Below are 132404 nucleotides of genomic sequence, written 5' to 3'. Positions count from 1 at the left end.
CCACTCCCTTCTGGCTTATAGAGTTTCTGCTGAGAAATCAGCTGTTAACCTTATGGGAGTTCCCTTGTATGTTATTTGTCATTTTTCCCTTGCTGCTTTCAGTAGTTTTTCTTTGTCTTTAGTTTTTGCCAATTTGATTACTATGTGTCTCTGCATGTTTCTCCATGGGTTTATCCTGTATGGGACTCTCTGCGCTTCCTTGACTTGGGTGGCTATTTCCTTTCCCATGTTAGGGAAGTTTTCAACTATAATCTCTTCAAATATTTTCTCTGGTCCTTTCTTTCTCTCTTCTCCTTCTGAGACCCCTATAATGCGAATGTTGTTTCATTTCGTTTAATGTTGTGCCAGAGGTCTCTTAGGCTGTCTTCGTTTCTTTTCATTCTTTTTTCTTTATTCTGTTCTGCAGCAGTGAATTCCACCATTCTGTCTTCCAGGTCACTTATCCGTTCTTCTGCCTTTGTTATTCTGCTATTGATTCCTTCTAGTGTACTTTTCATTTCAGTTATTGTATTGTTTATCTCTGTTTGTTTGTTCTTTAATCCTTCTAGGTCTTTGTTAAACATTTCTTTCATCTTCTCAATTTTTGCCTCCATTCTTTTTCTGAGGTCCTGGATCATCTTCACTATCATTACTCTGAATTCAATTTCTGGAAGGATGCCTATCTCCACTTCATTTAGTTGTTTTTCTGGGGTTTTATCTTGTTCCTTCATCTGGTACATAGCTCTCTGCCTTTTCATCTTTTCTATCTTTCTGTGAATGTGGTTTTTGTTCCACAGACTGCAGGTTTGTACTTCTTCTTGCTTCTGCTGTCTGCCCTCTGGTGTCTGCCCCTCTTTAGTGGATTTGTTTCTACAAAATCCCTTCCTGGGGAAGGAGTTTTATTTGTCAGGCTTGGCCACATAACTTATTTCAGCCAGTGAGCTGTGAGCTGGAGTAACATATGCCTCATTCGGGAAGATGGTGTGAGAGCCATCGTGTGGTTTTTTCCGTTGCTGTTTCTCTCTGCTATAAGAACAACATGCCCCAGTGAGAGGCATCTCCTTTAATGTGGATCCTGGAATGAGAAAATCATGTGAAACAGATCTACAGTGCACCATTATGAGTGAGAAACAAATCTCTTTTGTTAGCCACTGAGATTCTGAGGTTATTTATTACAGCACAATAATCTAGCAATAGCTGTGTGATGTGCCAGTGAAATCTTGTTTCTTTTTAATTTAATTTATTTTTTTATACAGCACATTCTTATTAGTCATCCATTTTATACATATTAGTGTATATATGTCAATCCCAATCTCCCAATTCATCACACACACCCCCGCCACTTTCCCCCCTTGGTGTCCATACGTTTGTTCTCTACATCTGTGTCTCTATTTCTACCCTGCAAACTGGTTCATCTGTACCATTTTTCTAGGTTCCACATATATGCATTAATATACGGTATTTGTTTTTCTCTTTCTGACTTACTTCACTCTGTATGACAGTCTCTAGATCCATCCACGTCTCTACAAATGACCCAATTTCGTTCCGTTTTATGCATGCCAGTGAAATCTTATCAGGCAATTTTACCTATCCATGAGCAATGGTAGATGGTCCTTGATATAGTGTATCTATTATATCTTTAATATATTAGTCATGCAAGAACAAGTGTAGCTGGAGTCTACAGCCCTTGATTATTTTCAGCAAAATCCTTTCTTAAATTTTATTTTTTAATAAATAAGGACATGTACATTCTATTATTTTGGTATTCTTCCTTTTCCACTAAGAATTTTAGAGAAAACCCACATATGAGCTTAGTGTAGAGATACATAGTACATTGTCAAATGAACTGGTTTTCCAGGTACAATTATAAGGGATTATGCAGTAGTCAAGATTCCTGGGTTTCAAGGGATGGTAGGTTGGGTTCCCTTGGAAGAAGAATCTGAGATGGAGATTAGTGTGCACAAAGTTTAAGGAGAACCCCTGGGGTCTATACTTGTGGAAGGGAAGGGAAGGGAAGGGAAGAAAGTGTGACTGGGCAGAGAGGAAAGTTGGACTGCAATGCATTCTGAAGAGAGGACTCAGCCAGCCTCACAGGGAGCTCTGAAGCTGGGCTGGCCCTTCAGAGTTGTCCCAAGTTGAGATGGGAGGCAGGGGTGGAACCTTTATACTACATTAACCAGTCTTGGATGTGGGATTTCTAAGGGGGCGTTATCTTGGGCAAGGCAACTCTTTTCAGCTGAGGCAGTTCCACCAGAGAGTTGACAGTGGAGTCCCCTCTGCTGACTGCACTCTCAACTGCTGGGGGAATAAGCCCTTTTGTCCCAAAGGTATCTGGGTGGCACATGATGACCTCCACTAAAGTCTTCCCCTTGTGCCACTCAGAGTCATTTCATTATGAAAGTTCTGGGAGCATATCATCCAGGATTTTGATGGACTTCTTTTCCTGGGGAAACTTATGAGAAGAAGATTGATGGATGTGAACAACAGCACCTACTGCTGCCATTGGTCTCAGGGCTGCAACCAAAATCCACTGTCTTGCTCCCGTATGATCCATTCTAGATTGCTATCACTCTCCACATCTCCACTGGTCTCTGTGGCCTCCCTAGCATCATGATTTTGCCGCTGGTAACCATGCCCTTCTCAGGCCATGGCTCATATACTTGTACATTTACTAGCAAAATTCGGTGAGGGAGTATGTGGAGGTGCCTAAATGAATCACCAAATGTTGACATTTTCCTCCCTCGGCCCATTGTGTAACAGTAGCTGTTACCTCCTCCTGATGATTGGGGTCAGTTATCCCAGCCAGGTTGGTTCCCTATCTCTCGTCTGCTGGTCTCGGCAAGAGGAGCCTGAAACACCCAAGAGGCAGCTGTAGCTTATGGGGCTCTTGCTGTGTCCCCTGGAGGAACAGTTTCTCCTTTGTGAACCATGATCTCTAAACCCACAGAACCCAGAGTTAACAGGACAGGAAGCACAAATTCTCCAAGTATCGATAGCTCACTGGGAGTGATAGTAAACGGGCTGTTTCTGCTTCCATCCCTTGATTCCTAGGCTTGTGGATTCTGCCTACTGGGGAACACAGCACCACAGAAGTCATCTAATGCCCAATGTTTATTGCAGGATTCTGGAGGATGATGCCCTATCCCCGCAAAACTTTAGATAGTGATATGTGCTGATAAAATAATAATAATAATAATAATAATAATAATAATAATAATAATAATAATAAGGCAGGGAGGCAAAAGGAGTATAGGGTAGGATAGTTACAATTTTAGATAGCATGGTCAGGGCAGGCCTCACCAAGCAGTGACATCTGAGTACAGATCTAAAGGAAGAGAGCAATTTAGGGTGAGATCATTCCAGGCAGGCGGAGAAGAAAGTGCCCTGGCCTATGGCAGGAGTTTTCTTGGCATTCTCATGGCACAGTGAGGTGATCAGCATGCCAAGGGCAGAGAGAAAGAAGCAGAGAATTGGTAGATGAGTCAGATTGGTGGTAGGTGACCATACTATGTAAGGTCTTAGAGGTCATTGTAAAACGTTTGCTTTTACTCAGAATAAACTGAGAAACCACAGGAGGTTTTGAGGTGAGAAGTGATATGATATATGTTTTACCAGAATCTCTGTGGCATCACTGAGGACAGACCAAAGGGGGAAAGGTGGAAGCAGAGGTGCCAGTGATGAGGCTGCTATACAACTAGCAAGAGATGGTGATGGTGGGACCAGGATGGTGACAGTGGGGGTGATCTTACAGAGCAGGCTTCCAGAGGCACCTGTCACAATACATTCAATGTCAGAGGGGCCTCTTAGAATTGTGTAATGTGGTAATACCGGATGAGTCAAATTTTGCTGCAGTTTAAGGCAGGGGCAACCAGATTTGATGATACAGAATGTGAGAGGAAGCGTGGCATGATGGACGGCTCCAAGGTTCTTGACCTGAGCACCTGGGAAGTTGGGGTAGCCATCCATCGAGATGGAGGAGACAGTGCAAGGAGCAGCCTGAGAGATGGGAGCAATAATGGGAACTCAGTAGTGGACACATTAAGCTTGAGATACCTGGGACTTCCCTGGTGGTCCAGTGGTTTAGACTTCATGCTTCCACTGCAGGGGACGTGGGTTTGATCCCTGGCTGGGGAACTAAGATCCAGCATGCCTCGCAGCGCGGCCAAAAACGTTAAGCTTGAGAACCCTGTTGGACATCCAGTCAGCAACCAGATACTGAGCCTGGAGACCGTGGAAGGCTTCAGAATTATGCATTTGGGAATCATTAGCATTTAGATGGCATTTGAAGCCATGAGAATGAATGAGATGGCTTAGTAAGTGTGGTGAGAATGTGTGAGATCACTTAGAAGTGAGAGTAGGTAAGAAAAAAAAAAAAAACCCGAACCAAACCAAAGACTGGACCTAATGCACTCCATGGTCAGAGTGTGGGGAAATGAGGAGGATGCAGTAAAGAGATAGAGCAGGATCAGTCAGAGAGGTGGGAGAAATCCAGGCCAAAGAGCTATCCTGGATGCCAAATGAAGAAAGAGCTTCAAGAGGAGCCACAGAAGGAATGAAGTAGCCAGGCATACGGTTTCAAGGATGTTCCCTGGGCTATTTGAATCTGATCTACATTAGCCAGCATCTAGGCTTATGCCAGTGAAGTAATCATAGAATGTGCATCCTGGCATCCCTTCAGAATGTTGACAATAAAGGTCCAGCTCATCATTTCCAAAGCAAGCCTGGTATTCTAGAGGAGGGACCCAAGGGTATAGAAGATGTTTCAAAGCATTTGGTCAGGACTGTAGTTCTTTCATTTCTATCTTTCTGAAAACGCCTATTTTAACAAGTTGTTTTTGGACTCTTGCCTGGAAAGCTAAAAAGAGTCGGAAGCTGCCTGTTGTCTGGAGCCCACAGCTGAGCACAGTACATGAGAGGATGTGTGAATATCCATCACTGTGCTTGTGTTGAGGCACCGCTAGAGCCATGCCCAGAAGCGGCAGCAGCAGCTAAAACCACCCTGGAAGTTCCATTTGTTACCAACCAACTTTGAGAATGCTTTTCTGTTTTCTTAAATAAGACTTTTGAGGAGAGGGAAGCGGCAATGGGAATTTTAAAACAAATATTTTCAAGAGACAAAGGATTGACATATTTTGTTATTAGTAACTTCAAGCAGAAATGTGAAATCACTTTTTTAAAATGTGGTGAAAACGACTCTTTTCTTGATAAGAATACAATATTTGGGGAGAACATGGATCAGATATTTCCTCCTGAATTACTGCATCATAACAAATTCTGTATGATTTCACTCATTTCAAATGTATTTTAAGACAGGGAAATGGGGGAGAAGGAGTTAAATAAATGAATATCCAAAGCAGTTTGAAGTAATGAAAAGTTTCCTTTTCCATAGGAGATAATATTTTTTTAAATGTTTACTTTTTTTTTAATGCTGTTCACTTCAAATTTAAATGTTATTCACAGGATAGCTATTGGAAAGTTTGTACCTCTGAGCAAATTTTTTTTTTAAAGTTGAAGGAAACAAAATTGGGGGTCTTTGTTATTTTGCTTTTGAGTAGCTTATTAAGAATAAGCAACTTTGTTAAGCAACTATCCTTTATTTCTAGCATATTTTGGTTAGTTATGAAAATTAATGGTAACTAATTTCTTCAAACCCTGGGCTTAAGCATTATCTGAAATAACTCAGTGTTACTGGATTATTGTCCCAACCTGCACATTATCGGCCCCAAGTCTCCTCCCTAGCTTTCTTTAGTTTCTCAATGAGTCTCTGGGTGAAAGCAATGATTCTTCTCTTGCCCCATAAGAAACCACTTGGGGACGACATCTCACCGCAGTCCTGGCTGCCTGAGCCCTGAGAAAGGGGTGGGTCTCGGGCACCCCAGACCTTGGGTTAGAAATTGGGAGAAGGCAGCCCCCTGCTAAGCTGTTTCTTTTTTGCCATCTCTGCCCTGAGGCAGCTCTTTCTCTTTGGGAAAACAGTTCCTTCACGTTGCTTGAGGCTTCTTTCTCTATAGCAGGATTTTTCGAAACGTGAGCTGATGAGTTGTGAAACCAATTTAGTGAGTAAGGAGGGAATTATCAATAATTACATGGGGACAAGAGGCATCAACTGGGACTGCCCTGGACAAAGCAGGACATGTGCTCACCCGCTAGCTCAAGATCAGAATTAAAGAAAGTGAAGTGGAATCGGAACAGAAAATATCAGCGTGTCACATATAGAAAGTGTAAATAGTGTTTTATGACACTTTAGCTGGGGGCAGGTAAAACACATTTCTCACTGGAGTCAAGGACAAAAACACTTGAAAATCACGGCTCTATAGGGCTGAGACTAGTCTGCAGAGGGGACTTTGGGTAAGGCCATTATGCTTTCCTTCTAGGTTGTTCTCCTCTACTCTAGCCTCCTTTTGCCCTAAATAAGGCTCTCAAACAATGCAAGTCTTACAACTAAACTCCTCCCACTTGAACCCCAGCACTGGGCCTGGAGTAAGCCAAGTTCCCTGAAACATCATGTCTTTGCTTATAGGATAACACCTTGCTTGTCTGAAATAATTGAGGAATGTAAGTGGTTCATCTATTATAAGGGCATCTAAATGTGAACTTTCATGGAATAGAAGCTGATATCAATATATTTTTTCTCTGCAAGCTCCTTAAGGATAAGAGCCTTCTAAGAAAATAGCAGCAACCTCACAGTAGAGGTCCTCGGTAACCGCTCATTGAACTTTGCTGGTCTGATGACTGGGTTTTCTCTCCTGCCTCGTCCTGTGAAAACTGATACCCACATGTAGTTTTGTGGGTGGTATAACTGCCCTCTTTGTGGAATGTCTTCAATATTTGCTCTCATAACAAGGATAAATCTCTAGCAGGGGAAAATGTACACTATGGAAATAATAGTGCACTGGGGCAAAGTTCAGTTAGAGAGTTCACATAAAGCAGTTGGCACAGTGCTGGGTACCCGATAAGTGCTCAGTAACGTGGACTGTTGCCATTATTAAGTAAACAGAGTAAAGACAGAACAACACAGAAAAAAAAATTGTTGGCTCTTGTGTCACTTCACAGGAAGAGCCAGGGCCTTTAGCACTTAGCTTGGTGGTTCTGTTTATTAAGTAACCATTACTGAATTGATTTTTAAGTGATACCATGGATTCTCAGGACCCCTGACCCACCCTCTTTTGTATGTCTTCTCTGTGCACTCTCTTTACCCAGATAATGCAGGGCAGGCTTTCCACCAGGTTGTGAAGCAAGAGCAGGCTCATGAGCTCTGGTGCTGATTCCTCTGAAATTGCAACATCTGTGGTTTGGTTCAGGGGGGCTCTTGCCCTGGACTTGGCTGGTAGTCTGAGACAGAATCATGGCTTCCCAAGCAGTTAAGCAGGGATTCTCAACCTCAGCACAACTGACATTTGGGGCAGGATAATTCTTTGCTGTAGGGGTTAGCCTGTGCATTGCAGGCTGTTCAGTAGCATCTTTGGCCTCTGTTCACTAGATTCCAGTCGCATCTCCCTCCTCCACCAAGCTGTAACATCCAAAACTGTTTTCAGACATTACCAAATGGCCCCTGGGTTCAAAATGGCCCCAACCAAGAATCACTGAGCTAAATTAAGGACAAAAAGGCAAGATAATAGTCCTAAAATACACCAGTCTTAAGTGACTTTAATTAGTTACATATATTTTAAGACTTACCAAGTAGACATGTTTTTTTTGTTTTTTTGGTTTTTTTGGAACAGATTTTTGTCATTTGAAATCAACTTGTCCTGTTATGCCTCATGAATGACATTGCCTCTTCTACATGTCTGCCTTTCCGAGTAGACATGTTTAAAGGACACTTTTGCAAGGTTTATTAGTATTGTGTCATGAATAACATAATTTAAAATGTCTCACCTTTTAAAATGCAGCATGAATCAAGAAATCACTCCACCTGATTCCCTCACACTCCACGCACAAGCCTTGCCTTCTGCTTACAACGTACTTCCCTTTCTGGGCAAACTCCTACTCACCCTCCAACACCCAGCTCAAATGTCACATCCTTTTAAAGAACTCCATGTGTTCCAGTGGTATTTTATGTATATCTTCTACCACCAGATTTACATATTATTATAATTATTCATAGGTCTGTCTCCCAACAAGGGTAGGAACTATTTCTTACTCACTTTTCCACCTCTAGCCCTTGGCACAGTGCCTGTCACAAAGCTTTTCCACAGTAACTGGCTAAGAGCTGGTTGTCAGACTGTCAGTGTGGAAGCTGCAAATCTGAGTTTCAATCCTACTCCGCTCCTTATTAACTATAGGACTTTAGACAAGGCATTTAACTCTCAAAAATGCCGTTTCTTCACCCCTAAGATGAAGATAATAGTATTTACAACTTGATGGTTGTAGTGATTTAAAAACAATGTTGTGATTTAAAAACACCCAGTTACATCAATGCCTCTTTGGGAAATGACCATGGGTTAGAATATATGAAGTCCATCCTTCGAGTTCTGTAGCTGGGTAGAGTGTAGTTCAGACACCTTGGGGAAATGTTGTGCATTATTACTTGATTATGACTGTGTAATAATTTAATAATGATTTTCATTAAAATATTTTTTCAAATAATTGTGTACTTCAACTGCCAGAAATATATCCAAGGGGCTTCATTCAGGGCTGGAAGGAGGCCTAAGAACCACCATTATTTGTATGTTACTGTTCATGGGACCTCATTAGCACCACAGGCTGAAGAGGCCTGGTGACACTGGCTTACATCCTCATTAATTGGGTGCTGCTCTAGGGAACATTAATCATACTCCTGTGATTCATCTGCTCTCTGCTTGTTCCATTGGGAAGCCACCAGGAACAGAAAGCTCATGGGCTCTTGTTAATGTATAATCTTTAGTAAATTGTTTAACCTCTCCAAGCCTCATTTTTCTCATCTTTTAAAAATGGGAAGAAGAATAATTGTTCTCATAGTTTTTTTGAAAATGAAAAGAGGCCACATACAATGGATTTTTGGCACAGTGAAACTACTCTGTATGATACTATAATGATGGAGATGTGTCATTATACATTTATCCAAACCCACAGAGTGTACAACACCAAGAGTGAACCCAAGTATAAGCTATAGTCTTGAGGTGATTGTGATGTGTCAGTGCAGGTTCATCAGTTGTAACAAATGTACCACTCTAGTTGGGGATGTTGATAACTGTGGAGGCTACACGTGTGTGGGAGCAGGGGGTAAATTGGAAATCTCTGTACCTTCCCCTCAGTTTTGTTGTGAACCTAAAACTTCTAAAAATTAAACTCTATTGAAAAAAAAAAAGAGGTCACATATATAAAACATCTAATACATGCCTGGCTCATAGCTGCCCAATATCAGCTACATTTTGTTCACAGATGATAGTGCATTTCAAACGTCACTCAGCTGTCTGTCCAGCATGGGGAATATATCTGGCTTGCCTCCTTACTGTCAAAGGCTCTGGTGTAAGGAACCATGCACCCATGTCAGGAATTATTCTGGTATTAGTAGCGGTATTATTATTGCCTAGTAATAATAATCGTATTAATGACGATATCAACCACAGTGAACAGGTATTAAACATTAGTGTGCCTGCATTTTTCTACATGCTTCATACACACTACTCAACAAACCTATGCAGGAAGTTCTATTATTAACCCCACTTAACAGATTAACTGAGGCACAGTTGGGTTAATTGTGCCATGTCTCACAGTTGAAAAGTGGGGCAGCCAGAACTGAAAACCACAGACATCTGCCACCAGAGTGCATCTTTTTAACCACTGGGCCTAATTGATGGCCATTCATTGTTTTGTTCACTGGCTCAACAAACACACATTGAACAGTTATTTTGCTCTAGGCACTGAAACTCTGGAGATAAAGAAGACATAAGTCCTCAAAGAGTTCACAATCTAGTGTGCAGGACAGATATGTGAACAGATGATTTCCATGAAATGGGATAAGAACAACAACAGAGGTCGATATTACATACAGGGGAAGCACCCTAGTGGTAGTGGTGGGTTCTCTGGGTTATACACTCCTGAGAAAGGGCCCCTGGAGTGGATTAAATAGAGGAACAGCCTGCCACAGCAATGAGTACTTGACAGCTGGGGTGGCTGGTCAGACACAGGTAACCCCTGATAAACTTAGTCTGAAACCTACTTAGAGATGATGTAGCTTGTCATTCGTCACTGGGCCCATAATTTTACTACTTGGTATCTTTGTCTGGGAAAAGAACAATAATCAAATATCATGTGACTCAGAAGCTAGGCAGTTGCTTATATTGTTCTCATTATCAATGGAACTGATAAACTGTGAAGCAGGTACTCAACTTGTTCTATAGAAATAAAAAAGTGCTGTACTTTGCTGTGTACGTTCTCTGATGAGACTGTGTTTTCCGTGGTAGGCTGCAAAATGGTGATCTCAAGGTTTGTTCTGAGCAGATGGGAATTAGAAAGAAATGTTTCAGATTACGTCCTTTCTCTGCGAGTGCTTGTTTTCTGAGTTGTTAGGGAAAACGTGAAACGGCAGGACTCCTCAGGAAGGCTGCCCCACCGAGCATATGTTTGTGCTCTTCTCATTTTCAGTGATGTCCTGGAAGAGAACTGTGGTCTTGGAGAAAAAGCCATTGTTCCAGGAACGCCCGTCTCTAATGCATTGTGGCTTTCAACCAATACATCACTTAAGGGATGGAAAATCCGTATGTGTACTCAGTGCCTCGGGGTTTCCAAATGAGCGGAGAAATGAGCTTCTCTGGATTCCAGTGTTGCAGTTTGGCAATACAGGCCTTTCCCTGCAAAAAAAAAAAAAAAAAAAGAAAGTTGTGAATTTAAGGGAGACTTCTTACATAGATCTCCTAGGTAGCTGGGTTAAAATGTGTAGGAATTTTAAGCATTTAAAAACATCAATAAGAGCTAATTACAAGCATGGTGAAATTGCCTTCATTATGAAACAATGTCTTGTGTTGTGAAGGGAGATATTACACAGGGCTGTGATGGTGACTTGGAAAGAAGAGGGGCTGCTGAGGGAACAGGAGGACTGCTGAGGGGGGAAGCCATGCAGAGCTGATGCTTTCTGTTGTAGCTACAGACTCAGCATGGCAAGGGGCTTTTAAATGATCTGGACCAGTGCCGCTCCTCTTTTTTCTCTGCACCAAACACTTGACAGACACAAAATATTTGTAGTAGAAACCATTGCAGGGCTGGGTATCAGAACCTGGGTGGAGGTGGGCGCATTGGGAGGAAAGGGATGAGGTGGGGAAGGGAAGCAAGGCGGTTCTAAAAACAACCCAGCCAGGTGAGCGGGAACTTGCCTCCTGAGCCTCCCAGGAGTCATTGCTGCTCCAGGGAGCCGCTCTCCTTTGGGACTGCCGTGACTGAGACCACCACCCCTCAAGGGTTACACTGGGTCATATGTAGGCCACTCCTCCACGTCTGCTGGCCCTAAGTTCTCTGGAATTCTGCCAAACACACCTGCTATCCCTTCCTACGTGACCGTTCTTCAAATACCAGGAGTCAGATCCCTTCTAAGACTCCTTTTCTACATGAAACTTCTGTTATTTTTTTCTTCTCACCCATCCTACACTCTCATCCCTCAGGACCCCACTATGTGCCAGGTGAGGCCAGGTAATCTGAAAAACAAATCCATGATACTGTGTCAGTCGGTGGTAATAAGTTACTCTTATGTCTACAATCGCAAAACAGGAAGAGGCCTTAGAGGTCAGCTCAACCCAACTCCACATTTATACGTGGAAAAAAATGGAGGTTCAGTTGTTGGTGGGTAAATTAGGACCAAAATGCAAATTTCTGAACCCTCAGCATAGCAGGGCCTGTGCCAGACCACATTCCCGGGAAACATTTTAACAGGCAGCAAATCAAAGTATAAGGCATGATTAACTAACAGCGCTATAAAGAATCCAGCCTGCTGTAGTTTTTGCCTCTTTTGGCACATTCCATATAATTTACTTTTACAAAACAAGATCATCCCGAAACCAGTGGGGCTCCTAAGGATGTTTTTTTCTTACTATTAACCTGATAGTTTGTGGTTGTTATTGTTTTGTGGGTAAAATACTCACACAAAGTGAGTTGTTCTTCCCCTTGTTTTCGGTTGGTGGTATTTTACCTTCAAAGATGTAGCTCTATGGATGCAACTTATTTCCAAAATTGAAAGATCCTCAAAGGACCAAATAATAGTAAAGTGTGGGACTGTATTATGTAGCAGGTGTATCATTCCCTATGAAGGAAGGAGAGAGGAAAAAATTCAAAGCAATATTATTGGTGTGAACATTTTGCTGAAAATACACAAAAAGTTCATATAATTGTTTTAAATAAATTTTTAATTTAGGATAGTTTAAGATTTACCAAAAATTGCAAGGATAGTACAGAGAGTTCCATATACCCCATACCCAACTTCTCCTATTGTTAACATTTTACATTAGTATGATACATGTAACACAATTATGAACTAATATTGATGCATTATTATTATTAAGCAAAGTCCTTTCTTTATTCAGATTTCCTTTGTTTGTATCTAATGTTCTTTTTCTGTTCCAGGGTTCCACCCAGGATAAAACATTACATTTAGTCATCGTGTCTTGGCTATGACAGTTTCTTAGACTTTCCTTGTTTTTGGTGACAATTGTGAGAACTATTGGCCAGGTGTTTTTCTCCCAACTTTTGTGTTTTTTTTTTGGCCACGTGGCGTGGCTTGCAGGATCTCAGTTCCCTGACCAGGGATTGAACCTGAGCCATGGCAGTGAAAGCCAGGAAAAGCCAGGAATCCTAACCATGAGGCCACCAGGGAACTCCCATTGGCCAAGTATTTTCTGGGTCTCTCAATTGGGACTTGTCTGATTTTTCCTTATGATTAGAGTGGGATTATGGGTTTTATGGAAGATGATCAAAGAGGCAAACACAGTTCTCAGCAACTGTATCAGGAGTATATGCTATCCATGTGACATAGCTGTTGTTAATCTGGATCACTTAGCTGAGGTAGTATTTGTCAAGGTTTTCCACCATAAAGTTATTCTTTTTTCCCCCTTTCCATACTGTACTCTTTGGAAAGAAGTTGCTATTTGTAGCCCACACATAAGGAATAAGGAGTTATGCTCCGCCTCCTATGATCCATTTGGAGTTAATTTTTGTGAAATGTATAAGGTCTTTGTCTAGTTTTATTTATTTTTGCATATGGATGTCCAATCGTTACAGCACTGTTTAAAAACTATCCTTTGAATTGCCTTTGTGCCTTTGTAAAAATCAGTTGACTGTATTTGTGTGGGCAATTCATTTGACGTTGAAGGTACACTTGAGAGTGATTCTTGAGAAAATTAGTTGACTTTGATTTTATTTCCACTAGTCTGTGTAATTTAATTTTATTAAAATCTTTTATTTCCACACAGGTAGCTGTCATCTCAGCCTTTGCAAGTGGCTTCTCTTAATAAGAAACAAAAAATCTTCAATTTCAATTTTCTCTTCCGTAGGTAAGATTAATAGAAAGGGATTTTAGAAAACCTCCACTCTCCCGGTATTGTTTATCTTTTGAGAAAAGGGAAGATGCCTGTGAATGACTTAAGATCAAACAGCTGGCAAGTGGTAAGGCCACTAACCAATGATCAATGATTCATTGAGGACTCCAGCCAGGACTGTCACCCCGCATGGTCTCCTAATTTGAACAGAGGCTTCTGTCTCTTCAGATCATTTTCTCCAGTCATACTAATTCATAAATATACATACTTCTCAGGTGACTGAGTAAACGAATCCTCCACAAGGCTAACCAGAAAACTAGCCCAGGGGAAATCATCACCCTGGTTAGAGCAAAGCACTAAGGAGGCAACTCCTGAGTTCCTGCATCCCGGGAGACAGCTTATTTTTGATCTGCATCCAAATGGCACCTATAAAATCTTTTAACAAGTTTCTGGTCACAAAAGGAACTCAGTGAGAAAATGCTGGATTTTGTATGTGCAATCCACGACTATTATAGGGAAATATAGCTCAATAGCTCAATGGGCACATCCTTTAGATATGGTTAGGAAGATAATTTTCACATGAGAAAAACAATAGTGCACCTAACCTTGTGTGGGTGGGCATTATGTTAGGTGAGTATTTTGTTCACAAGCTAATAGACATATGGAGAGATGATGAACAACTCAATAAATGGAAGGAGAAACTTGACATTTTGATTCCACAGAATTTCTTAAATATATTAAATAGATTTGTGAAGCTATGAATAGTTAGGTCTGTATGCTAAACAGTTAGATCACAAGATGCTTCCTAGTCTTTCATACATCATCCAAAGCAGCAAAAAATGATCTTGGACGGTGAATGGAGGGGTTAATTTTTATTCTTTCATTAAACTTTATTCAGATCTACTGCCCTAACCATCTTGCCAATTCTCTTAAAATATATTTGACTTTAAAACATTTCTCCATTATCTCCAAAATCATTATAATTAATTATAAAATTCATCATTTGTTAACCCCCTACTGTGTGCGTAATATTATCTTAAGCATATTTATGCTCCTTAGTCTCATGCAGTCTTCACTTCAGTTCTATGAGGTGCATTACATTATTGTTTTCATTTTGAGTGATTAAGAAAATGACAACAACCCTGTAGTTTATGTTCAAAATTGTCATGACTTGTGCTTACTGCATCCCAGTCAAAACTCTAACTTCTTTATGTCCCTGATCACAGCTAGCTGCCCATGAGATTGAGTCATTTCATTAATTCATACTACTATGAAAATGATGACAAATGTTTATCTGTATAGAAGATTTGGAGAAATCAAATCTAATGGTAGATTTTTCTGTCAGTGAAAAGACATGGTTGGGAAAGGGAGTACAGGAGACAGGGAAGGATTTCCTGCGTGCAGTCCACCTTCCTTTCAAATACACTTCTTAAATGTTTACCTGGTAAGATGGAAAACCAGGTATGTGTGTCTATCAATAAGAACAGCGTGTATTAGAGAATGAAAACTTGGCTTCTTCAGGGAGTACTGCTGGAAAGAGTAGAGACCTATGTATGTGGTGCGATTTTCTGTCAAGGTTATCTACCCACAGGTGGGATAAGTGAATTAACTGTAGTTCTGCAGCTAAGAATTCACAGGTTGCAATTATAATAATTAGAGCACGTCCAGGCAAAAGTTTACAAAAATAACTTAGGTGGTGGTTAGTATTGGGTAGTATTTGTGGTCAAATTTCACATACTTGTTTTTATTTTCTATTTTTCTTCCACTTAAAATTAGACACATTTCTTCTTGGTCTTTTGTACTTTAGACAGACGTTATTGGGCAGCGTGGATTCAAAAATACATCTCTATTCAGTTTAGGTTAAATTGGAACTCTCACATTCTTATGGTTTGGGGCTATGAGAAGACAGAAGAACATTTAGGTGACCTAAATAATTTGACCTGTCAGGATTCTACATCATTTTAACCAAAACATATACTATCTATGGCTACTGTAGTTGTACAAGACGCATACTCTATATAGTGTTGTGATTAAAAGTGAGGGTTCTGGAGTCGGACTATCTGAGTTGAAATTCTAGCTCTGCCATTTACTAGTCATGTGACCATAAACATTTGTTTAACTACCTTGTACCTCAGTTTTTTAATTTGTAAAGTGAGAGCAATAATAGTACTTTTTTCACAGGATTTCTGTGAGAAATCAAAGAATCACTTAGAACAATGCTTTGTACAAAATAATCATTCACGTTTGTAGACACGTAATTTTGGAAAAGATGAGACAAATTATTAACAGGAAAAAGTGATTGTGATGAAAGTGACAATAGGGCTCATAGTTATGAAGGCAAGTTGTGGAGTTATAAAAATCTTTCCCTTATAGAATGTTCTTGGTTTGGTCACATACACACACACATAAAAAGAGTTTGGTAAATTCCAGCTACAGTTTTTTCTTTAATTCAACAACTATTTATTAAGCATCTACTATGTTCAGGCATTTTATTAGGCACTGGGAAGTCAGCAATGATGAAAGCAAACTCCTGTCGTCATGGAGATTATACATATTAAGGAGAGATATAGAAAATACAGACATGAATAATGGGAATTCCCTGGCTGTCCAGTGGTTAGGACTCTGCACTTTCACTGCAGTAGCCTGGGGTTCAGTCCCTGGTCAGGGAACTAAAATCCTGCAAGCTGTACAGTGTTGCACTCCACAGTTCATATGTATAGTTTTAACTAATAATATACATTCTTTTCATCTATTTTTCTTGAGCATGTTTTTTTTTTTTTTTTTTTGCAGTGCGTGGGCCTCTCACTGTTGTGGCCTCTCCCGTTGCGGAGCACAGGCTCCGGACACGCAGACTCAGCGGCCATGGCTCACGGTCCCAGCCGCTCCGGGGCATGTGGGATCTTCCCGGACCGGGGCACGAACTCGTGTCCCCTGCATCGGCAGGCGGACTCTCAACCACTGCGCCACCAGGGAAGCCCCTGAGCATGTTAATCATACTTAATTTAACTGTTTTTTTGATAAGCAAAATATCTGGATCAATATCTCTTTCTATCTTTTGTTTATTTTTTGATTTACAATGTTGTGTTAATTTCTGCTGTAAAGCAAAGTGATTCAGTTATACATATGTATACATTATTTTTCATATTCTTTTCCATTGTGGTTTATCACAGGATATTGAATACTGTGCTATACAGTAAGACCTTGTTGTTTATCCATTTTATGTATAATAGTTAGCATCTACTAATCCCAAACTTCCAACCTATTCCCCTCCACCCCCCTTGGCAACCACAAGTTTGTTCTCTATGTCTGTTTCTGTTTCATAGATAAATTCATTTGTGTCATATTTTGGATTCCACATGTAAGTAATATATGGTATTTATCTTTTTCAGACTTACTTCACTTAGTATGATAATCTCTAGGTCCATCCATGTTGCTGCAAATGGCATTATTTCATTCTTTGTTATGGCTGAGTAGTAAACCATTGTATATATGTCCCACATCTTCTTTATCCATTCATCTGTCAATGGACATTTAGGTAGTTTCCATGTCTTGGCTACTGTAAATAGTGCTGCTATGAACATAGGAGTGTCTGGATCCTTTCAAATTATAGTTTTGTCTGGATATATGCCCAGAATGAGATTTCTGGATCATATGGCAACTCCATTTTCAGTTTTTTGAGGAACCTCCATACTGTTTTCCACAGTGGCTGCGGCAATTTTTAAAATTAATATTTATTGGAGTATAGTTGCTTTACAATGTTGTGTTAGTTTCTACTGTACAGCAGAGTGAATCAGCTATATGTATAAATATATCCCCTCTTTTTTTGGATTTCCTTCCCAGTTAGGTCACCACAGAGCATTAAGTAGAGTTCTATTACTATCTTTCTCTTTATGGTTTTTAGTACTTGCTTCTGTGTCCTGGAATGCCTGGGAAATTTTCATCCAATTTGATCCAGACATAGTATTTTAAAAATTATAGGGCTTTGGGGTAAAATCTTCCTCCAGAGAGGCTTTATCTCTTCTACTAGGGAGCTGATCACTTTAATCCAATCAGAGGTAGAACCAACTGCAGGCTGCATTACAGATTTTTATTTTTAGACTTTATTTTTTAGAGCAGTTTTAAGTTCACAGAAAAACTGAGCAGAAAGTACTGAGTTCCCATTTGCCTCTTGCCCGCACCCTTGCATAGCCTCCTTCATTATCAACGTCCCTCACCAGAGTGATACATTTTTTAAAAAATTTATTTTATCGAAGTACAGTTGACTTACAATGTTGCATTACTTTCTACTGTGCAGCGAAGTGATTAAGTTATATATATACACACACACACACACATATATATACGTGTATATATATATACTTTTTCATATTCTTTTCCACTGTGGTTTATCACAGGGTATTGTATATAGTTCCCTATACTACACAGTAGGAGCTTGTTGTTACCCATTCTACATATAATAGTTTGCATCTGCTCATCCCAAACTTCCTGTCCACTCCTCCCCCACTCCCACCCCCTTGGCAACCACAAGTCTGTTCTCTGTCTGTGAGTCTGTTTTGTAGATAAGTTCATTTGTGCCATATTTTAGATTCCACAGATAAGCGATATATGGTATTTGTCTTTCTCCTTCTGACTTACTTCATTTAGTATGATAAACTCTAGGTCCATCCATGTTGCTGTCAATGGCATTATTTCATTCTCTTTTATGGCTGAGTAGTATTCCATTGTATATATGTAGCACATCCTTTTTGTCGTAGAATGGTACTTTTTTTTTTTTTTTTTTTTACCAGGGATGATTCTACATTGACACATCATTATCACCCAAAGTCCAGAGTTTATGTTACGGTTAACTCTTGGTGTTGTACATTCTACAGGCCTTGACAAATGTATAATGACATGTATCCATCATTATAGTGTCATACAGAGTAGTTTCACTGCCCTAAAAAATCCCTTGTGTTCCATTTATTCATCCCTCCCTACCCCTAACTCCTGGCAACTACTGATCTTTCTATTGTCTTCATAGTTTTGCCTTTTCCAGAATGACATGTAGTGCATTACAGTTTTTGTAAGACTCCTTTACATCTCTGATCTGTCCCTGTTCCTAGAGAGTAGCCCTCTGCTATAGACTGAATGTTTATGTCCCCCCCAAATTCATATGTTGAAACCCTAACCCTCTAATGTGATGGCAATAGGAGGTGCAGCCTTGAGAGGTGATTTGGTCATGATGGTGGAGCCCTCATGAATGTGATTAGTGCCCTTATAAAAGAGACCCTGCAGAGCTCCCTCATCCCTTCTGACAAGGGGGGGACACAGCAAAAAGATGGCCATGTATGAACAAGGAAGTTGGCTCTGGCCAGACACTGAATCTGCCAGAGTCTTTTATTTATTTATTTATATTTTTGGCTGTGTTGGGTCTTTGTTGCTGCGCACGGGTTTTCTCTAGTTGCGGCGAGTGGGGGCTACTCCTTACTGTGGTGCGAGGGCTTCTCACTGAGGTGTCTGCCAGAGTCTTGATCTTGGACTTTAGAGCCTTCAGAACTGTGAGAAATAAATGTTTGTTGTTTAAGTCACACAACCCGACCCAACTAAGACACCCTTCTGGAGTTCTACCTGAGGATTTGGGGTGCTCACTGTAGCTCTGTCCTCCTGTGAGTCTTTTGAGTTTGCAAAATCTCTGTTCTACTTTATAGAGACTTTCTATTTAGTTTCTTAACGTCTTGATCCATGTAGTGTCAGAACCTGGGAAAACAGGTCAAGTGTCAGACTCGGTTTTCCAGACACCCTTCTCACTGGCATCCCAGCCTCACAAGATTCTGACTTTTCTCTCCAGCCCCCCAAACTTCTGACAGTTCTGCTGCCTTCTCTACCCCATGGTGATCTCCTGCCCAAATCTCTGGCTTAGATTCTTGGCCCTTTGCCAGGTACTCAGAACTGGCAAGTGTCCCCAAAGAAAAATCAACTGCAGAATGCCAGCACTCCTGTCCAAGTTTCGTCCTTCTCCAGAATCTTATTGCTCAAGTCTGAGTTTCCCCAGCCGTTCTTCAATGCCTTCAAACAGGTACTGTTCTGTGTATTTTATCCAGCTTTTCTAGTCATTCTCAGTGAAAGCACTGGCTTTCATCTCAGCTGAAAGCAAAAGTCTTGACATACATTCCTGACAGATGCTTCTGTATTTTCTCATTTATTCTGTTAAGATTGACAAATAATAGAAACAGTTTAGCCAAGCAATCTACCTACATGCTTGATTTTATGGATGATTTGTCATTCACAAGTATAAATCTGTACTTTATTTTAGGATGTTGCTATATTAACTTATTTGATCATCTGTTGTGTAAATACTTATGAATTTTTTCATGAATTTATAAATGAATATCTGGTGGTCAATAATCACCATATTTGTGTACTATACATGAATTTCAACTGACCAATAGAAATATTGGGGAAATATAATTTTTTTAAACTGAAGTATAGTAGATTTACAATTTTGTGTTAGTTTCTGATGTACAGATAATTTTATTTTATTTTATTGTAACTCAAATTACTTTCAATCTTGAGCTTCCATTTTACTTGGGTGGCAGAAACTAATCTCAGTCAATTTGGGGATTTCCCTAGGACTGTGATTAAATAATGAGGGACTTTCATAGTGTCAAAGCATCAGGGATGGGAGGGATCTCAGTGTCATCTGTCCATGATGTATCTACCACACGGGCATCATCTGTTCATGATGTATTCACTGACATGGCACCATCCTGTCTCCCCACTCAGTGGTCTAGTCTGGCATTTCTTGACCTTCATTCTTATCTATGAGGCTCCTTTAGATCAACTGGCTCTCTCTGTTTACCTTGTTTTCATCCATGAATGCAAAGGAAATTTTCTGGGGCTCCTGAACCATTCCAGTGGGATGAAACGGTCCCAACTGTCTAGACACACTATTTATTTTTTCTGTAGGACTCTGATGCCGCCCTGGAGCTGAGCTCTGACTGTCTTTTGGATCAATCTTCCAGATTTATGGGAGAGATAGAGGTATGCTTCACAATGCTTTGCCCCAATATTTTGTTTATGCCGTAAGCCCTTTGAATTTTCCTAACAGCCGAAACATTTGAAACTCAAAATCCTGGCAGAGTTTGCTTTCTGTTGTCCCATGCATTGCCTGAAGCCATAATAACAGATTAGTCTAGCTGAAAAAGGGAAAATGAAATACTGGAGAGAAAAACAAAGCAAAACATTGGTTACTATTTCAAAAAAATTACCGTGCTACATGTGTATTCATTCCATAAACCCTTACTTTCTTACTGAGTGCCTCATCTACGCCAGGCAATATGCAAGACACCAGACTATCATGATAAATGAGACACAGTCCTCAGCTCAGCTACCACCAGACTGAACAGGGAACACAGACAAGAAAGAGGCAGTTTCAAGACTTCTGGTTAAAATATGGCAGAGTAAACATGTTTACTCACCCTCCCTCCCAAAATTACATAAAAATAACAGTAAAGAGTTTTTTAAAAAACCATGAACGTATAAAGACAAAAAATGAAATACTTGTAAGTAGAGTATAGGGCAGCAATGGAATGCTGGAAACTAGAAGGAGGTGGATGAGTGGCAAAACTGACTTAATAATTGAAACCAAAGCTGGCAGTAAGGAAAGCTAAGAAGAAGGCTGATTTGAACTACAGGATCTCAGAAATATTTAGAGATATTAGAGTAGGGGGTGCAGGTGTTGCTGGCAATGGGAGGATTCATTGCTGGTCTTTAAAAGAAATGAACTGGCAGCCAAACTTCTTTTATACTTTCCTGGTGAGAGCGTGGTTGAGTCATCTGTGGGAAGCTAGCTAAAAACAAAAGCAAAGAAACAAACAAGAAACAATGTAAAACCTAGTCAGACCTGCTGTATAAAAAAAAATTAAATTAAATTAAAAAAAACAAAAAACAAACAAACAAAAACCTAGTCAGATCACCTACAGGGATGTATACCAGTCTATTCCAGGCAGTTTTTAAAAACTGCTTTATTTTTAAATATGAGCAGACAACAGAGTTTTAAATTTTAATGTAGTCAAATGCATTAGTTTTCCTCTTATGATCTGTTATTCGTGGTCTTAATTTCTTTGTTAATGTAATGTCAAAACAGAGTAGAGTGAAACAATTGCTAAAAAGCACGTGTAGTATGTTACTAATTACATTGAAATGGAAACATATCAAGAAATACTACACATTGTTTTTCACTAGATACATAAATATGTAAGGGAGAATAACGATAGTAATACTATTCTGTGTCTACAACATTTTATTTCTTTATTTTAAAATCTGTTTAATTAAGGTATGAATTGTAACAAGGTTTAATTGGGAACAAAGTACCCCTTTTTACTTTTCTATAATTTGAGATATTTCATAGTTAAAAAGAAGATAAATAGGCAGCCACAATACCCTGAGGCAAGGCTTACCATAGAGGAAGGTACTTGGTGTTGGGGAACCCATAGAAAGGCAGATTGCTGGGTGGTTAGGGAAGAGTTGGGAGGGAGTGATGGCATGCAGTCTACAACCCAAGGGAAACATTGGCAGTGCTGGAGGGGGGGAAGGGGGGCAGGAGGGGGTGTGCACCAGGAGTGGTGGAGCTGTGTTTCCTTAAGAAAGTTAGGGGCATTTGTGGTATGTGTGTTGGGGGAAATAGTGAAGACCCTATAAAACCAAGTTCTGTGAGTCTGGATCTCATCCCCAGGAAAAGGTGAAGCATAAAGAGGGCTGAGCATCAGGGCCAGGGAAGGACCCTGGAGACCTTGTGAGGAACCTGGTGTCAGTATGTAATTGGCAGGAGCTCAAATTCTTTACAAAGGGGTTTTCCCCTAACATGATGCCTTTCTGTCTCAGCGAGCTATGCTGTTTTTGCCTTTTCCCCGTCCCCACGGCAGAGGGGAGGGAAGAGCCCTTGTTCCTAATTGCTTTCCCCTCGTGTCGCAGCCCGTGGCCTTCTAAAGTCTCTGCTAAGCGTGTCCAGTGCTCCCTTCCTGTTCCATCAGTCGATCCCACCTGTCTCTCAGGCAGCCCCAGTTTGCAGCTGTGAAGGCCTCATCAATATGTTTTTTCCTTCTTAGTCTCCTTTCTAAGCCCAAACCCCTCCTCCTCTGTCCTTGTGGGATTCCTGCACGCTGAGTCACCCGCGGAGCCCTCTAATTCCTGCCCACTGCCTTGACTCCTTTGCTCTGCCTGCCGGCCTTTCTGCTGCATGGCGGGTCTCCTTACTGCAACGTGTGCTTGATGAGCAGAGCAGTGTCCCAAGTGAGCAGAGGTGGACGTTGATTTTCCTATCCAAGCCAGCTTGAGAGACAAGGCAGGGCTTGTGCTGTGAATCAGTGAGTATTTATCATGGCTCAGGGGCTGGGGTTTACTTTTCTCAAAGGTAATTTTTGGAAACTATTTGGAAATATTTACTCTCTTTCACTTGTGTGATGTGAAAGCTTTCTGTTTGGTGTTCTGAATTCCCTGTTTACACCTTCTAAAAGAGAGCTGATCCATCCAAAGGGGAAACATGATTTGGTTTTGGTGTTATGCACTACTTTTTTCTTTTAATGTTGTCTTTTTTAGATTGAGGTAAAATTTACATATAGTAAAATGAATATAAGTAAATTGTGAGTTTTGATAAATATCTACACCCATGTAGTTATAATCCAAATCAAGATAGAGAAGCTTTCCATCCTTTCCAGGAAATTCTTTTGCTCCTTTTTTTTTTTTTTAGTCCACCTGCCGATGCAGGGGACAGGGGTTCGTGCCCCAGTCCGGGAAAATCCCACATGCCGCGGAGCGGCTGGGCCCATGAGCCATGGCCACTGAGCCTGCGCGTCCGGAGCCTGTGCTCCGCAATGGGAGAGGCCGCAACAGTGAGAGGCCCACGTACGGCAAAAAAAAAAAAAAAAAAAAAAAAAAAAAATTACCTACAAGGATATATTGTACAACACGTGGAATATAGCCAATATTTTATAATAACTATAAATGGAGTATAACCTTTAAAAATTGTGAATCACTATATTGTACACCTGTAACTTATATAATACTGTATAGCACCTATACTTCAATTTAAAAAAATTACATCCCTAGCTGATTATTTAACATACTGGAATTAGAGTCTCTGTATCTTATAGACTTCTATTATTGGAAAAATAGAAGCTTGAATGTCAAGATCCTTGTGGCCCTACTCCCCAGGTTCCTGAGTCAGCTGGCTTCTGGGAGTTCCCTGGCAGTCCAGTGGTTAGGACTCCATGCTCTCACTGCCAAGGGCCCGGGGTTCAATCCCTGGTTGGGGAACGAAGATCCTGCAAGCCGTGTGGCACGGCCAAAGAAAAAAAGAAAAAGAAATGTCTTGATGTTTCCTCAACTCCCATCCTGAGTCTTTAAGGCCATATTAAATAATAATAATAGAATTTTGAACTGTTACTCTGCATATTACTGTATGAACATTGAGTAGTTAATCCACTAAAAATAAAATTAGTTTTACCATGTTTCAAAAAGAAACTGGAGAAATAAAAGACAGTTCCTGGGTATTGTTTAAACACCCCTGGAGGCTTGAGTTAGGAGGACTGAGCACCCCACACTTGAAACTTGGGTCTGGAATTTCGTTCATGCTGACCTCTGCAGGTAAACTGTTTGAACTGGTTTTCTATTGCTCTGTCACAAAGTACCCCCAAACTAACTTGGTGACTTAAAACAGTAAACGCTTTTTATTTCATCATTTGTGTGGGTCTGAAGTTCAGGAGGAGCTTAGCCAGGTGGCTGAGCTCAGGGTCTGTCGTGAGATAGCCGTCAAGGTGTCGGCACACGTGGCCAGAGAGGAGCCTTAAGAGAAAATTGAGAAGATGCTTAGAGATGGGCCTTGAAGGAGGAACAGCAGCTCACCAGGGAAACTGAAAGAATGTAGGGGAGGGTGTCTGAGGCAGGCAGAGGAGGTAAATGCAAAATAGGAACTTTTATGTGGTTCATTAGCGAGAAAGTAGAGAGTGCAGTAAAGTTGGAGGAAAAACTCAGGAAGGCCACAGTAACATCTTGCTAAAGAATTCTGAATATTTCCCACAAGCAATTTGGATCTGCAAAAAATCTGTTGATTTTAAGCATGGAGTAACACAATCAGATTTGCATTTAGAAGACAAATTAGAGAGATGGGAAATTAAGAGGCCAGTAGAAAATGATTGCAAAGCAAATGGGTAGAAGGGAGCTGGAACAAGACAAGGAGGGATGTTATTAGAATCTACCACCTTAGATGTGGTGGTGCGAGGGGCTGGCGAGGGAAAGTGAGGGATCCAGAAGTATTGCCGGGATTCTGCATCAGTGACTGCTTAACAGTGATGTCTTTAACCAGGACAGGGAATGTGGAAGAAGCTGGTCTTGAAGGAAAAATGGTAAGTTCGGTTTGGGCATGTTGCTTGTGAGTTACCTGTGGCCCATCCTGGCTGAGACATGAGAAGCAGGCAGGGAGCTATGTGAGCCTAGAGCGCAGGAGAGAGGTCTGAGCTGAAGATGAGGATTTGGAAGTGTCCTTTGTTGTGGCCGGGCCTGCTGCAGGCTGGGTGACACAGTAACGAATGAACATGGAGCTGTGGCTCAGCAAGGAACCCCTTATATAGGTTAGTGGTTCTCAACTGGGGACAATTTTGCCCTGCAGGGGACTTTTGCCAATGTTGGGAGACATTTTTATTTCTCAGAACAGGGGCAGTGGGGGGGGGTTACTACTGACAGTGGGTAGAGGGTGGAGAGGCTGTTACCAGAAAACTGGATTTGCCTCTTGGTGGGTATTGAGCCAAAAGACACAATCAAGCCAAAGAGCAGGAGAAAGAAAGATTTATTATTACTTGCAGCAAGTAAGGAGAACACTGGGGATCTTTCCCAAAGATCCTGGGATATCCTGGGATATCTCCCAGGATAGCAAAATTGGGGAAGTTTTAAGCTAAGGGTACATGCAAGTTAATGAAGGGGCTTGAGCAGAGGAGAATTCAGTGTAGAATTGGGGCAAAGGTTGACGGAGTCCAAGCTTTACTTGATTGAAGTCAGAAAATGTCAACATCATCATTCCATCCTCCACCTGGGTGGGTGCTTTATTTCCTGCAGAACTCAAAGATATATATCAGATTGTTATGCGTATCCCTGGAGGAGGACCTAGGACTCTATTTCATGCTGAACTATTATTTCTTGTAGCCATGTTTTTGCCACAAGAAGAAAGCTGGTCTCTGAGAGAGGAAAATGAGACAGAGAGAGCTAAGAGTGTGTGATCAGTCACACTTTCCCTTTATTGGCATTTCTGTTTTTGTTTTTCTTTTTTAACTTCTATGAAATTAATGTGGGAAGGAAGGATCCTGCTTCCATAAAGTTGAAGTTAGCACTCACTTCCCAAGACCTTGAAGTATGACTGATGACATGCTCTTAGCTCTCTCTCTTTTTACCAAAACTAGCTTGAGTTGGGTTTCTGTCACTTGAAACTAAGAAAGTCCTGACTTAAACAGCTTTGTTAATTTAGCCTGAGAAGAAGCTAGTGAAAGGAAAAGATTTAAATACAGATGAGAATACGATCATTATCCTGGAGGATGAACCTTAAACCTTGGGTAGGAAGAGGGTCCTCTCACCCTCTGAGTGAGAAAGAAGGAGGTAAGAATGGGCATGGGTGAAGATGAGTTTGTAGGTGTAGGGTGAGAATTCAGGGCAAGGAGACTGGCTGAGCAGGAATTAATGTCATCTGCTGGGAGAAAGGATGAGGGCTAGAATCTTAAGGAGAGCAGTGAAGATTAAAATAAATATGATGAGGGATGGAAAAAGAGCTGAGCAGGGACATATTAAAGGGTCACTAAGAAAAGCCAAGGGCCCAGTTGAGATGGATGACTCCAAATCTGTTTCATGGCCACTCTATGGTATGATTTTGTTGGGTCCCACTGTGCTCAGCAGCCTGCATGTAGGGGCAGATGATGGTGGGGTAGTGGTCAGCTGGATGTGTGAAGACAGTAGACTGGAGGAAAGTGACAAGACAGTGGGGAAATGACTTACTCTATAGGCCATAGGTAGGATAGAGAAGAAACGAAGCAGGAGAAAGGATGGATGGTAGTCTGGGTGGGAAGAGAGCCCAGGGGTGGGTGAAGTCTGAGAGTACTAGCAGATGTGGCTGGAATGCCAGGAGAATATGGAGAAAAGGAGGGAGCTGCCGGGGGTGGGAATTAGTAAAGTTTTAGAGGAGGAACCGTGTAGAGAATGGCAGTGTTCAGGGTGTAAGAGAGCGAACCCTCATTCCCTCTTATCCAAATAATAAGGTTGCATAAAGGGGAAAAAATAACACTACTTCCATCCATCACGTGCCTTGATATCCCCATTAGGCTGACTTCTGGGAAGGACACCACCCTCCCGCCCTCCTTCTCCCAGCCCTCCACGCTGCACATACACACCCACCCGGCAAAGGCTTTCCTTGTTTAAGCCTGCTTCCTACTCTTACCTCCTACCCTAAGGTTAACAGAATTCTTCTGTGTCATCTCATTTAATCTGCTAGACCGAGCACTGTAATTAGACAGATTCTATCTTTTTTTTTTTTAAATCACTGTATCCTTAGTGCCTATGACAGGGTATGACACACAATAAAGTTGTTGAATGAATGAAGATAAACTTCCGATAAAGAAACCAATGCTGAGAGGACCATAAACTGGCCCCAGAAATGGGAGTGGGCTGGGGGTAGGGGACCAGTGCTGAGAAGCTGGCTGTTGATGGGTAAAGCCTGCTGCAGCGGAGCAGTGGATGCAGAGGGACTTAATTTGGGTTTTTAAGTGGGATGGGTGGGGACTGAATCATCAGCATGGAAGAGATGAGGGTGGGGTTTCATGGTGAGAGTTTTTGGAAGGAGAAAGAGGGATGAGAAATTGAAACCATTCTTCCTGTTATTTTTAGGCATTAAACAAGTGAGCTCATCTAATCCTAGCCACCACCCCAAATTAGGAAAAATCAAATCATTGTCCAAGGTCACACACTACTAAGATCATAAGGCAAAACTTTACCCACCCAGGGATGAGTCCTCCCCAGAATTCAGAATCCCTGTCTGGGACTACATCTATTCCACTGGCAAAATTCTCTCTTACAAGGTTTCCTTTTAACTTTTTTAATATCTTCCTAGTCATTTTGAATATCAGCGGTTTGCAGTTAATAACCCACACCACAGTGGATTCATTCAGCCATTCACGCATCCATTCAAAACATTCACTGCGCTGCTATGAGCAGGTACTAAGTGTTACTAAGGGCACTGTGCTAGGTGTTGGGGACTCAGCAATGAACAAGAGAGACAGGATGCTTGTCCTTTTATAAACAGGCTGAGTAGTTTTGGGTTTCTTTTTACTAATTGCTCTGAAGATCTTAATCAAGCTTAAAAATCCTTCCTGAAAGATTCCTATCAGAAACTTTTTTTTACCTAACTATTTACCCAAGACCTATATTCCAGTCTCCTGCTAGGGAAGCTGACTTATGTTTTACTGGATAAACATAAATATTGTTTTGAATAAAAACAGTGGAAGGCCTTCTAAAGATAAAAATCTCCTGAGGAGTCTCTGCCTTTAATTTCCGGTGAGCATGTGGATCTCAATAAGGGGAGATTATTAAAGTCTCCTCATAATTTCACACTGTTGACTCAGGATGAGTTTCTGAAAGTAAATCTGGACCTATTTCTCCAAAGGACATTACAACCACTTTAAGTCTAAAGGGCAAGGTTGGGGGGGCCACTAGAATGCTGGCTATGTTCCAGTATTACTTCTGGGAGGTAGAAGTGATGGTGAAAATGGACAGGGCAGAATCTGCAGAAGAATGAGGCCTCACCTTCTCACCCTGGGAGGTTCAGGGATGGATGAGATGAGGCCACGTAGGCGGCTTGAATTAAATTCCAAATGGTGCTTCTGGAGTCTTTGGCCACATCAGATGGGGACTGTGGGAGCCTGCATATGGAGAGGAGTATAGAGGGTGGGAGTCTCATTTAGCTGTACTTGATAGGGGCCACTGATGGGAGACTCTAGTAGAGGAAGGATAGGAGGGAACCAGGAAGCATCAGCTTGGCCCTGGAGAGCTGGGGCCTGCCAGGCCTGAGGGATTGGCTGGTGATAGGACAGGTCCTGTTGCATGGGGCAGTGGGACCATCAGAGATTAATTTGTTTTAAATGTGAGAGTAGGGGCTGAATCATCAGGTTAGGAGCCGAGAATGGTAGTGAGGGTTTTTCAAAGGAGGAAGAACTGTGGAGGAATGAAACCAATCCTCTTATAATTGCTAGGCATTTTTACAAATTAGCTCATTTAATCCTTAATTTCTTGCAATTCACTATCTTGTCTTCTTTTCTTCTTCTTTAAGTAATCATAATTTGTAACAACTATATTTATTAAATGAAATTAATTTAAAAAGAAGACTAATTGAGAATTTTATATTCTAAAAAACAACACTAACTCTTCTAGAATTAGGGAAAATTGTCTTACTTATACAAAGCCTAATACTCATTTTTTTCTCTTTATGCATCAGTATAATTAAGGAAAGCAGTAGGTCAATGAATATATGATGAAAATATTAGATTTGAGACATGTAGAAATTACAACACAAGGAAGCTAGACCTGTTTAGAATAAATTGGCTAGTTCCTGAATGATCCAAATAATTGAGGTAAAGAGGGAAATCAGGAAAGTCTCCAGTTTACAAAGAAATTGAGGTTCAAAAATGTGTTTGGAGACTTCCCTGGTGGTTCAGGGGTTAGGACTCTGCGCTTGCACTGCAGGGTACGTGGGTTCTATCCCTGGTTGGGGAACTAAGATCCCACAAGCTGCGCAGCTTGGCCAAAAAAAAAACAAAAAAAAAATGGGTTTGTAAATTAGTTATCTGAGATTTGGTACATTTCCCCAATGAAAAGAAAATTTTAGGTATGGCTGTAACCTGATACCTGATTATCTCATGAGAAAATAGCTGAAATCCATTATTTGCACCCAAGAACTGTACAGCAAACAAACCAAAATTATCACAAAATACTTAAAATTAAAGCAACATAAAGACAATGCACTAAGAAGACTTTAATTTTAAATTCAAGAAAGGGAAAGTTTAATTAGGAGGATGAAAGAGTTAACTGAAGAATCTGGTGGAGAGTCTGAGGATGCCCTTTGGACACTGAGCAGGGACTTCTGGGATAGATGACAGATACTGTTTTTAAGACATAATAAAGGAGATTTTCTGAGTGCCCATCATTTATAACACCCAGTAGTTATAAAATACCACTCATTAAAAATCCATCAATTAAATATACCATTCAAAGCAGAGTCTTTAGGTGGTAGTTTTTATGCACTTTGCACTCCAGCCATTTTAGAAATTCAATTCACACACACACAAAAGCACTTTCCTTCTTTTGGTTTTGCTGTTCACTTAACCAGATCACCCTTTCTCCTCTTCATTTCCTGACAAAATATCCTCCCTCGAAGCCTAATTCAAATGACACATCCATCAATTTTTTAAATCCCTTGACAAAATATTAGCTGTCTCTCTTCTGAAACCAGTTGCATTTTGATTACATTTTATGCATCTTGTTTATGATTTACAGTTTGTCTCCCATTGTAGTATTTGTATTCATGCTCTATCTATAATATTAATGGAAGTAGACTCTTCTGTAGGCCTTCTCCACAGCTTCAGACCACCTTTGCAAAACAGTGCTCCCCTTAGCCTGATTCCCCAGCTCCATTTTATTTTTTTTATCGAAAACTTCATACTGGACATAATAGGTATTTTTTATTGTCTGTCCCCTCCACCAGAATGTATGACTTATGAGGGCAGGGACTTTGTCTCATTTACTGCATTACCCTATCCCCAGTGCCTAGAACTGTGCCCGGTCCACAGTAGGAACTGAATAAATCCATGTAACTAGAAGTGAAAGAAATACCAACTGGGGTATGTATATCAAAACACTGAGTCTAATAATTCATTAATTCTATCACTATTTAGCTGCAGGACACAGCAAGTCATTAACCTGTGATGGGCATCATTTTCCTATAAAATCAACAACATCGTTAAACATAGGATTGCTGAGTTCTGGTGTCATTCCATTACTCTGAGAGTAGAAACTGAGAGAGATGATGAAGAAAAGGACTTCAAGTAAGTGGATGTGTGAGGGGAAAAGAATGCTCCAGGCCACACTGAAGGAGCTACTCTTGGTGAAGGTCAGAGAGAAAATGAGAAGCATAAGTGAGGAGAAAAAGATGCAGAGGAAAGGGCTGCCTTCAGACTCCTTTGCCTGTCAACAGTGCTCTGGGAGAGGTGCTCAAACTAGGGAGCCTGAGGCCACATAGAGATGCCGGCTGCTTGGGAAGAGGCTTCCAGGGAAGAGGAAAGGCAAGCTGAAAGGGGAGTGTGTGTGTGTGTGTGTGTGTGTGTGTGGCGAGCTCCACATGCTTTGCAATTTTGCCTCTCTCTCCAGCAAACAATCACTCTGCTGTGATTTTGTCAAGGCCTGATTAAGCGTGTGGCTCATATGTGAAAGCAAATGAGAAGTTCTATCTATACAAAGAACACATTCGTATTTAATTTATGACAAAAGCTCTTCTTTATTCCCCCAAGCAGACTAGATTCTTACCTCTTACCTTGAATCTCCACAGCACTTTGCGCTGCTCATCCTGGAATATCTTACTGCGTCTAGGGTTGCCGGCTTCTGTCCTCTTGCCTCCCGGCGCCCGCCCGGTGCCTCCCCTCTCGCCACGCTAGTAAGTCTGAGAAGGGCACTGTCTTTCTGTCTTTGCGTTCTCTGCACCAGTCTAGTACAATCTCCTGTAGTGTCTGTGTCTCCGTCTGTCTTTCTCTCTCTCATACTCATGTATTTTACGTTTAACTAATAATAGGGAATGGCTCAAATTTAAGTTATTTGAAAGTTCTAGGCTGGTTCTGAAAATAGGAGCCGACCCCAGGCGGAGGTTTTTAAATTTCCCAAGTAAGTCACCAACGATCTATATATACATTTAAGAGAAGGCCATCTAGGAAGCAACGATTGACACTTCTTTTTTTTAAACAAACTTAAAAATAAACTTGGGAATTCTAAACCGTGGTCAAAGACGCACTGTCCTTGCCCACAGAGACTGTCTGGTCTTCATGCCTCTGCACCGTTAAGTCCGAGCATCGGGTGAGGCCCGCGTTCCTGAGGCCACGGACGGGAGGGAGGCCCCAGCGATCCCAAACACGGAGTCCTGGACAACTCCCCACGCCCTCCCAATGCGCGAAGGCCAGGCTGTCCCCGGGGCCCTCAGGGAGCAGCGCCCCACCCAGGATGCAAGGACTCGGACCGGCCGGGCTCCACGCAGGCGCACTGAAGCCCGGGCAGGGGCGTGTCGGAGGCGCGCAGGGATGGGCCGGCGGGGGCGGGGCGGGGCCGATGCCGTTTCCGTTGCGTGGAACCCGCAGAAAGCAGCTGTCTGGAGCGTTCTCCGCCCGCGTCTCTTCCCGCTCTCTGCGCCGCCGCTCTCCCGGAGGTTCGGGTCTGGGTGAGTGAGCGCTCGCCTAGCCCGCCGAGGGCAGCGGGGGCGCCGGGGTGGCGCGGACGCTCGGCGGAGGGCTGTTCCGGGAGCTGTGGAGAGGGCGGGTTGCGGCGGCGCCCGGGGGGCTGTCTGGGCGCCGCGGCGGCGAAGTCCGGCTCGCTGAACCCGCCGTCTCTCTCTTCTCTTGCAGTCCTGCATCAGTCACCTTCTCCTGACCTGGGCAGTCGCCATGGCACAGGTAAGGCCGTGCGCCCCCGCGCAGCACTCGGATTTACCAACTTTGTAAACTGTTCAGGAGTTCTAGAATTTGTTGGAAAGCCAGAGGAGTTTAGGAGTAAACTGAATCTGTCTTCGGGAATTTCTTACACCTTTCTGTTTCCCCTTTGCTCCCCTTCCTAGGGAGCGCCCACCCGAACCTGCTCCCACCTGGCGCTGCAGCACAGCGGGCTCAGCCGCCGGTGACGTGGCCGGATTTGGGGGGCGCTCCCTCTTCGTGAGTGAATGTGTAAAAGGGAGCCTTCCTAAAAATCCAGAGAGTAGCTGAAATTAGAACCAGAGCAAGTACAGCTCCCTGTGGTCATGTGAAGCGAACGCATTTCTTTTTTTCTTTTCTTGGCTTTATTTATTTATTTCGCCAAGTTTCCTGTATTTGAATACTATGAGTGGGCGTTGGCTTTTTCCAGTAGAGTTGTAATGGAGCTTTTTCCAGTCGCTCAACCCAACTTAACTAAAAGGAACTGTTCGTCGTTGGTACTGATTTTTTTTCCCCCCAAGCAAAAAGATTAAACCGAAGAGCTGCTTTTCCTAAGTAACGAACTCGCGGAACGAGTTCTGAATTGAATCTGCCTTGGGACTGTTTCAGAATTTGATTACCTAATAACGGCTTTCTTTGCTGTTCTTAACATTTATCAGAAATGTAGGGAAGGGAAAATCGTTTAATTTATATAGCACTCTTTAAAAACTGACCGTGTTGTACAGCCTTTTGTGAATAAAATATCGGTGCTTACGACAGCTCCACCCCGAAACTAATTTTACAAGATCTCATCGATCTAACTGGCTTGTCATAGTCCAGAAACTTTTTTTAAACAAGTGGTCCAACTCAAACAATGCCCTCTTTCATGTATAGTTCACTTAAAAAAAAACAGGTTGACTTATCAAAATTGAATAAGGTTTCATGATCCTTTCCAAGAGAAGATGGGAGGATTAAGGGGAGTTGGTAATTTTATTAAATTTATACAGTACTTCCATTCTTACTTCCTCTTTTGCACTTAAGGAGTGTTACAATAAACCAAGTCTCATATTACTTCAAGTGGAAACTTCGGTTTAGATTCTTCAACAGATAAAGGATACTTTTATATGGAATTAACTGTGCTGAGCATTATTTTTCCTATCTTGATATGCTGGTGTGGTGATGTAAATGATGATTTCGCAAGCATTAAAGAATAATTCTCTTTATCCTAGCTCTTTTGGCTGTTTCTCTTGTCTCTTTTGTAAATTTACCCAGTGATTTCTGAAGTTTTTCAGTCAGTTCCTTTAATTATGTAGACTCTACCCAAGATAGCATAAATGAACACACTTCCCCAAATGTGGACATTGATAATTTCAAAGAATGAAAATAGTGTAAAAGCCCTTATATATACAAAACCTGGGAGAATCGTGGCTTGTATTATAGAATTTTGTACATGACCTCTATTACAATATAACCAGGACTGTTTTCTATCCAAGCCACAGTTTTTAGTTATCATAAAAGTTACAAGTAATATTAAGAAAGATACAGTGTTGAATTTTACACTAGTTTTGTTATTAGTTATCCTTGGAAACCATGGAAGTAAAACATTTTGTTAAAGTATTTAATATTAAGGTGAAGTTTTGTTGGCTTTATACCTACATTTGATGGTGTGCAGAATGCCCACATTATGGAATTGCACTTTTACTGTCTAAAATTTCCTTTGGACCCCAGTGTAATTGTAGGAAAGCTGAAGTACTTCAGTGTTGGGTTTCAAACAGTTTCCATGGTAGTACCTTTTGTTGACGTGCGGTATGGGCTTCCACTCTCTGGCCATCTGTAGAGTAATGGCATCATGGCTGAGTCTTAGAGGTGCACATTCTGGCAATTTAAAATATGTTGTTAAATATTAATGTCTTTTATTTAATGAAAAGTGAAAATGTAGCCTCCCACAACAGTGATTCTTCATGTTTATGAGCTACATCTTCCATACCAGTGGTTTTCTCTTCTTACTTAATATTGGGACCACCCTGCAGATAACAGTTTGCAGATATCCAGGAATCATTTATCGCATATGTAGATCACGGGCACAACTGTCTTATTACGAATTTGATTGATCTTTGACAGGTACATTGGAGTTTCTTTTGTTATATAAACAAATATTATTAGGTATATTTTACACTCATGAATATTTATATTAATATATTTGTAAGTAAATTATAAATTATATTGTAATGAATGTACTTCATGTCAATGCTGCTTTTTTATTTTTTTAATTTATTTTTTGGCTGCATTGGGTCTTCGTTGCTGCGCACTGTGCTTTCTCTAGTTGCGACGAGTGGGGGCTACTCTTCATTGCGGTGCGTGGGCTCTAGGCACGCGGGCTTCAGTAGTTGTGGCACGTGGGCTCAGTAGTTGTGGCTCGCGGGCTCTAGAGCACAGGCTTAGTAGTTGTGGCGCACGGACTTAGTTGCTCTGCGGCATGTGGGATCTTCACGGACCAGGGATCGAACCGTGTCCCCTACATTGGCAGGCAGATTCTTAACCTGCCTGGCAATACTGGGCAAATATTGGGAACAACATAAAAAGTGACTTACCATGTTAGGTAAATACATTCAGAGTTGGAGGCATTTGTGGGGTACCACTACTTGAGCTCTGCCCTTCTTCTGGTCCTAATCCTCATCCATTAGTATTGAAATATGTGGGATTCAACCAGTTAACTGTTATTTGGAGAGAAATAGTCTAACCTGAGGCTTCCCAGTTTTTCTCAAAGAGAGTACACTGGTTAACTCTATCTTCTCCATGACATACAAGAATATAAATTACAAATGTACCTGCATGTAAACAATTTCTGGACAGTACTTTTTTATAGGTTTGAAACTATTCATTTGAATGGTTTTATATTTATCTGGTTTGAAACCACAGCATCCGTGTTATTTTAGCATAAAAGGCTAAATGAGTAATAAATTATTATGATTATTGGATCAGTAACAAAATCCACTATGTTAAATTTGGGTACAAGCTAGTTGAATATATTTACTAAGGAATAGCCAAAGAGCTGTTCAGATTGCCTGAGTTATCTATATATAGTAAATATTTTTGAATCCCTTCATCTTTTTTCTCTCAACAATCAACTTCTGATTATATAAGTGTGAGTTTTTCATTAGGTTTTAGGGTCATTTCTTTAATCTGACTTACAGTATTTTGGGTTGGATTTCTTAAATAGGCTCCTGACCTATTTCTCTCCTATGGCTTTACTTGCTTACACAGGTTTTTTTTTTTCTTTTTTAATCTCAGTATTTAGCTACAGCCAAATTATTTCATAGATATTCTAATTTATTTAAGTATTTGAAAGTACATTGTGTAGTTCTGTGTTCTTTGGTTTGGAAAAATCAAGAGTTGGCTATATTTCGTAGACAAATGATCCATTTAATACATTTTAATTCAATTTAAGGCTTTTATGTCTTTAATTTTCTTTAGGATAATGAAACTTTAAAAAATTACATTTTGAGCGGTCTGAACTTAGTTTAATTTATAGTGTTGTTTACAAAGAGTTAATATATTCAGGGCATCAGGAATGTCATGAAGCAAAACCAGGGTACGTAATTCGTAATTTTTGACTAGAAACTTCATGAACGTCATAGTTATCAGCCTGATACATATTTAAACTGTACAAAATTTGAATAGAAATTTTTTTGGTTGGCTTGAAATCATTGCACTATGATAATTTACAAGGGCCCTGGGCTGAGCAAGCAGGATCAATATAAATAAGGAAATTTGAGATGAGGTTCGTTCCAGAGGAGTTGACTGGATATTGAGTGCATCTTTTCATGCCATTCACTTTAAGGCCAAATCTCTCTGTAGTGATTCCCTTGGGGGTTCTTAGATCAGGTTACCTGTTTACCCATGGCCTATGCAGCTTTGGGTTAGTCTTTCTCAGTTCCTGATTCCTTGACTGTGGTCTTCATTTTGGATGCTGAGAAAGAACTACATCACAAGCTGCTTGGCTGCGTTGCAAGCCTCTGAGCAATTCATTGGTGTTTAGTAAACCTTAATTCTCTTATCTTGAGCTAGTGCCCCTTGGACACAGTTGGCAAGTTAGTCTGAGGTCCAGTTCTGAAATAAATTTTACTCGTATAACCTGTATACTATTCTAAAACTTCTCAAATATATCAGTTGATTTTTGTTTGTTTGTTTACCAAATTAGTGCTCCTAAGACCTTTTCTTTGTGTTTTATGGACCCATCTTTCAGTTTATTGGTTTGTATAATATGTACATCTGTAAGCAATTGATTAATTGAAAGGAATACATATTCCAGTTGGTATCATTTTCTTTGGACTCCAGTTCCTAACTGTTCTCTTTACTTTGCCATTCATGCATACATTCATGAATGTTTGAAGCTTTTGAGTTCCTTCTGTGTGTCAGGTATTATTAGACATGGGAAATAAAAAAGGCAGTGGAGCTAAGACTTATTGATACAACAGGTGCATTGCCAAGTCCTTTTTATGCATTATTTAGTGCTCATAATACAGTTTTGGAAATGAATATTACTATTTCAGTTTCACAGAAGAGGAAATTGAGTTAACTTACCCAACGTTAGTCATATGGGACAAAGGAGGGGAAAGGCATGATATGTAGAGGCCACAGGAGCAAAACTACACGCTCAGGGGTGTAAAGGAGTTTGGCAGGGCCAGGAGCTGCAGGCAGTCTGGTCTTGCTGGCGTGAAGCTGCAGGCAGTTGGGGAGATGGAGCCCTGCCTCAGAAAGGGGAGCCGGAGCTAAAGAATATGAGCCATTTTGTAGGTAATGGAGAGCTACCAGAGAGTCATTAGTTGGGGTATGCCATGGTCAGATTTGTATTTAACAAAGATAGCCCCGGGGCCAATGTGCTATTGTGCTTCTGGGGGCTGCAGAGGCGGGATGGTGGTGTGGGAGTTGAGGAGGGGAGAGGGAAGCAGAACATTGGAAGACTACTTGGTCATCTGTTGCTGTAATCCCGGTGAATCTTAAGGGCTTAAACTAGGCAGTAGCTGGGACTTTAGATAGGAGGGGACTGTAGGAGGGAGTGGGCAAATTGTATGCATGAGTGAGTGGGATGTGGTGAAGGGCCAGGTTAAGGTAAAGATGAGCAGCTTCCTTGATGGAGTGGTTAATTTTTTTTCTTTGAGAAAGGAGTGCAGGTTGGAGGTGGGAGAAAAGCAGAGTTAGTAGATTTGTTGAATTTGAGTTCTTTATAAAACATTTAGGTGGTGCTATCTAGTACACAGCAGGGTGTATGTGATCTTTAAATCTATTTTCATCTCTATAGGTCATCCATTTGATTATGTATTATTTATCTCTTCCTACAACTAAAGATTTGAAGCTAACTTATTTCCTCCCTTTGTCTAGGACCAGCCAAGTTCATTAGATTTCTGTCTCTTGTTTAGATGCAAAAGGAAGTAAAGTTGTGAATCCATGCACACTCTTCTCTAGTATGAGAAATCTGTAAACTTGATTGTTTTCTGAAGCATCGATGTGAATGAATTGGTTAGTGAAATAGCTTTTCACATGCTCTGTGCAAAATGGCCAATTCAACAACTAGGTAAAATAGCCCCTTCTTCGGAGGTTAATACATTTGCCCAATTTACTGACTCAAAGGTATCACCATTATTCACGGACAGTTAAACTTTCCACTTTATTAGTATTTTTGCCAAGGGAAGGCATTCTTATACTAGCAAGGAGGTAGCCATAGGAGCATTAAAGAAACACAACAAAAATCTAAATAATGTTGACAAAACCTTTATTAAGTTTCTAAAAACTTTTCTACCACTGTGCACATAATGTAAACTATTTTATAGTGATGCTTTTTTTCCTTACATCTGACTTTGAGAGGTCAAAGGTAGTTGGATGATAAGACAAAATGGAAAGAAGCAAAAATAAGGAGCATGAAAGGGAAAGGAAGTTATGTGAAACTTAGCAAAAGTTATAGACCAGTTTGAATTTGAGGCTTTGAACTATAATTTTCACCTCTTTTGATGGGATTGAGCAACAGTGAAGATTAGGACTTGAGATCTTATTTCTGACGCCTCATAGTGTGTGTTTGTGCCCCTCAGTCCTCTTGGAGGTTCTAGTTTTTTCTGATATTTAATTTACTTTGCATCTCAAATCATAATCATGTTTCCTTGGCTTTTTCCTCCTTTCTTGTTCATCTCATTTCTTTCCTAGTACAGTGATTTTCAATTTTTTTTCTTTGCTGATCAGTGGGACCCATTATCAAAGGAAATATTAATGGGCCTGTTCTGTACTGTGTCTGTCAGATAAGACCTGAACTGCTCTGACTGGAGAAGGAAGGCAGAACTCTGCCCTTGGCCTCCCCACCCCACCCTTTCTTGGGGGAGGGGGAGAAAGGCTTTTTGCGAAACCTGAGCCACAGAAGAACTGTAGGTAAAAACCATTGTACAATGGCCATCATCAAAAAATCTAGAAACAATAAATGCTGGAGAGGGTGTGGAGAAAAGGGAACACTCTTGCACTGCTGGTGGGAATGTGAATTGGTACAGCCACTATGGAGAACAGTATGGAGGTTCCTTAAAAAACTACAAATAGAACTACCATATGACCCAGCAATCCCACTACTGGGCATATACCCTGAGAAAACCATAATTCAAAAAGAGTCATCTACCAAAATGTTCATTGCAGCTCTATTTACAATAGCCAGGAGATGGAAACAACTTAAGTGTCCATCATCGGATGAATGGATAAAGAAGATGTGGCACATATATACAATGGAATATTACTCAGCCATAAAAAGAAATGAAATTGAGTTATTTGTAGTGAGGTGGATGGACCTAGAGTCTGTCATACAGAGTGAAGTAAGTCAGAAAGAGAAAGACAAATACCGTATGCTAACACATATATATGGAATCTAAAGGGAAAAAAAATGTCATGAAGAACCTAGGGGTAAAACAGGAATAAAGACACAGACCTACTAGAGAATGGACTTGAGGATATGGGGAGGGGGAAGGGTAAGCTGGGACAAAGTGAGAGAGTGGCATGGACATATATACACTACCAAACGTAAAATAGACAGCTAGTGGGAAGCAGCCGCATAGCACAGGGAGATCAACTTGGTGCTTTGTGACCACCTAGAGGGGTGGGATAGGGAGGGTGGGAGGGAGGGAGATGCAAGAAGGAGGAGATATGGGAACATATGTATATGTATAGCTGATTCACTTTGTTATAAAGCAGAAACTAACACACCATTGTGAAGTAATTATACTCCAATAAAGATGTAAAAAAAATAACAATAATAAACGCTTTACATGTTAATATAAAAAAAAATTGTACAGCTGCTCAGCTGTAGTGTTTTGCTTAATGATTTCTGGCTCTTAGTAGTATGTGGAATGGTGGGTAGCTGTTTAGGTGTTGATTTCATTGAACTGGATGACAAATTTAAAGAGGGTTTAGTTCTCCTCTTAAAATGTTCCAGATCAGGTGATGTTTTCTCATCTTTAAATTTGAAGTGTTATTTCTGTATTATTGTCCTGTGCATTTAAATTCTGTGTCTAGAAAAGCAACTCTTCACTTGTGTTTTGGTTTAATTTTATTCATTTTATTTTGGCCTAACTAGTCTTTGCAGGCAAAGAACTTTTTCATTTAGAGCAAACAAGTGAAAAAAGGCAACAAAATTATAGAGCTAAAAGAATGGATAATTTTGAAGTTGAGAGTTAACAGACCGAATTATATGTTTTGGCCACGTACTGTCTGAGCGTATATAATAATTCCCTTGGTACGGCACTGGTGGCAGAGGATTGAGGTAAATGAGGATGAACTGAGGATGGGTGAAGGGAACAGTAGCTACTTACGGTTGGAATTCATGTGGGGAAGGTGTACATGTTGAACTTGAGGCCAGTGGCAAAGATGGGAAGCAGGGGAAGCCCTCTCTGTGAGTCATGTAGAGTCCCATTTGCCCAGTGTAGATGGTTTTGTGTGGGTGGGAATGGAGCTTGGACAGGATGTCCAAACAAGGGTTCTCTCTGTGTGAGTCATGTCCTGTGATTCACATCTGGTCCCTTACTACCGCTATGTGGCTTTACTAGCTTTCACGATGACTGATCAAATGGAAGTGTAGCAAGAGTGTTTCCCAATCTTTAGAAAGCTCTCAAAAATACAACCAGTTATGTCTTCTTCACAGTTACGGAGACTCAAGGATACTTCACTTCTTTCCATTGTTCACCTCATTTCCTTCAGGCTCAGGGGTCAGATGTCTCTTCTTTTTAAGGCAAATTCCTCCTGTCTCCTCTGTTCTTAACCTCTTCGCTGTTTCTCTATCTACTACAAACTTCTTCAGAGCCTATAAGCTGGAAAAAGTATTTTTAAAGTGTGTGGTTTTTATTAAGTATTTTTTTTTAAAAAGCCTGTTTGTAAAATGGGAGTTCACAGAGATGCTCTGCCTCTCAATTCACTCTGTAGTGTCCTCCAATCAGGCTTTTACCGCCACCAAAGACTCCTAGTTGCCAAATCCAGTGGACCCTTTTCCATCTTCCCGCTTACTTGATTGCCCTATGGTTCGGGCGCTGTCTTTTCTTCCTTTCCTTGGAACATTTTTCTCCTTTGTCTTCCATTCCATCACCTTCTTTGGATTTTCTTTTTGCCTTTGGGAGGCTATGTGGAGCCCACAGTTAAGAACCCACAGTCCCATGGCATGTGTTCAAGTGCCAGCTCTGCTACTTGCTTGCTTGCTGGTCACCTGGGTGATTCACCAAACCTTTCTAAGCCAGCGTGTTTCTTTATCTGTAAAATGGGGTTTCACTGAGATGGCCCATGTGAAGCTCTGAGCTCATTGCCGCCCTTAGCTGATATTAGCTGCCATTCCGATTGTAGGTGACCTTCCCTTCTCCAGCTCTTCTTTCCATTCCATTAATATTGCCTTTCGTGAAGCCCCCTCCCACAGCTCTAGTTACCACTTATGTGCACCAGTAACTGACAAGCCTGCTTCTCTTTCAGTATGTGGAGAAATGCAAAACCAGCCATCCTGTTTCTTATCCAAAAAATGAATCATCCTCCTCAATGGTTTCCTTCTGCCTTGGCCCTGTTCCTGTCTGCCTTTTCCTTTCCATTTCCACTGCTCCTGACTTAGATCAGGCCTTTTTTAACCTTCTTATGTTTAGTAGTTTTTAAAACAGTCTTTCTGTCTCCACACATGCACAATTCTGTCCTTTTGTCTGCTGCCCTAGTAATATTACTGTGCAGAGTCGACCTTGTTCCTTGCCTGCTTGCTTAAATGCCCTCCAGGGGCTTCCTTTGCCAACGGGGTGAAGGCTGCTCTTCTCAGTCTGGCTTCCAGCCGTCCTCGCTCCCCACTGTGACCTTTTCCCTTGTTTGTTTTTCTATCCAATCTTACTGCTGTTCCAGTCTGTTGAAATACTTAACCCTTTGTCCAAAGCACCACATTGCTTCCTCTTCCATGTTTTTAATACATACTGAAATAGCTGCCTGCCCTTTTCTACTTTCCTGAGCCAGCCTGGCAAAATTACAGGCAACTTTCAAGACATTTGGGGGAAGTTTTTCTGATTTCTTTCCACTCTTCCTGTCTCAGTCCCTCCTTTATGTGCTCATATTACCCTGAGGAAACCTCTGTGTGTACATACTCTACTGCGCTTGATTACTTACATGCCTATCATTTTCTCTTGACTTAAGAGATCTTGACTTTTTCCTAGGGATTAGTACAATACTTGGCAGTGGAAGGCATTCAGAAAATGGCTGTTGAGTGAATAGATAAGCAGACAGGTGAACTAAGTCATCCAAGTTCTCACAGTGAGAGAACCCATGGTATTTGTTCATTTTTATGATGATACTGATGGTGTCCTCCTCATCAATTTGAAGTGGTCTTACTAAACAGAGAGGAACTGCAGTTTGACTTGAGAGAAATAACTTTCCTAACCCATACCAATTTTGAAGGGCCATCTCCTCAAATCTTACAGTTTCTCTCCCAACCTATTGCTCCTTTTAATTATGTTGAACCATTTGAAGCTGCCGGTATTCAACCATTCACTTTCATATGGTCAAGCTATAGAACAAATGGCAGGGAGTTTATTGGCACTTATGCATCTGTGCTTTTTAGATAGGGTGGAAATGGAGACTAGCCTGGCTTTGGGTGGATTTCTCAAAGGGTTCTGAACCCACTTCTAATGTGGGGCATGGTTTCCACACACCAACAAGCAGTTCTCCTGTACCAGATGGGTGTCTTGCTGTTCAACTCAGTTCCGCCATTGTCTGCTGGAGATAGCATCAGCTCCCACAGGTTGAGGGCGCAGTTCTGCAAGACCACCCCTCTTCATACTCCCACCCCCATTTCAGACGCCAGTTGCAAGGCCAGATTGTCACCTCTGATTCCGACTGACTGGCTGTAGATTGGAGTTTCCAATGACCCCATCATTGGCTCACAGATCTCAGAGAAACATTTTACTTACTAGATCACTGGTTTATTATAAAAAGGACACAACTCAGGATCAGCCAGATGGAAGAGATGCCTAGGGCAAGGTGTGTGGGAAGGGGCAGGGGGCTTCAGTGCCCACTCCGAGTGAGCCACTGTCCCTACAACTCCATGTGTTCACCAGCCTGGAAGCTCTCCAAACCGTGTCCTTTTGGATTTTATGGAGGCTTCATTACATAGGCATGATTGACTAAATCATTGGCCATTGGTAATTGAACTCGATCTCCAGCCCCTCTCTCTTCCTTGAGGTGGGGTTGTGGGTGTGGGACTGAAAGTTCCAACCCTCTAATCGCATGGTTGGTTCCCCGGGCAAGCAGCCCCAAAACCCCCATCCTTAGATGCTTCCCAAAAGTCACCTCATTAACAAAGTCAGGTGTGATTGAAGGGGGTTTGCTATGAATATCAAGCTCTTAGCATTATGAAATTTATCACTCTTATCTTCCGGGAATTCCAAGGGTTTTAGGAGGTCTGTGCAGGAAATGGGGACAAAGACCAAATATATGTTTCTTATTATAAATCACAGTATCGCATTTTCCCACTTAGTAGAATGAAGAGCTCTGGCTTAGTTTCATGACCTCCGCATGAGATAAGTGAGGCTTCCCTGCCCCTCCTTTTCCTACTTGGCCACAATCTTTTGTTTTGGCTGTGGGGGTGGGGGATGGCTTGGGGGGATGAAAGCTGCTACCAGTCAACACTCTGGGGCTGGGAGATGAAACTGGGAAACACCTCTTCTCTTGGATTGTATGCTTTTGGCCACATAATTACAACACTAAGGTTTTCCTGTAGGTTCTCTCAAGGCTGACTCTGTTCAGAGGAAAAAGAGTCTTTCTTCTTTCCTTGAACAAGAGGAGACTATTGTTAAAGAAAAAATTATTCTCGCACTTGTTAAATGGTAAAGAAGACTTTCAAAACTACTGCAGTAAAGGTCATGCCTATTGCAGTAGAAGAGAAGAGATTGGGTTCAAGTCCAAATATAGCAAAGGCAGCTGGGAACTTACAACCAGTGAGCAGGATGAAGGAGGTCAGTGGATGGAAAGTTACTAAGAGGAGACATTAAGGGTAGAGGGATTCTTGCTGAACTGGCCTAATAGGATTCTTGCTAAAGGCAGCCCATGGATTTATACGTCAAAGATGGAGGATGAGGAACTTGAACAGATATTAAGGTTTGCAGGATTCTCTGTAAACTGACTTTAGCAGAGTTCGTGCTACAACTGGGCTTGGCAGGCTAGAGACCAGTCCTAGTCAAAAAGAGTGCTCTGAGGAGCCTGTCTGAAGTTTGGTCAAGGAGAGAGTCTGTCTCCTGGACCCCTGAGTGCTACTTTTTCAGGAGGCGGAATGCAGTGCCACTGAAGAGAGGTCTCAGAGCTGACCTCTGGTGCTGTGTCCCATGCAAGTTCTTCCCCATGGATATGTCTCTCTGTTGTCTTTTTTTCTCTTTTTTTTGATGTGGTTGGTGTTAAGATACTGTAGGCAAATGCAGTAGTTGGATGTTAAGGTGGAAGAGAAATTTTTTTTCCTTGTAGGTGATCGTGCTTCCATGCGTTCATAATGAAACAGAAGTGATTGTAAGCCAGACAAGTCTTCTCAGTCCCCAACCCTTATAGCTGTTTATTTCTCAGTTTTGGATGGAACCTTGACAGGAGTTGTGAGGTACTTCAAGAACATTTATTGGTAAAAATAAATCCTGGGAGCCTCCCTTTATCATAAGATAAAAATTTATGGCTCAGTATTAATAAAGCCTTCTGATTCTAAAGATCTAATGATATTACAAACAGTTTTTGGAGATATTAAAATATTTGGATGATTAAAAGTACTATATATGATAACATAAAATAGGAACTCTTACAAACAGTATCTTCTAATATATCTTTAAAAGTTCTAAATTCAGAAATTTGTATTCTTCTGGCACATGAGCTACTGAAAATCTTTTCAGGTTTTGCCAGGTTATCTTAAAATCCCTAAGTAAGTATAAGGAAACAGGACTAGATTTATTAAGAGCATTGCTTAGAGTTCAGTGCCTAGGGTAAGGCCTCAAGGTTTTTTTTTATTTTTTTAACATCTTCATTGGAGCATAATTGCTTTACAATGGTGTGTTAGTTTCTGCTTTATAACAAAGTGAGTCAGCTATACGTATACATATATCCCCATATCTCCTCCCTCTTGCATCTCCTTCCCTCCCACCCTCCCTATCCCACCCCTCTAGGTGGTCACAAAGCACCAAGCTGATCTCCCTGTGCTATACGGCTGCTTGCCACTAGCTGGCTGTTTTACATTTGGTAGTGTATATATGTCCATGCCACTCTCTCACTTTGTCCCAGTTTACCCTTCCCCCTCTCCGTATCCTGAAGTCCATTCTCTAGTAGGTCTGCGTCTTTATTCCCATCTTGCCCCTAGGTTCTTCATGACCATTTTTTTTTTTTTTTAGATTCCATATATATGTGTTAGCATACTGTATTTGTTTTTCTCTTTCTGACTTACTTCACTCTGTATGACAGACTCTAGGTCCATCCACCTCACTACAAATAACTCAATTTTGGTTTTTTTTATGGCTGAGTAATATTCCGTTGTATATATGTGCCACAAAAGGCCTCAAGTTTTAATGCAGGCTCAGTATGCTCCCAGATCAAAGTGGCGAGAGGCTTAACGGGAATGAAGCCTGCAAGGAAGTGTCCTTCGTGAACCAGGAGGTGCTGGTGGAGCTTGATCACTGGGGCGATGCCTGAAGGAAGAGGGCCTTGGAAGCCAGCCTTCCTGCTAATGGTATCGCAGGTGGGCCAGGAGAGCTCGTGCACTGAATTGGTGCACTGCTAATCCACATTGTAATGGTCTGTTTCCCATTTCAAATGGGGTTATATTGATATATCTTATCAAATGATAAATTTATGTAAAGTCTGAACATGAAACAGAGCAAGCGGTTTACTGTTTATGTTGTCTATCGTATTAGTCATGTTGTGAATAATATTCCTGTTTTTCCTGTGTCAGGTGCTCAGAGGCACTGTGACTGACTTCCCTGGATTTGATGAGCGGGCCGATGCAGAAACTCTTCGGAAGGCCATGAAAGGCCTGGGTAAATTCAGCCTTCTTTTTGTTCTAAAAAAAAAATGTGACATTTGTTTTTCTGAACAAAAAGTCATTGTTTTACAGTAAGATTAACTTTAGAATATTTTGAGCTGAACATATATAGAGAGAAACATTAAAGGAACAAAAATAATGACTGACCACCCCTAGTATTTAGTCTCTAGAACCAAACAGGAGTTAAATTCAGCCTCTTTGTTTTTTTAGCTTTTCAGCTTTACCTGTATGGTAGCTAACTGAGTAGATAAACAGACATTCCTGAGGGTGATCAGCTGTGCAGCCTTTTGCTCTCAGCGTACAATCAGATATCCAGTTCTATAAGTTTCTTACACCTCACTGTCTTCTCTTCCTCAGCTTTCCTTTTTTGCAGTTTAAAAACCTCTCATCTTGAGGACTTCCACATATAATTAATCCTCCTGTCCTCAGGCTCCTTCTGTACCAGTGTCCATGGGAAGGGATTCGTCTTCCTCAAACTTGGCTCTGACCCCATCACTCTCCATTCTGAACATCTTGTGAGATTTCCTGTTGTAGCAGGATCAGGTGCAGGCTTTCTGGCCTTGTAAGGCCTTCCCTGGTATTCCAGCCCACCTTGTCGGTCTCAGCGCACATTACTGCCTGATGTGTCCTCTGATCCAACCGTGCCAGGTGATCTGCTATTCAGGAAAGCTCTGTATTTTCCTACTGTTGAGCTTTTCCTGGATTCTAAAAGCCTGTCTTTCTTCCTTACATCACTGCCTGTCAAAATCTTTTCATCCTTCAAGCCTGTTTTGGGTGGGTGTCACCTTCTCCATGAAGCTTTTCCCAAAACTGTCTTCCTCTGCCTTTCAGCTACGAGAACCTCCTCTGAACCCCATTTAACACCTGGACCTCTCCTGAGGCCCTTGTCACATTCCACCTTACCTCACAAAAAAAATTTTGTATTTTTTACCCTAAATTGTTCGTAACTTGAAACCAGGGTCTATATCTTTTCTCCTTTCTCAACCCCCTGGAACACCCAACACATCATGCCTTGTGAAGAGCTGTTATTTGAGTAACTATTTGTTGCAAGAAAAGCTAGGTGCACTCAGTTTTTAAAAAGTCAGGAGAATTTTTGCATCTCCTTCACGATGTGTAGGGGTAGTACGTATTGTTGGAAACAATAACATTTTGATATTGTAAATTTTATAGTTTAATAAATTATTTAATAAAATATATTTTATGAGGCAAGGAATTAAAGTGACTGGGGAGCTTGTTACAAAGGTTATTGAGCGAGTGGGCATGTGGCAGCCAGGATGTAATGGTTGGAACATAATTGCAGGCACCGATGAGGAGAGCATCCTGACTCTGCTGATATCCCGCAGTAATGCTCAGCGCCAGGAGATCGCTGTGGCTTTTAAGACTCTATTTGGCAGGGTAAGACTATACTTCATCCCAAGGTAGAATGTGAGAGCAACTTTCTCTTTTAAGACTAGCTTGAAATCTACTAATATTCTTTTGTAAATATCATTAATCTTATGATTCTGACTTTCCTATTCCTCCTTATTTCTTTTCTAGTTTGTTTCTTAGTTATCAGCTGTTGGTTAAAATGCTCACTCAACTTATCCTCATATGATTGTGTTTCCTCACTTGACACTCTATAGGTGCTGCAAGATCCCAATGGGGATAACTGCCCTTCTTTCCTTCTGTGTTTCCCACTCAGGATTGTTGTATTATTTTCCAGGTGTAAACCTGTATTGCAATATGTTTTGCTCTGACACAGTCACAGTCTTGGTTCCTTTTGGAGTGGTATTTTAATAAATGAGTTTTTAATTCATTGATTTAAATGTTCTTATTTGATTAACAATTCAAAGTAAAAATTAAATTTGTTACTAAATGAATTAGTACAGACATGAAAAACTGAAATGTAGTTTTATTATTCTGAAAATTTTTGTTCATTATTTCGAGAAACAAATGCAAAGAAAAAAAAAAGCAAGTATTTTAAACACAAATTCTAGTTGCCTGTGTGCTGAAACTGAAATGGATGAGAAATACTGCTTTTATCTTTATAATTATGCATGTTCCCCATAATAGCAGCTGTCCTGCAGTAGTCAGGGGCATAGTAATGAACATAATCTATTATGTAAGTATTAGAATATTACTAGATATGGAGAGAAAAGAAAACATTGTTTTGTTTAGGTATGATGGGCCAAATTTTGTCCTTTGTAAAAATGCATTATGATATTTTGGGGAAATTATTTTTTTGAGATAGACATGTTTCTCAGAAGAGTATTTTAAAAATATTTTAGGCTTATTTTAAAATATTTTAAAATAAATATTTTTTTATAAAAAGCATTCATTTTTTTAAAACTCTGAGATTAAGAAAAACATCTTAAAAACAAATACCTTGACACATGAGTGGCTTTGCTTTAGCTTAAGGTCAGATGTCAAAAGTACATTATTAAAAGCCACAGGGTGTTGTTTAGCTCATGTGTCTTCTACTTGGAGATAGCAATGTAAAGAATTCATTAGAGCAAAGGGCTATCGTTCATATTTAAGAAGAACCTCCTTAAAATTTCTGCATGGTTAACCAATATTTATATTTTCTGTGAGTTAGGACCTTCTGGATGACCTGAAATCAGAACTGACTGGAAAATTTGAAAAATTAATTGTGGCTCTGATGAAACCCTCTCGGCTTTATGATGCCTATGAACTGAAGCATGCTCTTAAGGTGAAAGGATGAGTGCGAGGAATATTCCTGTCATGTGTATAATATTATTTTGTGTTGGTAATTACTATATGGTATTTTTATTTATTTATTTTATTATTATTATTATTTTTTGGAACATATAAATGATCACATCAGTCTATTACAGTCATTATATGTGACAATTAGCTGTTCTAACAGCTATTTCTTTTTTTAAAAATTTTATTTAATTTATTTTTTTTATACAGCAGGTTATGGTATTTTTATATTAAAACAAATTGAATTATTTCACTGAGGGTTTCTTGAAGGACAAAACTGCGTAGGAGGCAATAAGAAAAGGAGGGAGAAAATGACAAGTGTGTCATTTAGTCTTTTTGTGTAGTTAACTCAGTAGTAGTGGTTTTTTAAAATTTTAGTGTATTTTACAGCCTTTTGTACTTTATTTTCATGCTTGTTTTCTAATTTTGAGATATGTTTTAAAAATGTTACAGATTAAGTATTTTATCTTTTAGTTTAGAAAGTTGCCTGATTAGGGAACAATAATATTGTTAATAGTTTTAGCATAAAAGATGAAGCTTTGGAGAGAATTTTGAGATAAGAAAGATTTTCTAATACCCTTTCCTTCTTTCCTGTACTTCTAAATACTAAAATGAAGCAGCTGGTAAACTTGATATAATTTCATTGTAGCAAGTAACTAAATGTGTATTCCCTTGCCTGATGTTTGCAATGTTGTATAAATGTGATTACATTGAATCACTTGTTTAGACTTATGGGACAGGGAATAACTCAGTCACTGGTAGTTAGGTTTTGAATGGACAAACTGAAATTAACAACAAGGAGATGATACGTAGCTCAGGTGGAGGGAGGAGAGAGTTTATCAAGTTAGGAACCTTTCTGTGCTTCTTCATTTTCCTACAATGATTCTTTGGAATAAATAAAATATTAGGTTATTGGAAATGGGCATTTTTGCAGCCTTCGGAAATATTAGCAGTGGCTAAAATTCTGCCCGAGCATAAACCTAGTTCTTTCAGTGTTTGATTTTTCGGTAAAGCAACAGAAATATAAGGAAATTAAGGCTTAAATATGCTATCTTTAAAAATTAAGTTCAGCTATGTCATTGCTTGTATCTTCTAATTTAGTAGTGTAGATATGACTTATAATCAGAAAAAGGAAAACCAACTACAATTATTCTTTAAAAATCCAGAAAGCAAGTCCCAATTCCTTTATGCTGATCCAATAACTGATTCCTAATAACCAAGCCATGCTATATTTATTTTTACCTGTGTTGCAGAATTTCCCTGTGATCTATAGAGAACTTAATTTAAGGGCAGGGTTGTTTATGTTTTGAGGTACATATTGTTTAAGTATCAGTGTTCTTCCATGTAAATTTATGTAAAGTTCTCATTTTTACTATTTCAGCCTTTTTATTATTTCCTGTTTCATTAAAATGTTTCTCTTTAAAACTATTTAGAATTAAACTGATAAAATTACAAATTTATGTAATCTGTTATATGTCATATATGTAGACATTCATACAATAAACATTTTTTTCATTAGGCAAAAAAGGATAAAATTGTCTTTGGAAAGAAAACTAATTTGAAATTTCATATTTCTATAACTAATAGAACTCATATAGGAAGTGAATGTTATGTTGGATTTTATATATATATATATATATATATATATATATATATTTATGCAGTTGGGGTAACATCTGTTCTGGGAAGATCACTTTCTTTTTAATCTTATTAACATGTTTTTTTCTATTAAAAATAAATCTCCAAACAGGGAGCTGGGACAAATGAAAAAGTCCTGACAGAAATTATTGCTTCAAGGACACCTGAAGAACTGAGAGCCATAAAACAAGTTTATGAAGAAGGTAACTGTTTCGAATTACATCTCCCTTCACTTCCGCTGTCACTTTATCATTTCTCTAAAGTGAATGCAGTTCTTTGGAGTTATAGGAGGGCAGGCCATACGTGATTTCTGGATGAGTGAAGGAATGAGTAAACAAATAAGCAACGATTCAAGCTAGTTTCTCTTTCAGTAGGGAAGAGACTGCCTTTTTCTATACCTATAACTACTTTACTATTTGTAAGAAACTTCTGATGAGGATGGGACTTATTTTCATATACGGTTTACAGTGAGTGTTGGGATATACAGGTTTTCTCTTTCACATTAAATTTAAGATGTAAGTGGTTTTTCTTCCTTAAAAATTTCAGTTTTATGTTGGTAGAAGTTAAGAATTACTAAAAAGGAAAAGAAACCTTGTCCAAATCAGAGTTGATAATGTCTGAGTAATGTATGTCATTTTAGCCAAGGGGAGTGCTTGACTACTCTGTATTTTGACTTTTCTTTTTGGTGTCTTTTCTTTTTGATTTTTAAATATTTTTGCGTGAAAAAAAATCTGTATTTCAATCTGAAGCATATCCTGTTAATGGAACCAAGAAAATGTAATAAACAGTAAAAGTAGGGAGTCCTTTTCTCGTCAGATTTTCTGTAAAAGACTCTGCCCTCTGCGTGACTGAAGAGGACCAGACTGTCCAGATTGTCAGCTCAGTCAACAGACCTCCAAGCCTAGTGCCTGCAGCTAGGAAGATGGGTCCCTATCTTGGCATTAGTTGGTTAATCTTAGAAATGACCCTGTAACCCAGCAAGTTAGAATGGTGTGAAATTTATGGCAACTAAACAATTACCTTTTGAAGCGCTGGAATCTTTCTTTCCTGCTCCTCTTTACCCAACCACTAAGGCAGAGGTGATACATGTATCTCAGCTGCAGGTGATCACGCTTGAGTTTTTACCTGATATAATATTCAAATATCTCCTTCTGGGGTTGTTGACATTGATGAATGAGCCTTTGTGCTGCCGGGTGACAGATGGGGTGCCACAAGAGGTATAGTAACTGTGTGTGGTCCATCCAGTCAGGCGAGCTATTGTGCACTATCTACGTGTCCAGCGACGTACTGGCTGTCATGAATGATGCAGAAGATGCACATAACAAAGCGCATGTCCTCAAGGAGTTTGCAGTCTATTTAGGGATGACATGACTTAGAAAAAACTGCAAGAGTTACAGGATAGTAAAATTCAAACATGTTTAATGAAAGAATTCATTCAGAGAAGAGAGGTCATTTTGGCTTTGGATGTCAGGAGAGGCTTCTTCACAGTGCAGTCAGACACTGAGCCAGGGTTTCAAGACTGGATAGGTTTCGAGTGGGTGAAGAAGGCATTTTTGGTCAAGGAGCACCCACTGTCTGCCATGGCATGGAGACCAGTTTGAGACAAGTATGCTGAGGAAACAAAGAGAATGTGACTGTAGTGGAGGGAATGTGCATGTCCATTGTGGAGATAAACTGTATAAGAGCAGTTAGGCTCTGTTACAGATGGTTTTGTATGACTGGATTAGAAGTTTGGACTTGGTTCAAAAGCATTGTAAGCTCCTGAATGGATAGTAGAGTATCAAAGGGACAATTGAGGGAGGAAGAAGGTTTGAATTAAGAGGCTGATTAGGCAGCTGTGTTGGGAGAGGTAAGCTGGACAGTTATGTCTCAGCCTAGGCTGGTGGGAGGTATGAGGCGAATCAATCAGAGAGAGGAGAAATATTTAAACGGATTTGATGGTTGATTATATATAGGTGCTGGAGTAGAGGAAGGAATAAAAAATTCCTTCAAGGTTTTGTATTTGAGCAACTGATTGAAATAGATATGTATCTCTTTTGTATCTTTAGAAGTGTCAAGCTTTTAAAGTTTGTCTCCTTTCAAATAATGATGAAATGTTTAAATGCCTTAGAGTAATACCTCCTTTCCTTCAATGGCAGCTGGTTGAGAGACGGTGAAAAGTGCCTGTAGACTCTTGTAGATCCTGGTTTTCCCCTTTGCTGTGGCTTTATGTTGAATAGCTGGAAATGGAGGGGAGAAGGGCATATTTTAAAATATCACTGTTGTCTCTCAGAGTTAACTTTATATGTTGCAGAGGAGAAATATCTTATTAGGGGAAGGAATGGCCATGCCCCAAAGAAAAAAAAAACTCAGAATATTTGAGAGTGGAAGACCTTTGGAGATGAATCATGTAAAACATTTGAAAGAAAGGGAAACAAAGTTTAAAATTAAGATTGATTGTATTTTAGAGACTTTCCAGTACCATCATGTATCTGATTAATAACAGATTAATAACTATGTTGGTTGAGAGCATTTATAAATGGCCGAGTCATGATTTAGGTTTGAACTGAGTGCTTTTGGGAGACTTTAATTTCTTTTCTTCCAGCCACTCACCACTGAAAACATTTGCCTTCAGTCTTCAGAGTGCTCAGAGAAGCATGAACTATTATGCTAATCAAATATTTCTTTCTTTATGTCTCTTCCATTTGATTAATGGGGCAAGATATCCTTTTCTAGTTGAAAGAAGCTGTAAATGTGTGAAATTATTCTGTTACAGAATATGGCTCGAGCCTGGAAGATGATGTGGTGGGGGACACTTCAGGGTACTACCAGAGGATGTTGGTGGTCCTCCTTCAGGTATTGGGTGGAGGCTATTTGTGGTTTAAAAAATCTGAAGCCGGACTGGTCTGAATCTAGTTAAGTAAAGTCCCTTAAAATTCTTTTAATTATTTCTGGTACTTGCTTGATTCTGGCTGTGTGGTGCCAATGTGTGTTTGTGTTTCAGAATATCTGACCTGAACTCGTAATAGCTAATTCATAGTTTTTTGTTTTTTGTTTTTTTGGATATCACTGTCCTCTTTTATTCATAGATTTTAAAATCAAGAGGGTCAGGTTGGTTTTGGACAGTGTTTGTGTGATAATGTAAAAATATTGTAGGATTGATAAGATCTTAATTAATGCATATTATTCCTAAGCTTTATGTGCATAACCATTAGGTGGAACCATTTTTTCTTTAGAACAAAAATATTCATGTAATCCAATAACATGACATATTATCTCTTCTAGGCTAATAGAGACCCTGATGCTGGAATTGATGAAGCACAAGTTGAACAAGATGCTCAGGTGAGTGAGACTTAATCTGTGATGACTTCATTATGACATAAATGAAAAAAGAATCCATGCTAATGGCAAATCATAATATGTTGTAATAGCATCTAAAAATAGTCTAACGGATCGTTTACAAATCATAAGATGCATGTAAGTAGGTGGCCAACAAAATGTTTTATCCCAAGGCTGAAATGAAATAAAATAAATTACATGTAAATAATGAGTTCCACCTGGATATGTTATTTTCCTTTAGATTATGGGACATTCTCAAAATAGAGAATTTTACAAGAAAACCAGGTGTTATGGATTCTACTGCCAATGTGGCAGTCTCTTCGTAGAAAAGGATAAAGAAGAAAAAATATTTTAGTGGTAAATGGTGTTTTATTACATAATAGATGACACGTTATTGTAGAATTTGAAAATTCCTCCACCTTTCCTTTGATAGACTTCTAAACAGGGTTGTTCTTTTGTCAGTCGCTCTTTAGTCACTCCCTAATGAAATTTTGTACTTAAGTGGCTTTTAAATTCCATTATCGTCTCAGTATGGTTTATAAAGTAGTCAAATGTAGGAAATAAGTGTTAGGAAATTTGAAACGTGAGACCTGAAAACTGGAAAATGGTAATAAAGGAGTTACTTGGGTTCCTAGAATCACATATCGTAGTCCTATCTCTCTGGTCACATGTTTCAAATATAGGCCTACCTTGGAGATATTGTGGGTTTGGTTCTAGACCACCACACTAAAGTGACTATCACAATAAAGCAAGTTACATGAATTATTTTGGTTTCCCAGTGCATATAGAAGTTATGTTTACACTGTACTTCAGTAACTGTGCAATAGCATTATATCTAAAAAACAATGTACGTCCCTTAAATAATTCCTCTTCAGGGGTTAGTCGTCACATTTTTAGCTGCTTTTCAGGTCTCCCTGCCTGACCCGCAAGGTGTGTGTCAGGTGCTCCTTACAGGGGAGACTATAGCATCTCAAGCTTCCTGTCACAGTTCTTGCCACCTAATATCGAAGCTGCCTGTTTACTTGACTGCCCACCCAGGGCACTCTGAGCTGTCAGTTGAATCTGTATTCTTTGCCCCTAGCGTATGGTTAGCACTTAGTAACTATGAGTTGCTGACGAGTGACCCAGTTTATAACTCTAACATAGAGGGGATCATTTCTGTTTTCTAGATAAGGAAACTGAAGCTCGGGTTCGAGAAACAAGCCCATGGCCCCCACTGAGTGGGAATGGAGCTGGAATTTCCACCTGGGCCTCTCTGACCCCAAAGCCCTTCCTCTTTCACTAGACAACAGTCTTGGCATTCTTACCTGTTAGGTCCTTTCTCTCCTTTCGTTAGCTCCTTTCTCTCCTTTCCGCTACTGCTACCGCTACCGTAAAGCAGGCTTAGCCAGTATAGATTGGAAGGAAAGACCTTGCTTAACCCTGCCTACTTGAGGGAACAGGGCTAGAGCAGCCTTACAAACCTGTACTCCCAGGCTGTTATGGGCTTTGCTCATTGCTGAGACGAGCTTGTTGCTTTCCAGGTTTGCACTGTCTGTGGGTCTGTAGGAGATGTGCTGGTTCTCACACTCCTGCTCTCAGCACTGGGACTTCTGGATGCTTTTCAGGGGTCGTGGTCACGGTGAAAGGAGCAGCTTTAGTAGTCTCAGATGACTGCAGTGAGGCCTGCATTAGCGGACGGTGGGCAGATTTCCCAGCACAGCTGCTGGTGTGTTGAGAGCACTGCTGCAGTGTGAGGCTACTGAATGGGAACAGTACATTTTTACCTCGTTTTCATTGATTTCTCTGCTTGGAGCACTCACTTTAGAGCAGTGCTTCTCAGACTTTAATGTGCCTATAAATCCTTTGGGGGTCTCCTTAAACTGCAGATTCTGACTCAGTAGGTCTGGGTGGGGCCTGGGATCTGCATTTCTAACAAGCCCTCAAGTGATGCCCGTGCTGATCCTGGGGCCACACTTTGAGTACTGCGGCTGTATAGGCATCACTTACCTCTGCTGCAGGGGATATGACCATTCAGAACCCTGAAGGGGAAACTTTGTACATCTGAAAACTGACTTATGAAATTACTTTAAAATACCCCTGAAATAGTACCCAGGCTTTCTTTACCTTTTCAGTGACCAGGGACAACACAGAATACAGACTGGCTATTGATCTTTGATTCATAAAAATGTTATTAATTAATTCAGCCTGTTGAAAACAATTATCCTTTCAGCATTATAAAAAAGGAACACACCCATTTATACCTTGTAGCAAGGGTACCTGGACTGTTATCACTAATGGGAATTTCAGATTTCTTAATTGAGAGTCATCCAAGACAACTGAGGGGCCCTTTCATAAGCATTTGAATTGTTTTCCCTACTGATACCTGACACGAAGAGGATTCCTGTTATTTCAGGGATTTGATAAAAGCCTCGATGAGCCATTCCCCTGGGAATTGAACATTCTGTAGTTAATTCACTTAACTTTTTAACTTTTTTTTTTTTTTTTTTTTTGCCATACACGGGCCTCTCACTGTTGTGGCCTCTCCCGTTGCGGAGCACAGGCTCCGGACGCGCAGGCTCAGCGGCCATGGCTCACGGGCCCAGCTGCTCCGCGGCATGTGGGATCTTCCCAGACCGGGGCACGAACCCGTGTCCCCTGCGTCGGCAGGCGGACTCTCAACCACTGCGCCACCAGGGAAGCCCCACTTTTTAGCATTTTTAATGCGTTTAATTGATTTTACTTTCTCCCCTACCAAATCCTTGTTTTATGCTTTCTCTGGAGAGAAAGTTGAACTCTTAGAGGAAGGAGGGAGAAGGGAATCAATGTTTATTGAGTACCTGCTATTGATTGCCTGACACTGTTCAGTGCATTCATTATGTGAGTTATATAATCTCCATGAATAACTCTATAGAAATATTCCTACTGTGTAGGTGAAGACACTGAGGCTCAAGAAGAGATTAAGTAACTCATCTAAGGCTCACAGATAGGACACACCAGTTCTATTTTGATTGCAAAACCTCTGTACTTTGCACTGAACCAGAGGTTATCAAACTGCTTGGGCTAAACTGTAAAGCCCCCTCTGAGGGTAGGGGGAGGGTGAGGAGGTGTGAGGGTCCCTCATCCAGAAGAGCTCCATGGATATTAGGCAGCCTCATTTAACCCTTACGTTAAGACAAGACAAAACAAAAAACTTTAAAATATTGCTCTATATGATGATACCGTCATTATTATTGCATATGATTTAGTTAGTAGTAGTTTTAGACTAGGTAATGATCCCAAACGTAATTCTTCCAAGAAAATTAAGAGATTATACTTAAAAATAGCCATCTCACCAGGTTCTTCCATACAACTGCTACAGCTACTAGAGAACATCCCTAGAAATATAGAACAACTGATAAGAAAGGAGGCTTCAGCAGTGCTTGCAGTATTGTACAGGATGAGCCCTTCACCACTTTTAGGCATTAATGTATATGTATATCTCATCTGTATGTGGAAAACATACTAGAGGTAGTAGCCAGTATCTTTGGGATGGTGATATTCTTGGTAATTTAAATTTCCTTATTTATGTTTTTTCTCTGTTTTATAAAATTTATCAATGAACATGTGTAATTTTTGTAATTAGATTTGAAAAGTTATCTTAAGAGAGGTCTACAACACCCTGATATAGTTCTAAGGTTTAGATACTTGCATGACTTTCATAGTAACACTCTTTTTAGTTTTGAAGAGCATGCTCACATGACCAGGATTGATGTTGTTTATTTTTATCATTAAAATAAATTAATTTCAAAATTGAGCGTAAAGATGATTCTCTGGAAGTGTAATACAAAATAGATCTGTAGTAGCGTAGTCTATATTCTTAAACATACTGTGATCAAAATTTCTACATCCAAACACGTGCTTTGATCACCTCATATCATTTGTTTTGCCACTTGTGGCCATAAAGGCAGCTCGGAGTAGTAGTCTCAGCAAATTGCGTTTGGCTTGCTTTAATAAGCATACTTACCTTGAAATGATTAAAAGGGTAGTACAGACATTTTAAAGATTGATTCTTTGGGTTTTAATAAATAATCTACAACCTAATAAGTGGACTCAGATTTAATGATGATGTTTATATATAATTTTTTCAGCAATGATATGGACATTGGAAAGCATATATTCTTTTCCATGTAAAAAGGTAAATGTAGACACTCAAACTATTCAACAAGTATATGTTAAGTGCCTGCTGTATGCCAGGCACTGTGCTATATACTCACAATGTTTTAAAAATTCATTGTGATCTCTTACAAATGGGAAAACTTTTGTAGCTAGCATTGGTTAAATTTCAGTTGTAAAGAGAGAATATGGAGTTTTATCATGTATTACTAAACAGCTACAGAGCAAGCAAAACAGAAAACGCAGACCCCTTAGCTCCTAGTTAAACTTTCCCTGTCTGTAAATGGACGTATCAGCAGTGAGGTAATCAGAACCTTCCACCAACCATATCCTTGCTCCTGAATGACTGGAAGTCATGGTAGACATTTTGGGAACATTTAACCTGGCACCGTTGCTCTGCTCTATTGCTTTGACACAGTTTAGTGGCCAGCTCCCAAGTAGCCCCAAACTTAGTGAGCTGAGTTTCAGAGTAGGAAACATCAGAATTGAAAAATATAAGATGATGAATCAGACAAATTAATATTCAGGGAATAAAACACAAGTGTGATTAAGAACCTGGAAATGAGATGGGAGAACAATTTATTAATTGAGGTTGAAATTTTCACAGACTTTGTTTCAGGCTGGAGAACTTAAATGGGGAACAGATGAAGAAAAGTTTATTACTATCTTTGGAACACGAAGTGTGTCTCATTTGAGAAGGGGTGAGTGATAAAAATGTGTATGATACAGGTACTTTGATTAATTTTGAAAATACAAGAGTCAGTATGCCAAAATACCTTCTGCATAACAGGATCTTACTGAATGGATCAGTTTTTAAATTTCTTCCTTTTGGTGACCTTGAGAAATCTCGTATTCTCTGCTTCTCTTGTAGCTTTTACAAAACTTAGAGATCCTTAGTCCACTCTTTGCTATCAGGGTGATGAGGGAGATAGGCCTCTAGATTGTTACTCATAGTGACAAATCACTGAGCTGTAGCTCACTACAAGTATTTCCTCTTAGATAGTGGCACCTAAGAGCTCACTTCTGGGTATTCATCAGTACTTGTGGTATCAAGTGGGAATAAGTTCACTGGCAAGTGACAGAAAACCCTACTAATAGTGGCTTTAATATTGGGCTTTCTGTAGGTAAGATTCCTTGGCGGATTTGGCAGGATGTAGGCTCTTTCTGTTTTTCTTCTCTGCTGTCCTTAGTGCTTTGGTTCTCTTTCTCATCTTCGGTACCTCATTATCACACGATGACTGCTGTTGCTCCAAACATACCAACCATTTTCACAGCAAGAAGAAAAGAAAGGGGTAAACTCACCATATCTGTCTGTTACTTTTAATTGGGAAAGAGAAAGATATTTCAGAATCCTGTCCCACAGATTTCCCTTTAGATCTCATTGGTTATAACCAGTAAGGAGGGGCTGGGAAATTAGTGAACAAAGAACACTTATAATCCATTGTTTCGGGCTTGGCACGTTGAGGCTCTGAACAAAATCAAGGTCTGTCAGCAAGGAGAAAGGGGAGATTTGTGTTTGGTAGGACAGTACCTGGTTAGAGGAAGTATCTTTCTGGAAAGAGTGATTCTTACGTGATTCATAAATTGTTTTCCTGTTTTCTAGTGTTTGACAAATACATGACTATATCAGGATTTCAAATTGAAGAAACCATTGACCGAGAGACTTCTGGTAATTTGGAACAACTGCTCCTTGCTGTCGGTAGGTAATTTTATAATGTATATGATATTCATGGTATTAAGAGTTAAAGTATTTTATTCAGTTGAAGCTGTATCTGAAAATAACCACCTATTTCTTTATTAAAAAAAGAGCTTATCATGATATTTGGGTGAAGCAAACTCCTAAATTTCCAATTCAAAATCTGTCTTGATGTTGGAAATACGTGAAATATCTGGTTCTTTCATTTAATCTTATGGAAACGTTAAGAGAATTGTTTAAAAATCATTTTGAAACTGCATTAAAAGTATTACTGTTTCATTGTGAACCTGAAATGTGGACACTGTAATCTCAGAGGCTTGTAAATGTTACTTCTGATATCTGTGGAATTTTATTTTTCTTTAGAATACCATCCTCACAGTTTTGAAGCAGACTGAGAAATTGGAATCTGATTTAGAATAAGTGTCTTTGATATAATGGAAGATGTGTGATAGTGGTTATTTTTCTGAGTAAATAGTTTAGAATTTTATTTTAGCTAAATATTCAGAATAACCTGGAAACATCGGAGAAACGAGTTTGTGCAGTTTATTGTCGTATTATGTACTCACCAAATTCCAGGGAGAATCTAGTTTGTGAGTTCCCTGTGGTCCCAGTTTTCATATGGGTTTGGAGTGAACCTCTGTCTGCTGTTTGTTCTGAGTATTTGGTGTTGAGTTGAAGTTTTTGTGCTCTCTGTCTTCTGGAGAATAAGCTAAATGTGTGCATGAACCAGCACTAACAGTAACCTTTCATTTGAGTCCACAGTTAATGAATTTTAATAGAAATCCTTTAGATGACCCCTTCATAATAGAATACACATAAAAGTTATGACAGTTTTAGTTACTGGTGGCTGTTTTCTTAAGCATTGGAAAAGAACACACCGCCCCCAATCAAGGATTTGTTATTTTGTATATTAAGGAATTTTTATGATAGTTTCTGAAGCTAAGCAGACTGAGTTCTGAGGAGCCCTAACATACAGTAGGTATGTACGTATTCAGGGAAGATACTCTTTTCTGTTACCAGTTTATCTGGATGTTTCTACCAAAATGGGTGAGTCTCATGCTGCTCTGTGTGAATCATGGATGTTATATCAATAGAACACGGAGGGAATACCTATATTAAGATTACAGACAGATAGTCTAAGGTTTGTCAGATTAGATGGGGTAATAATCCTACATTATTTGTTTGAATATATTGGAATGAAAACTCCCAGGACGTTTGTATAATTTACTAGGGATGAAGAAGGTTGTGGCTCAACAGCCCAGGCTGCCAAAACTGTTACAGCATAAAGGTGCTCATAGAAGAAAGGGGCACTGAAAAACTTGCAGCCCCTGTCCTACGTGCCTTTCTGTGTAGAACTCAGAACTCTAAGGAAAACTCAAGCCAGTATCTATGGAGATTCTCTGTAGTCAGGACATCAGAGCAGCTTGCAAATAAGTAGCTCTTGAGCCTGTGTTACTTTCATACTGTATTTATTAAGTAGAGCTATAAGCGTAAGGCAGCTTTGATTTTAATTACTGTATCCTTTTCACATCAGCATAGCGTGTGACCATTATATTACTTATTTTCGTAGTGAAATCCATTCGCAGTATACCTGCCTACCTTGCAGAAACCCTCTACTATGCTATGAAGGTAAGTGCATGCCTTGAATCTTCTATCTAATTAATTTATCTCTCTAGTATGTCTTAGGTGATAGACTTTGAGGTTTTTTTTCCTCCTTAAAACAGGTAGTTCAATTCTACTAAATTGTTTTACTTTATTGACTCACCCCAACTCAGGGGAGTTTGATGCTATAATTGACATTTTAAACACTGTGCCTCTCTTTTGTTCTTTTTTAAAGGGAGCTGGGACAGATGATCATACCCTTATCAGAGTTGTGGTTTCCAGAAGTGAGATCGACCTGTTTAACATTAGGAAGGAGTTTAGGAAGAATTTTGCCACCTCTCTTTATTCCATGATTAAGGTAGTAGAACCTTTCTTTAAATGTTTAGAAATCCACAGCAGACCAGTGCATAGCTTGCAAGACATGGGTGGGAGAACCTAATTCCTGTGTTAAGTATAGAGTTTTAGGGATGTGATTAGAGCTGTGAGTTACGAAGTTTGGCGTAATGTCCCCTGAAGTACGGGTGATGGCTCCTGAGTGAAAGATTGGCTCTCGGTGAAGGCCGAGGCTCCTGGGGAGCTTAGAAGCATTATTTATTAGTGGTGACAGATGACTCACTAAACCCAGTCTTGTCCACGGTAACAGTATGTTGGTTCTTTCTGCCTTTTATCAGTTCCAGCTGTCTTTATTAGTTTCTCCTTTCTTTCATATCAGTGTTTTCTTTCTTTATTGTCTGTTATCACCTTATCTCTGGTATTGGTTCATAGTTCAGGAAAGAACCAACCAGATCATATCAGGAGTAAGTAAAGAGCTTAAGTATTACTGTCATTTTCATCCTTTTAAAAGCCAGGGACACTGTGGCCTATAATTAAATTTGGCTTAAGGCCTTTTGACTTCCTCATTCTTTCTTCTCCTCCCTCCCTCCCTCCCTCCGTCCTTTCCATCCTTCCCTCCTTCCTTCCTGTCTCTGTCTGTCTTTCTGTCTTTTTTTTGTCTCTCTGTCTTGGTCTTTCTCTTTGATAAAGGGGAATGTGGGCTGTGTGCAAAGCAGCATCTCAGTTGAGAAAGCGTTGAACTTTGTGTGTGTGTGGTGTGCTGGGCTGAAGGGTACTAGAGAGTTCTCCCAGTGACTCATAGCTTGAAACGTTAACTTATCCCACACACCTGTGCATGACACAAGCCAAGGCAAAATGTACCTTACCCTTCTGTCTTTGAGGCGAAGCCATAACAGCCAGGCAGTCCCAGCATTGCCTCCCATAGCTAGCCATATGCTATGTGATAAGACAGGGGTCCCCAACTCCCGGGATGTAATGCCTGGTGATCTGAGTTGGAGCTGATGTAATAATACTAGAAATAAAGTGCACAATAAGTGTAATGCCCTTGAATCATCCCGAAACCATCCCCTGCCCCCCGGTCCTTGGAAAAATTGTCTTCCATGAAAACGGTCCGTGGTGCCAAAAAGGTTAGGGACTGCTGTGATGAGAGACTTAGAGTTTGTTTAGAAACCTTGACTTGAACATGGTTGTAAAAGCTTCCCTGTTCTCTGTGTTACTAGAAGGAAGAACATACTTCACTGTCTTAGGTAGAACTGTGCTTTTAAGGGGTAAAATTAGAAAGTTAAACATCAGTTGCATCAGTCGGAAATTCTCTGTAAAACATTCCTGTTGTGAAAGGCACTCACAGAGAGATTACCCACTTGGGAGAAACGTCACGTGAATAAAACCTGTTTCCAGATATGTCTTAGTTTTTATTTTCTGTGGCTTCTGTGAGTCATGGGGGTTAACGGAGTACATTTGGGTTTCAGGGGGACACATCTGGGGACTATAAGAAAGCCCTCCTGCTGCTCTGTGGAGAAGATGACTGATGTGCGCCTGGGGAGAGACCCTGCACCGTGCCTGCCACCGTCACCACTGCCTTCCTGCAGTGCATCTCACTGCACTTCCTGCACGCCAGAGCGTGGCACGTTGCCTTATTCATGCTAGCATGCTATGACCAAAACATATATGTTGTAGAAGAAAATAGTGGTGCTCCTCTCTGATCTTCATTAAAATCCTTCTCTTTGACTTGTCGTAGTCCTGAAGTGTACTTATGTTACTAAGACTAAAGTCTGGATCATTTATATTTTCCTTTAAGAGGTCAGACTGCTTTCAGCCTTTTTTAAAAACTTCATTTATATTAAATTGATAACCGCATTACCTTAATCGGAACCTTAGCCTTGAAATTGTGAACTCCTGGAAATGTTATTAATCAAGTTTGCTACTAAATTAAACCGAAAAATTATGGTGGTTGCATTCAAAGGATTAATGAATAATAAACATTTCCTTCCTCCTGAATTACGTGTGGGTGTATGTCTAAAGAAAACTTATTTAATTTACCTACTTAACAATGATATGTTTTTTCAAGCTAGTCAGTTGACAGTGTTGTCAGTTGACAACTGAATTTATAGTTGGCTTTTGGGTGAAAAGCTTGAAATACAACATGCAAAATGAATTGTCTGTGCAGTGTGGAATGAGGGAAGAGCTGAAGGGGGTCTCTGATTTATTGGTGGCATTTAATTTATGTGGCCATCAATTAAAGCAATGCTTATGTTAGTTGCTTAGTAGAAAAGCTGATTTTAAAACTTAACCTAAAATTTCAGAGTGTTACTTTTCACTTTCCTGTTATCAACTTGTTTTTCCTGTTTTCATCTACTACCTTCTTTGAGATAAAAAAGCAGGCAATATAGAGGCAAAAAGAGAGAAGCGGCTTCTTTCTTCTAATATTTACCTTTCAGTTTTCTGCTTTCAAACTGCTTCTTGAATTGGTGTCAATTTCCTTTTTTCACTTACTCCCTTATAAATGTGTTTTTAAAAGCAAGTGATTGCTATTAATAAGACATTTTAATAAATGGACTACTCTCCTACTGAAAACTCTTAATTAGTGATATTGTTCTTTTCACAAGCTGGACTGGTCATCAGAATAACCGTGAGAGCTTTGAAAATTATGTGTGTGTATATATGACATGCTGTTTTTTTTTCAAAAGCTCTGTAGGCAATTCTAATGCAGAGCCAAGTTGAGAATCAACTGCCTCTACTGCCCCCAGCCCCACATACTGAGATATAATTGACATACAACACTGATAGGTTTAAGGCGTACAGCATAACGGCATGACTTATGTATGTTGAAAAATGATTATCACAGTAAGTTTAGCTAATATCTATCATCTCATATAGATTAAAAAAAAGAAGAAAATGTTTCTCCTGGTGATGAGAGCTCTTAGGGTTCTCTCCTAACAAGTTCCAAAAGGCCAGACAGCAGTGTTAAGTATAGTTATGTTGAACATTACATCCCCAGGACTTACTTATCTCGTAACTGGAAGTATGTACCTTTTGTCCACTTTCTTCCAATTCCCCACTCCCCACCCCTGCTTCTGAGAGCCACAAATCTGACCTCTTTTTCTATTAGTGTTTGTTTGTTTGCTTTTTAGATTGTACATATAAATGAGATCGTGCAGTATTTGTCTCTCTCTGACTTATTTCACTGAGCATAATTCCCTCAAGATCCATCCACGTTGTCCCAAATGGCAAGAGGTTCATTTTTATGGATGAATAATATTCTGCTCTGTGTGCCTGTGTGTGTAGCTATCACTTTTTCTTTGTCTATTCATTCATTGATGGATACTTAGGTTGCCTCTATGTCTTGACTGCTGTAAATAATGAACATGGGGGTGCATATATCTTTCTGAGTTAGCGTTCTCATTTTCTTTGGATAAGTACCTAGAAGTGGGACTGCTGGATCATATGGTAGTTTAATTTTCTGAGGACCCTCCATGCTATTTTCCATGGGGGCTGTACAAATTTACATTCCCACCAACAGTACACAAGGGTTCCCTTTTCTCCACATTCTTGTCAACGTTTGTTATTTCTTGTCTTTTTCATAATAGCCATTCTAACGGGCAAGATGATATCTCATTGTGGTTTTGATTTACATTTTCCTGATTAGTGCTGTTGAGCACCTTATCACGTACCTGTTTTGGCCATCCATATGTCTTTTATAGAAAAATGTCTATTCAGATCATCTGCCCATTTTTTCATTGGATTATTTTTTGTTGTTATTATTATTTGAATTCTTTATATATTTCGGATATTAACCCCTTATCAGACATATGATTTGCAAAGATTTTCTCCCATTCTGTAAGTTGCCTTTTAATTTTGTTGATGGTTTCCTTTGCTGTGCAGAAGCTTTTAGATTGATGTAATCCCACATGTTTATATTTGCTGCTGTTGCTTTTGGTGTCCAAAAAATCATCACCAAGACTGATGTCAAGGAGCTGACCACCTATGTTTTCTTCTAGGAGTTTTGTGGTTTCAGGTCTTACATTGAAATCTTTAATCCGTTCTGAGTTAATTTTTGTGTATGGTGTAGTTTAGTGGTCCAGTTTCATTTTTTTACATGTGGCTGTAAATTTCCCAGCACTATTTATTGGAGAGATTGTTCTTTCCCCATTGTATATTCTTGGTTCCTTTATTAAACATTAATTGACCATATATCCCTAGGTTTATTTCTGGTCTCGATTCTGTTGTGCTGATTTGTGTGTCTGTTTTTATGCCAATACCAGACTGTTTTGGTTACTGTAACTGTGTAATATAGTTTGAAATCAGAAAGCATGTTGCCTCCAGCCTCCAACTTTGTTTTTCTTTCTCCAGATTGCTTTGGCCATTCGGCGTCTTTTGTGGTTACATACAAATTTTAGGATTGTTTGTTCTATTTCTGTGAAAAATACCATTGAAATTTTGATAGGGATTGCATTGAATCTGTGGATTGCTTTGGGTAATATGGACATTTTAACAATATTAATTATTCCAATCTATGAACATGGAATATCTTTCCATTTATTGTGTCTTCTTGAATTTCTTTCATCAATGTCTTGTAGTTTTCAGTGTTGAGGTTTTTCACCTCCTTGGTTAAATTTATTCCTAAATATTTTATTCTTCTTGATGCAATAGTAAATGGAATTGTTTTCTTAATTTCTGTTCCTGATAGTTTGTTATAGGTGTATAGAAATGTAGCAGGTTTATGTATATTATTTTTTTGATCCTGTAACTTTACTGAATTCATTTATTCTAGCAGTTTTTTAGTGGAGTCTTTAGGGTTTTCTCTTTAGTATCATGTCATCTGCAAAAAATGACAGTTTTACTTCTTCCTTTCAGTCTGCTGTCTCTGTGCTGTGCCCTGAGTAGGGGTAACCAGTCAAGGATTATTTGTTTGTAAGAGTCCTGTGGGACATATGAGTGCAAGCCCTGCTGGCCACCAGAGCCAGGTAACCACGATATGTCTCCTGATCAGTAGCTGCAAAAATTGTTGCATCATACAAGCGCACAAGCTCCTTCCTGGGAGAGACTGGCAGTCTGGAGCGAGGCAGAGTGAGTGTGCAAAGATGTCACCCACGGGCATCCTTTCCCAGAGAGCACCTCTACAGGTCCCTATAATTGTGCCAAATCAGAAGCCTGCCCTCTTATCAAAGCTCCAAGATAAGCAAATAGGCCTCTTACACAGAAAGACTGGGAGTGTGTTCTTGTCTGCTATCTGTGAAGTGCCCTGAGAGTGGCAGTCTGCCAAGAACTATCCCCACATTTGTTACAGCCTCAGGAAGGCAAGCAGCGCTGACCACCAGAGCCAAGGGATCAAGGAGTGTCCCCTGGGCGGCATCCACAAAAACCAGGGCACCAGACTAAAAACTGGGGCACCAGATATGTGCCCAAGCACCCCTATGGGAGATACCGGTAACCTGGACCGTTGCAGAGGGAGAACACGAAGATGGTGCCTGCCCTCCAGGGTCTCTGGAGAGAATTACAGTTAGCCCTAAGCTGTGTGTTCAGTTAGAAACCTGCCCCTCAGGATTCAGCCAGGAAGATATAATAGGCCTCTTTCACAGAGAGGCTGGATGCCTCAGTCTTTTGCATCTCTGCTGTGCGCTGGGGGTAGCCAGTTAGGAGCTCTTTCTCCATTTGTTACAGTTCCACGGGACCTGTGCGTGTGAGCTGCGCTGGCCGCCAGAGCAGGCGATTTAGATTTGGACACATCTGGGCAGCAGCCGCAACACCTGGAGCACCAGATGAGTGCGTAAGCTCTTTTCTGGAGATACCAGTGGGCTGGAGCGAGGCACAGGGAGAGTGAGATACGGTGCCTGCTGGCCTCTATCTTTGGAGAATATTTCAGGCCTTTAGAGGTGTGTTCAGTTAGATGCCTGCCCCTCAGGCTGACACCTTAAGATATTCACACAAGTCTCTTTCACAGAAAGTGTGGGCACTTTTCAGTTGGCTGCCTCTGTGCTGGGCCCTGGGTGGGTGATCTGTGCCAGCCTTTTAAGAACTGTTTCTCAGTTTGCTGTAGTCTTGTAGGTCTCATGGGTATCAGCCCTATTGGTTTTCAAAAGCCAGATATTTTGAGGGTTTGTCAGGGGTAGGTGTTAAAAATCGGGGTGCCTGGTGTATGGTTCAAACCCTTAGCTCCTCAGGGAGAAGCTTGGGGTTTTGAGTTCTGTCCCCATTGTGGGGTGTCGCTCTGGGGAGGGGTTTATGGTGAGATTGTGTGTCAGCCTCTCCCACCTGCTTCGCTGTGGGTTTTTTCCTCATTTGTTTGATGTGTAGGAGTCACTCAGCTAGGTGTTTTTTTTTTTTTTTTAACCCTACAGAGGAAATTGTTCCCTATGTAGCTGTAGATTTGGTGTGTCTCTTAGGGTAAATTCAGGATCCTCCTATGTTGCCATCTTGAACCAGACTCTTGGTTTTTCTTCTTTTTCTATTGATAAGGTGAATTACCTCAACTGATTTTCAAATCTTGAACAATCTTGCATTCCCAGGATGAACTGCACTTTGTCGTAATGCTTTATCACTTTTCTATGTTGCTGGATTTGTTTTACTAAGATATTTTTGAGAATTTTTGTTTCTATGTTCATGAGAGATACTGGTCTGCAGTTTTCTTTTATTGAAATATTTTTTTGTCTAGTTTTGGTATCAGAGTCATAAAATAAGTTGGGAAGTATTTCTATTCTATCTTGTGCAAGTTTGTGTAGACCTGGTATGAAAAATTTCCTTTTATGTTTGGTACATTTTCCAGTGAAGCCTGTCATGAGCTTTTTTTTTTTTTTTTTTTTTTTGGGGGGGAAACTTTTAAACTACAAATTCAAGTATCTATCTATCTGATTTTTATTTTTTTATTTTTTAACCATGCCGTGTGGCATGCGGGATCTTAGTTCCCCAACCAGGGAGATTGAACCTGTGCTCCCTGCATTGGAATCATGGAGTCTTAACCACTGGACCACCAGGGAAGTGCCACTATCTGATTTTTAATATATAGACATCACATATTTATCACAAACTCAGTGGCTTAAAATAACACAAATTATTATCTAACAGTTCTAGAAGTTGGAAATTCAAAAGCATTCTCACTGGGCTAAAATAAAGGCATTGGCAGGACTGTGCTCCATTCTGGAGGCTCTAGAGGAGAATCCATCTCCTTGTCTATTCCAGCTTCTAGAGGATGCCTGGATTCCTTAGCTCTTGGGCCCTTCCTGCATCTTCAAAGCCAACAATTAATTCACTGCAATTTCTGCTTTCTGACCTCACATCTTCTCTGTCTCCAACTTCTTCCCTTTTTTAAGGACCTTTGTTGTTTACACTGGTCTTGCCTGGGTAGTCCAGATGCTCTTTCCATTTCAAAGTCACATCTGCAAATACCTTTTTGCCATATGAAGTCATGTACTCACAGATTCCCGGGATTAAGACATGGATTTTTGTTTTTTTGAGTGGGAGTGGGGGCATTTTTCTGCCAACCACAGATGGTTTCCAAAAAATGTTTTTGTGGTATACACAGCATTTTCCCTTTATTAGGGTAAGAATGATGCTCTACATCCTAGGTATAAGTGAAACTTCCAAATAATATATACCCTTAGTTAATTTAGCTGACATAAATGGGGCAAAACATTTTATTACTGGATTTTGAATGTATACTTAATGATCAAAAACCTCTGAGGATGTTTTTCCCGCCTTGAACGTGTGTATGTACACATGCGCTTTGAAGAATCTCCCACCAAGTCTGTGGCAGTCTATCTTGTGACAGTGGGTGGTGCTGTTGGCACAAATTTACTTGCATCACATAAAACTGCACTTCTACTTAACTGAACTTGTTGATTTTTCAGCAGCAGAGGGTATTCCTACACAATCTTCCTCACCCCAACACTCAGACGAAAAGTGAATTTAAAATTTAATTCCCTACTTGGTTACTCATCTGTCACTTTGTGGCTTAGAATCATCTTATTTTCCCTGGTTTAGGATGTTCAGTGTTTTCTGAAGCACTGGTTTGTCTTTCCCCCCTTAGATGTTTGGTAGTTAAGTCCCACCTTCTCTCCTGCTCCCAGCCCTGCAGTGGAGCATGGAGCACGTCGCCTTCCCCTGTAAAGTCTTTGGATATTTTCTATGGATGATGTATATTTCTCTTCATTTTTCAACCTGACAGCATTTAAAGACACAGCCAGAGGTGTACATAAAGAAAAAAAAATCCCCTTCTGCAGAATGAATTTGTCTTCTGGGTTTTGATACTTGAAATGAAGGAATATTTTAAAAATTTAAATTCACTTTTTTAAACCGTTGTCTTTTCATACACAAATGTCTAAATCTATATTCATCACACATCCCATAGACAAGTTTGCCCTCCCAAATTCCCTGTTTTTGGTAGTAGCTCTAAAATTCTTCTAATTATTCAGTCTCAAAACTTTGGGGCTATTTTTATATCCTTCCTTTCTGTGTCTTTCATGTTAAACTAATTATCAACCAAGTCCAAATAATTCTTCCTTCATATATCTATCACATCTGCCCCCTCCTTTCCATTCCTGCTACTCCCCTATTTCTAGAACTAACTTATTACTACACAAATGACTTCTTTTTATTAAAGAAACATTTCTTTATTTTTTATCAAAGCAATAAATGCACCAGGTAAAAAAGTCAAAAAATGTGGAAGTATAAGGAAAAGAAGAAGTCCTTATCCTTTCACTTCCCAGCCTATTCCATTCCCCATTGGGGTGGGTGTCAAAAGCCTTCAATAGCCTTAAAGCCTTAAACATTTTTATCATTTTCCATTTAAATTTTTCCAGGAAGTTTCATCCATCAAATATATATATTTGTATGTAATACTTGTAATACTACTATGTATATATACGACTCTTTCCTCATTTATTCAGTTCAAGGTTTTCTGTTGGTTCTGTGCTATAGTAGGTGGTGATCAAGCTCATCTACCCCACTTTCCTTTCATCTTCTCTTCTCCCTCCTCTCAGTGTTCTTATGTTGCTCTTCTTTGATCCTCTCAGGTTACCTGTGTACCTTTAAACAATATACTTACATTTTCATTTTTTGTTCCCACAACTGTCAAAGAATCTCTAGAACCCTCATTTGGAAAGTAAGGGTATTAGAGACACTTCACCTCTCCTCTCCCCTTTTCATCTTACAACTCTTGTCAACTGTAATTTTGCTTTGTAAATGGTCAGGATTAATCCTATAAACACTCTGGTCTATGATCCCAGCTAAGTCTTTTGTCAGTATATTGATTCTACAATTTGAAATGGAAAAGTTCAGATTATTGACTAATCTCTAACCTAGCTGTGTTCTATGATTTTATTTCCCTCCTGGTATACTTTTTTTTTTTCCACACACACACACTGTATTTTATTTTTACAAGAGATAAATAAACTGACATCTCCTGGTATACTTTTATCTTCCAACCTCATGATATCTGCCTTCATTGTTTCTTTTCTTTTCTTTTTTTTTTTTTTTTTTTTTTGCGGTATGCGGGCCTCTCACTGTTGTGGCCTCTCCCGTTGCGGAGCACAGGCTCCGGACGCGCAGGCTCAGCGGCCATGGCTGACGGGCCCAGCCGCTCCGCGGCATGTGGGATCTTCCCGGACCGGGGCACGAACCCGTGTCCCCTGCATCGGCAGGCGGACTCTCAACCACTGCACCACCAGGGAAGCCCCCTATTGTTTCTTAAGTGTCTATAATATCCAAGCATTGTGGGAACTCTACGGCACCTTCCCCACATTTTTCCTCCTGGGATTTCTTTCCTGGAGCCCCCATCCTTTGATTGGACTGATTTCTCTCTAGACCTGCTGCATACTGGGCACCTCCAAATATCAGCATGTGCGTGGCTTGGCTCTGAGGGTGGCTGTACTCACTATCCGACTTTTTAAAAGATCTTTTTAAAAGATCTTCCCTCCCCTCCCCTCCCTGCCTCCCTTCCCTTCCCCCCTCCTCTCCCCTCCTCTCCTCCTCTCTCCTCTCCTCTCCTCTCTGTTTCCTTCCTCCCTCCCTCCGTCCTTTCCTTCCTTTCTTGTTTTGTGGCTGTGGGTAGGGGTAAGCAGTTGGTGAGAGGGGTTCTGAGCTCCAGGGTACTGTGTGTGTATGTGCCATGTTTCATATACAGATTTTCAATTAATTCTTCTGTTTTAGGTCCTGCATGCCTTTCTCACCTCCATGCTACTTGATATTTGTGAGTCACAATCTTTTCTGGGGTGCCATGGGGCAGTCTGTCTTTCTCATTGTGTGCAGCCTCTTTTCTGTGTATTTTTGGTTAAGGCTTCATCAGACAACTCTTGTCCTTCCCTTCTTTCATTTCCCAGAAATTTGATGACATTTCTCTTGCGCTGATGGCTCCCCCCCACCATTCTTTCTTTTGTGAGATTGTTAATGCCTTGATTCTCATTCTTAGAGTCCAAGGTTCATAACTACTCAGACTTCCACCTAGAGCTGCATGTCCTGAAATGACTTTGTAAGTGCCCGTGCTGGTTAGAGCCTCTTCTGCCAGTCCTGCCAATTTCCCGTGCCCTTGCTCTCCTACTTCCCTTTGCACCACCAGTGTGTCTCCTTTCCAGAAGCCTTGACCCCGTTCCTAATGCACCAGTCAGGTTGACATAAAGAAGACGGTATCTAAACTACCTCCCTACCTCCCTCACGGAGGATGGTCACCAGTTGCCCTGTTGGGCTGTGGGCGGGATTCCTACCGCTGATCTCTGGGTCACAGATTTGTCTGAAGACACCAGTTCTTCTGTCCCTTCTGCCCCGGGCTCCCAGGACTTCACTTCTGCTTCATTCCTCTTTCTAGCAACCTTGTCTTGTGTCAGCCTCTTCTCTCTCCTGTTGGCACTCTTGTGAGTTGGCCATGGTGTAGCACATCTCCAGAGTGATCATGGCTGGCAGGCTCCAGTCACCATTTCGGATGCCCTGGTACTATGTTCCGTCTGCCTCGTTGGGCCTCTTGCCTTCTGGAAATCCAGCCGCAAGCTGCTGCCCCATCTCCCCTGAAGTGGCCACCTCTTTGAACCCTTCCTTGTCCTCCTGGTTGCCCTTCCTGCTCTTAGCTCAGTCTGCCGCCAGATAGCGCTCGGATCTAACACGTTTTCTCTCATTAGGCACCGGCTCCTCCCTTTCCTTGCTTGCTTAGGTTGCTACAAGGAATACAAAAATACTTTGTACTCCCCTCTGTTGATATATTACCCTCCAGTCCTACACATCTTACAGTCTATATATTCTCAGTGGGGGAAATATCACCCCTAAGAGGGTGAAAGTTGGTTCTTGGGGGCTGAAAAAATTTTACTCTTTTTGTGTGTAAAGCATAGATATATACATACAGTACATAAACAGATAAGCAGTATATCTGTGGTATTAAAAATTCATGAGGGCTTCCCTGGTGGCACAGTGGTTAAGAATCTGTCTGCCAATGCAAGGGACATGGGTTTGAGCCCTGGCCAGGGAAGATCTCACATGCCGCAGAGCAACTAAGCCCGTGTGCCACAACTACTGAGCCTGAGCTCTAGAGCCCACGTGCCACAACTACAGAGCCCACGTGCCACAACTACTGAAGCCTGTGCGCCTAGAGCCCGTGCTCCGCAACAAGAGAAGCCACCGAAGTGAGAAACCCACCCACCGCAACAAAGAGTAACCCCCGCTCACCACAACTAGAGAAAGCCCGTGCACAGCAGCGAAGACCCAACACAGCCAAAAATAAATCAAAAAAAAAAAAAAAAGAATCACAGGGAGTGGTGATTAGGGGAAAAAAATGCCTGTGAAAGCTGCTTGTGTGTGTGTTAGGGGACAATAATAAAACAAAAGTTAAGGAACGCTGCTATAATCTTTGCCAGTTTACTTTTTAGGTCTCATTTTCATCATGTCTCCACTTGCCCAGAAGCCTTCAGTAGCTTCCCGTGGCCAACTCTATAAAGCCTGAATCGTGTTCTGTAGCTCAAAGCTCTTCCTATTTGGCCCCCAACCATCTTTCCAGTCCTGGATCCCATGTTCTCCTTACATAGATCATCCACTCCAGTTAGATCGCTGTTCATAGCCTCCTAATCACAGCCTCTGCTCTCCTACTTTGCTCTTATCAGCTTGCATGGTTGGCCTTTGCCTGGCATCTGGGAACTTGGGTTTTGAGAAGGTTCTCATCATGGCTACAACTGATAAGAGCAGCTCACTGGATTTGGCTTGTGCTGAACCCCTGCTTTCCTTCTGGGAGTCTGGAATTCGGGTATGTGCTAGGCAGAGAATGCCTACGTGACCAGCCCCCAAGGAAAACTTCGGGCAGTGAGTCTCTGATGAGCTTTCCTGGCTCACAACTTTTCACATGTGTTGTTACAACATACTGCTGGGATAATTAAGTGCATCCTGTGGGACTTCACTGGCAGTGGGCTCTTGGAAGCCTGTGCCTGGTTTTTTCCAGACTTCTCTGCATACAGCTTTTCCTGTGCTGATTTTGCTTTGTATATTTTCACTGTAATAAATCTTAGCTGTGAGTATGATTATATGCTGAGACCTGTGAATTCTCCTAGAGAAACATTGAACCTGGGGGTGGTCTTGGGAACCCCTGCAGTAATATGACTAGTGGTTTCCATTGTCCCTTTTGTTCTCAGCCAATCCTTCATGAAACGAGAGTGATAGGAGTCTTGTTGCCCAAAGATGGACAATGAGGTTTAATAGCTTTGGAAGGAAAGTAACGGGCAGGCCGTATGTCCATGGCCTGTGGTGGATTGTATTAGGTTAATTTAGCTAAGCTGAAATTGTGTTTTCCAGAATTCCCTTTCCGGTATGGTTCTGGGTTAGCATAGGTCATGAGAGATATTTTGCACAGGATGCAGAAGGCAGAAGTGGAACAGCAGTCAGCTTGCTTTTGATTCTCTGAAGCTTAGTGAGGCGCTGTTACAGATTATGAGTGCTGTCGTTTATCCACTGGCTCGTCTGGTTGGCATGGGACAGCAGCTGGGCTTGTATCAACTGCAGCTCCTGCCTCATCCTCCTTCAGGCGCCCCCTACCCCCAACTCCTGGGCTTAGGTGTGTGTTTAGCTTTAAGGTGAAGGGCACTGGGTCTCTTGCAGGACACACCCATCATCAAAGTTGGAGACTTGGAGGTGGTGAGAGACAGAGGCAGGTTCCAGCCCATCCATATGGGTTCAAGCTCAGCCTCCCAGGAGCGAGGGAGGCAATCCACCATGGGTTAGGAGTGTCCACTGATGTTCTTGTTGGGAGAGCCAAGAGAGCAAGTCTCCTCCTGCTTGGACATTTCTCAGGGCTGTGTTTATAGCAAGCCTGCCTTGAGGATGAGATAATATCTCCGTGTGGGACAAAGAACATGTTTGCTTACTGCTTACTACACTTACTTATTTTGGTGAATTTTCCAAACTCAGAGTGTCTCTGCTGGGATGCAAATTCACTGTATGTGCAGCATTCATCTGGGACCCTCTGCATTGCCCCCATGGGACTTGGGGGACAAGGGGAACCCAGACAAACCTCATGGTCATGCTGCTCATTGTACTGTGAGTAACAGCGTACTTTATCTCATGTCTTCTGCCAGAATCCTTGAATAGTAAAAGACTAATTTAGGAGCTTAAAGTTAGCTCCTAAGGAGCTAACTTTGAATGAATCCAATCACAGCTGCTTTGCAGGAGGCTTTTGAAAAGCATTTTTGCCATGGATGGACCTAGAGATTATCATCCCTAGTAAGTTAGTAAGTCAGAAAGAGAAAGACAAATACCATATGTGGAATCTAAAATATGACACAAATGAGCTTATCTATGAAACAGAAACAGACTCACAGACAGAGAACAGACTTGTGATTGCCAAGAGGGAGGTGATGGGGTGAAGGAATGAGAGTTTGGGATGAGCAGACACAAACAATTACATGGATAAACAAAAAGGATAAACAACAATGGATAAACAAGGTCCTACTGTAGGGTACAGGGAACTATATTCAATATCCTATGATAAAACATAATGGAAAAGAACATGAAAAAGAATGTATATATATATATATATATATATATATATGTATATGTATGTATATGTATGTATAACTGAATCACTTTGCTGTAGAGCAGAATTTAACACAACGTTGTAAATCAACTATACTGCAATAACATAATTTTTTTTTAATTTATGGAGCTTAAAGCTAAGTTAAGGCTAACTTAGTAGGTTAAAATCCTGGACTCTGACAGCAGGTTCTGGTTTGTCCTTGCTTCTTCCATTTTGTTTCCATCTTCCTTTCCTAACTGTCGGCTCTGTGGACTTCAGGCACCAGGCACAGAAACACAGACTCACATAGACTATTTAATCAGATCCCACAATTGTGTAGGGATAAATCCCCCAAATAAATACCGATTACATATATTCCTCAGTGGTTCTGCTTCTCTGATCAAAACCTGATTATTACAGTTCTCCTCACAATCAGGCTAATCAGTTTCCTGAAGTTTCATATTGTTTCAGGTTCTGTGTAAGTCTAATATTTAATATCAATCTCAATATTTAATTAAATATTATTTAATGGCAGCAGAATATTTCACATTGGGTATGTTAGACATAATTTATAGACCTGAATTTTTGGCACAAAAAATATTTGGGCAGTCTAATTATTCTAAAAAGAAGAGGGATTTGTGAAATTGTGTTAGATTTTTGAAAATAACCTTTATCTTTCTGCATTATTAATTTTGTGTAAGTATTGGAATGCTCTGTTGTGTACTATTCTGGTATTTGTTTTTCATTTGTTTAGATCTGTACCACCTGCAATGTAACCTTGGGAGAGAAAAAGAACACTGAATTAACCTATTCCAGGCCTTGGGACTAAGTTCTGTTTGATAGGGGAAAGGTTGCTAAAGGAGAGGGTAATGAAACCAAGGTCAGTTAAGGCCCTCTATAAACTCCATGAACATTTTCATGTACTTACTTGCTATAAGAGTTAATTTTAAGGTATAGTCAACACAAAAACCAACCTGACTCTTGGATGTAAGGCAATATGAAAATGTGTTTTGTGACAAACAATATCTGCATTTTTTTCCAGTTAAAAAGTTCAAATGAATCTGTTCATTAAATGTGATCTTTAAAGAGGGAGAAATCATTATTTGCATTTCCTGGCAATGAAAATGACTGTTACTTTGCTCTGTGCAGTTCTGCTTCTGTGGAGGGGAAACCAAAGATCTTTCGTAGAATAATTCTTCTGGCACAGTGTCCCAAGTATAAAATAACTATCCTAACATTGCTGGAACATGATAACACCTATTTTTATTTTAAGTGGACAGCAGATATGAGAAGAGATTCTTGCTTAATGTAGTATGAAGCATGTGACCCAAGAATGATCTTTTCTACTGAGAATGGAACAGAAGTGAAACACCAGACTGCAGGTTTTTTTAAGGAAGTGATTACAACTATCTGATTTACTGCTATATTCTTAGAGCCCAGCACAGTGTCTGGCACAAAGGAGGTGCTTACAGATTATTTGTTTAATAAATGAATGAAGAGGAACTCAGAGAGAGACTCATCACACTTTACCCCTAGAGGGCAGAACCCTCCTGAGTACAGATAATCCAACTAAATTCCTGAATTTGGAATTTAATGCCAGAAAGGACTTATCAATCTTACTATATATGATTTCCTGATATTAGTGTTTATTATTTTGACTTATTCTTGGCCAGTATATATTCTATGAGTTTTTTTGAGCAAGGATGTTTGTGAAGTATTTTTAATATCTGTGCATAACTGTGAATGTCATTTTGTTGTCTTCTGAATGAAAAGCAACTTGGTTGGTTACAAAATTTGTTCTTGTTCAAAAGCTGTAGAGGTTTCTTTTTTTCATTTAGCACTGTAGAAGAAATTTTTAAAAATGAGACCAATCTGTGTTACTTTTCCTTCTCCCTTTACCTCCATCAGACTGGAAGTTTATAAGATTTTTTTTTCTTTCTTGTTTTAATTTTAAAAATTTACCAGGCTGCATCTAATGATGAATTTCTTTTAGCTGGCTTTCCCTGGAATGAGGTGAACTGTTTTAATCTGAGACCCCAAGACTCTTTTTAAAATTTAGAGGATTGCTTAATTATAGGTTTGATTTTTTCCAATTGTTTTAGTTGCTTCCTGAGAGAAAAATATAATTCTTAGGTTAGATCTCTCTTCTCTACTTTCCTTGGTTTTCATTTCTTTATCATTTTTCTCTGTGCTTTGAGACCGTGTCTCAAATTTGTCCTTTCCCTCATGGTCTCAAGTTTTTTTTGTTTTTTTTTGTTTTTTGGTGGTAAGCGGGCCTCTCACTGCCGTGGCCTCTCCCGTTGCGGAGCACAGGCTCCAGACGCGAAGGCCCAGCGGCCATGGCTCACGGGCCCAGCCGCTCCGCAGCACGTGGGATCCTCCCGGACCGGGGCACGAACCCGTGTCCCCTGCACCGGCAGGGGGACTCCCAACCACTGCGCCACCAGAGAAGCCCTCAAGTTTCTATAATGTGAATTCTGATCTTTTCTTCTCCCGAAGTTAATTAAAAGTGTTATTGAATATTTACTTTCTCTGCAACCCTCTTATCTGGTTTCTTTCCTGTCTTGCCATTTTATTTCAGGATCTTATTTCTTTATGCCAGCTGTACCTTTTTCATGGAGGTCCTGAAGTCTGACTTCTTAGAGAGGATGCCAAAATGTTCATCACTTTATAAAAAAAAAAAAAAGGGGTATTATTTTCAGAATACTGCTAAGTCTTATTCCTATTGACATAGGCAGTTGCCTCAAGAAGAAATTAAGAAAACAAATGGCAGCTTCACAAAAGTTATTCCTTGCTGGCATTAATCCTGCTACCACTAAAATGTGCTGAATAAATATTTGTGAAATGTAGTTTTATAGGGGTGTCATGTTATTAGTCTCTCTAGAAGATGCATATGTTTTTTATAATAGCCTGATCCTAAAAATATGTGTGGTAGGAAGCAGAACAGGACATCACGGTACTTATGTAATTATTTATATCTGTAGGTGGTTGAGGTTACATTCTGGAACTTGAGAAGAGGTTTATCGTTTGGAAAAGCTTGAGGAGTCCCTGTGAGTGAGACAGGCCCCAATCATCTATTGGAGATAGAGGGCTGAGCCTTCTCTGATAGTCAGTCTTGGGCGGAATAGAGAAGCTCTGGATATGCAGGAGACATTGGCAGAGTGGAGGTAGGGGTAGGAGCTGGACAACTTACAGGGGACTGGATACCTGTTCTAGTTAATTGAGGTGGGTCGAAGACTAGGGGGGAAAGAATGAATACATAAGTGATTTTTTTTTTTTTTTTTTTTTTTGCGGTATGCAGGCCTCTCGCTGCCGCGGCCTCTCCCGTTGCGGAGCACAGGCTCCAGACACGCAGGCCCAGCGGCCATGGCTCACGGGCCCAGCCGCTCCGCGGCACGTGGGATCCTCCCGGACCGGGGCACGAACCCGCGTCCCCGGCATCGGCAGGCGGACTCTCAACCACCGCGCCACCAGGGAAGCCCACATAAGTGATTTTTGATAAGGGTGGGTCCAGGTGAATGTCAATCTCCTGAAACTTCTGAGTAAGGCTATTGAGGTCTTTATTATTTCTTTCAACAAAAATACTGTGCCCTTACTCTATGCAGAGCACTCAGTGGTCCCCAATTGTCTAAGATGTGGTCCCCGCAGCCACCAGTGGTTTACAATTGAGTTGCCTTTACTATCAAGTCTTTTACTGTGAGTCAGTTAATGGCGTGTAACTGAGAACCCTGCAGGAAAAGGGCAGGCTGGGAAGCTCCTTGTCCCAGGCTACTCTGTTTATGCTAGCATTTTTAGAATTCCATCGAATAATGGCACATTATAATACCAATAACATTTCATTTGTCTTCTGCTTTTAAAAACCTTTTAAGGGTAGCATATTTTGAAAAATAAGAAAAGAAAGGGAAGCAAAGAAAAAAGTCATTCAAAATAATAACAACCAGAACAAACCACTCTTAACATTTTAGTGTACAACACTCTCCTTCTGAAATAGCCATTTACCATATTTTCCCATGTGAATAGTTTTACAAAATATGGTATATATTTAACCTGTCTCTTTTTTCCCTAAATATGTGAGTCCTTAGTTTTGAAGTCAATGCAACTAAATTATAATGAAGGATGGGACTAGAATTAAAAATACAAACAATTACAGTCCACAGATGACATGAAAACACTATCATTTGATGGTTCACCAGTTCAGAGAAGAGTTAAAAATATTGTTACATGATTAAACACGTTCATAGTAGAGATATTAGAAAATATGGATATGACAGAAGACATAAAAGTCATTAGTAATCTCAGTGGTAACTGCAATTAATATTTTGTGTTGTGTTCAAAGAGAATGTCTTTCTTGAATTTTTTATGAGTGCAGAAGCATTTTTTTACCAAATGGGAATCATAGTGTTACCAAAATGTTTCATAACTATTTTTCTTTCAACTTCCTTGCAGTCAATACATATACTTTGACTATATATTTTCTTCAACAACTGCATGGTAATTCCATCATATGACTATATCATAATTTAACTATATAGGACAATTAAATTGTTTCCAATATTTCATTAAGAATGCTGAAAGACATATTCTCTACATACATTCGCCTCTCATTTTTATTTCCTTGATAATAAAATAGGCTTTTAAAGTGATGGAATATATTTGTCAGAATACAGAAAAAATCTGATTGATGATTTTATGTCAAGATGTCATCACTCACTATGTACTGAAGATTGAAAGCTATTTATCAAGTGGTGTAAGAAAAAATGACAGAATAATCATCTATACACAAGGCTGATACATAACTTGGGAAGTGAGACAATGTGGAAGGATTTCTCCCAGACAACTATATAATCTGTTCTTACATAACATCAGTTAACTGAATCTCTGACCTTGGTTTTGAGTCTGGTTACTCCTTAGTTGTTAGAGTTTGTTTGGTCACAGGTTATATAGGGTTTGCAATATTTAGACCAGCTACCAGATTTCAGCATATAAGTCATATAAGAAAGAAAGAAAAGGAAGCACAGAAACTGAATAGAGGGCTGTACTGACTGAACTAAGTGTATGATGTAAATCTTGTTCAAGATGGGAAGAAACAGCTACAGTTGGGGATAAATATCTGATGAACATAATAGAACATAATGTTTTTGAGGCAGTAAGTTAAGACTATAAAGACAGTAGTGAACAGTATTACATCTTAGAATTTTACCAGACAAGATCCAGTAAATGATGCAGAAATGAGCTGACTCAAGGACCCAGAACCTGGATCCAGACCTCCAATGCTGGAGGCGGGCTGCAGTGTGCAGCTGTGCAGTACACGGACTCTGACATAAGATCTGGGACTAAGTTCACCCCAGGAGGATGAGCGTGTTTACAAAGTGTTTGGTAAGAGACAGACAGGTAGTACAACAGAGAGACTGTATTATTTTTCCCCAAGTTTTATTGAGATATAATTGATATACAGCACTGTATAAGTTTAAGGTGTATAGCATAATGATTTGACTTATGTATATTGTGAAATGACTACCACGATAAGTTTAGTTAACATCCACTATCTCATATAGATACAAAAAAAAGAGAAAAAGAAAAAAAATGTTTTCTTCCTTGTGATGAGAATTCTTAGGATTTACTTTCTTAACAGCTTTCATATACACCATACAGCAGGGTTATCTGTGGCCATGATGTTGTACATTACATCCCTAGTAGTCATTTTCCTTTAACTAAAAGTTTGTACCTATTGACCACCTTCATCCAATTTTTCCTTCCCCACCTCTACCTCTGCTCTGGTAACCACAAATCTGTTTTTCTTCTATGAGTTTTCTTATTTTTTTTAAGATTCCACATATAAGTGAGATCATACAGTATTGGTCTTTCCTTGTCTGACTTATTTCACTTAGCATTATGCACTCAAAGTCCATCCATGCTGTTGCAAATGGCAGGATTTCCTTCTTTTTTGTTGCTGAATAATATCATGTATACCACAATTTCTATAGCCACCAATCCATTGATGGAAACTTAGGTTGTTTCCATGTCTTGGCTATGGTAAACAATGTTGCTATGTACATGGTTGTGCAGATATCTTTTTGAGTTAGTGCTTTTGTTTCCTTTAAAGATATTCCCAGAAGTAGAATTGCTGGATCATATAGTAGCTCTATTTTTAATTTTTTGAGGAACTTCCATACTGGGAGTTTTCCATAGTGGCTATACCAATTTACATTCCCACCAACACTGCACAAGTGTTCCCTTTTCTCCACATCCTTGCCAGCATTCGTTCTCTCTTGTCTTTTTGATGATAGCCATTCTAACAGGCATGAAGTGATATCTTATTGTGGTTTTGATTTGCATTTCCTTAATGATTAGTGATGTTGAGCACATTTCCATGTACTTGTTGGCCTTTTGTATATCTTCTTTGGAAAAATGTCTATTCAGGTCCTTTGCCCAATTTTAACTGGATGATGATGATTATTATTTTGTGCTGTTGAGTTATGTGAGTTCTCTATATATTTTGGTTATTAACCCCTTTTCAGATATATGGTTTGCAAATATTTTTTCCCATTCTGCAGGTTGTCTTTTCATTTTGTTGATTGTTCTCTTATGCAGGCGACTTTTAGTTTGATGTAGTCCCACTTGTTTATTTTTGATGTTGTGGCTTGTGCTTTAGGTGTTGTGTCCAAAAAAATCATTGCGAAGACCCATGTCAAGGAGCTTTTTTTCTGTTTTCTTCTAGGAACTTTATGTGATGAAAATGACATTTTATATCTATGGTCTTGCTCCTCAAAATCTGTAACTCCAGTCATGAGAATAAATATCAGATAGATTGCAGTGGATAGGTATCCTATAAAATAGCTGACCAACACTCCTCACATTTGTCAAGAAAGATTGAGAAACTATCACAGTCAAGAGGACCCTGGGGAGACAAGGCAACTAAAGGTGCTGTAGTATCCTGGTGGAATCCTGGAACAGATAAAAGTTAGTAGGTAAATACTAAGGAGATCTGAATAAACAATTGACACTGTTTAATAATATATCGAGGGGCTTCCCTGGTGGCAGAGTGGTTGAGAGTCCGCCTGCCGATGCAGGGGACACAGGTTCGTGCCCCGGTCCGTGAAGATCCCACATGCCGCGGAGCGGATGGGCTTGTGAGCCATGGCCACTGGGCCTGCGCGTCCGGAGCATGTGCTCCGCCACGGGAGAGGCCACAACGGTGAGAGGCCCGCGTACCGGGAAAAAAAAAAAATCAATATTGGTTCATTAATTGTGCCATGTACCAACCCAATATAAGATATTAATTAAAGGGGAAACTGCGTGCAGGATATATGAGAACACTGTACTATCTTAGCAGTTTTTTGGTAACTCTAGAACTATTCTAAGATAAAGAGTTATTAAATATAATAAACAGATTAAAAAAATTTTTAAGTACCAGAGTCAGGAATGGAAGAAGAGCAAGTTTGGATGAAATGAAACTAGTAATAGGCAGAGGACTGGAGATAGAGCAGATGTTGTACTAGCACATGACCTGGTTAGGAGGCCTATCTGGCTGGTGGTTGTAATTGTTGTCAGAAACAGTGGCCATTTGAATACAATAGCATCAGTGACAAAGTAGATTTTCTGATGCCATATATGAAATTACTATATTTATATTTTATTAAGCTCTTATCTAGAGGAGGACAGTGGTCCATTTTAACAACTTATTCCTTGAGGGGACTGGCTCTTCATTCTTTTAGAAACTTTAAACACTTAAAAGTTATCACTTTAGGAGTAGATAAATGTATGAGAAAAAGTTTCAAGCAAAAAAAATTCACCTGTGTTCACGCACACATGCAAAATATATACCTATTTAGTCTATAATAGTGCTTACTTCTCTTTCTACCAAAAACCCCACAAAATATCCCAGACTGAATAATGGGTTAAAGAATTATGTATAAAGGAAGGAAGGTGTAGTAGATGCATGGATTCTTGCCAAATACAGTTGACCCTTGAACAGCACCGGATGGGGCACCAACCCTCTGCAAAGTTGAAAATCTGTAGATACTTTATAATTGGCTCCTCAGGAGCCTCGTGGGCAGATTCAGCCAACCAGATCATGAAGTACTGTAGTATTTACTATTGAAAAAATCTGCATGGAAGTGGACCTGCACAGTTCAAACTTGTGTTGTTCAAGAGCCAACTGTAATGTAGTTATGCCTTTGCTGCAGCTTGGTTTCCATAAGTGCATTATAGATCAGAGTCCTGGATCTTATGGTGTCTCCTCCCCTCCCCTCCCCTCCTCTCCCCTCTTCTCTTCCCTCTTCCCCTCCCCTCATCTCCCCTCCCCTCTCATCTCCCCTTTCCTCCCTCCATCTCTCTTTCTTTCTTTTCTTTCTCTTTTTTTTTTGTCATGGTGCTGTGACCATATATAAAAACCTTTAGACACCCAATCAGAACAAGAAAAGTGGACATGCATAGGGTCTCTAATTCATCCTTGCAGTGATGAGAAAGGCCCCGGGCCTCCACCCTCCTAGCTTATCTCATGTAGTCTCATTGCATAAATACTCTCCAGATGCTGGTTGTATCTCTAGCTCTGACCTTCCCACTGAGATTGAAAGCATAGATCCACCTGCCTACTGCCTACTTGTCATTCCCACTAGACCGCTTCCCTCCAACCTACCCCTCTCTCTTACCCAACCCAGTAAACAGCATTCCTACCCCATCTGTATCCATTTGCAACAGATCAGCCAGGGTAAGCTTTTAAAACACAATCCCATCATGCCACTTCACTATTTAAAAACCTCCCAATGGCTTCCCCTACAATTAAAATAAAATACAGTCAGTTCTACTGTAATGCTTTTTTGAAGAAGTGACTGCTATGTGTAAGGAACAATTTTAAGCATAATGCGAGTTTCACATTTGCTTATGTGTGAAAAACACCAGGTGAATGCAGGAACTGCCCCTGGTGAATGAGGCACAGGTGCCCGCACCTCAAACACCCAACAGTTCACTGAGGGTTGTGAGCCACACCTGTGCACAGCAGGTGTTACAGCTTTTCCTGAGTTTCAGATAACCCTCCTTCCGCCACTCCAGAAGAACTCGGAGCTGCAACCCTTCAGACTCCCGCTTCCACCAGCAAACTTCAGGTCTTTTTCAAGGTAAAGTGCCATGGTTTTTGTAGTATCTATGTACTTAATTGTTAAAAAATATGCTGCTATGTTTGGTTTCTATCATTTTTTAAAGTGTCGCGAATTTTTTGAGTCTTTTACCTTTAGCCCTTTGTTTTCCCATGAGCCCTGTGTTTTTATTGTAGGATTTTGCATATCTCTGTGGCTTTCAGAAATGCGTGTGTTGTAGGATAGCAGAACTTACTGTACAAATTCCTTACTTATAAAGACCTGCGTGTTGGCCTCAACTTGTCTCTCCAAGCTCGTCTCATACCTCCCTTCCTTTGCCTCACAGTGCTTCTGCTACGTACCACCTCAGCCTCTCCTCCAGACTTGTTCTTTCTGCCTGGGAAGTTATCCTACCAGCTTGTCAGGGCTGGTTTCATTGTTTTCTTCAGGTTTTAACTTCAGTTTCACATTTTTAGAGTAGCCTTGGTCAACCACATTTTCTGATGTGTCACCCCCCCAAATCTCCAGCCGATATCTCTATCGTATCAACCTTGTTTATCGTATAAACCTTGTTTATTCCTTTTGTTGAATTTGTCACAGTCTGAAGTTATATGAAATATAAGATTATTTCCTTTTTCTGTTTACTAAATTGTAAGATCCTTAAGGTTACTTCTTTATATCTGTCAGCTTTAACAAGTTCTGGTACTTCTTTATATCTGTCAGCTTTAACAAGTTCTGGTACACTTAATTTTTTTTTTTAACCCCACATTTGTTTATTTATTTATTTTTGGCTGTGTTGGGTCTTCGTTTCTGTGCGAGGGCTTTCTCTAGTTTCAGCGAGTGGGGGCCACTCTTTTTTTTTTTTTTTTTTTTTTTTTTGCGATACGCAGGCCCCCCACCGCCGTGGCCTCTCCCGCTGAGGAGCATAGGCTCCGGACGCGCAGGCTCAGCGGCCATGGCTCACGGGCCCAGCCGCTGTGTGGCATGTGGGATCCTCCCGGACCGGGCACGAACCCGCGCCCCCCGCATCGGCAGGCAGACCCCCAACCACTGCGCCAGCAGGAAAGCCCCGGGGGCCACTCTTCATCGCGGTGCGTGGACCTCTCACTATTGCGGCCTCTCTTGCTGCGGAGCACAAGCTCCAGACGCGCAGACTCAGTAACTGTGGCTCACGGGCCTAGTTTCTCTGCGGCATGTGGGATCTTCCCAGACCAGGGCTCGAACTGGTGTCGCCTGCATTAGCAGGCAGATTCTCAACCACTGCGCCACCAGGGAAGCCCCACTTAATATTTTTTGAATGAATGGACGGAAACCAATATTTCATCATCTTTTTGCTCTACCATAATGCTTTAACGAGAAACCTTTTTTTTTTTTTTTTTTTTTTTTGCGGTATGTGGGCCTTTCACTGTTGTGGCCTCTCCCGTTGCGGAGCACAGGCTCCGGATGCGCAGGCTCAGCGGCCATGGCTCACGGGTCTAGCCTCTCCATGGCACGTGGGATCTTCCCGGACCGGGGCACAAACCCGTGTCCCCTGCGTCGGCAGGCGGACTCTCAACCACTGTGCCACCAGGGAAGCCCAACCCTAATTTTTTGAAGTATAAGATCATGTCAGAAAATTTTTCATGTACTGAAAATCTTTCTCCAAAGGGAACTGTAGCATTTTACTAGAGTGAATAAACACTGGGAAAAAGGAAGTTCCCAGACTTTTGAAGGATTACTACAAGGCTCTGAATCGATGCTAAATCCAGGGGAACCAAAATGCCACTGTTGTCCACTAGTCAAAGTAGTGTGTATGGTGGTCAAGTGATACATAGGGATTTTTTCGCCTAAATTTGAATCACTGTGGGCTCAGTAGATCTGCAGACTCCTGTTGTTATTTCCTAAGTTACTGACTGCTTAATTTGAACAGACATACTTGTCAGTTGGAAGGATCATCACACAGCTTCCCTGACTTATGAAGTAAAGACATTAGATACGAAGGACCACGTGGATGCCCCTAGAACTTCCCCTTCCGGCCAGGATGGTAAACAAAAGCAATACTGCATCTCTGGAGAAATTGCAGGGATTGTTGCCACTATCAAAGACTTGGAAGATGCAGGTACAATGATATGAGTTGCATCTCTATTTAATTTGCTTGTTTGGACTCTGTAGAAGTGGGATGGATCTTGGAGAATGACCATGGAATAGTGTACATTTAATCAGGTGTTGAGTTTAATTGCAGCTGCTGCTCAAGTTGTGGCACCTTTACTGAAGCAGATAGTAAAGCAAATCACAACCTGGCATCTGGTGTGCAGCTATTGGCCTGGAAAATGCTTTTTCCCCCTCCATATTAATTTGCAAGAACCACAAAAGTAGTTTGTTTTGCATGGTAGGACCTATAATAAACTTTTGTGGTCCTTCCTCAGCACTACATTAATTTTCTTGTTTTCTGTCATAATATCTTCCACAGAGAACACCTTGACATTTTAAACAACATCACATTTCCCCACTGATGGTAGAAGTGATGCATTGATGATGATATGCTTATTGTCTCTGATGAACAGGAAATAACAAGTTATTTAGATGCCTTAGTAAGACATATGAGAAACAAAAAATGGGTTATAAACCCATGAAAATTTAGAGACCCGCCAAACCAACTCAGCGAAATTTCTGAGGTACCACCACAAGGGTGAAAGACAAGTTGTTGCACCTTGCACTACCAAATAACAAAAAGAGGCACAATGCTAGGTAGGCCTTTTTGGATTTTGGAGGCAACGTGTATCATATCTGAGTGTTTGATACCTCCTATCGAGTAACCTGTAGGCTGCTACTTTTGAATGAGAACAGCAAGAGAAGGCTCTGTAGCAAGTCCAGGTTGCAACGAAAGCTTCTTTTTCACTTAGGGTTTATGATCTGATGGTACTTGAGAAGCCTGTGGAATCTAGTGATGCACTATGAGGGCTTTGACAAGCACTAATAGGAGAATTATAGGGCAGATAATCTAGAGCTTTTGAGCAAACCCATGCTTTCTTTTACAGATAGCTATTCTTTTGAGAAATAGCTCCAGATTTGCTACTAGGCCTCAGGAGAGACTGAATGTTTAATCATTGGACATTAAGTGACTAGGTGACCTAAGATTTCTGTCATAAATCAGGTGTTCTCTGAGCCACTGAGCCCTAAATTTAGGTACGAGCAATAACAACCAATTATCAAGTGGAAAATGGCAAATAAGAAATTCAGCTGAGCTTGTGCTAAATGACACAACAAGGGAGTTGCATGAGCAGGTACCTCAGGCTCCTTTAGCACTAACTGCTGGTGTATTGTCTTTTTCTTTCTTCCATACCTATGGCTTCATGGAGAATTCCTTATGCACTTATGACTGAGAAGGAACAAACCTTGGGTAAGCCTGGTTTACAGATGGTTTGGTGGTCTTGGTTCCCAAGGGGGACACCACAATGTTTCTGTTGAACTAAGTGTTGAGACTGCCACTTGAGTCCTCATGTCGTTGAACTAACAGGTCAAGAAGGAGGTTATTCTACTGCTTGATCCTGATTTCCAGTGGGGAACTGGATTCCTGCTATACAATAGTGGAAATGAGGATGTCTTAGTCTTTTTGGTAACAAAATACCATATACTGGTTAGTTTAAAAAGAACAGAAATTTATTTCTCACAGTTCTGGATGCTGAAAGTCTGAGATCAGGATGGTCTCAGACATGGTCAGCTGAGGGCCCTCTTCAGGGCTTCAGAATTCTTGTTGTATGTAGTCTCACATGGTAGAAGGGAAAAAGATCTCTCTGGGGTCTCTTTTATAAAGACACTAATCCCATTTGTGAGGGCTCCATCCTTATGACCTAATCACCTTTCAAAGGCCCCACTTCCCAATACCATTACCTTGGGCATTAGGTTTTCAACGTGTGAATTTTGGAGGGACATGAACATTCAAACTACATCAAAGGAATACGTTTGGAACCCAGGAAATTTTTTGGAGATTTCTTGGTACTTCCTGTTCAAGAGCAAAAGTTAATAGGAAACTACAGAAACTAAAAAAAGATAGGACAACTAGAGATTTAGAGCCTTCAGAAATAAAGTTTTGGTCTGCATGTAGGGTAGAGAATCCTGACCACCTGAGGCCCTGCCTGAGGACAAAGAAACATGAATGGGATGTAGAAGAAAGGGGTTATAAATATCAACAAAGGCTGAAATGAGGTCTGCAGCAGCTATTTATATATCTTCTTTCTTGTTGGTGTATGTGTGTACATACACATACACATTTTCCTTTTCTTTAGAAACTTATGCAAGTTTTGTTGGAGGTAAACTTTACAACATCATCTTTAGGTAACAGAATATTTACATATGGCTGTGACTGAATTTGAGGTGTAATTAACATAGCTCAGAGAGGGATACAATGATAGTTGGGACTTTGCGTCTCCATGTTTTGGGGAGAGAATGAGAATGCCTTCACTTGTCTAAAGGATAGTTCCATTATGTTAGGTGCAAATATGGAGTTCTTTTTGTTGCTGTATGAAAGTTCAAATATATGTAGAATAAGTGTGAATGGATGCTGAGTACCAAAGGGGTAGATTGCATCAGTTATACAGCTTGTGAGATTGAGCCTGAGATTGTGTCTCAGGTCCAAATCCACCCTTTATACTCTGCTTTGTGATGTTAGGGCTGGATTCTGCAAGTAGGATTTTCTTGTCAGTTAGCTTACTGTTAGACTCTGACAAAGGGGGCATCAGCGAGAACTATAAATCTGGAGGAGAAAGAAGAAAGGAGGTTCTTCCCATTCTTCTGGTCAGCTTGGGTTCTCATCAGTATCACTCTCCGACAGTGGCACTTAATTCGCATAGAAGCAATTGAATTCAGTTTGCAGATTTTCTAACCTTTGCAGAATTAAGTTTCATTGTGTCCCTCTGGGACACCAGCAGCTGTCATTAAGCATCCCCTCTGAGAAGTCTGAATCCCTGCCCCGTGGGGTCCCTCCTCCAAACTCAGAGACACCTGCTACAGCTGAGGAACATCTTTTCTTCAGAGATCTGAATATCAGCTCCATGGGGCTCCTTGTTCAAAGTTCTAATTTTAATAGTTCCAACGTCTTCCCTTTGTTGTCCTAACCCTAGAGGTGGTAGCTGCTTCCTATGGTTGTTAGTTTCATGACACTCTATTGTTCTTTAATTTTTTTTGAATTCTTAGTTTTTCAGTTAAAACATTCTTTTACTTAGTTTAATTCTTTTTTTTTAAACATCTTTATTGGAGTGTAACTGCTTTACAATGTTGTGTTAGTTTCTGCTGTATAACAAAGTGAGTCAGCTATATGTACACATATATCCCCATATCTCCTCTTGTGTTTCCCTCCCACTCTCCCTATCCCACCCCTTTAGTTGGTCACAAAGCACTGAGCTGATCTCCTCGTGCAATGCAGCTGCTCCCCACTAGCTATCTATTTTACATTTGGTAGTGTATATGTCAATGCCACTCTCTCACTTCGTCCCAGCTTACCCTTCCCCCTCCCCGTGTCCTCAAGTCCATTCTCTACCTCTGCGTCTTTATTGCTCTCCTGCCCCTAGGTTCTTCAGAACCTTTTTTTTTTTTAGATTCCATATATATGCGTTAGCATACAGTATTTGTTTTTCTCCTTCTGACTTACTTCACTCTGTATGACAGACTCTAGGTCCATTCACCTCACTACAAATAACTCAGTAGAAAGCCCAGAGTTTAATTCTTTATACTAAATTCTCTCTGCTAAAATAATTTATGCGATTTTTGTCTCCTAACAAGGATCCATCAGTATATAAAAACCAATACTGTATTCACTGATTTTAACACTGAGTAGAATTCTTAAAAAATTCAGAAACCTTAATTGAACAGTTCTTGTGAATTTACATTACTCATAAACCATTTGTTATTCTTTGTACATGCATCTTCCCATTGTCGTCCCCTTGGAGATACATGCTATTCATTATCACCTGGTCTCCAAGCAAAAGAGAATTTTAATTGATATGGTTGTTCTAAGGTCTTTCTTTTAAATCTTTTAGATTTTCCAAGGGTAACCATTCTAAATGAACTGAATTAGAGTTGGGCATATGCTGACTTAGGTCAGGCAAGAAACATGCTAATCTAATGTATTGTTGAACTTTGTTTTTGATCTTTTAGAACAAATAGAATAACACAACATAAAAGTTGCTTCTGAGAAGTCAGGGTAATGGAATAATGTTGTTTGAAACCCAAGAACAAAGTTTTCCTATATTTACTTCATCTTGACCAGCATTAATAAAGCAAGAGACCCAAAGTATGCACGATGTTAAGTACACAGACCAGGCCAACATGATGGCGGGTAGGGGAGCCTTCCAGTCACTGATGGGCTGAGGATTTAGACATTCTCTTCTTGTGTTTATGAGTAGGAGCGTTTAGAGACGTCATCTGTAAGGGTCTAGGAAAGGCAGGAACTGACACTCTTCAAGGAATTAACTAACAGACAAGGTCAGAAGCCCCAAAGCTGTGCTATTTGAGGAAATTTCTTTGCTAGCCTCCAAACTGCTCTAATTGTCTTATCAGCTAGTGTGTCTCTATTTTATAGCTCCTATATGTCAGGCCTTCTAGATGCTTTGGCTGCTGGAGCACTAAGACAAGACATAAATGCTACTTCCATGAAAATTGCACTAAAATGTACCTAAATACATGAGTAGCAATTAACGTCAAATTTGGTCTGTCAGTTTCTGACTCATCTTTAAAATTATAACTGAAAATTGAATGCGTGATAGGTAGATGATTTATTAATTTGTGCTTCTAGCCTGCATTCCTCCTTACCTTTTCCTGCCATCTCCTCTGAAGAGTTTAGTCTGTATCATCCAGACTCTGGACTTGTGAAGCAGAATCAGGAAAATTGGAGGGAAAAGGATTGGAGTATCTGAAAGGACCAAGGAAAGTAGCAGAGATTTTTAAAGAGACACAGGGACAGAGATTAGACAACGTGGTGGAGTTTGGCTATGAGAGGTTGTGGAGCATTTGTGGAATGAGAAAGACTTGGGGTGGGGAGGAAATGGGCATTTGAGAAGTGTTATTGTGAGTTATAAATTCAACCTCACTCTATGTTCTTAGAAAGATGCATGTAAAGATGTGTATTCCTTTTAATACACTTTTGGTTTCTGAACTGTGCTTCTCTGAATGTGATTTCATGCAAGGACTGGACTATATGGGTACTGACTTATTTCTGGGCTTCATATAAGTTACAGTTAACTCAACTTGTCCTCATACAGTATCATGTTAAATCAGGCAACACCAGCATATGCAATTTCTATTATTTAGGGAACATTATTCAGTTGTGGTTTAGGTTTCAGTTGTGGCTCAGTGTCTCTTTCTCTTCCTGCTTCCAGTTCACTGTAATACAAATAGGTTCTCTGAGAACATTTGGTCAAGTTAGGACAAGGGTTTTGTATACACAGTAAACAGAGATTTTTAGGCTTTTTGAAATCTACAAACCAGTATTAAGTGGCTTGTAAACCACTGTTCAGGAGAGTCCATGGACTCGGTCCTAGAACTTCACGTGGTAGCAAGGCTCTTTTACCAACCTCTGATATTCCCAATGATTTTGTCATTTTCTGGCAAATGGTCTCTTTAAAATAATCCCCTGTGTTAATGAATATCCAGATTCTGCCTTGTCCTCAGTTTAAATTATCTGGCACTTTTATGGCTGTAGCTGCTATTACTGTTGCTGCTGATTCTATTACCTAATCGGGTTGGCTAACCTTTTTTTTTTTAAGCAGCTTTATTGGAGTATAATTGCTTTACAATGGTGTGTTAGCTTCTGCTATATAACAAAGTGAATCAGCTATACGTATACATATATCCCCATATCCCCTCCCTCTTGCGTCTCCCTCCCACCCTCCCTATCCCACCCCTCTAGGTGGTCACAAAGCACCAAGCTGATCTCCCTGTGCTATGCGGCTGCTTCCCGATAGCTATCTATTTTACATTTGGCAGTGTATATATGTCCATGCCACTCTCTCACTTCGTCCCAGCTTATTCTTCCCCCTCCCCGTGTCCTCAAGTCCATTCTCTATGTCTGCATCTTTATTCCTGTCCTGCCCCTAAGTGTGTGTGTATTTTTTGTTAATGTCTACAGACTTTTAACCTACTAGTCTCAGTGTTTTTCTAAATTATTTGGATGGTATCAGGAGTAACCATTGTTTGTTGTAAATTTTCCCAGTTCAAAAGCCTTTTACATAATTTTTATGCAGTTTTAAAATTTCATGTTGTCAAATTTTCTTTTTCTTTAATTTTTAAATTGCTTTTAAACTTAGAAAGTCTTTTCTAGACATGCATGAGATACTACTTTGTATTTCCATTGAGTTGTGTTATGGATTTTTTAAAACATATTTCATTCTATCTACCTTTTAATGTGGTGAATGATTTGGATTGAGATGCCAAATGAACTTTTTCCCAAATAGTTAACCAATGGCCCCAGCAATATTTATTGACTAATCCTGCCCTCCCAACTAAACTGAGATACTTTTTTTTATCATGTATTAAATTCTTGCATAGACCTGGGTCTGTTCCTGAGTCTCCATTCAGTTCTGCTGGTCTCTTTTTGTTGTCAGCATCACACTTTTTAATTTTCTTTTTCAAAAAAGCTGAAAACCATTTTAAACTATTTGTTGTAACAGAGGAGTTTTAGAATAATTTTTCCAAGTTCCAAAGAAAACCTATTGGTGTTTCTGTTGAAATGCTTACACCTATACATGAATCCAGCCTTCTTCAAGATTCCAAGTTAATTTTTATTTCATCAGTTCATGTTATGATCAGAATTACTGATTCATAAATAAAACAGTAATACAAATTTTCAGATCACTTGGTGCATCCCAATTGTTTGGAAAGAACTCTAAAATGGAGTGTTTCAAGTTCCCTAGAATTTCAATTATTAATTGATCATTAATGACAAAGTCTGTCTCTGGGTCTATATTAGACAAAACGTAGAAACTGGTTGAATGTAAGTCAGTGGATGAATGAATGAGATTGCAGATGGGCCATGAAAAACAAAAGACCTGGCTTACCAGAGGCCTTCAGTGCCATCTGGGCAGAGTGACTGTTACTTGTAAATACCTGATACTATCTACCAGTGGTTCCCCATGTATGATACAGAGATTGGAAACTAAATGTTTATTGAACTATGCTAGGCATTTTGCTAGGTGCTTTTCATGTGTTATCTAATAGAAGAAAGTAAGAGACTTTCCAGAAGTCATGGAGTTTGTAAGAGGTAGAGCCAGACACAAATTCGCATCTCTCAGTCTCTAGAGTCTTTGCAATCTGTTTCTGTTGCTATAGCGTATGCATGGGCAGGTCAAATGAATCAGTTCTTAAAGAAGGTTATTTCACCTCTTCTAATTTTAATGTGTCAAAAACAACACAGGAAGTAACAACTTAGAAATAGAGTCCCACTGATGATTATTTATTCTTGGAAAAGGCCCAGAGATTAATCGTCTGTCCCTATTACATGGAAGTAGATCCACAAAGACGCGGGTCACAAGTTTCCGGAGGTGTGCTTGGGGATGAGAGGACTTTGCATAGATTAAAGTCCAGTCCATATCAATTGTGATTGCATAGACATGTCTCATGAAGCCTTGACCTGGCATCTAGTCTTAACAAGAGCAGACCTTCTTTTATCTACTTTCCACTCTGCCACTCTCCATCCAGGCAAGATAGTCTAATTATGGCATATGCGAGTTTGTGAACTGTGGTTTACTATTCCTAAAAAAAAAAAAATGCATTAATGTTGCTGTAATCATTCTTTAGCTGCATGTATTAGAGATTCCTTCCCCAGAGCTCTAAACACTTGGCAAATACGATCTCATTAACCCACATGCCAGCCCACTGTGGTAGGTCAACCATCTTGGCAGTATTTGGGAATTGAATTATCCAAAGAGAAAGTGGTCTTTTCAGAGCTGCCTGTCAGCTGGGGATGGGATCAAAATTAGCAAGGAATCTTAGAATTGTACAGGGCCCTAGGTATCACCTGGTCCAAAATTCTTGTTAAATAAACAGGAAACTGAGGCCCAGAGGGACCATATCACTAAAAGCCAGGATTCTCAATCATGGCTATTTGTTATCATCACCTGGGAAGTTTTAAAAATATGTACCCTTGTCCAGGTTCCCATCCAGACCAGTTTAATCAGTGTCTTGGGGACCTTCCTCCATGAATGGTTTTAAAAGCTTTGTAGATGATTCTAATGAGTAGCCAGAGTTGAGATTTAGGTGGACAAAAGCAAACCCACGGACAAAAAAAAAGCAAAACCAAAACCAAAAACCCAAAAAAGAAAGCAAAACCAGGCACAAAAGCAAACCCAGGCTAGGGATCTGTCCATGGGGTCCCTTTTTCATTCTACGTCATACAGTTTGGCTTATGGCAAAAGTTCCTGAGGTTTTAACAATCCAGGCTAACATCTTTGAAATGGGAAATATCTGTAGTAATTTCATCGCCTTTCACTTCATTTCATCAGCAGAGACACATTGCAAGGCTGTGGCAACATGATGCTGAAGTAACTGTGTTATTCCACCAAGCCAGTCAATCAGTCAGTCAGTTCACTGGACAAAATCAGTCAGGTCAGTTGGTTGGCTGACTTAGCCATTTCAGAAAGAGTGGTCTGGCTAGTTGTCTAAGTGTAGACATTACTTTTCTAGACCTTGCCTAGGTGTGATGATATTATATTCATGTATTATATTATTTTCTATCATAAACTTAGTTCTGGGGAGCACTGGAGAGGCTCAGCATTAGCCTTGTAAAGGAATAAATGAAATCCTATCCTCTGGCATTATAGGGATTAGGGATTCAAGAGTTCTTCACTGTGTCCATAGTAAGTGCTTGATAAATGGTAGCAATTTTTATGCTCACATTGCCTTGGGATATTGTAGCGACCTAGACCTAGTTCCAGATAGGCACACGTGCACGTGAGCTTGCACGTGCACGTGTACACACACAGTGCACCAGTATGGAGCATGTTTTTAGATTTAGCTATTTGCAAACTTGGCTAAAGTTGAAGGTGGTAGGAAGAAACAACAATCTATTCACATGGTCACCTCCAGGAAAAGAGCAGCTCTACAGAAAGTGGCACTGATGGGGGAACTGGAAATGCAAACAACTGAAAGCTATGTCTGAATCAGACAGTGCAGCTCCTCTTACTTTTTAGCCTTGTGTGAGGTACAGCTCTTGTGGGTCCCTTGTCTCCAGCTCCTTAGCCCGCTGGCTCCTTAAGCCAAAACCCCTTGACCCCAGAACCTGGGATCACTGTTGTCCCTCAGCTCTGTAGTTCTGCATGTCCTTTTCAGTTTTATTATTTTTGACAATAAACCAGTCTCATTGAAGTCATGCCCAGTCCTGCCGTGACCTGAGTCTCACTATGTTGCCTGTGAACCATCTCCTATCTCTTATTCAGAAACTGAGCCTTGGTCTACTTCTCTCTGTTTTCATTTCTTATGAGTCCCCGAGTCCCCGTACAACCTCAGTTCTCCCCAGCCTCTGCATCACACAAGCAACAAAAATGCTCCCAGTTCCCAAGGCAGGCTGCTGGGGATCTGTCTAGACCTCTCTGGTTTCAGCAGCTGGACCTCTTCCTTCCTTCCCTGATGAAGTCTGTAACGTTCACTTGTCCCCTGGCACATCCCCTCACCGCCTGGCTCCCACACACTCTAGCCCTTCTTGTCTCTAAACCTGTCATGACAGGTGCCGTGGCACGTGGCCAGGTCATGAGCCATGTCCCTGAGGCACTCGGAAAGTTATCACTAGGCTCCTTAATCTAAACAGCTGTTTCACTGTCAGATGGTTGGGTGAACTGAGACAACTGAATTCGCGGTCCTTGAAGACAGGTCACAGCCTAAAGACCAGGCAGAGGCTCTGGAGCACGTCTCTTATTGACTGTAATCACTGCTTGCTTTCCAGAAACTCTCTTACCTTCATAGAAGTCCTTAATGTCTGCAGCAAATGATGATGTGTTTCCATTCCTACAACTATGCTTACATGCCATGCCTAACCAATACTTTCATATACCAACACTTTCAATAAAGGCATGGACTCCAGTCTCACTTTAGTGAGATTAATGTTTACAGAAGAGTACCAAAGAGGATCCTTGGTGACTTTGATCCCATTCTTTGGTATAGGGCAGAGTTGGTTATGTAGTCAGACACCTTTTCAGCATCATTTCCTGCCTCTTCTTCAGAGAACTGAAGATGTTCCCCCTTATGGAATTCACCCTACTCTCTCAAAACTCCATATCTTTACACTTGTTGCTTCCTCTCTCTTGAATGTCCTTTTTGCATTCTCTTCCTGGTTAATTTTTACTCATCCTTCAAACCTCAACCCTAATGTCAACTCCCTTGTAAAGCCTTCTCTGAACTATCCTCCTTCCCCATGTCTGAGTGCCTTTTGTATACATCCCACGGACCGCTTATCATATTTCTTTGAGCTCTTCAAGGAGAAGCCTGGGCATCACTTAGTTTCACATATACGATGTGCACAGTATGAGTGAAATAGGTGTTTTGGCACAAATGAATAAATTTATGTGCAAAGTAACAAACACGGGGCCTTGGATTGCCATCTGTTACTTCTTGATCAGTTGTTAAGTGGCTTGAGGAATGAAGCCCTGATTAATCCATCTTTGTATCCTTCACCCAGCACCTAGCACTGTATCTAGTACATAGTAGGTGCATAATATATATTTTCTAGATGAACAAACCATTACCAGATGGCTCTCCATTGTGCCAATATGCCCTACCTAAAAATGATATTTGCTTGGGTTAGATTGCGCCTGACATGGAACACGCAGGAAACTGGACTCCAGGAAACTTTTTTTTGTTGAGTGAGTCTTGATCCCTTTTTGAAGGCTCCCAGGGCAATCCTAAGGACATTTGTCTCTGCAATCTCAAGAAGTAGAGGGAGAAAAAGAAGACTTTACATTTCCATTTATTTTTCACCTGGATTTTGGCCTCCCACCACCTAGACTCTGACCTCCTCCAGCCTGGGGACTGTGTGTTATTTCCCTTGAACTCTAATTTCCTAGCCCAGGGCCTGGTACACAGTCAGTGTTTTATAATTATTTATTGAATGAATGAATGACCACGTGGTGATCTCTGCATTACTCAGCAAGCCCTCTAGCACCATATCTCCTAACATACTTTTTGGTTTAACATCAGTCATTATGGATGCCATTTCCTCTCTAGGCGAAGTTATTTGTTCAAGTGCAACTTGCTTGCCTTTAGACTGTCCTCGAAAAAGAACCCCTGATGGTTGTGCTGATGTTTAGTTAAATGGAATGAGGTGCTTCCATTTTCATAATGTTGGGAACTGCCGCTTGCGTTGGCTCATGGGTAATGGTGAGGACCAGGGAGCAGCCCTTGTCCTTTTAGGTCTCTATAGAAGTTTCAGATAATGCAAGGGAAAGAAATAAAAGATTGGATGGAAGAAGGGGAAAAACTAAGTTAGGTAAAGAAAACGAATATGAAAAAACTTCTCCAAAGGATATAAAAATTGGTGACATTCATCATTAAAAAGAGGAGCATCAGTCGTTCTCAGTTTCATTTTTATTGTGTGTGTGAGTGAAGGCACAAGTGGAAATGACAATATGAATAACTTTTAAAAGCCACTTTATCCAGGAACAGTGAATAAGAAAGATATTTAGTTCCAACTTTGCATATAAGGTAAAAAAGAAATCTATCAACTCTAAAATGTTCCCGGGTAGATGAAATTCCTCTGAACTTTTCCTGTACTTACTAATATAAAGGGAATGGAAGATAAGGAGAAGTCAGAACCCATGATGGGGAGACCAGAGTTGGGGCCAGTGGTGGTTCATGGCTGCCATTCATACTAAATTCTTTTTCCTGCTGCAGCATTCAGTTTTAGTCTCATCTGCTTTCTTTCTGGGTCTTAGCCTCGTGGCCTGCACAAATTCATTTGCCTTGCTTCTTCTTTTACACGTTTTCCCATATCACATGGACTCATACCCGTGTAACTCTTCTTTGTTAATGCAAGGCTGTGTGAAAGGGTGTGGACAAATGGAACTTTTGTAAATCTAACCATCTTTCAAATGTACTCAGGAGCTTTCTATTTAACAGGAGTCAGGCTTGAGTCTTGCACAAAATGGAAAAGACTTTAGCAATCCCACTCACATACTAGTTTGTCTTCACTGAAAGTTATTTTTTTAATCATGAATTTTCTTAAAGCTCTGCTTGACTTTCCTAAAGCAATGAATAAGTGTCTGCAGTTTGTAGGACCTCGGTGTACTCTGCTGAAAGAGCTCTGATCTCCCCACTCCCCTCACTTACAACCCTTGCTTGTATCCCACACCTTTTACCTAACAACACAGGTGCACCCAGGTATTCTGCAGTACTTGGAAGGAGGTAGGGCAGGTCGGGCTCATGCACAGCCATTTAAGAAATTAGTGGCAAGAATCTAGACCCTGCTTTCCCTGATTTCTAAGCAAGTGCTTGTACCTCTCTTTGCTACACCATCTCCCTATAGTAGGATTCACCCTACAATGTGATACATCTTGTCAATGATTTAGAGCATGTTCACCTTGATCCCTCCTTTCTCTATCAGAGGCACATTCAAAACTGCTGTTGTTTGAAGATGCTGCCTTCTTGGATTCTTCACGGATCCTCTACTTGAACTACACTTTATAAACTAAAGCAGAAGTGAGCACTGGATCTGTTGCTAAACAATTAGGAGAATGGTTTAGGAGGCAGTATAATATAGTGGGAAGGCGGGCTTGGGTTCTTGGGTTCAATCACGGTCTAATTAATTATTAGCAGTGCGAACTTAGACCAGTTTCTAAACCTCTCTGAACCTCAGTTTCCTCATCTGTAAGATGGATATATTAATACAACCTCAGAAAGTTGTGGATATTAGAGAAAATGTATATACAGCGTGGTAGGTGCTGAATAAATAGAAACCATCATTATCTTTAGTGTTTACTAGAACTAAAGTTGTTTTGACCTCATCTTTGTTTTGTCCTTACCTCCCCACTTTGTCTACCCTTCTGTTTCTTGTTATACTGCTCTTTTGGTTTTCTCTTTTCTGTCTCCTCACTCCCTAATTTCTTCCTCTCTCTCTTGCTCTCTCTTACATCTAAAGTTATGGTATTCCCATTCCCTCTTCCATCTAAGGGTCATAAAATTTCAAATCTAAAACAGCTCTTGGATATTCTTGGATCCAGCTCCTGTGTATCAGATGAGACAAATGAAGCCCAAGGAAATTGACATTTATACAAGGTCACCAGGTGGTGGAATCCTGGAGAAGTTGGGTGGATGCTTAGCCTACCTGCTCCTTTATGACTCTGTATCTGGGGGTGAACACGTGAGGGATGACTATCCCCAGGAGCCTAGCGAGGACAGGGACGTTACAGTGCTCAGTCTCCCTAAAGGACAGTGTTTTTCTTCTTTCCTTTCTTACCCCTCAGGGGCATTTTGTATTTCAAAGTTCTTTGATAAAACAGCTATAAACCAGCTCATCTCCCGGGGCAGCAAAACTCAGATGAGATTTCTCCTGAAACTTTCTTGTTGTTGAACTGGGAGTATTTAAAAATTTTTTTAGTCATTAAAAAAATCTACAGTTGCTCATCAGGGATAGTACATCATGAATGAAAAGTAGTGGGCCTTTGATCTAATCTTGTGTGTGTCTGTTTTCTCAATAATAAATGGGCTTTTGTTATGAGACAAGTGGACACTGAGTTTGCTTTTCATTGGTCTGTGGTGAGTTGGGAGCAGCTGAGGCTGTGTTCTCTTTTCTTAGTCCTATAGCAAGACTGTGACTTGACACCTAATTGGACAATTTTGCTTAGGCCCTTTCAATATTCCAAGCATGGAAGAGAGAGAAAATTGTTTCCATCCAGGAGAATACATCCAAACTAAATATCAGGTGACAGTGTAGCATAGTGGTGCCTCATATGATCCATTACAAAGGAGAGGTGAACTATTGATTATGATGCTGAAAAGAGAAAAGCACATCCCCGAGAAAAAAGGAAAAAATGGGGAGCCTAGAATGTAGCAGCTATCTTTAAGTCAGTGCCCTTGAGTAATGATAGATGTCTTGCATTGTCTCAGATTTCTTTGAATTAGCCTGGAAATGGAGCCCAATGCCTCTACTATCAAAGGCAGCAGGAGTGATGATGTTAAAGCTGTTTTGAGTAATGTTAATGTTGAGGAGAATTGCTTACACAACAGGACATCCATCTAGAATGTGGTCGGAGGGCACTCTGCAAAAGGGTCTGAGAGTAAGGACTGGGGGATGAGAACTGGAATAAACACATCAAGAAGAATTTTTTTTAACATCTTTATTGGAGTGTAATTGCTTTACAATTGTGTGTTAGTTTCTGCTTTATAACAAAGTGAATCAGTTATACATATACATATATCAACATATCTCTTCCCTCTTGCGTCTCCCTCCCTCCCACCCTCCCTATACCACCACTCTAGGTGGTCACAAACCACCGAGTTTATCTCCCTGTGCTATGTGGCTGCTTCCCACTAGCTATCTATTTTACGTTTGGTAGTGTATATATGACCATGCCTCTCTTTCGCTTTGTCACAGCTTACCCTTCCCCCTCCCCATATCCTCAAGTCCATTTTCAAGTAGGTCTGTGTCTTTATTCCTGTCTTACCCCTAGGTTCTTCATGTCATTTTTTTCCTTTTGTTTCTTACATTCCGTATATATGTGTTAGCATATGGTATTTGTCTTTCTCTTGCTGACTTAACTCTGTATGACAGACTCTAGGTCTATCCACCTCATTACAAATAGCTCAGTTTGGTTTCTTTTTATGGCTGAGTAATATTCCATTGTATATATGTGCCACATCTTCTTTATCCATTCATCCGATGATGGACACTTAGGTTGTTTCCATCTCTGGGCTAATGTAAATACAGCTGCAATGAACATTTTGGTACATGACTCATTTTGAATTATGGTTTTCTCAGGGTATATGCCCAGTAGTGGGATTGCTGGGTCATATGGTAGTTCTATTTGTAGTTTTTTAAGGAACCTCCATACTGTTCTCCATAGTGGCTGTACCAATTCACATTCCCACCAGCAGTGCAAGAGTGTTCCCTTTTCTCCACACCCTCTCCAGCATTTATTGTTTCTAGATTTCTTGATGATGGCCATTCTGACTGGTGTGAGATGATATCTCATTGTAGTTTTGATTTGCATTTCTCTAATGATTAATGATGTTGAGCATTCTTTCATGTGTTTGTTGCCAGTCTGTATATCTTCTTTGGAGAAATGCCTATTTAGGTCTTCTGCTCATTTTTGGATTGGGTTGTTTGTTTTTTTGTTATTGAGCTGCATGTGCTTCTTATAAATTTTGGAGATTAATCCTTTGTCAGTTGCTTCCTTTGCAAATATTTTCTCCCATTCTGAGAGTTGTCTTTTGGTCTTGTTTTTTTTTTTTTTTTTTTTTTTTTTTTTTTTTTTTTGCGATACGCGGGCCTCTCACTGTTGTGGCCTCTCCCGTTGCGGAGCACAGGCTCCGGATGCGCAGGCTCAGCGGCCATGGCTCACGGATCCAGCCGCTCCACGGCATGTGGGATCTTCCCGGGCCGGGGCACGAACCCGCATCCCCCGCATCGGCAGGCGGACGCTCAACCACTACGCCACCAGGGAAGCCCCTGGTCTTGTTTATGGTTTCCTTTGCTGTGCAAAAGCTTTGAAGTTTCATTAGGTCCCATTTGTTTATCTTTGTTTTTATTTCCATTTCTCTAGGAGGTGGGTCAAAAAGGATCCTGCTGTGATTTATGTCATAGAGTGTTCTGCCTATGTTTTCCTATAAGAGTTTGATAGTTTCTGGCCTTACATTCAGGTCTTTAATCCATTTAGAGCTTATTTTGGGTATGGTGTTAGGGAATGATCTAATCTCATACTTTTACATGTCCCTGTCCAGTTTTCCCAGCACCACTTATTGAAGAGGCTGTCTTTTCTCCACTGTACATTCCTGCCTCCTTTATCAAAGATAAGTTGACCATATGTGCGTGGGTTTATCACTGGGCTTTCTATCCTGTTCCATTGATCTATCTTTCTGTTTTTATGCCAGAACCACACTGTCTTAATTACTGTAGCTTTGTAGTATAGTCTGAAGTCAGGGAGCCTGATTCCTCCATCTCCGTTTGTCTTTCTCAAGATTGCTTTGGCTATTCAGGGTCTTTTGTGTTTCCATACAAATTGTGAAATTTTTTGTTCTAGTTCTGTGAAAAATGCCAGTGGTAGTTTGATAGGGATTGCATTGAATCTGTAGATTGCTTTTGGTAGTAGAGTCATTTTCACAATACTGATTCTTCCAATCCAAGAACATAGTATATCTCTCCATCTATTTGTATCATCTTTAATTTCTTTCATCAGTGTTTTATAATTTTCTGCATACAGGTCTTTTGTCTCCTTAGGTAGGTTTATTCCTAGATATTTTATTCTTTTTGTTGCAAAGGTAAATGGGAGTGTTTTCTTGATTTCATTTTCAGATTTTTCATCATTAGTGTACAGGAATTCCAGAGATTTCTGTGCATTAATTTTGTATTCTGCTACTTTACCAAATTCATTGATTAGCTCTAGCAGTTTTTCTGGTAGCATCTTTAGGATTCTCTATGTATAGTATCATGTCATCTGCAAACAGTGACAGCTTTACTTCTTCTTTTCCAATTTGGATTCCTTTTATTTCCTTTTCTTCTCTGATTGCTGTGGCTAAAACTTCCAAAACTAAGTTGAATAAGAGTGGTGAGAGTGGGCAGCCTGGTCTTGTTCCTGATCTTAGTGGAAATGGTTTCAGTTTTTCACCGTTGAGGATGAAGTTGGCTGTGGGTTTGTCATATATGGCCTTTATTATGTTGAGGAAAGTTCCCTCTATGCCTACTTTCTGCAGGGTTTTTATCATTAAATGGGTGTTGAATTTTGTCGAAAGCTTCTCTGCATCTATTGACATGATCATATGGTTTTTCTCCTTCAATTTGTTAATATGGTGTATCACGTTGATTGATTTGCATATATTGAAGAATCTTTGCATTCCTGGAATAAATCCCACTTGATCATGGTGTATGATCCTTTTAATGTGCTGTTGGATTCTGTTTGCTATTATTTTGTTGAGGATTTTTGCATCTATGTTCGTCAGTGATATTGGCCTGTAGTTTTCTTTCTTTGTGACATCCTTGTCTGGTTTTGGTATCAAGGTGATGGTGGCCTCGTAGAATGAGTTTGGGAGTGCTCCTCCCTCTGCTATATTTTGGAAGAGTTTGAGAAAGATAGGTGTTAGCTCTTCTCTAAATGTTTGATAGAATTCGCCTGTGAAGCCATCTGGTCCTGGGCTTTTGTTTGTTGGAAGATTTTTTTATCACAGTTTCAATTTCAGTGCTTGTGATTGGTCTGTTCATATTTTCTATTTCTTCCTGATTCAGTCTTGGCAGGTTGTGCATTTCTAAGAATTTGTCCATTTCTTCCAGGTTGTCCATTTTATTGGCATAGAGTTTCTTGTAGTAATACCTCATGATCCTTTGTATTTCTGCAGTGTCAGTTGTTACTTCTCCTTTTTCATTTCTAATTCTCTTGATTTGAGTCTTCTCCCTTTTTTTCTTGATGAGTCTGGCTAATGGTTTATCAATTTTGTTTATCTTCTCAAGGAACCAGCTTTTAGTTTTATTGATCTTTGCTATCGTTTCCTTCATTTCTTTTTCATTTATTTCTGATCTGATCTTTATGATTTCTTTCCTTCTGCTAACTTTGAGTTTTTTTTTGTTCTTCTTTCTCTAATTGCTTTAGGTGCAAGGTTAGGTTGTTTACTCGAGATGTTTCCTGTTTCTAGGTGGGATTGTATTGCTATAAACTTCCCCCTTAGAACTGCTTTTGCTGTGTCCCATAGGTTTTGGGTCGTCGTGTCTCCATTGTCATTTGTTTCTAGGTATATTTTTATTTCCTCTTTGATTTCTTCATTGATCACTTCGTTATTGAGTAGTGTATTGTTTAGCCTCCATGTGTTTGTATTTTTTACAGATCTTTTCCTGTAATTGATGTCTAGTCTCATAGCATTGTGGTCGGAAAAGATACTTGATACAATTTCAATTTTCTTCAATTTACCAAGGCTTGATTTGTGACCCAAGATATGATCTATCCTGGAGAATGTTCCATGAGCACTTGAGAAAAATGTGTATTCTGTTGTTTTTGGATGGAATGTCCTATAAATATCAATTAAGTCCATCTTGTTTAATGTATCATTTAAAGCTTGTGTTTCCTTATTTATTTTCATTTTGGATGATCTGTCCATTGGTGAAAGTGGGGTGTTAAAGTCCCCTACTATGAGTGTGTTACTGTCGATTTCCCCTTTTATGGCTGTTAGTATTTGCCTTAAGTATTGAGGTGCTCCTATGTTGGGTGCGTAAATATTTACAATTGTTATATCTTCTTCTTGGATCCATCCCTTTATCATTATGTAGTGTCCTTCTTTGTCTCTTCTAATAGTCTTTATTTTAAAGTCTATTTTGTCTGATATAAGAATTGCTACTCTAGCTTTCTTTTGATTTCCATTTGCATGGAATATCTTTTTCTATCCCCTTACTTTCAATCTGTATGTGTCTCTAGGTCTGAAGTGGGTGTCTTGTAGACAGCATATATATGGGTCTTGTTTTTGTATCCATTCAGCCAATCTGTGTGTTTTGGTGGGAGCATTTAGTCCACTTACATTTAAGGTAATTATTGATATGTATGTTCCTATTCCCATTTCCTTAATTGTTTTGGGTTCGTTATTGTAGGTATTTTCCTTCTGTTGTGTTTCTTGCCTAGAGAAGTTCCTTTAGCATTTGTTGTAAAGCTGGTTTGGTGGTGCTGAACTCTCTCAGCTTTTGTTTGTCTGTAAAGGTTTTAATTTCTCCATCAAATCTGAATGAGATCCTTGCTGGGTAGAGTAATCTTGGTTGCAGGTTTTTCTCCTTCATCACTTTAATTATGTCCTGCCACTCCCTTCTGGCTTGTAGAGTTTCTGCTGAGAGATCAGCTGTTAACCTGATGGGGATTCCCTTGTGTGTTATTTGTTGTTTTTCCCTTGCTGCTTTTAATATGATTTCTTTGTGTTTAATTTTTGACCATTTGATTAATATGTGTCTTGGCGTATTTCTCCTTGGATTTATTCTGTATGGGACTCTCTGTGCCTCCTGGACTTGATTAACTATTTCCTTTCCCATATTAGGGAAGTTTTCAACTATAATCTCTTCAAATATTTTCTCAGTCCCTTTCTTTTTCTCTTCTTCTTCTGGAACCCCTATAATTCGAATGTTGGTGCATTTAATGTTGTCCCAGAAGTCTCTGAGACTGTCCTCAGTTATTTTCATTCTTTTTTCTTTATTTTGCTCTGCATCAGTTATTTCCACTATTTTATCTTCTACATCACTATCCGTTCTTCTGCCTCAGTTATTCTGCTATTGATCCCATCTAGAGTATTTTTCATTTCATTTATTGTGTTTTTAATTGATGCTTGATTCGTCTTTAGTTCTTCTAGGTCCTTGTTAACTGTTTCTTGCATTTTGTCTATTCTATTTCCAAGATTTTGGATGTTGGAAATAGAATCTTGGATCATCTTTACTATCATTATTCTGAATTCTTTTTCAGGTAGACTGCCTATTACCTCTTCATTTGTTAGGTCTGGTAGATTCTTATCTTGCTCCTTCTCCTGCTGTGTGTTTTTCTGTCTTCTCATTTTGCTTATCTTACTGTGTTTGGGGACTCCTTTTTGCAGGCTGCAGATTCGTAGTTCCCATTGTTTTTGGTGTCTGTCCCCAGTGGCTAAGGTTGTTTCAGTGGGTTGTGTAGGCTTCCTGGTGGGGAGGACTAGTGCCTGTGTTCTGGTGGTTGAGGCTCGATCTTGTCTTTCTGGTGGACAGGTCCACGTCTGGTGGTGTGTTTTGGGGTGCCTGTGGCCTTATTATGTTTTTAGGCAGCCTCTCTGCTAATGGGTGGGGTTGTGTTCCTGTCTTGCTAGTTGCTTGGCATAGGGTGACCAGCACTGTCCCTTGCTGGTCGTTGACTGAGGCTGGGTGCTGGTGTTGAGATGGAGGTCTCTGGGAGATTTTCACTGCTTGATATTATGTGGAGCTGGGAGGTCTCTTGTGGACTCATGTTCTGAAGTTGGCTCTCCCACTTCAGAGGCACAGCACTGATTCCTGGCTGCAGCACCAAGAGCCTTTCATCATGCCTTAATTTGTTGTTAATTCTATTATGCTCTCTTCTGTTTCTCTGTATGAGGAAAAACCTTCAGAGTGGACGCCAATCAGCCGCTCTCCTCAGAACTCCTACTATACTCTTTTGATTATTGTGGCTTTTTAGTGTAGTTTGAAATCAGGGAGCATGATACCTTCAGTTTTGTTCTTCTTTCTCAAGCTTGTTTTGGCTATTTGCTGTCTTTTGTGTTCCATACACATTTTAGAATTATTTGTTCTAATTCTGTGAAAAATGTCATTTTTGTTTTGATATATATTGTATTGAATCTGTAGATTGTCTTGGGTAGTATGGTCATTTTAACAATATTAATTCTTCCAATACATGAGCCCAGTATATATCTCCATTTGTTTGTCATCTTCAATTTCTTTCATTAGTGTCTTATTGTTTTTTGAATACAAATCTTTTACTTCCTTGGTTAGAGTTATTCCTAGATATTTTATTCTTCTTGATGCAATTTGTAAATAGGACTGTTTTCTTAATTTTTCTTTATGATAGTTCATTGTTATTATACAGAAATCTGTTGCATTTTTATACACTAATTTTGTATCCTGCAAATTTACTGATTTCAGTGATGAGTTCTAATCATTATCTGGTGTTGTCCTTAGGATTTTCTATTTATAGTATCATGTCATGTGTAAAAAGTGGCAGTTTACCTTCTTTCCAATTTGCATTCCTTTTTTTTTTTATTGTCTGTTTGCTGTGTCTAGGACTTCCAATATTATGTTGAATTAAAGTGTCAAGAGTGGGCATCCTTGTCTTATTCCTGATTTTAGAGGAAATGCTTTCATTGTTGATTACAGTGTTAACTGTGGGCTTGCCATATATAGCCGTTGTTGTGTTGGGGTACGTTCCCTCTGTATCCACTTTATTGAGAGTTTTTTTTTAATCAAATGGATGTTGAATTTTTAAAAAGCATTTTCTGTATCTATTGGGATGATCATGCAATTTTTATTCTTCACTTTGTTAGTGTGACATATCACTTTGATTTGTAGATATTGATTTGCATCCCTGGGATAAATCCCTCTTGATCATGGTGTATGATCCTTTTATTGTATTGTTGGATTCAGCTTGCCAATATTTTGTTGAGGATTTTTGCATCTATATGTTCATCTGTGATATTGGCCTGTAATTTTCTTTTTTTGTATCTATCTTATTTTGGTATCAGAGTGATGCTTGCCTCATAGAATGAGTTTGGAAGCATTCCTTTCACTGCAATTTCTTGGAATTGTTTGAGAAAGGTAGGTATTAACTCTTCTCTAAATGTTTGGTAGAGTCACTTGTGAAGCTACCTGGTCCAGGAATTTTGGTTTTTGGGAATTTTAAAAATTACTGCTTTAATTTCATTACTGGCAATTGGTCTGTTCATATTTTCTATGTCTTCCTGATTCATTCTTAGGATATTATATATTTTTAGGAATTTGTCCATTTTATTGGTGCATAATTGTTCATAGTATTTTCTTATGACCCTTTTTACACCTGTGGTTTTGGTTGTAACTTCTCATTTTTCATTTGTGATTTTATTTGGGCTCTCCTTTTATAGATGAATATAGTTAAAAGTTTACCAATTTTGTTTATCTTTTTAAAGAACCATCTTTTAGTTTCATTGATCTTTTCTGTTGTTTTTTAGTCTCTTTTGCATTTATTTCTGCTCTGAACTTTATGATTTATTTCCTTTTACTAATAATGAGTCTGGTTAAAGGTTTATCAATTTTGTTTACCTTTTTAAAGAACTAGCTCTTAGTTTCATTGAGCTCTTGTTTTTTCTAGTCTCTGTTACATTATTTCTGCTCTGATCTTTATGATTTCTTTCCTTTTACTAATTTTGGATTTTGTTTGTTCTTTTTCTAGGTTTTTTTTAAGGTGTATGGGTAGGTTGTTTATTTGATTTTTTGTTGTTGTTTTCTCCCGAGGTAGGCTTTTATCACCATAAAATTCCCTCTTAGACCTGTTTTTGCTGCATTCCATAGACTTTAGAGTGTTGTGTTTTCATTTGTCTCCAGGTATTTTTTTATTTCTTCTTTGATTCCTTCAGTGATCTATTGGTTGTTTAGTGGCATATTGTTTAGCCACATGTTTGTGTTTTTTGCAGTTTTTTCTTGTAGTCTCATAACATTGTGGTTGGAAAAGATGCTTGGTTTTATTTCAGTTTTCTTAAATTTGCAGAAACTTTTTGTGTGGCCTAGCATCTGATCTATCCTGGAGAATGTTCTATGTACACTTGAAAAAAATGTGTATTCTGCTGCTTTTGGGATGAAATATTCCAGGTATATCTGTTAAGTCCATCAAATGTAAGTGTTGTTTAAGGCCAGTGTTTTCTTATTGATTTTCTGTCTGGATGATCTGTCCATTCATGTAAGTGGGATGTTAAAGTCCCTTATTATTATTGTTATTGTCAGTTTCTCCATTTATATGTTTTAATATTTGCTTTATGTATGTAGGTGCTCCTGTGTTGGGTGCATATATATTTATAATTGTCATATCTTCTTCTTGGATTGATTCCTTGATCATTATGTAATGAAATTCTTTGTCTCTCATTACAGTCTTTTTTTTTTATCAATGCTACCTATTCTTTCTTTTAAAGATAAATTTATTTATTTTATTTATTTTTGGCTGCGTTTGGTCTTCATTGCTGCAGGCAGGCTTTCTCTAGTTGTGACAAACGGAGGCTACTCTTTGTTGCAGTGCACAGGCTTCTTATTCCGGTGGTTTCTCTTGTTGTGGAGCACCGGCTCTACTTCAGTAGTTGCAGCACACAGGCTCAGTAGTTGTGGCTCGTGGGCTCTAGAGTGTAGGCTCAGTATTTGTGGTGCATGGACCTAGTTGCTCCATGGCATGTGAGATCTTCCTGGACCAGGGCTTTAACCCACGTCCCTGGTACTGGCAGGGAACTCCAAACCACTGCGCCATGAGGGAAGTCCCAAGTCTTTGTTTTAAAGTCTATTTTGTCTCATATAAATATTGCTACCCTAACTCTTTTTTCATTTCCATTTGCATGGAATACCTTTATCCATGCCCTCATTTTTAGTCTGTGTATGTCTTTAGATCTGAAGTGAGACTCTTGTTAGTGAGCATATATATGGGTCTTTTTAAAAAATCCATTCAGCCGCTTTTTGTCTCTTTTTTTTCAGGTGACCTTGGGTCATTTATTTTTTATTAAAAAAATTTTTTTTCACACTTATTTTTATTGGAATAAAATTGCTTTACACTGTTGTGTTAATTTCTGCTGTACAATGAAGTGAATCAGCTGTATGTATACCTATATCCCCTCCCTCTTGGACCTCCCTCCCACCCCACCAATCCCACACATCTAGGTCATCACAGAGCACCAAGCTGAGCTCCCTGTGCTATACAGCATGTTCCTACTAGTTACCTATTTTACACATGGTAGTGTATTTATGTCAAACCTAATCTCCCATTTCGTCCCACCCTCCCCTTCCCACCTGTGTCCACATGTCCTTTATCTATGTCTACGTCTCTATTCCTGTCCTACAAATAGGTTCATCTGTATCATTTTTCTAGATTCCTCATATATGCATTAATATATGGTATTTGTTTTCTCTTTCTGGCTTACTTCACTCTGTATGACAGACTCTAGGTCCATCCACATCTCTACGAATGACCCAATTTCGTTCCTTTTCATGGCTGAGTAATATTCCATTGTATATATGTACCACACCTTCTTCATCCATTCATCTATCATTGGACACTTAGGCTGTTTCCATGTCCTGGCTATTGTAAATAGTGCTGCCATTAACATTGGGGTACATGTGTTCTTTTTTTTTTTTTTTTTTTTTTTTTTTTTTGCGGTACTCGGGCCCCTCCCTGCTGTGGCCTCTCCCGCCGCGGAGCACAAGCTCCAGACGCGCAGGCCCAGCGGCCATGGCTCACGGGCCCAGCCGCTCCATGGCATGTGGGATCTTCCCGGACCGGGGCACGAACCCGTGTCCCCTGCATCGGCAGGCGGACTCTCAACCACTGCGCCACCAGGGAAGCCCACATGTGTTCTTTTGATTTATGGTTTTCTCCGGGTAAATGCCCAGTAACAGATTGCTGGGTCATATGCTACTTCTATTTTTAGTTTTTTAAGGAACTTCCATACTGTTCTCCATAGTGGCAATTTACAATCCCACTAACAGTGCAAAAGGGTTCCCTTTTCTCCACACCCTCTCCAGCATTTATTGTTTGTAGACTGTTTGATGATGGCCATGCTGACCAATGTGAGGTGATACCTCACTGTAGTTTTGATTTACATTTCTTTAATAATTAGTTACGTTGAGCACCTTTTCATGTGCCTCTTGGGCATCTGTATGTCTTCTTTGGGGAAATGTCTGTTTAGGTCTTCTGCCCATTTTTTAATTGGGTTGTTTGTTTTTTTGATATTGAGCTGCAGCAGCTGTTTTTATATTTTGGATATTAATCCTTTGTCCATTTCTTCATCTGCAAATATTTTCTCCCATTCTGATGGTTGTCTTTTTGTCTTGTTTATGGTTTCCTTTGCTGTGCAAAAACTTTTAAGTTTTATTAAGTCTCATTTGTTTATTTTTGTATTTATTTTCATTACTCTAAAATGTGGCTCAAAACAGATCTTGCTGTGGTTTATGTCAAAGAGTGATTTTCCTGTATTTTTCTCTAAGAGTTTTATAGTGTCTGGTCTTACATTTAGGTCTTTAACCCATTTTGAGCTTACTTTTGTGTATGGTATTAGGTAGTGTTCTAATTTCATTCTTTTACATGTAGCTGCCCAGTTTTCCCAGCACCACTTATTGAAGAAGATGTCTTTTTTCCATTGTATACTCTTGCCTCCTTTATCAAAGATAAGGTGACCATGGGTGCGTGGGTTTATCTCTGGGCTTTCTATCCTGTACCATTGATCTATATTTCTGTTTTTATGCCAGTACCATACTGTCTTGATTACTGTGGCTTTTTAGTATAGTTTGAAGTCAGGGAGCCTGATTGCTCCAGGTCCGTTTTTCTTTCTCAAGATTGCTTTGGCTATTCAGGGTCTTTTGTGTTTCCATATAAATTGTGAAATTTTTTGTTCTAGTTCCATGAGGAATGCCATTGGTAGTTTGATAGGGATTGCATTGAATCTGTAGATTGCTTTGGGTAGTATAGTTATTTTCACAATATTGACCTTCAAATGCAAGAACATGGTATATTTCTCTATCTGTTTATGTCATCTTTGATTTCTTTATCAGTGTTTTATAGTTTTCTGAGTACAAGTCTTTTGCCTCCTTAGGTAGGTTTATTCCTAGGTATTTTATTCTTTATGTTGCAGTGATAAATGGGAGTGTTTCCTTAATTTCCCTTTTCCGATTTTTTGTTGTTAGTGTATAGGAGTGCCAGAGATTTCTGTGCATTAATTCAGTATCCTGCAACCTTAACAAATTCATTGATTAGTTCTCGTATCTTGTATTAGTTTTCTGGTGGCATGTTTGGGAATTTCTAGGTATAGTATCATGTCATCTGCAAACAGTGACAGTTTTACTTCTTCTTTGCCAATTTGTATTCCTTTCATTTCTTTTTCTTCTCTGATTGCCATGGCTAGGACTTCCAAAACTATGTTGAATAAGGGTGGTGAGAGTGGACATCCTTGTCTTGTTCCTGATCTTAGTGGAAATGCTTTCAGTTTTTCACCATTGAGTATGATGTTTGCTCTGGGTTTGTCATATATGACATTTATTTTGTTGAGGTAGGTTCCCTCTATGCCCGTTTTCTGGAGAGTTTTTATCATAAATGGGTGCTGAATTTTTTCAGAAGCTTTTTCTGCATCTACTGAGATGATCATATGGTTTTTATTCTTCAGCTTGTTAATATGTTGTATCATATTTTTTTGTGTGTGGTACGCGGGCTTCTCACTGTTGTGGCCTCTCCCATTGTGGAGCACAGGCTCCAGACGTGCAGGCTCAGTGGCCATGGCTCATGGGCCCAGCCGCTCCATGGCATGTGGGATCTTCCTGGACCAGGGCACGAACCCGTATCCCCTGCATCAGCAGGTGGACTCTCAACCACGGCACCACCAGGGAAGCCCAGTGTATCATATTGATTGATTTGCATATAATGCATAATTCTTGCATTCCTGGGATAAATGTCCCTTGATCGTGGTGTATGATCCTTTTAATGTGCTGTTGGATTCTGTTTGCTAGTATTTTGTTCAGGATTTTTGCATCTATGTTCATCAGTGATATTGGTCTGTAATTTTCTTTTTTTGGCATATATTTGTCTAGTTTTGATATTCAGGGTGATGGCTGCTTTGTAGAACCTATTTGCAAGTGTTCCTCCCTCTGAAGTTTTTTGGAGGAGTTTGCGGAGGATGGGTGTTAGCTCTCCTCTAAATGTTTGATAGAATTCACCTGTGAAGCCATCCGGTCCTGGACTTTTGTTTGTTGGAAGACTTTTAATTACAGTTTCAGTTTCATTACTTGTGATATGTCTGTTTATATTTTCTAATTCTTCCTGGTTCAGTCTGGGAAACTTTTACCTTTCCAAGAATTTGTGCATTTCTTCATGGTTGTCCATTTTATTGGCATATAGTTGTTTGTAGTAGTCTCTTATATTCCTTTGTATTTTTGTGGTTTCATTTGTGATTTCACCTTTTTCATTTCTAATTTTATTAATTTGCATCCTCTCCCTTTTTTCATCATGAGCCTGGCTAATGGTTTATCAATTTTGTTTATCATCTCAAAGAACCAGCGTTTAGTTTTATTGATCTTTGCTATTGTTTTCTTTGTTTCTATTTCATTTATTTCTGCTCTGATATGTATGATTTCTTTCCTTCTACTAACTTTGAGTTTTCTTTGTTTTTCTTTCTTTAGTTTCTTTAGGTGTAAGGTTAAATAGTTTATTTGAGATTTTTCTTGTTTCTTGAGGTGACATTTAATTGCTATAAAGTTCCCTCTTAGAACTGCTTCTGCTGCGTCCCATAGGTTTTAGGTCATTGTGTTTTCATTGTCATTTGTTTCTATGTATTTTTTTTATTTCTTCTTTGATTTCTTCAGTGATCCCTTGGTTATTTATTAGCACACTGTTTAACCTCATGTATTTGTGTTTTTTACAGTTTTTTTTCCTGTAATTGATTTCCAACCTCATAACCTTGTGGTCAGAAAAGATGCTTGACACAATTTCAATTTTCTTAAATTTTCTGAGTCTTGATTTGTGACCCAAGATGTGCTCTGTCCTGGAGAATGTTCCATGTGCACTTGAGAAGAAAGTTTATTCTGCCACTTTTGGGTGAAATGTCCCATAAATATCAACTAAACCTATCTGGTCTATTTTGGCATTTAAAGCTTGTGTTTCCTTATTTATATTATGTTTGAATGATCTATTCATTAGTGTAAGTGGGGTGTTAAAGTCCCCTACTATTTTTGTGTTACTGTTGATTTCCCCTTTTATGGTTGTTAGCATTTGCCTTATGTATTGAGGTGCTCCTATGTTGGGTGCATAAATATTTATAATTGTTATATCTTCTTCATGGATTGATCCCTTGATCATTATGTAGTGTCCTTCCTTATCTCTTGTAACAGTCTTTATTTTAAAGTCTGTTTTATTTGATATGAGTATTGCTATTCCAGCTTTCTTTTGATTTCCATTTGCATGGAATATCTTTTTCCATTCCTTCACTTTCAGTCTGTATGTGTCCCTAGGTCTGAAGTGGATCTCTTGTAGACAACATAAATATGGGTCTTGTTTTTGTATCCATTCAGCCAGACTATGTCTTTTGGTTGGAACACTTATTCCATTTACATTCAAGGTTATTATTGATATGCATGTTCCTTTTCCCATTTTCTTAATTGTTTTGGGTCTGTTTTTGTGGGCCTTTTTCTTCTCTTGTGTTTCCCCCCTAGAGAAGTTCCTCTGGCATTTGCTGTAAAGCTGGTTTGGTGGTGCTGAATTTTCTTAGCGTTTGCTTGTCTGAAAAGCTTTTGCTTTTTCATCGAATCTGAATGAGATCCTTGATGGGTAGAGTAATCTTGGTTGTAGGTTTTTCTTTTTCATCACTTTAAGTATACCCTGCTACTCCCTTCTGGCCTGCGGAGTTTCTGCTGAAAAATCAGCTGATAACCTTATGGTGATTCCTTTGTATGTTGGTTTTTGCTTTTTCCTTGCTGCTTTTAATATTTTTTCTTTGTATTTAATTTTTGTTAGTATGATTAATATGTGTCTTGGTGTGTTTCTCCTAGGGTTTATATTGTATGGGACTCTCCATGCTTCATGGACTTGGGTCACTATTTCCTTTCCCACCTTAGGGTAGTTTTTGTCTATAATCTCTTCAAATATTTTCTCAGGCCCTTTCTTTTTCTCTTCTTCTGGGACCTCTATAATTGGAATATTGGTGAGTTTAGTGTTGTCCCAGTTGTCTCTGGGATTGTCTTCAATTCTTTTCATTCTTTTTTCATTATTCTGCTCCTCTGCAGTTATTTCCACCATTCTGTCTCCTAGCTCACTTATTTGTTCTTCTGCCTCATTTATTCTGTTATTGATTCCTTCTAGTGTATTTTTCATTCCAGTTATTGAGTTGTTCATCTCTTTTTGTTTGTCCTTTATTTCTTCTAGATCTTTGTTAAACATTTCTTGTATTTTCTCAATCCTTGCCTCCATTCTATCTGAGATTCTGGATCGTCTTTAATTACTCTGAATTCTTTTTTGGGTAGGTTGCTTATTTCCTCTTCATTTATTTGATCTTGTAGTTTTACCTTGCTACTTCATGTTTCACATAATTTTTTGTCATCTCATTTTTTTTTTTTTTTTGATGGGTGGGATTATGTTCCTCTCTTATGGGTTGTTTAGCCTGAGGTTTCCAACACTGGAGTTTTGTAGGCTGTTGGGTAGAGGTGGGTCTTGGTGCTGATATGGGGACCTCTGTGAGACCTCACTCTGATGAATATTCCCTGGGGTCTGAGGTTCTCTGTTAGTCCAGTGGTATGAACTTGGGGATCCCACCACAGGAGCTTTGGCCCGACCTCCAGCTCATGAACCAAGATCCCGCAAGCCATGTGGGACAGAAAAAAAAAAAAAAAAGAGAGAATAACAAAGTAAAAAATAAAATTAGACTAGGAAACTAACAGATATGTTAGAAAGAATATAAAACTAAAAATATAGATGAATCAACAACCAGAAGGTAAAACAGTACCACAATAGTAAAAAAGAGGAGGGAAAAAAAATGGTGGGGGGAGGCTTTGGTTATGGCAGGTGGGACCTAAGCAAGGGCGAGATTTGGGTGGTGGCTGGGGCCTAAGCTTAGAACCCACAGGGCTGGAAAAGGCCGTTGGGACTTGGGAGGGGTGAGGCTTAGGCTCAAGAAACAGAAGGGGCCCAGGTGTGCCCCCCACCCCTGGTCTCAGAGGGCGGGGGACCTCACCTGGGAGCCCAGCAGGCTTTCTGGGCTCGAGTGGGTGGGGCAAATGCCCTCCACTCCTCTCTCTCTCTTCCCTTTTGTCTTCTCCTGCTTGCCTCTCTTGATCTCCCTGGCCTCCCTCCTATGCCCCAAAGGACCTATGTGGCCTGAAGAGGGCTTTGGAGGGCAAGGGACCAGCCTGGGAACTCAGCAGACTCCCCAGGCCCAAGTATATGGGACAATTGTCCTCCACTCTTCTCCCATACTTTCCAGAGGACCCCTCCTGCCTGACTCTCCTGATCTCTCTGACTTCCCTCCTATGCCCACAAGACCAGTGTGGCCAGGGTGGCCTTGGAGGGCAGGGGACTGCCCTGGGAGCCCAGCAGGCTTCCTGGGCTCGAGTGGGCAGGGCAGATACCCTCTACTCCTCTCCTGCTTCTCCCAGAGGGCCCCTTCCAGCTGCCTCTCCTGATCTTCCCAGCCTCCCTCCTATGTCCCCAAGGACCCACGTGGCCTGGAGGGGACTTTGGAGGGCAGGGGACCAGTCTGGGATCTCAGCAGGTTCCCTGTGCTCGAGTGGGTGGGGCAAATGCCCTCTTCTCTTCTCCCGCTCCTCCCAGTGTGACCCTCCCGCCTGCCTCTCCTGATCTCCCCGGCCTCAGGGGCACCAATCCTGTCTGGCCTCCAGTTATCCTCCTCCCTCAGTCCTCCCACATCCTACTGGTTCACTTGGGGCTTCCTCCCATCTCCTTGGGCATCAGGGTCCCCCATCAGCAGCCGGCAGTCACCCTAGTTGTGGGGAGATGCTAACTCGTCATCTTCCCACACTGCCATCTTCTGTGTGCTCCTATTCTTTTTAATTTTTATGTTCAAATTTCAGCTGGCTCTGTGTTCAGGGTGAGAGGAGGGTTGTGCAGAGAGAAAACCAGGGATAAAGCATAATCTTACATGGCTTTCTCCCAAAGCTTAAATCCCACTATGGAAGAAGAATCTCAGGTGCAGACAAAATCTCTTGGCTGAGAACACAAAAGGAAGGCTTTCCCAGAGTTTAGAAAATACTCCCTTCCAGCTGGGAGGAGGAAGATGAAGGCAACAGTGGGACTTGTGGGTCCGGAGGGGCCAGGATATGTGCCCTGCTCCCCTGGAAGAGCCCTGGAGGGGAAAACCCTGGGCAGAATGGCCAGATTGTGAGTCCAGGGACTGATGCTATGAAAGGAGGTTTGGCATAAAAAACTGAGATCTGGAACCACCCTTCTCAGACTGCAAAGCAACTCTCTGCAGCTGGTATGGAGGTTCCTCTCATAAGCTAGGACCACAGAGGATTTAAAGCCTCATTGGCAGGACCGGGCTAACTACAGGTCAGACTGTGCTGTCTCCAAGAAAGAACGAATGCTTTTCTTGGCAGGTGTATTATGCTAGGGCTGCTGTAGTAGAGAACCACTAGCTGGGTGGTTTAAGCAACAGAACTGTGTCTTATAGTTCTGGAGGATAAGGGTCTGAGATCAAAGTATTCCCAAGGCTGGTTCTTTCTGAGGGTGGGGAAGAAATCTGTTCTGTGACTCTCTCTCAGCTTTTGGTGTTTAGCTGGCAAGCTTTGGCATTCCTTGCCTTCTGGATACATCTCCCTGGTCTCTGCCTCCACCTTCATGTGGCATTCTCCCTGTATGTGTGTCCTTGTGTCTAAATATCCCCCTTTTTTTAAAATGAAGACACCAGTCAAATTGGATTAGGGGCACCCTCGTGACCTCATGCTAACTTGGTTCCTTTGTGAAGACACTGTCTCTAAGTATAGTCCAAATAATTCTCCAAATAATTCAACCTATAACAGCAGGTGAACTTGCTATTGAGGAAACCAGTTGAAGTTCTCTTTGCTGGTTGAAGAACTATTTCACTTTCAGCCAAGGAAATAGGTCATCAATGAAAATAGGAGATTGCATCTTACTACTGGACAGAATAATGTCTTCAAGGTTCAGGGAGGAACTGAGGTAAAGGATGGGAAAGAAAATTTTCTTCCTGTGGTAAGGTGAGGGTTTCCCTGGATAGAGAGAGGGGATTGGTCAAAGGACTTGAAAAACTAGGCTATGTGGAAAGAAGAAGACATTAAAGATAGAAGGGGGAAGAGACAGGGGTTGGAAAGAGAGTAAATAGCCACCTGGGACAACCCCTCTGAGTCCTTGTGTGCTATAAAAGAAATGCTAAGTTAGACAAAAGTATAACTTCTCTTCACTCTAACTTTGTGTGATTTTGCTTTTCTGAGATGCACGGGTCCTTTGGGAAAGTGCTTTGTGTGCCTCCTTTATAGTCCTGGTTGTCCTGCTCTGGGGGAGACTAAAAGCAGGAGGTGTGCAGGGAATTCTTTTGTCATCTTGCAGGGACTCCACAGGATGTAGCCTTCCTCCTTCCCTGTTCCTCCCTGGAATCACCAGGGCTGTTGGCATAGTAGGGAGAACCACAGCCTTCAGTGCAAAGCAGAAACCATAAGTCTGAGCTCCTTCAGGAGATCACAGAACACCATTCAAGACAGAAAATGAGGTGTCCTGTCCAGTGTGGTAAGTCTTAAAAAAAAAAACTATCCACAGGTTAATGTTCAAACATTCTGTCGATTCCACTGAGGAACGAAGAATATCCTTTCACCAAAGAGAGACAACTTCTGAACCTTGATTTTTTTACTTCAAATGAAATTTGAACCTTTTGAAGTTTGTCACTCTTTCTCTAGGGAAAGGAAATGAGGTGAGGGAGTTCTTAAAACATTTATGACAAAAAAATTCTCGACATTAAAAAGCTTTCATGAAACAATGTTTGATGACTTAAATGTAAGTAAATTGCAAGCTTTTAGTTTGAAAATTTTTCAATTTCAAAAACTAAATAGAAAAGGAAATTTGGAATGTGGGAGAAGGTAATACAGTTAGAGGAGATGGAAAATGATTTAGATATATTTTCCATTTGTATATCTTGTATTTTTCCACATGTTGTCAATATATTTTCCAAGACTCACTATTTGCTTTATTCCCTTTTTTCTTCAATTTAAAATAAAAACCTTGTGCTTCGTATGTGTAATGTATGCATGTATATATGCATTTATATGCATTTTTAAGCTAGAGTTCATCAACAACTTTAAAAATAGTAATTTACTTTCTGCATTTGGCCACAGTATGGATATGTGTTTACAATCAACACCTTTATTTTCAAGATTGAGACAGTTACAATGTGCAAAACCCATAGAAACACAATACGACATTAAAAACAAAGCCTGAAAAGGAAATTTTAAACATGTTCTATCCCCTTCTCTGGCCTGTAGGTCAAAGATTGCTCAGTAGAGGAGACTTTCTTGAGAGCAGCAGCATGTTTACTCATTTTTGCATCCCTGGACCTTAGCACGGTGCTTGGAATGAGTAGCCCCTCAGAATATAATTGTTGAATGAATCAAAACCCTTGGTAGCTTCTCCCAAGCTGGGTATCAGAGATAGTTTGTGTTTAGCTGTTCTTCTCTCTGATCAGAGCTTGAGTTGGGACACCTAGCTCCATTAATACTGTATTCATAATTTGGAATGAGGAATGAAGAAATGTCTTCACTTTTTTTTTCTTTGTAAATATTTTTTTCTTTTGTACAGAGCAGGAGAAATTAGCACATTCATATTGAGTAATAAGTGCAATCTCCAGGCAAGGTACCATGGTAATGGGTGAATAAAGAGAAGGGACTCAGTAAAGAGTGCCTTCATCAAGAACAGTGGAAGAGGAACTTTTGTTCCTTTGTAAAGTTAATTACTATTTATCAACTCTTCATAGTGGCAAACAAATGAATTTAATAAATGTGAACTAATTTTTATTAATCAAATACATCACACCATATAATCTTTTCTACTCTATCTTATTTTTTTAAATACAACTTCTGCATTAAAAAAAAAGTTTACAACATAGCAGGATTCATGGAGAAGCCATTTTATATCTCTGTTTTAAAAAGGCTTATGATGTTCTGTTGAAATACTGCTTTAAAATAAACTTAGATAATACCTGCAAGTTCTTACACTAAAGCAGAATGGAGGAGTGATTAAGAGCTTTGGCAACAGATCTGGGTTCCAGTGCTATCATTAACTAGCTCTGTGACCTTGAGCAAATTACTTTACCTCTCTGATCTTCAGTCCTCTAACTTATTAAATGGAAAAGATAATAATAGCAATTCATAAGATTACAGATTAAAAGAGTTTATGCATATACAAACACTTATTCACATCCATGGCATATAGTAAATGATCAATAAATTATTATTTATTCCTAAGTATTTCATTGTTTTTGATGCTTTTGCTAATGGGATTATTTCTTTATTTCTTTTTCAGTTATTTCATTGTTAGTGTATAGAAATGCAACTGATTTCTATATTTTGATTGTATATCTTGCAACTTTACTGAATTTGTTGATTAGTTCCAACAGTTTTTTTCACTGAATCTTTAATTTTCTGTATATAAGATCATATCTCTGCAAATAATGATAACCTTCTTCCCTTCTGACTTGGATGCCTTTTTATTTTTTTGTCTTGCCTAATTGCTCTAGCTAGGACTTCTGGTACTATGTTGAATAAGAATGGTGAGAGTGGGAATCCTTGTCTTGTTCCTGATCTTAGAGGAAAAACTTTCAGTCTTTCACCTTTGAGTATGATGTTAGCTGTGGTTTTATTGCATATGACCTTATATTGATGTATAGGATGTATATTCCATACCCAATTTGTTGAGGGTTTTTATCATGACATGGTGTTGTATTTTGTCAAATGCTTTTTTCTTCATCTATTGAGATGATCATGTGAGTTTTATCTTTCATTCTATTATTGTTGTGTATCACATTTATTGATTCACGTATGTGGAAAACTCCTTGCATCCCAGGAATAAACTCCACTTGATTATGGTGTATGATACTTTTAATGTGCTGTTGGATTCAGTTTGCTAATATTTTGTTGACTAAAAACCTTCTGCTCCATAAAATAATCAACAAAATGAAACAGCAACCTACAGAATGGGAGAAAATATTTGCGAACTATATATTGAATAAGAGGTTAATATCCATAATATATAAAGAACTCATAAAACTCAGTGGCAAGAAAACAAAACAATCCAGTTAAAAATGAGTAGAAGATCTGAAGAGACATTTTTCCAAAGAAGACACATATGGCCAAAAGGTATATGAAAAGGTGCTCAACCTCACTAATCATCAGAGAAATGCAAGTCAAAACCACTATGAGATATCACCTCACACCTGTTAGAATGACTGTCATAAAAAATACAAGAAATAACAAGTATTGGTGGAAATGTGCAGGAAGGGGAACACTTGCACACTATTGATGGAAATGTAAATTGATCAGTATGGAAATAGTATAAAGTTCTTCAAATATTACAAATAGAACTACCATATGATCCAGAAATCCCATTTCAGGATATATATATTCAAGGGAAATGAAACTGGGATGTCAAAATATGTATATATACTCCATGTTTATTGCAGCATTATTCATAATAGTCAAAACTTAGAAACAACCTAAGTGTCCATTGCTAGATGAGTGGATAAAGAAGATGTGGTATATATACACAATGGAATGTTATTCAGCCACAAGAAAGAAGGATATCCTGCTATTTGCAGCTACATGCATGGATCTTGAAGGCATGATGCTAAGTGAGATAAGTCAGACAGAGAAAGACACTGTACAATGTCACTTATATGTGGAATCTAAAAATGCTGAATTTATAGAAACAGAGTAGAATGGTGGCTACCAGGGGATTGGGTGGTGGGGGAATTGGGGAGATATTTAAGGGTACAAACTTGTAACTAGTAGGTAAATCAGTTCTGGAGACCTAATGCACAGCATAGTGATTATAGTCAATGATACTGTATTGTAGACTTCAAAGTTGCTAAGAGACTGGATCTTAATTGTTCTCACCACAAAAAAGAAACAATTATGTGACATGATAGAGATGTTAGCTAATGCTACAGTTGTAATCATATTGCAAGATATAAATATATCAAATCAATACATTGTACACCCTAAAATTAACCAATGTTATATTTCAATTATATTTCAATTTTAAAAATAAAATAAACTCTTTTTTAAAAAGGAGAAAGGAGGAAAGACAGCCCAGGCTCTACATGGAAGGCTTCACTGAAGGCCTCAATGAATAAGAGCTAGGCCTTATGTGAGGCTGGACATAGTAGATGAAGAATAGTAACTAATTTAAGTAATGTTGGAGAAGAAAGGGACTGATGTTGCCAACAACAAAAATAACAAATTTGATTGGAAAAGGAAGTCCATACTGAATGTGTCAGCTTTGAGAAACTGGTGGGACACTCACTTAACAATATCTTTAAAAAATTTGGAAATATGCATCTGTGGCATAGGTGAGAGATTTGCACTAGAAATAAAGATTTTGAAAATATTTACCATGAGAATGGAGAGACTCACAACAGTAAAGCTAGCATGGGCTTAAGATTTACCCAGTTGAAGGAAAGGTGATAAAGAGGAGCAACAAAGAAGAGAGAAACAGACCAGATGAAGCAGTTACCAAAATATAGAGAGGGAGATTTCAATGCATTATGGCTGTAGTAAGAGGCACAGCTGTTGAAGACAAGGGAGTTTTCATTATCATAGTCAGTAAAAAGTTGATGTAGGAAACCCAAGAGACTCAACTGAAAATCTCATAGGACTAATAGAGGCACCAGTAAACTAGTTATATATAAAGAGAATATATCATAATTATTTTTTTTTCTGGCTTAAGGGCAATGTAGGAAGATCTTGGACTTACCTCCTTCCATGGACACACTGAATCTACAGCTACATATGGAAGAATTTCTCCTTAAAAAACCCTAAAATCTGGATGAGCAATGACTGCACATCTGACCAATGAGATGAAAACCACATTGAAGTGGGTAGGAGAGGCAAGGACACAATCTCATCATAAATCCTACCCCCAGCATGGCAACCCAAAACTGGGTGAAAACTCAAAACCCAGAGCTTCTCTTTGAGGAGAGAAGGGCTTGAACCCCAGATAGGACACCTCAACTTTTTTGACCTGCACCTGAAGTTGAGCCTCCAAAATATCTAACTTTGAAAGCCATCAGGGCTCGCATCCCAAGACCCACAAGAATGTGGTGATCTGAGAGATAGTTCTTAAAGGGCCTGTATACTTGTACTCTTTATTGCTCCTTCAATTCTGAATGATAACCTTGCTAGGTAGATTATCCTTGGTTGGAAGTTTTTCCTTCAGCACTTTGAATATATAGTGCCACTCCCTTCTTGCTTGCAAATTTTCTGCTGAAAAATCCTTTGATAGTGTTATGGAGGTTCCCTTGTGCACAAGAGTTGTTTCTCTCTTGCTGCTTTTAAGATTATCTCCATGCCTTTAACTTTTGTCATTTTAATTATAATATGTCTTGGTGTGGGCCTCTTTGGGTTCCTCTTATTTGGAACTCTCTGGGCTTCCTGGATCTTGGATTTCTTTCTTCAGGTTAGGGAAGTTTTTAGCCGTTATGTCTTCACACTAGATTTTTACCTTTTTCTCTCTCTCTTTTCCTTCTGGGACCTCTGTAATGTGAATGTTAGTTTGTTTGATGTTGTCCCATAAGCCTCTTATACTATCTTTGTTTTTTCCATTCTTCTCTCTTTTTGCTGCTCTGATTGGGTAAAATCATCTGCCTTGTCTTTCAGTAGGCTGATCCTTTCTTCTGCTTAATCTAGTTAACAGTTGAACCCCTCTAGTGTATTTTTCAGTTCAGTTATTGTATTTTTGGCTCTGTGACTTCTATTTGGTACTTTCTTATATTTCTTATCTCTTTGTTGAAGTTCTCACTGTGTTCATCCATTCTTTTCCCCAGTTTGGTAAACATCTAAATGACCATTACTTGGAAATCTTTGTCAGATAAATTACGTATCTTTGATTAATTAAGGGTTTTTTTTCTGAGCTTTTATCTGTTCTTTTAATTGAACATATTCATTTGTTTCTTCATTTAACTTGACTCTCTTTGTTGTCTTCTACACAGTAGATGAAACAACCACATCTCCCAGTCCTGCACAAGGAATGGCCTTGAGCAGGAGGTGAGTCTTGTCATTCAACCCTGCCCTAGCTCTTTGTTGTCTCTCAAAGCTTTGTGCTCATCCAAGCAGCCTATTATATTTTTAATAGCTCCTTGTATTTGCAGATGTGCCAAGACATGTCAGTGTCCCTAAGGGGAATATCCTAGCACCTAGATTCAGGGTATTTGGAAGCCAGACCCTCAGGCAGCAGCTTTTAAAAGTATGAAAATATATACAGTCTTGTGGGACTGCAAGAGTAAGCCTCACTGGCCAGAGGATCTGGCTGTGTTCTATGGGTGGCAGTCACAAAACCTGGGGTCTCCAGACAAGGGTATAAGCTCTTTACTGAGAGATACCAGTGAGCTGGAGCAAGATAGAGGGAGAGCACCAAATGGTGTCCACAGCCTCTGTTTCTTAAAAGAAGCTCCTTAATCCGTTAGATGCATGCTAAACCTGAAGCCTCTCCCTCCGGCTGAAGCTCCAGGACAAGCAAAGAGATCTCCTTCACAGAAATACTGGGTGGTGTACCTCTGTCTTCTGTCTGTGTAGTGTGCTGGAGACGGCAGCCTGACCAAAAACTGTCTCTCCAATTACCACAGTTTCATGGTCCCCAGGAATTCAAGCCTGACTGAGCACCTGAACCAGGGGATCAAAGGGTGTCCCCTGGGCAGCAGCTGCAAAAACCAGGGCACCAGACATAAAAACCAGGCGCCAGCCATATGTAAAGCTCCTCTCCAGTAGATACTGGCACTCTGGAGCATGGCAGTGGGAAAATACAAAGATAGGGCTTGCTCTTCAGGAACTCTGGAAAGAATTATATTTAGCCCCTCCAGATGCAGCCATGACAATTGGCTAACAGGCTTCCTTCACAGAAAGATCAAGCTCCTAGCTCTGTGTCTTTTTCTGTGTCCTGGGGGTGATAGCTGTTTAAGAACTCTTTATCCATTAGTGACAGGGTCCTGTGGGACCCATGAACATAAGCTCCACTAGCCACCAGAGCCAGGCAATGTAGAGGTATTCTCTGACAGCCGCCACAAAAATTGGGGTTCTAGACGGAATGAGATCCTTTCTGGATGACACAGATTATTACAGTCTCATAGGACCAGGAATGCAAGCTCACCTGGCCCCTAGAATCAGGCAGCCAAGAGATGTCCCATGGATGGCAGCCACAATATCAGGGCACCAGACACATGCAAAAGCTCCTGTATAGGAGATATTGGTGCTCTGGAGAACAGGAAAGGGAAAGCGCGAATTTGGTGCCTGCCAGTTTCTATCCCCTGAGAGTGTTCCAGCAGGCTCCTAGATGTGTGTGTTAAGTTAGATGCTTGGCCCTCAGGCCAGTGCTTTAATATAAGTAGGTTAATCTCCTTTAAGTCTGAGCACAATCGGCTGCCTCTACACAGCCTTACAAGAAATGTTAAAGGGAATTCTTTAAGCTGAAAAGAAAGGTCACCAATTAGTAAAAAGAAAACATATGAAAGAATAAACCTCACTGGAAAGGTAAATATATAGTAAAGGTAGTAGATTAATCATTTATAAAGCTAGTTTGAAGGTTGGAAGTCAGAAGTACTGAAAATAACTATGTTTACAATAATTAAGGGATACACAAGGTAAAAAGATGTAAAATGTGGTATCAAAACCAGAAAACGGGACATGGGGAGGATAAAATTTGAGCTTTAGAATGGAATCAAACTTAAGTTGTTACCAACTTAAAATAGACTGTTATAAATATGAGTTGTTATAAGTAAGCCTCATGGTAACCACAAAGTAAAAACCTATAGCGAATACACAAAAGATAAAGAGAAAGGAATATAAGTATACCACTAAAAAAAGGCACCAAACCACAGAGGAAGAGAGCAAAAGAAGAAGAAAGGAACAGAGAAGACCTACAAAACAGACAGTAAACAATGAACAAAATGGCAATAAGCAAATACCTATCAATAATTACTTTAAATGTAAATGTACTAAATGCTCCTATCAAAAGACATAGAGTGACTAAATGGATTAAAAAACAAGACTCATTTACATGTTGCCTACAAGAGACACACTTTAGAAGTAAGTACACCCACAGACGAGAAGTAAAGGGATGGAAAAATATATTTCATGTAAATGGAAACCAAAAGAAAGCTGGGGTAGCTATAATATATCAAACAAAAATAGACTTTAAAACAAAGACCATAATAAGAGATAAAAGTAGGTGTTACATAATGATAAAAGGGTCAATCCAACAAGAGGATATAATATTTATAAATACTTATGCACCCAACATAGGAGTACCTAAATATATAAAGCAAATATTAACAAACTTAAAGGTAGAAGATGGCATTAATACAATAATAAGGCAGATTTTATTATTTTTTTAATTAAAAAAATTTTTTTGGGCCACACTGTGCAGCATATGGGATCTTAGTTCCCCAACCAGTGATTGAACCCACACGCCCTGCATTGGAAGCATGGAGTCTTAACCACTGGACCGCCAGGAAAGTCCCAATAGGGGGGACTTTAATATCCCACTATGTCAATGGATAGATCAACCAGACAGAAATCAATCAGGAGACTGCCTTAAATGACACATTAGACCAGATAGACTTACTAGATATATACAGAACATCTATCCAAAAAGCAGCAGAATACACATTATTCTCAAGTGCACAAGGAACATTTTTCAGGATAGATACTATGTTAGGCCACAAAACAAGTCTTTTTTTTTAATCAGGTTTTTTTAAACATCTTTATTGGAGTACAATTGCTTTACAATGGTGTGTTAGTTTCTGCTTTAACAAAGTGAATCAGTTATACATATACATATGTTCCCATATCTCTTCCCTCTTGCATCTTCCTCCCTCCCACCCTCCCTATCCCACCCCTCTAGGTGGTCACAAACCACCTAGCTGATCTCCCTGTGTTATGCGGCTGCTTCCCACTAGCTATCTATTTTACATTTGGTAGTGTATATATGTCCATGCCACTCTCTCACTTTGTCACAGCTTACCCTTCCCCGCCCCCCATATCTTCAAGTCCATGCTCTAGTAGGTCTGTGTCTTTATTCCCATCTTACCCCTAGGTACTTCATGACCTTTTTTTATTATTATTCTTAGATTCCATATATATGTGTTAGCGTACGGTATTTGTTTTTCTCTTTCTGACTTACTTCACTCTGTATGACAGACTCTAGGTCCATCCACCTCACTACAAATAACTCAATTTCATTTCTTTTTATGGCTGAGTAATATCCCATTGTATATATGTGCCACATCTTCTTTATCCATTCATCTGTTGATGAACACTTAAGAAATTTAAGAGTATTGAAGTTACATCAAGCATCCTTTTAAAGCACAATGGTATAAAACTAGAAATTAATTACAAGAAGAAAACTGGAAAACTTACAAAACTGTGGAGATTAAACAACATGCTACTAAACAACAAGTGGGTCAAATAAGAAAAAGAGAAAAAAAAACCTTGAGATAAACAAAAATGGAAATACAACATGTCAAAAATTGTGGGATGCAGCAAAAACAGTCTACTGTTTATCATACTGATAAATGCTAACCTCAAGAAACTAGAAAAGTCTCAAACAACCTAAATTTAACCTCAAGGAACTAGAAAAAGAGAAACAAACAAAGCCCAAAGTTAGTAGAAGAAAGGAAATAATGAAGACTAGAGGAGAAATAAATGAAACAGAGACTAAAAAGACAATAGAGAAGATCAATAAAACTAAGAGTTGGTTTTTGGAAAAGATAAACTAAATTGACAGGCTGTTAGCTAGACTTACCAAGACCAAGAAAAAAAGAGACAGAACTTAAAAAATAAAATCAGAAATAAACGAGTGGATGTTACAACTGATACCACCTAATTACAAAGGATCATAAAAGACTATGAACTATGAATAATTATGCACCAACATATTGAACAATCTAGAAGAAATGGATAAATTCCTAGAAATATACAACCTCCCAAGACTAAATCATGATGAAATAGAAAATATTAACAGACTTATTACAGGTAAAGAGATTAAATCAGTAATCAAAACCTCCCAATGAACAGAAGCCCAGGACCAGAAGTCTTCACTGGTGAATTCTAGCAAATACTCAAAGAATACCAATCCTTCCTACATTGTTCCAAAAAAATTAAAGAGGAGAGAAATCTTCCAAGCTTCTTTTATGAGGCCACGATTACCCTGATACAAAAACCAGACAAGGATACCAAGAGAAAAAAAAATGACAGGACAATAAACCTGATGAACATAGATGTAAAAATCCACAACAAAATATTAGCAAATCAAATTAAACAATACATTAAAAGGGTCATACACCATGATCAAATAGGATTTATTCCACATCTAAAGATCAGTCAATGTGATACACCACATTAACAAAATGAAGGATAAAAATCATATTATCACACAAACAGATACAGAGAAAGCATATGACAAAATTCACCATCCATTTATGATAAAAACTCATGACAAAGTGGGCATAGAGGAAACATACCTCAACATAATAAAGGCCATATATGACAATCCCACAACTAACATCATACTCAACTATGAAAAGCTGAAATCCTTTAAGGTCAGGAACAAGACAAGGATGCCCACTCTTGCCACTTTTATTCAATATAGTATTGGAAATCCTAGCCAGAGCAATTAGGCAAGAAAAATAAATAAAAGGCATTCAAATTGAAAAGGAATAGGGTAAAACTGTCACTATTTGCAAAGGACATGATATTATACATAAAAACCCCTAAAGACTCCATCAAAAAACTGTTAGAATAAACAAATTCAGGAAAGTTTCAGGATACAAACCGATACACAAAAAAATCTGTTGCATTTTTATATACCAATACTGATTTAATAGAGAGAATAAAGAAAACAATCTATTTACAATTGCATAAAAAGAATAAAATACCTAGGAATAAAATTTAACAAAGGAGTGGAAGCTACATGTAAAAGAATGAAATTAGAACACACCCTAACACCATACACAAAAATAAGCTCAAAATGGATTAAAGACCTAAATGTAAGGCCACATACCATAAATCTTTAGTGGAAAACATAGGGAGAACACTCTTTGACATAAATCACAGCAAGATCTTTTTCAATCCACCTCCTAGAGTAATGAAAAGAAAAAGAAAAATAAACAAATGGGACCTAATTAAACTTAAATGCTTTTGCACAACAAAGGAAACCATAAACAAAATGAAAAGACAACCCACAGAATGGAGAAAATATTTGTAAATGAAGTAACCAACAAGGGATTAATCTCCAAAATATACAAACAGCTCATGCAGCTCTACATCAAAAAAACAAACAACCCAATCAAAAAATGAGCAGATCTAAATAGCCATTTCTCCAAAGAAGACATACAGATGGTTAAAAAGCACATGAAAAGATGCTCAACATCACTAATTATTAGAGAAACACAAGTCAAAACTACAATGAGGTATCACCTCACACCTGTCAGAATGGTCATCATCAAAAACTACAAATAATAAACGCTGGAGAGGGTGTGGAGAAAAGGGAATCTTCCTACACTGTTGATGGGAATGCAAACTGGTAGAGCCACTATGGAGAATAGCATGGAGGTTCCTTAAAAAACTGAAAATAGGGCTTCCCTGGTGGTGCAGTGGTTGAGAGTCTGCCTGCCAATGCAGGGGACACGGGTTTGTGCCCCGGTCCGGGAAGATCCCACATGCCGTGGAGTGGCTGGGCCCGTGAGCCATGGCTGCTGAGCTTGTGCGTCCGGAGCCTGTGCTCCGCAATGGGAGAGGCCACAATGGTGAGAGGCCTGCGTACTGAAAAAAAAAAAAAAAACCAAAACAAAAAAACTGAAAATAGAGCTACCATATGATCTAGCAATCCCACTCCTGGACATATATCCAGAGAAGACCATAATTCAAAAAGATACATGCACCCCAATGTTCATTGCAGCACTATTTACAATAGCCAGGACATAGAAGCAGCCTAAATGTCTGTCAACAGAAGAATGGATAAAGAAGGTGTGGTGCATATATACAATGGAATATTACTCAGCCATAACAAAGAACAAAATAATGTCATTTGCAGTAGCATGGATGGAACTAGAGGTTGTCATACTGAATGAAACAGAGAAAGAAAAATATCATATTTTATTGCTTATTTGTGGAATCTAAAAAAAAGGCTACAAATGGACTTATCTACAAAACCGAAATAGAGTTACAGATGTAGAAAATAAACTATGGTTACCGGGGGGTAAGGGGTGGGGGAAGGATAAATTGGAAGATTGGGATTGACACATACACACTACTATATATAAAATAGATAACTAATAAGGACCTACCATATAGCACAGGGAACTCTATTTAATACTCTGTAATGGCCTATATGGGAAAATAATCTAAAAAAGAGTGGATATATGTATCTGTATAACAGATTCACTTTTGCTGTACACCTGAAACTAACAAACATTGTAAATCAGTTATACACCAATAAAAAATTTTTTAAATTTAACCAACGAGGTGGAAGAATCATACATTGAAGACTATAATACATTACAGAAAAATAAGAAAAAAATAAGACACAAATAAATGGAAAGATGGTCCATGCTCATAGATTAGATGAATTAATAATTAATATTGTTAAAATACCCGTACTGCTGATAGCAACCTGCAGATTTAGTGTAATTCCTCTCACATTTCAAATGGCATTTTTCAAGGAAATAGAACAAATAATGCTAAAATTTGTATGTAGCCACCAAAAAAAAACCCCACATAGCTATAGCAGTCTTGAGAGAGAAAAACCAAGCTGGAGGCATCAGGCTCCCTGATTTCAAACTATATTACAATGCTATAGTAATCAGAATATTATGGTATTGGCATAAAAACAGGCACATAGATCAGTGGAATAGAGAGTTCAGAAATAGAGAATAGAGAGTCCAGAAATAAGCCCATGCCTATATGTTTAATTGAGCAAAGGAGCCAAGAATATACAATGGGGAAAAGGAAGTCTCTTCAATCAATGGTGTTGGAAAAACTGGACAGCCACATGCAAAAGAATGGAATTCAAGTACTATCTTACATCATATTTAAAAATTAACTTAAAATGAATCAAAGACTTGCATGTAAGACCTGAAACCATAAAGCTCCTAGAAGAAAACATAGGCTGTAAACTCCTTGACATAGTGTTGGAGATGAGTTTTTGAATTTGACACCAAAAACAAAAGAAACAAAAATAAGTGGGACTACATCATTATAAAAAGCTTTTGCACAAAAAAGAAAATGATCAACAAAATGAGAAGACAACCCACTGAATGAGAGAAAATCTCTGCAAATCACATATCTGATAAGGGCCTAATATTCAAAAAATATAAAGAATTCATACAACTCAATAGCAAAAACAAACAAACAAGCAAACAAATGAGAAAACTCCAACAATCCAATTAAAAAATGAGTAGAAGATCTAAACAGACCTTTTTCCAAAGAAGACATGATACATGGCCAAGAAGTACGTGAAAAAATGCTCAGTTATTAATCATCATGGAAATGCAAATCAAAACCACAATGAGATATAATCTCATACATTTTAGAATGACTATTATCAAAAAGACAAGAAATGATACATTTTGGTGAAGATACAGAGAAAAGTGGACCTTTGCACACTACTGGTGGTGTTGTAAATTGGTACAGCCACTATGAAAAACAGTATGAAGTTTACACACAAAAAAATTTAGAAATATAACTACCATATGATCCAGCAATTCCACTTCTGGATATTTATCCAAAGAAAACAAAAACACTAACTCGAAAAGATACATGTACCCCCATGTTTACTGCAGCATTATTTACAATAGCTAAACTATGGAAATAATCTTGAGTGTCCATTGATGGGTGAATGGATAAAGAGGATGTGGTGTTTATGTAGATACACACACACACACACACAAAATGGAATGTTTTTCAGCAATAAAAAGAATGAAATACTACCATTTGTGACAACATCAAGGGACCTTGAAGGTTCATTATACTAAGCGAAATAAGCCAGACAAAGAAAGACAAATACTGTATGAATGATCTTTCTTATAAGTGAAATCTAAAAAAACCTAAACAAACAAGATCATAGTTACAGAGAATAGATGGGAGGTTGCCAGAGTCATGGGTTGGAGGGTGGGAGAAATGGGTGAAAAGGGTCAAAAGTTAAAAAGAAAAAAATAAATAAATTATTTAAAATTAATTTTTTATTTAAATTTGCTAAAACCAATTAGAAAGCAAAATGAAAAACTTGATTCTACTCAAAAATCAATAGGAATTAAATATCAAGAAACGACTTTAGTGAGAATTATGAAAAAAAGCGACACTTCAGTGAAAGACATGAGATAAGATTTAAATTAAAGGAAAGACTATTTGAACATATCAGTTTCTCCCAAGCTGGTAAGTTGAATGCTATTCCAAGTAAAATCCCAGTAGAAATTTTTTGGGGAAAATGGATGCAGAGTCCCATTTCTATTGGGAGAAGAATCTTTAAAAGGCTTATAAAGGGGTCTCTCCCCAGCCTTCATTTAGTCTAAACGTCATTGAAAAGATGAATAAAAATACCCAAGAAATTCAAGAAATAGAAGAAAAATAAGAGAGAGACTTTTTTTTTTTTTTTTTTTTTTTTTTGCTGTATGCGGGCCTCTCACTGTTATGGCCTCTCCCGTTGTGGAGC

The 132404-nt window shown here is 39.7% G+C and overlaps 1 protein-coding gene and 1 long non-coding RNA gene across 3 annotated transcripts; one reads left to right on the top strand and one right to left on the bottom strand.

Annotated features, from left to right (window-relative positions):
- Positions 1 to 25225: 25225 nt before the first annotated feature.
- LOC308616157 lies at positions 25226 to 31749 on the bottom strand. 2 transcript variants are annotated; one of them, XR_014015702.1, is made up of 3 exons: positions 31008 to 31749; positions 28236 to 28351; positions 25226 to 25502 (listed from the first exon to the last, which is right to left on the bottom strand). It is a non-coding gene; the product is annotated as an uncharacterized lncRNA (long non-coding RNA). The 2 variants fall into 2 exon arrangements; XR_014015703.1 differs by having other exon boundaries at positions 31015 to 31749.
- Positions 31749 to 63093, top strand: ANXA5 (annexin A5). The gene is made up of 13 exons (XM_081232275.1): positions 31749 to 31905; positions 32090 to 32137; positions 45582 to 45666; positions 46972 to 47066; positions 48247 to 48360; positions 50125 to 50215; positions 52768 to 52847; positions 53277 to 53333; positions 58072 to 58165; positions 59068 to 59163; positions 60731 to 60789; positions 60998 to 61120; positions 62565 to 63093. Exons 2-13 carry the CDS (start codon positions 32129 to 32131, stop codon positions 62622 to 62624), a joined length of 963 nt encoding a protein of 320 aa, XP_081088401.1. The 5' UTR covers positions 31749 to 31905; positions 32090 to 32128; the 3' UTR covers positions 62625 to 63093.
- Positions 63094 to 132404: the final 69311 nt, after the last annotated feature.

Source organism: Mesoplodon bidens, assembly GCF_964165515.1.
Source record: "Mesoplodon bidens genome assembly, chromosome: 1".
NCBI lineage: Eukaryota > Metazoa > Chordata > Mammalia > Artiodactyla > Ziphiidae > Mesoplodon > Mesoplodon bidens.
This window is presented reverse-complemented; position numbering and strand designations above follow the sequence as displayed.

Excerpts from the sequence above, each read along its gene's own strand:
- ANXA5 (XM_081232275.1), top strand. Across the intron at positions 53,334-58,071 it reads AAGTTGAACAAGATGCTCAG|ACTTTGTTTCAGGCTGGAGA; the intron begins GTGAGTGAGACT and ends AAATTTTCACAG. Across the intron at positions 61,121-62,564 it reads CTCTTTATTCCATGATTAAG|GGGGACACATCTGGGGACTA; the intron begins GTAGTAGAACCT and ends TTTGGGTTTCAG.